The sequence below is a fragment of the Cupressus sempervirens genome, chromosome 5, assembly GCF_028749045.1.
Source record: "Cupressus sempervirens isolate cs-2001-9-10 chromosome 5, ASM2874904v1, whole genome shotgun sequence".
Taxonomy (NCBI): domain Eukaryota; kingdom Viridiplantae; phylum Streptophyta; class Pinopsida; order Cupressales; family Cupressaceae; genus Cupressus; species Cupressus sempervirens.
In genome coordinates, this window is record NC_143122.1 from 562,157,450 (window position 1) to 562,301,628 (window position 144,179).

General features: G+C 34.1%; 2 pseudogenes; both read left to right on the forward strand.

Annotated features, from left to right (window-relative positions):
• Positions 1-22,146: 22,146 nt before the first annotated feature.
• On the forward strand, positions 22,147-106,396 carry LOC149557172 (DNA mismatch repair protein MSH2-like; annotated as a pseudogene).
• A 3,230-nt stretch (positions 106,397-109,626) lies between these two features.
• LOC149557173 (cytochrome c biogenesis protein CCS1, chloroplastic pseudogene) lies at positions 109,627-110,625 on the forward strand (annotated as a pseudogene).
• The last annotated feature ends 33,554 nt before the right edge of the window (positions 110,626-144,179 follow it).

A 144,179-nucleotide genomic window follows, 5' to 3' on the forward strand; every position in this document is an offset into this window, starting at 1 on the left:
AACATCAAAATTTGAGAACAATGTGCAAAAATTGAATTAGAGGTAGCAAAGTTGGGAAAAGGTGTATCTAGTCATGTTTAGATGGTATCTAAGCTTTCTTGTGATTTAAAGCTCATCTAAAAAAGTTATGATGAATTTCAAAGTTGCTGGTATTACAATAAACATTGCTTCTGTACTGAAAAATGAAAAGTACATTTTTGTAGAGAATTTTGTGATGCAAAGTTCTGAGGATGATTTTCATGGTGGAAGGAGGCTATAGTAAACTTCGAGTGACATTTGAAGATCAGACAGATGATTATGGATAATTATCTGATTCCAAAATGAAAATAACATCTTTTTCATATTTTTGAAATAATAAATTAATTTAGTTTCAAGTTGATGAATAAATGGAGTACAAAATTGATTTTACTTCATTGCGAACACATTCAAAGTGAAGAACATTTTGAAGAAACTTCTTAGAGAAATTTTAAAGAAAGCCCTATTTTAGAAAGAGGTATTTTATCACTTTTCTGGAATATTTGTTTTGTAAAGGATATTGTTGATAAGAATTATGGATATGTCAGTTGTTCACAATGTTGAGAATGAAGATAGACCTAAGTTTAAAATAGTTTTCATAAAACCTAGTGATGGAAACCCTAATTCTACATTGTCTATCACCCTAAACAACATAGTCTATTTGGACGATGTAGAAAACTATTTGAATTTCAAGTTTGAGTCAATTAGTAGTGAATATATGAATAAGGACATGGAATTGGTTTTTAACTATGACATGACAATGAAGGCTGAATTTGAACATTGGAGTGAACTAGAATTTTTTAAGTATAATTTTTACCATGAACTAGATACAAATGAATGGACTCAAATTACACTAACTAGGATACATGATGGAAAGTTATGGATGCAAGATAATGTTATAGATATTTCTACCAACATTATACATGAAGTAACTAGTCTTAGCAAACAAGGCAATGTACCCATAGGAGAGAAACTAGTTAAGAAGAAAGTAGAAAGCTATACTAGGGCAGTTTACAATGGGAAGGCTATGGTAATCAGCTCCATCAAGTTGGATGATGTGAAATTTCTTAGTATAATAATAGCTTATTCAGTTTGTTCAAGTTCTAAGATAGATGAACTTTTGGTAGGATTTATATACAAAGCTTACAAGATTTGTGTTGAGAGAGAACAAGTAAATTTGAGTGAAATTTTGAGAATACAACTCTTGGAAAACTTTTAAAAGATTAAGAGGACAAAGAATGGTGTATTTAGATTCCAATCATTGATTAATCACATATTCTTCCATGTGCTAAAGAGATTTCCTTACTTGTAACAGATATAATGAGTAGTAAAAGATGCAATGTGGAAAAGATTATAGAAGTATTCAAAAGGTAGCTTGTAGATAAGATATTGGATAGTGGTAATTTTATTATGAGAACATTTCAAATTGAGATGAAATCAAGGTTTAGGATATCACCTACAATTGTAGATAGGTTCAAGGAGGACACATGTATTTTAGTTGGTACTAACTATACATACATTCAAGCAGTAGAACCTTGGGAGACATTTCTAGATCCTTTGAGCTATGAGTTGAGTGATGATGTTGTAGTTGGCTACATTGATTTATTATTGAATTCTGAGAAAGCTAAAGCTAAGTAAAGATTTGGCACATTTGATGAGATCACACAAAATATGTGAAAAAGGTATCTCACAAGAAAGTTGAGTCAATTATGAAGAAGGCATTATTTGAGACTAGAATGTTAGAGAGTGAATCTAAGGCTATGAGATAGGCATTGAAACAAGGTATATTGAGTATACAACCCTTGTCAGTTTTAGTTGTTGAGACAACTTTGTGACATAGTATACCATATGTAATAGTATCTGATGTTCAACCCACTGAAAATAAGAGAAAATTAGAGAGATTAGCTAAAGTAGTACCTACAAAGGCAAAGAGAGTTAAACAGATGGCTATAGGACCTCATAAGAAGCATAAAGCATTGTTAAAAATTGAATCTAGTAGTGATCAAGAGGTTGAGGAATAGGAAACCAAGCAATCTGAAAAGGTAACTCCACCTAAAAATGAAGCAAGAAAAGCTCAACAACCATGGAAGCCAAAGATTGAGAAGATAAACAAAAAAATTGCCAATGAGGGAAACTTTGTTTAGATGAACAAGTTTTATGATCTTTATAATAATTTTGAGAAGGATGAAATTGATATATCTACTATAAGACATATCATTCCAAATGATCTAAGCATGAAAAATATAAAAGGAGTAGTAAACCAAAAATTTTATGAGAGACTTATAGAAAAGAAAACTCCAGCAAGGGAAGAACACCTTGAACTTCAGAAGTCTATGCTAAGGAAAATATGCAAGACTAACAATGAAGATGAGATTAAGAGATTGTTGAATAACCTCACACCATACTTTAGGAACAAATTGAGGCCATTTTTTTTCATGGTTGGTGAGAAGAATAAGTTGAGAAAGGAGACAGTAGCAACCATCAATTAGATTTTGTCAAAATCATAGATAGCAACTCCTCTAGCTCCTAGAACCATGGAAGTATCAGTAAGTGGTGATACCATGAAGATTGATCAAACCAATGTTACTCGTAACATTGATGATACCAATCCATTTGGTGGTTCTAAACCAAATATAATAGAAATTGAGGATGTTGAAGACAAGTTGAAACAAATTGAGATAGAGAAAAGGCTAATATAAATTAAAAAGCAGAAGATAAAGGAAGCCAAGCAACAATTGCTTAAGGATGAAAGGAAAAGCAAGGAAGAATATAATAGAATAATTGTAGAGGAAGAAAGGAAATTAAAAATTAGGAAAGAAAACAAAAGATCAAAAGAGAAGAAGGAAAGAGGTGAAAAAGAAAGGAAAGAAGAGCAAGAGAGGAAAGCTAAGGAAGTAGCAAAGAAATAGAGGGAGGATGAGACTAAACCATCTAGTTCATCTATTTCTCTCTCTCTTGAAAATTTGGCCACTGATGATGATGATTAGACTAATCTGATTTCATCCTTATCTAAACTTTTACAAAAGAATAAGATAGTAAATACTTTACAAAGATCACTAATGGAAGTGACTAACTAATTGCATAATACTTTGATAGTACAACACATTAAGTCAAATCTTGAATTGAGAGCACAAGCAATGCTAAAGTCTTTTGTTGAAGAGTTTACAATTTTTTAAAATGTTCCAGTGGAAAAAGCTTAGATTTCCCATGATGCTAACTTTTTAGCACCATTTGCCAAAATATTAAGAAAGACTTAGTCAATCTTGATACATGCATAAAAGAACCTCAAAAATGTTAGCAGGAAGGGAAAGATTTATATGTTAAGTGTACCTTATCATAAAAAATAAGGATTTGGATAGTCAGATAAAGGCAAATTTTAATGAGCTAGAGGCTTTATCTAGCCTAATCTAGCATCCATCTAGTAAAGTTGATGATATTGAGAGTCAAGTTGCTAGTGTTCATAGTAAGATTTAGAAACTAGAACTTCAAAAAGAGAAAATATTGAAAAGAATATATGATTTTAGAGAATCTGTTTCTCTAAAGTTATCATTTGTTGAGAAGTAGCTAGAATAATGTGTCAAGGCCAAGGACACATATGCAAAATTTGTGTATTCAAATATCAATGTAGTTGAGATTGCATCATATGCATTATGTGCAATTCTTTCATTAGCAGAGTCTACAAAAGAGACATGGACAAAAGGAATGAATAGTTTGAAATTTTTTTTTGATTATTGTATGAAGATTATTTCAACATAAAGGCAAGGACAATAGTTTTGATAATTTTTGATAGAATCTTGACATTTTGTGACCTTTTTCATTGATGTCAAATGAGAAGTAATAGTAAAGAAAATTGGAAAGTAGATTATCGAGATTGTTGAGAGAGATGCATATATGTAAAATGAAGTATATTGGTAAGGGGGGCATATGTAAAAAAATTAATTATTACATGTCATGTGTTATTTACTTTTTTTTTGGTCACTTAGCCAATTTTCCCTTTTTTTTTGCCATCAATGCCAAAGGGGGAGATTTTTTGCAATTGGCTATTGTTGTCATTAATGGAAAAACATGATGTACATGTTGATGGAAAACCTTAGAAATAAAGATACTTAGTGTTTGGTTATCAAAAATTTGTCTAAGTATAGAATTTGGTTTACAACAGTGTATTGTTTTGTTTATAACATGTTGTAGAAATCATATTATTGCGAGAGAAGTTATATGGACATAATATACATGTTGGTGATTATATGTATAACCGCAAAAGTTTATACAGGTTGCATGGAATAGAGTTTAATGTGTTTTGATGAAGCAAGGCAATGGAATTGATCAAGGAAAGAATTATTTTGGTTGCAAAATAATTACTTGTCCAATTAGAGTCGACATCCTAGATGATTACTCTAACTTGGAAAATTGAATTGTAGTCCTAGCTAACCCAAAAATATTTTGTATAAAGGCATGGTATTTGTGCAAAGGACTTATTGTGATAAGAAGTGTGCTTATGATTATGTAATTGTGAATTGCAAAGTGAGCAAACTTTTGTGAAAGTGATATATGCAAAATTTTGTATTAACTATCTAGTGATTTGAGATCAAGTTGGACATCAAGCTAGAGATATATGATCAATCAAATAAGGAAAATAATAGTAGATTAATTGTTTGAGAAATGAGCTCCTCTTGTAGTTGAAATTACATGTTTGGTCAGTGGGTTTTTCTTGCATACATTATACTACAACTCCTAACAGGGTTGGCATAACTCCTCACTGGGTTGGAATCTCCTAATAGGGATTCAAAGTCTCCTAGTAGGCATTGGTTATACTAAATTTTCTCATTGAATCCTAATAGGGTCAATCCTCTAACAAGGAACATATATATTAGTAATTTATCTAGTGGGTATCATCCCCACCCGAGTTTTCCCTTGGTCAGAGTTTCACTAGTTAACAAAATATGGTGTTATGAGTTATCTTTGTGCATTCTTACTATTACTATTGAGCATTACTTTATTTCTTTGTTATCCATGGTTTAGAGTAAGTAATAATATCTAGTTGGTGACTAAATTTTGTAGATTATTGATTCACCCCCCCTCTCAGTAATCCCTATTTCTAATAGAGGAAGGATAAGAAAATTTCATTTAAAGATGAGAATCAACTAGGAGAGTTGAGAGGGTTTGGGTATAACATTGATGCTCAAACCATTGAAATATGGAGTTTATCTCTAGAGCATCAAAAGCCCACTCTCATGGAGATTAAAGAGTCCACTAAGGGACTGTCATATTTTGGAATGTGCACTTTACTTCTAGTAGAAAAATTTATGGATTTCAAACTTCAATAGCACTATTGGGAAAGAGTAGGATCGATGTCCTAAAGTAACAACTAGAGAAAGCCTATGAGAAGTATATCCAAGCCAAGAGGAACTATGAGGAAGAAATGAAGAAGACCTATGTCTCAGAGAAGAAAACCTGTAAATAGAAAATGAGATAGTAGCATTAAAAAATACTATCATATCTACTATAGATATTGAAGAAAATAACATATAAATAGAAGGATATGCACCTAAAACAAAGGATGTCATAGGCCAAGCTATGGTTGTTGATGAAGAAGAATTGGAGTCTAGAAAATAGATATAAATCTAGACTATCAAAAATTTGCTAATTCACAAGATAAATTCATTAAAACTTGTTTCACATAATGTGCATAGAAATTATCTTATTTTGCAGGAGGTAGAATACAAATGATTTGAGGCAATTTCTCTATTGTCTCCTCTATTCACTTTGTGGGGAACTTAACCCCAATTCTTTGATAACCTTGTACATATGCTAACACAAAAGGACTTGCTAAAGGTAATGATTACCAATGTCAGAAAAGTTATTAATAAGGTAAGAGATTTAAATAGTTTCTTTGTGGGAAAGATGGAGTTGATTCAAAATAAGATGAAATTAATAGCCACAGGAATACCAAATTTTATACCCAACATTTTGGATAATGATGGAGGTGTTAAGGAATGGATAGAATGGTCATCCTCTTTTTATGGCATTCTAAATCACTCTAGGTTTATGACTTACTACAATGGTGAAGCAAACATTGTAGTAGTATATGATTTAATTGATGTGTTATATAAGCTAGAGTCAAGGATGGCAAAGATAACCCTAGAAGTTAAGGCTATAATAGATGCAAAGTGGAACAAATGCCTTGAAGAATTAAATGGAATCAAGGATTCCACTTGGCCTGATGTGGATATTGATATAGCTATTTGGGAAGTTATAGTAGAGATAAAGGCCCTACCATCTAGAGATAGAAACTAGGTAGTTAAATTCACTATTAAAGTAGAAGAGACAAAAAGAAAAGGCAAGGAAAGTGAAAAGTAGTTAGAATACAAATAGAATTATGTTGACTCCTAGAAAAAGCACCACCTGCTAGTTTTGCAAATGCTTCCCCAATTTTGTCTTAATATAGAGAGATTATTTATAATGTAACAATATAAAAATATCTTTGTATTTGTCTTCAAATCAGTTTTTTACATCTATCCTCTCATCTAAAGCTTGTTACGATCCTTCTATAAAGGGATTTCCAAGATGTGGAGTAGAGTTCCAAAGTTTGTAGAACTTTAGTTTGATGCTAATTACAGTCGGTCCATGTTTTATGTCAATTGTATGATGTATTTAGTTTTACAAATCTAAGAATGCAATGAATCTTCAATGAAAAATCTTTTTATACCTTGAGTTATATTTTGATTTTCATACCAATAATGTATGCTTTTCAAGGAAAATTAATACAAAGGAGAAGTTCTACATATTTGTATCTTTGAGTTTTTTCTTCATTTCATGTATCTATTATTTTGAGATTGAAATGAGCAAGGTTCTTTCAATTTAATGTAGCTTGGATGAGTTGTATATATTTTTCATTTATTTCTTTTAATTCAAGGAGTTATTTAAATTCTTTCATGAATTTATAGGGTTTCTAGGTATATGGGAGGGATAGCATAAGAATGAAATTTAGGGTTAACAACTAATAAATTTAATTGCAAGTCAATTAAATAATGTCTTGGGTTACTTATTTGACTCTATATAACAATGGATAAGGCATTGATCATTAATTAAAATGCAAATTTATGTGGTCATGTGGTTGCAAAATACACATATAAATCAAAAAAAAATCCTATTCTATAATAAAGAAGTAAATTGCTGGTCATTTCCTTGTTGTAACACATAAGTTGATTACAATATCAAGAAGATTGTTGACCATTTATCTTCTATAAGGGATAAATCTAAGAAGATGAATATTAATGAATAAATCTAAAGGAGAGAATCAAAGAAGATGTCCATCTAAATTCCTAGGTGCACCCACCTTGGCCTTGCAAAGTCTAAAGAGTAGAAAGACATTATGTTCTTTGTTGAAGTTGGTCAACAATTGAATGAAGTTTATGTTGAACATAGAAACTAGCTAATCCTTAGGCATTTATCTTTTCTTTGTGTCCTAGTATAGGGTTCTTGCAACCTGTAGTTTCAAAACACCAATAGATTCTATTTTCTAAAAAGGGATACTAATCCTTTTCTAGGGTTGGCTAAGCAAAGAAAAAATAAGCAATCCAAGTGTTCTTGATGTTTTATTTCATTTCAAAGTGTGGCATAAACTATTTGTTAGAATTTTTAGAATAACTAAGAGGGGGGGTGAGTCAGTTACTCAATGTCCATAAGTAAAAATTGAATAATAAAAGAATTAAACATTATCTATTTTGTTTATCTTGTTGTAACTCAGTCTCTTCTATAATCTAAATAATAATGTTAACTAGTAGTGCACTATCCTAATATAATAGACTATCCTAATATAATAGACTTGCAGAATGTAAAATACCATAAAACATTCAACACAAGTTTGACACTAGAATTTAATGTGGAAACCCAATTTGGTAAAAACTACCAGCAACATGTCACTACTTTTTTACTCTTCTAAAGTGAGCCCTATTTGGAGCCAACCCTATTAAAGGTTATAATACACACTATTAAATATGACTTTGTTAGAATATTTAATTACCCTATTAGGAGTGGCCTTGTTAGAGGAGTTTAGAACATTCCATTTGAATGTCGCCCAGTAAAAGGATTTATATAGACTTTTAAGTCCTTTAATGACTATTAGGCAAACCTTTTATTAAAATGATTTTAATACAAATTGTTTACAATTATTAGAAAGAAAATAGTAGGGTTTGATATATATGATTATAACTCACTTTGCAATTTTAGATCTCATTTCAGTTCATGTGTTGATTCTTTGATAAGCCTTCCTTGTCACCTCTTTTCTTGATTCACTTGGAAACCCTTCAAGAAATCACCCTTCTCTTCACAAAAAACTTAATCCTTCTAGTTAGATTCTCTTATCAACCTCAGTAGCTTTGTTCCATCTTACTAAAAACATGCACAATTTCTTTGTTTCTTTCTCTTCTCTATATGTCCTTTGCTTGTGTTATTCTATCCCCCTTCTTGTGCATACATTTTAAATTTTTTATCTATACCTCCTTAAATAGGTAATTTCAGTCCTTTGTCATTTTCCATAATCATCATAGATCTTAGGTTCACAATTTGATTCATCAAGTTCATTATATTTTTTCATCTTCCTTATTTTCTAAAAACTTCACATTGATTTTATCTCTTAGATCATTTACCCAATCCTATCCTTGAATAAAATTATCCAACTCATCAATACATATCTTTCACATGCATTCAAAACAATGTTACTCATCCATTACTAATTTCTAATACTCGATCATCACTAAATTGCTTGGTCACTAGAGAGCTTCTAGCTTAGCATCAATATAGTTTTCTTGGTAAATGCTAATGCTTGGCCAACACTAAATTTTCTTGGCACTTATTATGGCTTGGTTGGTACTAGCATCACTTGGCATGAAGTTCAAATTTCCTTGATCTTTTACTCTATTGCTTAATCAAGTTTTACATAAGTGATCTATCTTGGCTTGCACTATCAATACATGAACATCAACATGATTTAAACAATCACTTTGTCTTACCAAAGTCTAACTAATCAAATGTCCATTGTATCTTCCTTTTCATAACTCAACCTTTCTACAAGATGCTTTTTTTATGATAAATTTCTCAAATCCTCTTCATCGATCAAATAGATATTACATTTAGATCATATAGTAACATGTCTCATCAATAGATTTGACATCAATGACAATATACAAATTATTTCAATTTTACTTTACAATAATATTCCTCTTTGGCATTGATGGAAAAACCTCAAAACACCTCAAATATATTATGTTAGGAATACAACCTCCCTCTTTGTTATGATGCAATCCAAAAGATTTTACTTTCATGGGTGACCAATATCCTTAGTTTCATTCTGATTCTCATCCATGCAATTTCAAAAACTCCCTCTATGTTCTTTCTTCTTCTTACATAATATTTCTCTTTAGTACTCTCTTTGCCTCTTTAGTAATTATCTCCCTCTTTGACAACAATGCCAAAGGCACTATCTCTCTTGTCTTCATTTTCTTCATACATCTTGATTATTTATATAAGTACATGTGAGGGCTGAATTCTATCATGTATGTATGAATGATCTATTATGAAATTCTCCTTCTTCTTCTTTACTTGAATACCTTAGGCACCTCCTAAAGTAGAACTATCTACATCAATGGGTTAGATATTCTCATTAGCACATTTGATGCAATGCACCATTTCTCCTTAAGTTTATTTTCTTAGGGGAATCGTCTCCAGTTTACCTCTAAGATATTCATGAGCATGTTTAGTTAAGGCTTTATTGAATATGTCAAAAAAAATTTCTTTGGTGCGTACATATTCTAACTTTACTTCTTTATCTTGAACTAGTTCTCTCTAGTAATGATACTTGATAGAAATGTGTTTGGCTTTTATGTGAATCATAGGATTCTTTGATATGTTGATGGAACTTTTGTTATCAAATAGTTAACCACTAGATCTATAATTTATTTCTTCATTCCTTTTAGTAATTACTCAATCCACATAATATTTGAATAGTTTACTATAGCTACCACATACTTGGCTTCAACTGTTGATTGTGAAATACAATTTTGTTTCTTACTTGTCCATGAAACCAATCTCTTTCCTAGAAAGAATACACCTCCACTAGTTTTTTTTCTATCATCAATATTTCCTTCTTAATAAGAGTTAGTGAATACCTTCAGTTCATATTTGCAACTTCTCCTCTAATACAATCTATAATCTTTTGCACCTTTCAAATATCTTAATATCCTTTTCACTATCATCATATGGTTCTCCTTAGGATGTTTTAAAAATTGAGCAACTATCCCAATAACTAATGTAATATCAAGTATACTATGAACAAAATATTGTAGTTTTCCAATCATTGATATGTATAGTATACATCCACAAATTCATCATTTTAGAATAACTTTTGTCCTATAGACATAGGTGTGCTCATTGTTCTATATTCTACCATTTCAAAAAAAATTGATATCTCCTTGATATATTTGGACTGAGTAATGAAAATACCAAACTTCATTTGATATAATTGCAAACCAAAAAAGAATTTGATTTCACCAAATATTGACATTTTAAATTCCTTCTTCATTTCATCAAAAAAATATTTTTCATAGTGCTTCTTTTCCTCCAAATATAATGTCATCAACAAAAAATTTAGATAGTAGTACTTCATTGTTCTTATCAATCTTCAAGTATAGATTACTTTTACCATTTTTCCATTTAAAACCAATCTTCACTAGCTAATTATGAAATGTTTCATACTATCCTCTTGTGGCTTGCTTCAATCCATAGAGAGCTTTGCTCAGTTTACATGCCATATTCTTCTTGTCTAGGTCCACAAATCCTTTAGCTTGTTCTATGCACATTTCTTCCTCAAGTATACCATTCAAAAATGTAGATTTGAAATCCATCTGATATACCTTAAAGTTTTGGTAGGCTAAATATGCAAGAAGAGTTTTGACTTCTTCTAGTCTTGCCACATGGGCAAACATTTCTCCATAGCCAACTCTTTTTTCTTTAGAATATCCTTTGCATACCAATCTAGTTTTATTCCTTGTGACTTCACCTTTTTTATTTAGCTTATTCCTAACAACCCATTTTTTCCAATTAAATTTTTTTTCCTTTGGTCTAGGTACTAAGATTCAAATGTTATTCTTCTCAATATGTTCAATTTCTTCAATCATTTTCTAGATCCAATCTTTATTTTCTAGAGCATCTTTGACTGACTTGAGCTCAAATTCACAAAGTAAGCATGTATCACTTCTGAATATCTTTCTTTACATAACACCAAATTCTACATCTCCAATAATTTTTTCATATTTATGATGTCTTCTTACATACCTAGCTGTAGGGCCCATTTGCCATTGCACCAAAAGCCATGACTGTTAGTGAACATGGAACACCACATAATTAACCACCTGTGGGCAGGGGAGCGCGTTGCATCACCCAACAATCTCCCCCTCGACGTGCATACCAGGTGCTTACACGGGTCGGGAAGGCACCGGGGAGATTTGAACCCATGACCAAGCTAAAACCAGGCTCTGATACCAATTGTAGGGCCCATTTGCCGTTGCACCAAAAGCCATGACTTTTAGTGAACATGGAACACCACATAATTAACCACCTGTGGGCAGTTGAGCAGGGAGAACAAATAGCTGTTGTAGATTCTGATACAGCGCTGTGGCACAATAGACTTGGGCACATGAGTGAGAAAGGTATGAAACTACTTCATTCAAGGAAAGTTTTACCAGGTTAAAATGTGTGAATATGGATTTCTGTGAAAGTTGTGTGTATGGAAAACAAAAGAGAGTGAGTTTTGTAAAGACATGGAAGGAAAACAAAAAGGAGAAATTAGAGCTTGTGCATACAGATGTATGGGGACCGGCTCAGGTATCTTCCCTTGGTGGCTCTCATTATTATGTTACATTTATTGATGACACAACTAGAAAAGTATGGGTTTATTTCCTTAGACAGAAATCTGATGTATTTCAAACTTTTAAGAAATGGAAATGCTTGGTTGAAAATGAGACTGGTAAGAAATTAAAATGTCTCAGATCTGATAATGGTGGTGAGTATTGCAGTCATGAATTTGAAGATTATTGCTCCACTAATGGTTTTCGTAGACAAAAAACTATTCCAAGGACTCCACAGGAAAATGGAGTGGCTAAACACATGAACAGGACTATAATGGAGTGCGCAAGGAGCATGAGGTTGCATGCTGGGTTGCCCTTACACATGTGGGCGGAGGCTGTCAATACTGTAGTATATTTGATTAATAGAGGTCCCTCTACTCCTTTGGGCTGTGGTATTCCAGAGGAAGCATGGACTGGTAAGAAGGTGAGTTATTCTTTTCTCAAGACCTTCGGTTGTGAAGCTTTTGCTCATATAGACTCTGAAAATAGAACCAAGCTAGAAGCGAAATCAAAGAAATGTGTCTTTGTTGGATATGGCATTAATGAATTTGGCTATAGGCTTTGGGATTTTGAAAATCATAAAATTATAAGAAGTCGGGATGTCATATTCAATGAAAAAGTGTTGTACAAAGATCTGTTGCAGCAACATGAGAAGAAAGAAGATGATTATGTAGTGCTGGATGATACTCCAAAAGCTGATGTTCCAGCCATTCCTCATGATGTGCAACAACTGCAACAACAAATACCACACACACCAGTGAATGTTAGATGGTCAACAAGGCCAATTAGACCTCCACAAAGGTTTTCTCCCTCTTTGTATTCTATTTTACTTACTGATGCTGGTGAACCTGAAAGTTATGATGAAGCTGTGCAGGTGGATACTAAGATTCAGTGGGAGTTTGCAATGAAAGATGAAATGGACTCTTTGCTGAAAAATAAGACATGGGATTTGTGCAAGTTGCGTGCAGGTAAAAAGGCTTTACAGAATAAATGGGTTTACAGGTTGAAAGAAGAGGAAGGAGGTAAGAAAAGATTTAAGGCCAGGTTAGTTGTAAAAGGATTTGCATAGAAAAAGGGAATTGATTTTGATGAGATATTTTCTCCTGTTGTTAAAACGACTTCTATTCATACTGTTTTAAGTCTTGTGGCTACTGAAGATTTGCATTTAGAGCAAATGGATGTTAAAATAGCCTTTCTTCATGGTGATTTGGATGAAGAAATATATATGGCTCAGCCACAGGGTTTTGAGGTCAAAGGTAAGGAGAACTTAGTGTGCAAATTGAAGAAAAGTTTATATGGCCTGAAGCAAGCACCTTGGCAATGGTATCTGAAATTTGATAGTTTTATGCATGAGCATGGATATAACAGGTGTCATTCAGATTACTGTGTTTATTTTAAGAGGTTGGATGATGATAGCTACATTATTTTATGTCTATATGTTGATGATATGCTTATAGCTGGGTCTAACATGCATCATATTAAGGGGCTAAAATGCCAGTTAGCACATGCATTTGCTATGAAGGATTTGGGGGCAGCAAAACAAATCCTTGGTATGAAGATTTGCAGAGATAGGAAGAACAGAACATTGACGTTATCTCAAGCTGATTATGTTACGAAGGTGTTGCAACATTTCTCTATGGAGAATGCTAAAGCTGTCAGCACACCTTTACCTGGTCATTTGAAATTGACTAAGGAGATGTGTCCCAAGACACAGGAAGAGGAGGATAAGATGTCCAAGGTACCCTATGCTTCAGCTATAGGAAGTTTGATGTATGCTATGGTATGCACTAGGCCAGATATTGCACATGTAGTGGGAGTCGTTAGCAGGTATATGAGTCATCCAGATTTTGAGAATTGGAATGTTGTCAAGTGGATTCTCAGATATTTGAGAGGAACATCCAATAAGTGTTTACACTTTGGGGGCTCTACTACTGATTTACAGGGCTATGTTGACTCAGATTTGGCTGGGGATATTAATACTAGGCAGAGTACTACAGGTTATGTCTTTACTGTTGGTGGGGCAGCCATGAGCTGGGTTTCTAGGCTACAGAAGATTAATGCTCTCTCCACTACAGAGGCAGAGTATGTTGCTGCTACAGAGGCATCCAAAGAGATGATATGGCTTCAGTTCTTCTTAGAAGAATTGGGACATCCTCAGAAGGATAATTATTTGTTCACAGATAGTCAGAGTGCCATTCATCTTGCTAAGAATTCAGCTCTGCATTCTAAGACCAAACACATACAGTTGCGGTACCATTTCATTCGGTCAGTTTTGGAGGATGGATAGTTAAAGTTGGAGAAGATACATACCAATGAAAATCCAGCAGATATGTTGAAAAAGGTTGTCACAAGGGAGAAGCTGAACTCCTCTTCAGCTTCAGTTGGTCTTTTAGACTAAATGTGAATAAAAGAACAGCAGAGTCCAGGGTGGTTTGATCCAGTGGGAGCCCCATGTGATAGTTGTATTGCTACAGGATCAGTCTCCAAGTGGGAGATTGTTGTTTAGTGTGGGGCCTGATTAGTCCCCAAGTGGGAGATTGTTAGATTGTGGTGACTGATCAAGAAAGTACTGTACATACTTCATAAATAGTGGGGTTTGGGCCGACATGGTAGCCGACATATTATGGCCGACATATGGCCGACATGCTATAACCCTAAAGCGGTTTAATACTTGTATAAAAAGGGCTTAGGGATGGGTATTTTTATGTGTGGTGATACAAAATTGGTTCTTGCGGCGGTATTGAGCTGTAAGGGATTACGGATTGTAATCAGGTTGTAATCACTGGATTGTAATAAGATCAGACTTGCTATTTGGTGGATGTAGCCCAAGGATTAGGTGAACCACATTAAATCTTGGTGCCTTGTGTTCATTTCTATATGTGTTCTATTATTTTTTTTATTGGTTATATTTGCATGTAGTTTTTATTTCTGTCCGTGGTTTATCCTAACACTAGCTAGCACAAGTTGTCTCCTTCTTTGTTCTTTAATAGGTTCAGCTTGAAAAATAATATCAAGCTCATTATTTCTTTCTTATTTATGATTCGGTTTAGCATGCTCAACATTGTCTATCTGATGGTTGGCATTGCCTATCTGTGACTTGACATCTCATGCCTGTTGCTCAACACCCACTCTTTCCTACTCAAAAACCTATTATTGCACCTTGACATTCCCTATCTTCAGGGAAATTATAGCTTTGTTTCCTTGCTTAGTATGAGTTCTAGAGCACCATCATCCACATATATGAATGCACTATAATATTTAGGTTCTTCTTTATATTCAACATCATTTCTTTCTAATCACCCATTGAGAACAATGGGGAGTGGAACATGTAGAGTGAGCGGGAGTGGGTTTTTAAATCAACAACTAGGTAGGAATGGGTTTTTGAAGTAGCAGCTAGGCGAGAATTAGGAGAACACGGGCATTGGGGGGCAATCTGTAGCTGCAGGGTAGGAATCAGAGGTGAATGATGTGGATGCCTCAAAGGATGGAGACCCACGAAAGTTGCTGCCTCACCCAGGTGAGAAGATTCCTCCCCTTCACTCGGGTGGTGGGCCGCCTGGGGCTTGGGGGCACTGGTCGAACCTATTTGGAGTCAAACCATCAAGTAAGTCGACATTCCTGAAAGTCATTGATAAATCAGACAAGGAGAAGGGTTTCTTTGCTCTAGAAGTTCCTTGAGAAATTATAGACCACAATATTCTTAGTATGGCGAATACTCTAGTGAGAAAATATATAGGGCCAAGGCCCAACATTGATGTTGTGAGGGTTTTTACCATAAACAAATGGGATTTAAAGGGGCATGTAGAGGTGATAGAAATGGCTAAAGGTTTCATGACTTTTGAGTTTTCTTGCTTGGAAGACTTTTCTAGAATCCTGTGCATAGGGAACTGGTCTCTGGGGAGATCTACTTTAATCTTGTAGAAATGGTCTTCAAATCTGGACTTGAATAATGATTTCCTATCCCAGGCTCCAGTTTGGATTAGACTCCTAAAATTGCCCATGGAATACTGGCATGAGGATGTCTTTGATGGAATTGCTAGGTCTTTTGGAGAGTTTCTTTCCATTGATCCTATAACGGCAGCTAAGAAGAGACTTACCTATGCAAGGATATGTATAGGAGTAACCAAAGGACAGGATATACCTCAAGTTATAGAATTTCAATCTCAATTGGGAAGAAAAATCCAAAAGATTGACTATGAACATGTACCTTTTGCATGCTTCCATTGTAAGAAGGCAGACCACAAGGCTGGATTCTGCCCACTATTCAAATGAAAGGGAATGGGGGGAAAGGCCTGCCCTCAAGGAGGGAAGAAAGCTGCTCATGTTCCCAAAAAGATTTGGAAGAAGAAAGAAATGCAAGTCAAGAAAAATGGAGAGGCTAAAGGAAAAGCTAATGATTCTATTCCTGATCTCCAAGCTGAACTCCAGGACCTCTAGGTTGTAGTGGAAGCACTAGAAGGAGAAGGGAAAGTGACAACTGAGGACAAAACCAACCCTCCCCAAATGAAGGAAACCAATGATAATCTTGAAGAGGCAAGTATTATGGAGTCTCAAATCCATAAGAGTTTTGAGGAGTTTGATCCAAACCGTTCCTCTATCCTAGACTCTATGGAGGAACAAAAGGAAGGGGAACCAATGTCTCAAAACTCCACAAACCTAGTTAGTAGGGAACCCCCTGTAATAGTGAATAGAATCTTAGAATGGTTGTCTGCTTCAACATCGAAACAACTAGCTAGGCTAGATGCTTTGTTTGATTTATGTAAAGAAGAAGAAGAGCCTCCCTGGATAGAAGTCAGAAGAAGAAAGAAGAAGAATAGCTGGGACCCCTCTCCTAGCTCTTCTGCTTCAACTAGAAGCAAGGCCAAGGTAGATCTTGGTCATAAAACCAACCCGGTGGGAAGGAAAAACAAGAATGAAATCAGGAAGGAGGAAGCAAGAAGAAACATCATGGATGGAACACAATGCACCATCCAGGAAGCCCGCTCATTAATTCAAGCATGAAGATCCTCTCATGGAATATTTGTGGACTCAATGGAATCCACAAGCAAGAAGTGGTAAGGAATATGATAAGGGATCAAAGGCCTGATATATTTCTAATTCAGGAAACAAAAATGAAGAAAGAAAATCTAGAAAATATTAGATTCAACAGCAACATGAATGGAATTGCCTCAAACTCAGAAGGAGCATCTAGAGGGCTACTGCTATTATTCAATAACAGACATTTCAATATTGTTCTCAAGTATGATGAGGATAACATCCTCTTCTGTAGAGTTCAACATTTGCAAACTAATGATTGCTGATTTTTAGTGAACATTTATGCTCCCAACAACAAGAGAGATAGAAAAAATTACTAGGTCAAAGTTGTAAAGTTGATGCAAGCCAGTGACATTAAGAAAGGCATAATCTTGGGAGACTTCAACTCTTCGCTAGAGGACAAGGAGAAGATGGGAGGATTACCCCTAGATTGGGAAAGTAAGCAGGATCTTTCCAATTTCATCAATGACCTGGCCCTAATGGATTTGGAGCTCTCGGGAGGTACTTTTACCTAGTCTAACAAGAGAGCTGGTCAGGACTGCATTCAGGTTAGATTGGATAGAGCTTTAATCTCCTCGAATTGGTTGCACTCTTTTAGCTATAGATTATCTCTGCTTCCTAGAGTTGGTTCTGACCACTCCCCCATTTCACTTTCAGTGTCCCCTCTTGAGCCCAAGAGAAATTGCCCTTTTAGGTTCGAGAAAATGTGGTAAACTCACCCTGACCTATTGGATAATGTCAAAAGATGGTGGGGGATTGGTGTTGATGGCTCAACCATGTTCAGAGTCACCAAAAAGCTCAAAAATGTGAATAGGATGGTAAAAATTTGGAACAAGTCTAATTTTGGCCATATTTTCCATGACAAGGAGGAGTTGTCAGACAATCTATCTGTTATCCAAGATAGTAAACAGAAGGAAGGATATAATGAGAGTAACAGGGAGGCTAAGCTGTTGATCCTGTCTGATCTTCATAACATCATCAACAGGGAGGTAAAAATCTTGAATCATGCCTTAAGGATGGAGATCGAAACATGAAGTTCTTTCATCTCTCCACCCTAAAACATAGGGCTAACAACAGGATCTCTAGAATCAAGAAGGGGCAGGTGTTGTTGTCTGAAGATCCAGATATCTCGGCTGAAGCAGTCTCCTTCTTCTCTTCTCTTCTCTCTGAGGACCCCTGCTTTCCAAGGTGGACCAAGAGGATATCATCTCTTGTGTTTCTCAGATTATTCAACCCCACCAAAATAAACTTCTCTATGCTATTCCTAATGCTTTGGAAGTTAGAGAGGCCCTTTTCTCCCTACCTGGTGACAAATCACCTGATCTAGATGGGTTTCCCACCTTTTTCTTCCAAATGTACTGGCCGGTGGTCATGGGGGATGTGGTTAAGGTAGTTCAGGAGTTCTTTGGAGCTAGAAGTATTCTTAAGGAGATAAGTTCTACCTTCTTGGTTCTCATCCCTAAATCCACAGGGGTTGACTCTTTTGAAAAGTTCAGGCCCATCAGTTTGTGCAACTCTTTCTACAAGATCATCTCTAAAGTTCTCACTTCTAGAATGCTTAAAATCCTACATCTGATCATTTCGCAGCAATAATCTGGCTTTGTTCCTAGGAGACAAATCTTGGACTCGGTGCTAATGGTTCATAAGGTTATTCATTCTTTAGAAGCTTCCAAGTGGGAAGGTATGTTGCTCAAACTAGATCTTTCAAAAGCCTATGATCGGGTGGACCAGTCCTTTCTTGGGAAGGTCCTTCAGGCCTTTGGTTTTGACAATAAAGTGTGTAAACTCATTTCTCAATTGGTGTCTACGTCCTCTCTTGCTGAATTGATTAATGGAGCCCCCTCTAATTTCTTTAAACCTTCTAGAGGTCTCAGGCAAGGAGACCCCCTCTCAGCTATCCTCTTCATTATTTTAGCTGAATGTGTTGGGAGGCTTATTGAACGTAAAAATTCTGATGGAAGTCTTAAAGGGATTAAGCCTTCTTCAAAAAATGTCCCTTTCATTCACCATCAATTTGTGGAGGACACTATAATGGGGGGGAAGCTTCTGTGAAAGAAGCTAAGACTTTGAAAGAGGTTCTTGATACTGACTCCAGAGGGACTGGACAGCTGATTAACTAGAACAAAAGCTTGACCTTCTTTGTTAACACCCCTGAAGTCAGACAAAGGAAAAATGCTAGAATCCTTGGTTGTGGGGTGGGCTCTCTCCCTTCATCCTATCTAGGGCTCCCCTTGGGCTCCTCTCCCCCTGACTCTTTCTGGAATGGTATTCTGGATAGATTCAACAAGAAGATGGTTGGATGGAAAGGTGCCTCTCTCAGCTAGGATGGGAAATGTTTACTAGTCAAATCCACTCTTCAAAACCTTCCCATTTATGCCCTAAGCCTTTTTGGAATTCCTATGAAATTTGCAAAGAAAATGGAGAAAATATAAAGAGACTTTCTATGGACCAGACTTGAAGGAAAGAAAAGGTACCCTCTTGTTGCCTGGGAGAAGGTCTGCCTCCCCAAGAGGTATGGTGGTCTGGGCATCAAAAAGATTACCCATCTCAATAAGGAACTTCTTGCAAAACAAATTTGGTGAATCTTCAATAACACTGGTGAATGGAGAGACATTCTGGAAAATAAATACCTCAGAAGACCCTCTCTTCATTTTACTTTATTCAATGAGGACATCCCTAAAGGGTCGACTATTTGGAATGGTATCTTGAAGGCTAGGGACTTGGCTAAGGCAAGGGTCTCTTGGAAACTAGGCAATGGGGAGGATATTCAGTTTTGTTCTAACAGGTGGTTATGTCAAGGCCCACTTTCTAACAACCCAATTTTTGAGAGATGGGTGCAAGAATGCACGAAGCTATATGGGTTTAAAGTAAGTAATTATAGGGTTAGTTAGGAATGGAGAGACCTTTCCCTCATTTTTGAGGATTTGAAACCAATAATGACTATGCTTAACTTCTTTGATCCCTAGTAATAATAAGGATGAGCTAGTCTAGAGGGATAATCCCAATGGAAGTTATTCTGTTGCTTCTGGCTACAACTCTCTTTGGAGTTTAAAGGAGAAACTCCCTTGGGCAGATGCTTGGCTCATGGGCCTAACTCCAAAGATCAACATATTTTATTGGCTGGCCCTTCAGAACAACATCCTAATGCAAGATAATCTCATGAAGAGAGGCCATGTTATGCCCAGTAGATGCCCGCTCTGTAAAAACCAGTCTAAGTCGAGAAATCATATCTTCATTCAATGTGACTTTTCTAGGGAGGTGTGGAATTCTCTAAATTAGGAAATGGAGATTCTCTAGTGCTAGCCGGATAACCTTATCGAATTTTTCAGTCATTGGAAAAGCCTTTGTAAAATTGCAGGCCGGCAAGATAATTATGCCTGGTTTTTGCCTCACTTCTGCTGAAGCATCTGGAAGAAAAGGAACAACTAAATTTTTAGGGACAAAGAGGATCCGGCAATAATTCTAGGAAGGAAGATTTTGAAAAACATATAAGAAAACCTTCAAGTGATGAAGGAGGGGGAAGTTGATATAGGTGATAGGAAGACAGTTAAAGAAAAAGACAGGGATCCCAAAAGATAGGATGCCAGATGGATTCTACGCCCGGAAGGATAGTCAAAAGCCAACATCAATGGTGCTTCTAAGGGCAACCCTAGCCCCTTTGGAAGTGGTGGAATTATAAGAAATAGTTTTGGGGAGGGGATTGCGGCCTTTGCTCTCCCACTTGGAACCCAGACCAACCATTTGGCCGAAGCCAAAGCTGCGTGCAGTGTGGTTAAGCTGGCTTTTGAAGCTGGTGTTTCCAAACTTTGGCTTGAAGGGGACTCCAAAAACATAATTAACAATATTAATGGTATCTCCCCTCCCTTGTGGTTGATTGAAAATATAATTTATGAGACATGTGCCACCCTCACAAAATTTGAGAAGGTCCACATCACTCATGCATTTAGAGAGGCAAACCCAGTTGCTGACTGGTTCACTAACCAAGGGGTGGGAGTAGACAAAGAGATGATCTGGCATTTCGAAAAAGATATTCTGACGGAGGCTAAGTCACTAATCAAGCTGGAGAAAATCCATGGAAGTATGGGTCAATCTAAATGTAATCATGTTTAATAAAGAAAGAATGGATGTTGGTATGAGCCATAATAAGTTTCTTGGTTTTTGTAATCTCAAGGGATTTTCTCCATCTTTTCGAAATGTTTGGAGGATCATTATCATTTTCACTTTCTATTGTATCAGAGAGGTGAATGATCATGAACCCAATAATAGAAATAGAGCCAAAATCTTGGCAAGAAAAAATTTGCAAAGATTGGGGCTCATGAGAATTGTTGAAGAAAAAATGGATGTCACGACTGGAGAACGGAGCAGAAAGGAGCCGACAGGTGAAGTGGAGAAGTGGAAGAATATGGGTGAAGTCTGGAAAAAATTGGAAAAGGGTGGGGTTGTAAATTTTTTTGAGAAACTCAATGGTTTTGACCCTAAGGTCACCAAAAACATGGTGAACTTGTGGAACAATGGCAAGGTCAAGGTGAATGGGGTTTCTTTCCAAATCATAGAGGAGGTGGTTGTAGAGGTCACTGGTATCCCTATCGAGGGTTTCAAATTCTACAGGGACAAGAAACTTTCGTCCAATGCAGTCAAGGAGTTCGTGAAAAATTCTACAGAGATGAACAAGTTGGAAAAGAAAGAGTCTTTCTATGTGACGGAGACTATAAAGAAGTTCTGGAGGTATGTTTTATATGCCCTCATTGATTATTTTACCCTGGACCCTAGGTTTGATCGGGTCAGAACTCACCATTTTGTGATTTTAAATCATTTTTGCCATAAGAGAAGAATTTACATTCCCTTTTACATTCTCACTTCTATGAACAAGGAAATCTCTAGTTTCAAGAAGAAAGCCATTGTTAACCCTGCTTTGCATGAGGGATTATTGTTCCTCATCCATGAGCATTTCAAAGCTCAGTCTATATGCAATAACCCTCCTCAAGTTGAGAATGTTGACAAAGGCAGCTCTAGCTTTTCTTCTGACTCTGATGACATTGAGAGCATTAGCTCGAAGGAGGAGAATGTTTCCTCAAGAAAGAAGAAAAAAGGTCAAGCTAGGAAATAGTCGATAGCTACAACTCCCAATAGGAAAAGCCCTAGGGATCACGACCAAGCTCAAGCAAAAGAGGGTTATGCTGAGGAGGAGGAGGAAATGGATACAAAAGATTCTGACAAAGTGTTGGAGGAGGTGTTGGAAGAGGAGAAGCCTGGGAAAAAATGGAAGAGGGAGGTAGTGAGAGTTGAGGAGACTAGAAATCAGAGGATGGATGTTATTCCTCTTCCCCTCTCCCTTGTCCAGTCTCAGCCTCCTTCAAAGGAAAAAGTGAATGTCATCACTGGTGAGAACAAGGGGGAAGTGCAGGTCAAAAATAGGAGAAAGTCTTGGAAAAATTTCAATGTGAGGACTGCTACTATGGAGATTTTTAGGGAAGTTATGAACCCTCAGATCCTGGTGGACAACCTGGAGTAGCCTAGGCTAAATGAGCTCATAGACCCAGCTATCCTAGCCATCTCAGATAATGCAAGGGAGACTGGTATGAACCTGCTTAATAATGCCTGCAGTAGTATGATTGACAACTTCAGATCAATCAAATGGCTCTTCCATGAGCTAGAGGAAGTTAGAGAAAGGGTGTCCCAGATGGAAAGTATTAAGAATAAGATAGGTAATGATAGCCAGGAGGACTAGGATAATAGAGAAAGCTTAAATGAAAGGAGATTAAGAAATCTTGAAAACTACAACCACAACCTGGCAAGTTAGATGATTTCTCTCCTGAGTTTGATGAATGACAACATCTAATCCCTTGTTGGTAAACTTAAGGACAGGGGCTTGCTAGTGGAGGAGGGAGGACAGAACATGGATAAGGCCAGGCCGTATGATGACAAGGCCACAATCAGTATGTTCACCAGTATGGATCAGGGCATGGAGAAGGTCCAGGATCAAATGGCAAAGGAGCAACAAAAGATAGTCAAGGTAGCTCAGACTATGCAGGAAATGGAGAATATAACCAAAGACTAGTTTTCTTGTCTTTTGTCTTTTCGTCTTCCTAACTTTTGGCTTTTGGACAGGCTTTCTGTAGTCTATTTTAGTTTGTTTGTTTTCTGGCCTTTCTATGGGCCTTTGTTTTGGGCTGGGTCTTTGAGCTTTTTTTCAACTGTTGGACCTCTGTTTTGGCTGGGCTTCTTTTGCTTATTATCAATCTTGTTTCTATAAAACTTATGGGTTTCAGGATCCCTTAAAAACCTGTTTATCTTATCAAAAACATCATTTCTTTCTATGAATTCATCAACTTTCACATTTTCACTTTCCACAACTTTGTTAGTGTAAGATTTTAAACACTTGCAAGCTTTACACTTGGTGAAATATCCTAGGAATATACCTTCCAATTTTTGCATTAAGTTTTCCATTCCTATTATCTTTAAATATCTAGCATTTTCTTTTAAATATTTTGGAATATTTCACATTAGGAGTATATCCATACCATAGTTCAAAAGGTGTAGCATTTGTATTGTAATTTTTTTAAGCTATAGACAATAGTACTAATAGCTTATCTCCAATATTTATGTGACATATTCTTCTCCATCATTAATGTTCTAGCATAGTCCATTATTGATCTATTTCTCCTTTTAGCTATCTCATTCTGAGGAGGGGTCCTTGGTGCTAACATCTATCTATTAATTCCTCTATCAATGTAGAATGTATTGAACTAATTGGAAATGAATTCACTGCCTACATTAGATGTCAAATAGTTTAGACTCTTCTCTATTTATTTTTTCACTCTAGCCAAATACTACTTAAATAACTTAAAGTAGCCTTGAATGGGTTATGTTTTCTAATTTAGTCTTGGTTTAGGTCTTAGTTTCTAGTTGTGGTAACTAGTTTTTATTTTTGGTCCTATTTACTAGTTTTCATCTGGTCATTATAATAGGTTCCAGGGCTTTGTAAAATTTGGGTACTTTTTTGGACTTATTTAGTGGTTTCAGGTCCTCATAAAATTTTATTTTGATACTGTTTCTTTAGTTGGTTTCAGGGCCTTGTAAAACCTAGTGGATTTTATTTCTTTATCTGTTTTGATGATGTTTTAGGGTTTTGAGGTCCCTTCAAAACCTATTTTTACCATAATCTAAAACATTACATCATAATCCTAGAGTAATCAACAAACATAATGAAATACTTATCTCCATAATAGATTTGAACATCAATAGATACACATAGGTTAGTATGAACCAATTCCAAAATATCACTAGATTTATATTTTTATCTTAAAAGTAAACTTTACCATTTTTCCAAATTGACATTGTTTACACATAGCATTGTCAAACTTCTTTAGTTTTCAAAACCCTCTTACTTTCTTCATTTTACTAATGTTCACCAAATTGTCAAAATTTACATGTCATAACATTTTATGCCATAACCAAACATCTTCTTGTCATGTAAAAAAGCATGTCTCATTAGATAAATCTAGATAGAAAAAGTTACCTCTTGTTTGATAACAACTTCCAATTAGCGTTTCATCAGCATCATATATCTTGGCCTTTCTGAGATGAAATTCAGCTTTGTATCCCAATTTGTTTAGCTATAAAATACTCAAAAATTTATAATTAAGTCCTTCCACCCAGTAAACATTGTCACAGTTTATTTTGTCAATAAGTTGAATTGTACCTGTACCTTTTACAACACATGGAATATCATTACCAAATTTGACACTATTGGAAATAGATTGACACAAGTATGAATATGTGTTTTAATCATTGTTTTATCATTGATGTCAAACTCGTTGCTTGCTGGTAAGACAATTGCTTATGTGATTTAAGTACTATGACTTGTTTGATTAATGAAGAGGATTTGATCAAATGAGGTAACAATAGAACCTAAAGGAAATGCTGAGTTATGATATGAAAAAATTAGAAGGATTAGTTAAGGCACTGATATTATAGTTCATTGATAATCTACTTAATATTTCAAAGGATGGTTACAATGATTAAGTTCAGAAGAAAAAGTTTTAAAAAAATTGTCTACCAAGCTTAACATTCAGCACAGTAGGTGCCAAGAAAAGATAGTGTAAGCCGAGCAGAAAATTAGTTAGAGCTACGAAAAGTAAATTTCAGTATAAGCTGAGTGAAACAATGTAAGCTGGGTGAAACAATATAAGTCAAGTAAAGTTTAGTTGATGCCAAGCACCAATAAACTTTATTTTGTTTCGAGTGTTTTGACAGTGGATGTCGACCAACACAATTTATGTCAAACATCAAAAGCCAGTTAATGTCGAGTGTGAGAATTATGAGAAAGATCATGAATTCAATAAATCTAAGTTGACAAGTTTGATTTTTGGGATTGTGTGAACTGTGTGAAAGATAAGCTTGATGAGCTAGTGGTACAAAATTCAAGATGAACTATTTTGAAGTGAATTCAAAGAGTATTGAAAGAAGTTTCTAGAAGGGAATATAATGAAATGAGGGTTAGATTAATTGAATATTACCTAATCCAAACTAACCCTAAAATGGATGATGAAAAATGAATAGAAAAAAATCTTAGTTCTCTATTTATAGAGATGGTTGGTCAGAAGCAAGGGTTGTCATGTGTGAGAACCTAAGGAAGACAAAGAGTATAAGATATTTTCTTAATTTAGTGACCTAAGAGAAGAGACTACATTGGAAAGTAAAGTAATAAGGCTTAAGGATATGGATGCTTGAAGGGTGAACAAGCTATTAGAGCTAAAGAGTGTAAAAGCCAAGCAAAATGGAGAATTGAAACAAAGATCTATAATATGCAAATGGAGTTGTAAGTTGTTATAAGACCAAGCCTTACTATTACCTTCTAATCATTGTATAAGTCTAAGGTAAATTCTTTGGATTAAGGTTGACCTAATAGTTATTTGTAAATACTTTAACTAGGTGACATTGCAAGTGAATGATCTAAAGTCCTCAAAAAGGCTACTCCTAATAGGGTGATTAAAATCCTTTAACTAGGTCACATTTAACAGTGTGTATTATAACCTTTAGTAGGTTTGGCCTTTTATAGGGCATCACTTTAAAAGTGTGAGAATGAGTAGCATGTTATTGGTGGTTTTTCCCAAATTGGGTTTCCACATTAAATCATTGTGTCAAATGTGTTATTGAATCTATCATGTTTCATGTTTATAATTTTGCAAATTGATTTGACAATAATTGACAAGTTTAAGTGATTGCATAATCTAATGGATGTATTCATGATGAAAATATTTTATGGTTATAGGTTCACTAAGTCGTAAAAAGTTTTAATTGTACATCTAAACCTTGGATAACTAATTCACCCCCCTCTCAATTATTCTAAAGAATTCCAACAATTAGTATCAGAACCATCTTCTTAAGAGGACTAGTTTGAAGGTACTAGAAGCATAAAGATCAAGATGTTGAAAAGAGAGGTATCCAACCTTAATAGAGATAAATTTCCTACATGAAAAATCTGATGAAGCCATACCTAGGAGGTCTTAGAGATCATGCATAAACTACCATTATTGTTGAGCATGTCATTCTTGCTAGAACCCTAACTGTTGAAGATCTAAAAAAGATGAAAGAACAAAACTAGACAATGTTGGAGATTGCCTCTTCCCTGAGTTATGTCAAGCTCAATGATATCAAGGATTGTGATAGTGCAAAGAAAATGTGGGATTCTCTACACACCATCTATGGAGGTGACAAAAATATTCTAAGAGCCAAAGCTGAAAGTCTTAGAGGTAAGTTCAATGATATGAGAATGTAAGAAGGTGATAATATTTCTCAATATTGCTCTAGGATAAAAGATGTTGTTAATGCAATAAGAGGAGATACTAGTACAATATATAATGATACTATACTAAGCAAAGTTTTGATAATATTACTACTTATATATGCTATTAGAGTTTCTACAATACAAGAACTAAGACATATGCCAAGGAATAATCTAAGTCTTGAAGGTTTGGTAGGTAGGCTCATTAATTTTAAGCTATCTAACTTTGATAATTACAAACCCAAAAATATTGAATCTTCTTTCAAAGCTAAGTTGTCATTAAAGGAGCTTGATGAGAAGAAGAAGAAGAAAAAGGAAAAATATGTGTCTAGTGATAGCAATACAGATGAGGAAGATGTAGATCAACATGAAGCACTATTAGTAAGGAGATTTTATAGAGGTAAAGACAAGTTTAAAGGTAAGTTTCCTATCATGTGTTTCAATTGCAATGAGGTTGGTCATATTTCTACTAGATGTCTAGAGAAGAAGAATTATAGAGATGGTGACAAGTACAAAAGTAGAAGAGATGAAGACAATAGAGACTACAAACAAAAAGGAAAGAAGCCTTGCTACACTTCCAAAGAGGAAACAAAAGATGGATTCAATGATCATGATGACAAAGTGGTGTATATTGCAATGAAGAATGAATTTGACAAGGATGAGGCAACTACACTAGCATCTTGTGTGAACAAGAATTACAAATGGATCATTGATAGTGAGTGTTCACATCACATGACCAGAGATAAAAGTAAGTTCATTAACTTAAATTATTATAATGGAAATAGTGTAAGGTTTGGTAATGATTCACTATGTTTGATAAAAGGAAAAAGTTCTATCAAGATCACATAAAAGAATTTATGTGACAATGCTTATTATGTTGAAGGACTTAACTATAACTTTTTGAGTGCATCACAACTAAATAATTTGGGTTGTAAGGTTGAGTTTGAGAACAAAATTGCTAAGATATATTATACTAATGGAAAAATGATTGGAAAAGGTGATCAAACTAGAGGTAATCTATTCTACCTTGATATAAAGGATGCTACTTGTTCAGTTGTATAATTTGATGATGTGTGGCTATGGCACAATAGGTTATGTCATTTTGATTTTGATAAATTTATTAGTATCAGTAACATGAGAAGAGTCAAAGGTTTGTCTAAGTTAAAGAAGTTTGACAATATACTTTGCAAAAAATGTCAGTTAGGAAAAATGACAAAGTCAAGTTTTAAGAGTAAGACTCATACCTCTAAAGGAATATTAGAGATTGCTAATACTAACTTGTTTGGACCAACTGAAGTGCAAAGCTAAAAAGGAGATAAATACATTATGTTTCTTGTTGATGATTGTTTTAGAATGATGAAGTTATGTTTCTAATATAGAAATCTGATACTTTCCAAATGTTTAAATGGTAATTATCAAGAGTTGAGAAGGAAATAGGTAAAAGTCTGAAATGTTTGAGATCTAATAAAGGAGAATTTACATCAAATGATTTTGAGATGTTTTGTAATGATAAAGGAATCAAAAGGCAGAGATATTCTCAAAGATTTTAGGAATTGTAAGCTAGATGTAAAAAGTGAAGAAGGTATATTTCTTGGTTATTCCACAAGAAGTAAATCTTATAAGTGTTTAAATACTAACACTAACAATGTTGTGGAAAGTGAAAATGTGAAATTTGATGTATACATAGAAGTATGCAAGGCTGAACCTATGAAGGAACTAGAAGAATACAAATAATTTGTATATTTTTATGAAGGTATGCCTACTATAGAAGATGTTGTAAATCAATCTACAAACCAACAAAAAATTTCTATGACTACCAAGTCACATACTAGGAATACCAAGTTGCATTTAGGAATAGAGCTACATCTAGGTGCTAAGTTACAAAATGAAGTTGAGGCACATTCTAAATCTAAGATTAGTGTACATGAAAGAGATTTTGAAATACCTAATAGAGATGTACATATTGATTCAAAAGTTGAGAGACTAAATGAAGAAAATAGAGAAAAACCAAGATTGTTTAAGTATGTCTAAAGAAATCACCCTACTACACAAATCATTAGTTATAAAGATATTAGACTAATGACAAGGAACAAGTTGAGAAATGATACATTTTTGCTAAGCATGCAAGAACCTAAAATAGTGAAAGATTCCTTAGAAGATGTGGACTAGAGTAAAGCCATGAAAGAAGAGATTGAACAATTTGAGAAATATAAAACATGGACTCTAGTTCCCAGACCAAAAGACAAAAATGTTATTGGCACCAAGGGGGTATATAGAAACAAATTAGATGAAAATGGTGAATTCACAAGGCATAAGGCAAGATACTCTATAAAGGATATGTACAAGAAGAAGGGATAGACTATGGAAAGACATTTTCTGATGTTACAAGGTTGGAACAAGTAAGAACTCTACTTGCTTAATCTACATACAATGGTTTCAAAGTTTATCAACTGGATGTTAAGTCTACATTTCTAAATGGTATATTGGAGGAAGAGGTTTATATAGAATAGCCAAAAGGATTTATTGATGCTAACAAAAAAAACATGGTATGTAGACTACATAAAGATTTATATGGCTTGAAGCAAGCACCAAGAGCATGGTATGAGATGCTTCATAATTATCTTGTGAAGAATAGATTTAAGAGGATTGATGATAAAAACAATCTATACCTGAAGATAGAGAAAGGAAAACATATTTTGTTATCTAAAATTTTTGTGGATGATATCATATTTAGAGGTCAAGATACTTTATATAAGGCTTTTGCAAATAAAATGAAGGAAGAATTTGAGACATCTATGTTTCAAGAGATCAAATTCTTTATGGGTTTGCAAATACATCAGATGAAATATGGTATATACTAGTCAAAGTATGTTAAGGAGATAGTGAAAACTTTTGGATTGGAAGATTCCAAGCCAGTAAGCATACCCATGGTGACAGGACATAAATTGTTAAGGAATGATGATTTAGCTAAGGTGAATCAAACACTATACATGTCTATGATTAAAAAATTACATATGTAGTACATAGTAGACTAGATATTGCATTATCTATAGGGATAGTTGCAAGATTCTTTGTTAATCCCAGGGAGAATCACTTGATGGTAGTAAAGGGAATAATGAGATATTTGAAAGGAACGTATGATTATGGTCTATACTACAAGGAAAATGAGAAATTTGAATCGAAGGCCTACACTGATACTGATTGGGATGGAAACATTAATGACAGAAAGAGCACTAGTGGAGGAGAATTTTTATCAGGAAAAAGGGTGGTCACTTGGACTAGCAAGAAACAAAACTATATATCATAATCTACTAATAAACTTGAATATGTTGTTGTTGTAGTAAATTGTATAAACATTGTATGGATCAAATAGCTACTCAAAGGTATGAAGGAAGAAATCACTGAACGTATGATACTTTATTGTGAGAATACAAGTACTTTAAATATATCAAAGAATCTTGTGATGCACACAAAGACTAAGAAAATTGCAATCAAGTATCATTACTTGAGAGAATTAGTTTAAGATAAAGAGGTGAAGATGGAATATATCAACACCAAAGAGAAAATTGCTAATATCTTTACAAAAGCATTACCTAAGGATGCTCATGAGTATCTAAGAGGTAAACTAGGGGTGATACCACTATCAAACACTATCTAAGAAGCATGAGGAGTGCCCTAAATCAAACAAGTTGATTGACATATGGTATACATTGATGTAGTGGATCTTACTTTAGGAACTACCTAAAGTAATCAAGGAGTCAGAACTACAAATTGGTCACAAGCTAAGTGACTAAGGGAGAAACTAAAAATGTTCATATCTACATATTAAGATGACAAGTCTTTGGTATTGTGGTCAAAGAGGGAGATAAAAGAATCAAAATATGAGGGATAAATCCTTATTTGTCTAATTCTATAGAGGGATATGAAAAAAAATATAGAAGAAACATCTATTTAGTAAGAGGGAGACAATGTAGAGGAAAATATAAGAAGTGATTAAGAGAGAATCATAAGGATAAGTTGATTGTATGTTGATCATAATATAATTTTGTAACCTATTTAGAAGATGAAAGTTGTTGATAGAGGGAGATATTTCAATACAAAGAATTATTTTCTTTTTGGGATCTTGATTGGTCATACTGATTAAATTTGGTTAGTTTGATTTTCCATCAATGCCAAAGAGGGAGATTGTTGAAAATAGATTGACACAAGTATGAATATGTCTTTTAATCATTGTTTTGTTACTGATCTCAAACTTGTTACTTGCTGGTAAGATAATTAATTATATGATTTAAGTACTATCATTTGTTTGAATGATAAGGAGGATTTGACTAAATGAGGTAATAATAGAAACTAGAGGAAAGGCTAAGTTGTGATATGAAAAAGAGTACAAGGATCAGTTAATATAGTGATATTATAATGCATTGATAATCTACTTAAAATTACAAATGATGGTTACATTGGTTAAGTTTAGATGAAGAAGTTAAACAAAGTTTGTCTACCAAGATTAGCATTTTGCAAAGTAGGTTCTAAGAAAAGATAGTGTAAGCTAAGAAAAAAATTAGTTGGAGCCGAGAAAAGTTAATTTTAATATAATTCAACTAAAACAGTATAAGTCAAGTAAAGTATAGTTGATGTTGAGAACCAATAAACATTAGTTTGTTCCAAGTGTTTTGACAGTGGATGTCGAGCAACATAATTTGTGTTGAGCATCAGAAGCTAGTTAATGCCAAGTATTAGCATTATGAGAATGATTGTGAATTTAATGAATTTGAGATGACAAGTTTGATTTCTTGGATTGTGTGAACCATGTGGAAGATAAGCTTGATGAGCCAGTAAACTATTTTGAGATGAATTTAGAGAGGATTGAAAGGAGAAGTTTCTAGAAGGGAATGTAATGAAATGAGGGGTAGATTCATTGAATCCTACCTAATCCAACCTAACTCTGCAATGGATAATGGAGGATGAATAGAAAAATATCTTAATTCTCTATTTATAGAGATGGTTGGTTAGAAGAAAGGGTTGTCATGTGTGAGAACCTAAGGAAGAAAAGGATTCTAGGATATTTGCTTCATTTAGTGACTTAAGAGAATAGACTACATTGGAAAGAAAAGCAAGAAGGCTTAAGCATATGGATGCTTGAAGGCTGAACAAGCTATTAGAGCTAAAGATTGTGAAAACCAAGTAGAATGGATGATTGAAATAGAGATCTATAATTTACAAATGGAGTTGTAAGTTGTTATCAAATCAAGCCTTACTATTACCTTATAATCATTGTATCAATCTAGAATAAATCCTTTGGATTAAGGTTGACCTAATATTAATTTGAAAATCCCTTAACTAGGTGACATTCCAAGTGAATGATTTAAAGTCCTCTAACAAGGCTTACTCCTAATAGAGTGATTGAAATTCTTTAATCGGGTCACATTTAATAGTTTGTATTGTAACCTTTAACATGGTTGATCTTTCATAGGGCATCACTTTAGAAGAGTGAGAATGTGTAGCATATTATTGGTGATTTTTCTCAAATTGGGTTTCCACATTAAATCATTGTGTCAAATATGTTATTGAATCTATTATGTTGCATGTTTACATTTTTGCAAATTGATTTGATAGTAACCTACAAGTTTATGTGAGTGCATAATCTAATATATGTATGCATGATGAAAATGTTTTATGGATATGGGCTCACTAAGTTGTGAAAATTTTTAATTGTGCATCTAGACCTTGGATAATTGATTCATTGCACTCCCCCTGCCCAATTATTCTAAAGAATTCCAACAAATAGAACTATCTTTGTATGGTCCAATGTTAGAAAATTTATTTCTATCACTAGTCATATGATTAGAGCATGCACTATCAATTATCCATCTATCACTTTTGTTCACATAAGGAATTAAAGTAATTGTCCCATCTTCATCAAAAACCTCTTTCATAGCAACATAAAAAACTTCATCATCATTAATTCTAGATTCAGTGCTAGTTTCTTCTTTAGCAATATAATAGGATTTCTTATCTTTGTCATCCTTATTCTTCTTGTAGTCTTTTTCATCTCTCCTTCCTTTGTAATGTCTTTCATTTCTCTCATATGTGTCTTCCTTGTCAAAAAAACTTGTAGCAATATGACCAACCTTGTTGCATGAGAAAAAAATAATAGATAAATAACCTTTGCATTTATCTCCACCTCTTCCAAGTATTTTTGTAATAAGATCTTCAAGTTCATCAAGTTTATCATTAGAAGTGTCACTATCACTCTTTACATGTTTGTCTTTTCTCTTGCTATGAACCAGTTGTGACTTAAAACAAGCTTCAATAGCAGTATGTTTGTAGTTATCAAAATTAGACATCTCAAAGTAGTAAACACCTTCCAAAGTCAAATTTTTACCTAGAGTACATCTTAGCTCTTGTATTGCAAAAACCCTAATGGCATTTTTAGGATGTATATTTCTTAATACCTTTCTTACCATTGTTTCATCTTTAATCTCTCCATTTGAACCTCAAATAGAATTGAAAACTTAACCTTGATTCTTGTATAGTATTGCATTATGTTATCACCTTTCATCATTCTCATTTCATCAAATTTTCCTCTCAGGCTCTATGATTTGGTTCTTAAAACATTTTCATCTCTTCCATATATGGTCTTCAATTTTTCTCACATCTATTTTACACTTTCACAATCTTTAATATAATCAAACTTGGCATAGCTTAGGGATAAAGCAATCTCCACCATTTCCTAATTGTGTTATTTATTTTCTTTCTATTGTTGAGTAGTTAGAGGAATAGTTTTTATCTTCACATATTCATTGTCCATGAAGTTTATTGCAGCATTACAAATACTACATACATGTTGCCTCAATAGTGTTTTCCATGCAAGAAATTTCTCCTAGTTTAGCTTTGGTACCTCCCTTTTGTGAGTCATTATCTTTAGCTTTAAGTACCTTCAAACTTCTCTTCATAAGCACCAATGGCTCTTCTACCAATTGTTAGAATATTTAGAATAACTAAGAGGTGTTGGGTGGGGCGGGGGGGGGAGATGGTGGGCTAGTTTGAATTAAACAATCAAATAATTAAACATTATCCATTCTACTTATCTTGTTGTTGTAGTACCTAGAAAATGGGTTAAATGCATAACATACTATGAGAAAATCATAAAACTCAATCAACATACGTTAGCATGCACTAGTATACCATGAAAGAAAAACTAATAAAGAAAGAAATAGAAACCCCCTCTTTCATTTGTAGCTCCCATGTCCTTCTTTCTTCTCCAAATGATGTAGCTCCAACTTTCCTATAATGCACACAATATTGAAGCAAAGTCTATAATAGGAATAATGCCATGAGAATAATAGAAGTGTGATTTTAGTGTAAGAGAAAGAATGCAAACTAAAAAGAAGCTAGGGACTCAAAGACTCAAGAATTAGGACCTAAGGACTCAAGAATTAGGACCGGAAATCAGAGGAAAAATGCTCATTTTATAATTGGCATGGAGGATGAGAGCATTGGATTTGTCACCCTTAGATATGCGATATGGCAAGAGATTCCTTTGAGAATCCATGATGCATATGTCAACAAATGCCAATTGTAAGATTCTATGATGCATGGAAGTCAAAACTTGGCTAAATGTGGGAGAGAATCTATGATGCATCATAAGACACCTCAAGCCCACTTAAAGCCAAGAATGTATGACAAATAAGCCTAATATGGACATGCATAAGGGAATAAGAATATTGGATTATGACATATCTTAGCCAAGCGTTGAAGGAGAATCCATGAGGTGTCATATCCAAGTGTCACTATGATGCAATATTTTATGGAATATCTGAATTAAAAATCCTTTTATTCCATAAAATAAGAATTAGTAGAAAATGGAATTAATGATAGAAAATGGAACTTTGAAAATTGTGAATTTTCATGGTTTGCGGATAAAGAATCAATTTATTAATAAAATTAATTAATTGAGGATGATAATTAGGAAGAATAATTAGAAAGAATAATAGGATTAAATTATGGGTTATTTAATCCTATATGGAAAATTAGTAGATGATTGGCCAAAATTTGATTAAATAAATGCGATAGTACCCTTTGATAAAAATGTGATGATGATAATGGAAATTGAAAAGGATAATGTAGACCAAAGCTATGGTCAAATTGATTGATTGATTGAAATTGATAACATGCCAAGGACACATGACATGAATTGATTGATATGTAACATTTAACTAACATTGTAAATGCTATAGTATTGAAATTGATTGAAAAGGTTTGATCATAATAACATTGACAAACACTATCAATATTATTAAAATGGTTGATGATGCCATGATCTAACATTGAAAGCATCAAAAATGTCAAAGATTGGATGGAATGAATGATAGTTTGACCTAGCACTGAGAGCTATGATAGTACTAAGATTAGATTGATAAGATTGATAGGTTGATAGGTTTCCAAGGCACTGAAAGCCACAACAATACCTATGATTGGATAAACGATGATTGATTTGGGATGTTTGATATGTTCTAGGTTGATTAGGACTGATTTTGAGTGATTCCAAGTTGATTTGGGTGGATTTTGAGTTGATATGAAATGGTTTCGAGTTGATATGAAATGATTTTGTAATGACATGAAATTGATGTGAAAGAAGTTACAAGTGATGAAATATGATCAATTTGGCCAAAAGATCAAAGTTAGTAGACTCATAAAATGGGATGAATTAGTATCAAGAAGTGATGAAACTATAGATATGAAAATTTTTTGAGCATCTACATTTTCCCCCTCTTTGATAAAATGTGATTTAGAGCATTATGTCAAAGACTAACTGGTGAGAAAGCCACAACATGTCCCAGTAGGGATGATATATATGGGTGCCCCCTCAAGAAATTAACTAAGATAAACATATGATAAGTTAATTTTTCAACAACAAGAAGAAAAAACCATAGAAATTGATAGATCACAAATCAAAGCTAAAATGTGAAAGTTATGAGGTCTAGAGTGCAAAATGGGGTCAACTATGAGCCCGGAAGTAATTGCATGGGTTACCACTCAAGAAAGACACAAAATGATGAAAATGATAGTTCATTTTCTCCAAAATGAATATATGAATCCAATGCATTTGATAGATTGCAAATCTGAGTTAAAACACAAAAGTTATGGGCTCTGGAGTGCAACATAGGGGCTTCCAGAGCAGTTTTAGGGATCCTAGGTCCCCAAGTGCACCCAAAACTCATCCAAGTGCATCCTAGACGCACTTGGTAAGACAAAGTGCATCATTATAGTACCAAGTGTACCCATTTTCACTTAGGAAGCCCAAGTGGACTTGGAAAGTGCAAAATGTGCCTGAGAAGGCCCCAGTAGCCAAAATCAACCTAATGAGGATCAATCAGGAGCCCAAGAGTAATGTCTTAGCTTATAACTCAATATAGTGACCAAATAATGAAAATGATAGATGATTTTTTTCACAAAAAATATGTGAGTCCAATGCAACTAATGGTTCAAAAATTGGAGCTAAAACGCAAAAATTATGGCCTCTAGAGTGCAACATAGGGGCTTCGGGAGTAGTTATGGGTACCTTAGGTCCCCAAGTGCACCCAAAACTCATCCAAGTGCATCCTAGATGCACTTGGTAAGCCCAAATGCATCATGACAATACCAAGTGCATGCTAGATGCAATTGGGAAGCCCAATTATGCTCTAAAAGTGCAGATTGTGCCATAAAAGGCTCTAGGGGACAAAAATAGCCTGATTTGACTCAGAATGCCCCAAAACTTTGCGTGCATGCCCAAAATGATGGAAAGATGTCATAACATGAGTGAAATCATCAAAAATTGTCATATTTGGTCAAATATGGTGAGACAAATGTTAGACTAAGGTTGAACTAGGTGGAAAGCCATAGAAAGATGTTTAGCAGTGGAGGATGATGCGGGAATGCATGAATGTAAGATAATTTGGTGAATCAAAAGACATGATTATGGTGATGGAGAATGAGATGAATGATAAAAGATTGAGGAGATGAGATGAGGAATTTTTATTATGATGGGAAGACTTTTTCTTTTGTAAAGTGCACTATATGTCAAATGGAGCTTTATTTTAATGCAATGCATCATGTCATAAAGGGCCATAGCGCAAATGCAATCCTGTTGCATAAACAAGCATGATGTAGATAGATAATGAACTTGTCCTTCCTAAGGCATATGTGCATGCCCCAAACTCACAAAGGTACATTGTAATAGATAGAAATAGAAAAAGATGACCATGAACCATCCCAGCCACTCTCATAGATTAGTTTATATCATCAAGTGGCATAGGAACATGACCAAAGAAAAAAAAAGCCCAAAATAAATCACTCACTAAACAACATGAGCCAATAGCTATTCTTGTCCATTATTATGTGCTTTTTAGTTTTTTGAGGTTTTTATATAGTGTTTAACATGTTGATGGTGTGATAGTTCTGGTTGTAGATTAGATTGACTATCGGTTCACTATGCTTAGATAGTGTGGTTATCTTGAAAGTGTAGTTCTTTGAGTTTCAGTCAGAAAAGTGCAAGTGTGTCCACAAAAGGGGTGGTTATACATAGTGAATATGTATAAGGTGTATTGCAAATTTTTAATGGTTTTTGTGATTTTTAGAGTTTTTTTGGGAGATTTGATTTTTTTGCATGACTGGTTTCTTTAGGACATTTTATGATTTTTAATGCTTTTTTTCAGGACATTATGTGATTTTTAGTGCTTTTTTTCAAGACATTATTTGATTTTTAGTGATTTTTTTAGGACATTAAGTGATTTTTAGTGATTTTTTCAAGACTATCTTTGAATGTTTAGGATTTTTTTAGGACATTATGTGATTTTTAGTGATTTTTTTAGGATCATAAGCATATACAAGTGTTAGCTCCAATCTATTATGCACTAGGTCTAATGGATAAAAAGTTCTTAGGGATATGCCCCCAGTTCCAATTCAAACTCATGCACCATGTAGGTAATGTGCCCCAAGACAAGATGGAAACTATGTACAAAGACTTATGACAAAGTGTGTGCAGACTGGTGATGTGCTAAGTAGGATAACAATGGATATTAACTAGTTCATTAGCCATGGTCAAAGAGCCAAGGATGTCTTGTAATAGAAAGGATATGATGGAATCTCGATAGATGGAGGAGCAACAACTGATTACACATGGCACATGTTTGCTAGGTTTTCACCATGGTACTTGCCCAAAGTGCCTGTTTGCTAGGTTTTCACTTTTGGATGGAATTTTGCTCTTAACTTAAATTTTTGTGCCAAGATGCCTATTTTCTAGGTTTTCATCAAGGCATCCAAATTTTTTCATGACTTTTTTCACTTTTTTCTTTTCTTTTTTTTCTTTTTTTTGTTATTTTTTCAGGACTTTTGGCCATTTTTGATATATTTTTAGGACTTTTAGACAGAATCAAGTGTAGTACTTACAAAGATGCATATTGTTGATAGACATGGGAAATGGTTCACCCTCTAGCATCACAAGTTGATGTACTCTAGACCCAAATTATGCAGTAACTACATAAGGTCCTTCCCAATTTGGCTCAAATTTGCCTTATTTTTCTCTATGTTGTTGGGTCTTGTAGTTCATCTTCAGGACCAAATCACTAACCTCAAAATGACTACCTTGGACTTTCTTGTTATAGCTCTATTTGAGTCAGTTTTGGTAAGCTTGCAACTATGTCAAGGTAGCTCATCTTCGTTCATCAAGCATTTCTAGCTCATGGAGTCTAGATATTTGGTAGTTTTCATCATCAACAACATCTTGTAGGGATGCTCTCAATGATGGAATTTCAACTTCAATGGGAAGTATGGCCTCAATGCCATAGATGAGAGAGTATGGTGTTGTGCTCATAGGAGCATGCACACTTGTTTGGTATGCCCAAAGAGCTAGATTTAGTTGGAGGTTCCAGACTCAACCTGAATCATTGATAGTGTTTTGGAGAATCTTAACAATGGTCTTGTTAGATGCTTCTGCTTGACCATTGCCTTGTGGATGGTAAATACTATAATATCCATGGTATATATTGTACTTCTCATAGAGCTTGTCTACCTCTTTGTTTTGAAATGGACTACCATGGTCAATAATAATAGCCAAGGGGACTCCATACCAACATATGATGTAGTTTAGAATAAACCTTGAGATTTGCTTGCCAGTGGTGAATGTCAAAGGGACAACTTCAACCCACTTGGTAAAATATTTTGTTGCTATGATAATGAACTTATGACCATCAAAGGATGGAGGAAAAATAGCTCCAATAAGATCAAATTCCCATTGTGAAAAGGGCCATGGTGATATGACTGGCTGCAATTCTTGTGTTGGTGCATGGATCAAATTGCTATGTATATGACAGTTATGACATGTTTTGGAAAATTCATGGACATCCTATTCCATGGTAGGCCAATAGTAGCCAACTCTGACAAGTTTCTTGGCTAGACTCAAACCATTGAAATGGCCTCCATATATACCTTTGTGAACCTCATGCAAGGTAGTTTCAGCTTCTTGTGAGTCAAGGCATCTGAGAAGAGTTTGGTCAAAGGATCTCTTGTAAAGGGTGTCATCAATGATGATGTACCTAGCAGTTTGATGGATAAAGGCTCGATGGTCATTTTTGGATAAGTTGGGTGGTAGGATTTGGGCATGTAGGTAATTTTAAACGTCTTGATACTAGGGGGAATTGGGATCAACAAGTTTGCACACAAACTTAGATTGAGGAAGGTTGAATGCTGGAATCAAAATTTGCTCAATAAGGAATTCACAAAATTCCATATTTTGAGGTATATCAATCATAGAAGCAATGGTGGCCATAGCATTAGCTTTCTTTTTGTGTATTCTTGATAGCTGACGAAAAGAGATAGTGACAAATTTAGACTTAAGAAAATCTTACATCTGCTTGTAAGGCATTAGTTTATCATCTTTGGTTTCATAGTTATTATTAACTTGGTGGATGACCAACTGGGAATCCCCAAAGACCTATAAATGTTGAATGTTCCATTGGATGGCTATCTTGAGTCCTATCATTAGTGCCTCATATTCTGCTATGTTGTTTGTATAATGCAATGTTATCCTATATGACTTGGGGATTATGTCTCCTTGAGGGGTGATAAACATAATGCCAGATCCTAAACCATTTCATGTATGTGATCCATTAAAATAAACCTTCCATTCATTAGCTACATCCATGTGAAACATGGCTTCATCTAGAAAGTCTATCAGCATGGGATGATCATCTAACATAGGTGCTTCTACTAATCTATTATCACTTGCCCTTTGATTACCTTTCTATCTACATATTCTATGTCAAATTCACTAAGGATCATGACTGATTTGGCTAGTCATCGTATGAGAGAAGCCCTACTTAGGAGATACTTTAGTGGGTCTATCTTAGAGATGAGCATTGTTTTCTGATGGATCATTTAATGTCTAAATTTTTGGGCTACAAAGACAACAGCAAGACAAGCTCATTCAATTAGGGAATAATTTAGCTCATATCCCATAAGTGTTCTACTAATGAAATATATGGCTTGCTCTTCTCCTTGGTCATCATTTTGTGCTAAAAGAGCTCCTAATGTTGTGTCTGTAGAAGATATGTATAGAATGAATGGTTTTCCTAGAATAGGAGCCATTAAAACTAGTGGATGTAGAAGATAATCCTTGAGCTATTGGAAATATTCTTGGCACTTCTTATTCCATTGGAAGGATACTCCCTTACATAAGAGGTGTTGAAAGGAGTGATACTTATCTACCACTTGTGGAATGAATCTACGAATAGATTGTAATCTTCCTTGTAGTCCTCTTAAGGTTTTTAGATTTGTTGGAGGAGGCATGTCAAGTATTGCTTTTACTTTCTCAAGATCAACTTCAATGCCAGAGCTTTCTAGAGACAACTCCAAATACACACTTTTTTGAATTTAGACAAAGCTTATAGCTTTCCATTCTGGTGAATATCTAATCTAGGATGCTCAAATGATCTTTTCTTTTATAGGATTTGTAGTGTAAGTCATCAACATAGTCCTCCATGAGGATGTTCTTGAAATCATGGAAGATGGTGGTCATTTCTCTTTGATATGTTGCCCCAGCATTTTTAAGACCAAATGGCATGACATTCTAGTAGTATGTTCCCCAAGGGCATGTAAAGCTATCTTGTGTTGATCTTCAGGGGCTATTCTTATCATATTATAGCTAGAAAAGCCATCCATTAGTGATAACATCTCATACCTAGCTATCATGTCTACAATGATATCTATGTTTGGTAAAGGAAAATTATCCTTGGGACATGCCTTGTTAAGATCATGGAAGTCAATGCATATCCGGATGCCCCCAAAGTGTTTGCTTACTAGTACTAGATTAGATATTCACTCTACATAATCAATGGGTCTTATGAATTTAGCATCCAATAGTTTCTTCAATTTAGCTTTGACAAGGAGGGCAACTTGAGGATGCATTTTTCTCAACTTTTGCTTTACTGGTTTGATTCCTAGTTTTAGTGGCAAGTGATGAAGGACTAGTTCAGGATCTAATCTGGGCATGTCTACATAAGACTTAGGCAAAGTTGATCTGCCTCTCTAGAAAGAATCTAATAAATTCATCCTTTTCTTCCAGTGATAGTGAGGCTGCAAAGTGTATGTCTTTGGGGTTGTTAGGAGTTCCCAGATTAATCTCTTCTATCATCTCCACAAGTAATACTAATCTTTCCTTTAATGGGGGTGTTTGCAATCTTCCATCCTTGGGTGCCTCAGAGAGGTTTTCACCCTCAGATATGTCCTTTATTTTTACTTTTTCATGGTCTAATGATGCCTTTCAGTTTTCACCAAGAGACCTACTTGTGTCTTTTTTTGTTATTTCCTCAATTTTGTGACTGGAAGATGGAGTTGCCTCCCCAAAATATATCATGATTTTGAGATCAATGGAAAACCTAGACTTGTGATCACCTTGTGGTACATCTTCGCGGAGCTCAAAGAATTCTACGATGGCATCATCATTTTCAAACTGGTCAAACATTGGTGGTCCTTGTTGGTCCCAATCAATAAGTATAGGGAAAACTAAGGATATGTCATCATTGATGTTGAATAAGCTTTGGTCAAAGGCATATATATTGATATCCACTTTAGTGATGTCATCAGGATCATGTTTAGAAGTAGGAGGGCTTAGATCCCAGAATGTTTTGATCCAAGGAGAAGAATTGATTTGAGTGATAGGTAGATTGACATGTTTATCTTCCATAGGTACGCTATCTAGGTCTGCAAACATATGATCTAGACCAAGGGAGGTATCAGGATCATCAATGTTAGATATAGATTGGGTGGGTTTGCATTGGTTGTTCTCAGATGCCTTGTCATCATTTGAAGCATTCACCTCCTCAGATGAGGATGAATCAGTATTAGGAAGACCCAAAAAAAATGGTTTGAATCCAAGTCCCAAGCTATGAGGTCATCCTGATGCACTAATGGGTTGAACAATGCCTTGCTTTTGGAGTCATAGGCCACTATATCTATCATATCTTTTTTTTTGCATGATGGTGAATCTAGGTCCATACTTATCAGAGGATATAGGAGTGATTTATTGTTCTACTTTAGCCTTTTCAGTCCATGTAGAGGTATTTTCAAAGACATGCTCTTCATGTAGTCTGCCTCCACTAGTGAAAGCCATAGAAGGTTTCTTTTGAAGTGCAAACTTAGGCTTGTTCTGTATAAGTTGAGGTTTACCATATGACTTGGGGGATAAAGGAAGTTTCCCAATGTGAAAGGCATTAGACATGGAGTACTCACCATAACTTTGGTCTTGGATTTTGAGCTTTCCTTTGGATGCAGGTGTGAGTGTGGACAGATCAACATACTTGGAGGACCCTAGGGAATTTGCTACATGATTTTTTGGAGCCTAGTATGCAATGGTTCCTCTAAGATTGGCACAAAATTGGAAGGGATCTGGATCACCCGAGAAGGTTACCTCTACATTATTATAGTATAACTTTAGGCACTAGTGATATGTAGAAGGAATTGTTTTCATAGCATGGATCCATGGGTGGCCTAGTATCATATTGCAATTGATTTCTATATCTAGGACCTAGAATAAAGTGTTCTCAATAGCTGGACCAACTCTGATAGGTAACATGGTGATCCTTGTAGAGAAACATTCACCATCATCATAGGCTTTGATTGTGATCCTTTGAGAGGGATCCACATCATTTTCAAAATAACCCAGAACTTTGACTACTTTAAGTGTATAGATATTCATCCCTACTCCTCCATCTATCAAGACACATATAACTTTAACATTGTGGACAAAGACTTCAAGGTGAAGAGGATCATTATGGTTGGGTTTGTCTTTAGGGATATCTCGAGGGGAAAAGGTGATATGTTGTGATGTAGATAGGTTCCTAACATGGCTTGGAACTAGGCAATGTCAATGTTATCTGGGACTACTGAGTCTTTAACCACTTGATCCTAGATCTTTTGATGTTGGGGAGATACACACAGTAGGTCCAAAATGGATATTTGCATAAGGTTCTTGTTGAGCTTTTCAACAAGGCTATAATCAGATGAAGTAGGAGCAATAGGTCTACTAGGGGGTATAGGTCTAGTAGAAGCAGTAGGTCTAGATGGAGCTCCAGGTAGGGTGATCTTGGTATGACATGTAGTGACAACACAATGAGGGTCTTTAGCCTTGAATGTGAATGTGGATATGTAGGAATCAAACTCATTGAAACAATTGATAGTGTAGTCATATCCATTGCATGTATATTTCACATTACCTTGTGAGTTTGAGTTTGAACTTGAGGGTTTCTCTTTGTCATGATTACCCAAAGGATCTTTGAATATAGTGTGGTCAGAGTCAAATGCTAATAGCGATGGGTCAACTATGATTACACCATCATCAATAAGGTCTTGTATTGCATGTTTCAAGTGGAAGCATGACGAGGCTTTATGTCCTTTGGTGCGATGGTAATCATAGTACTTTTTTTCATGCCACCAATCGACTTTAGTCAATAGTTCATCTTTGATTAGGGGTAACTATAGGAAGTTATTACTTAGTAACTATTGTAGTGCAGTCTCAAGTGGTATCTCCAATGGTGTGAATTTCTTGTCCTTGGTTCTAGGATGTCTTCGAGGTTTTTCTTGTGTTGAAGTCTCAGACTTCTATTGTTGAGGTGTTGTTTGATTAGGAGTTTGTGAATTTGTGAGGTTTTCACCTTTCAAATTCAATTGAGGTTGTGCTATGCTAATCGTGTGGGTATCCATGATACCATCATTAGTCACATTCTTGTTTTTGGAGAAAAATTTTGGCTTGTCATTAGATGAGTTGGTGCTTGTGTTTTCTTTGTTTATCTTGAGGATTCCCTTACAGATAAGAGCATCTTCAATACTAGCCCCTTTTTTCAGTAGTTTAGAAATGATGCTTGGGCTCTTGATTTTGAGTTCATACATCAAGTTTGGGACTAATTTTTTGATGCACAGGTTAACTTGTTGTTCTTCAGGAATGTCTAGTGAGCATTGACTGACTAAGCTTCTCCAACATAGTAAGAATGTGATAAATGGTTCTCCTATCTTCTGTTTAGTTGAACACAAATTAGAAAGTGTCAAATCATTTGTGATGTTGAAGGAAAAATGGAAGATGAACTTGTCTATGAGTTTTGACCATGATTTGATATTACTGGGAAGTTTGGAGTACCATTCAAGTGTGGGCCCACCTAGAGAATGAGGGAAAAATCTCATGAGGTAAGTGGGCTCATCACTGAGTTTAGTACATAAGGCACAAAATTCTCTAATATGATCAATAGGGTTGCCTTTTCCTTAGTATTTGTCAAACCTTGGAGCCTCAAAGTGTTTTGGGAATGGAGGCATATACAGAATTTTATCAAATGGATTAGGACATAAGTCCCTTTCTGTATATAGAGCCTATTTCTTTTGGACTCCCAATGCCTCAACTTATTTGGAAAGTTGTTTGAATTTTTGTAATAATTCTTCATTGGGGTTTTTCATGATAGTCTTTCCTTCAAGTCTTTTGTGTCTGTGAGTAGATCATTTGTTGTCGCACGAACTGTTTCTACTTTGTTCTAACATTTCTATGTCTGGTGAGTCTGGTGATGTGTCACTAGGTGGAGGAGGTATGTTGGTACCTCGAAGAAAGAAGGGTCCTTGGTGTTAGCGTACTTGTTGTGGTATTTGAAGTGGCACTTGTTGTAGGATTGACTACAATTGTTTTACCATGTGTTATTGTTGTGCCATGTGTGGAAGTTGTTGTTGGGATACCTCTGTCGGTTGTATGTGAGACCATATATGTGATTGTTGTTGTAGAGGTATCTGTTGAGGTTGTTGTGACACATGTTATTGTTGTAATAAATGTTGCTACTATGAAATTTTTTGCTCAAGGTGTCTTTGATATTCCATTTTTTGTTTGAGTTGTTCTTGTTGTTTAGCAAACATATTTTGTTGTTGTTGGAATTGCTGCTGAAATTGTTGTTGATAAATTATGTGTAAGTCAAGTGGGTTCACATGGTACTACGTATTAGGAAAGTTGGATGTTTGCCCCACTTGATTTTGTTGTCATTGTGGTTGATGTTGTTGTTGATATGTGGGATGTGCGTTAAGTGGATGTAGACTTAGTTGAGGGTTGGATGTGTTAAGTCCTTGTACCACCATAGGTTGATGTTGTTGGGGTAGTTGGTTATGTCCTTGAGAAGTGATCATCATGTTGATATTATTGTTTTGGTTCCTTTGTGTTTTGGAGGGTTCTCCATGGGTCAACATATTGACTTGACAATGAGGTGCATTCCTTTTGGGAATAGGTGTAATATCAATAAGGCTTTTCCTTTGTGTATCAATAGGGATTTTTGTGTTTGATGTTTCACTTAGTGTACTTGTGGGAGGCTCCATAACATTTGATGTCATAACTCTTGCTAGAGTTAGGAGAAAAGGTGAATTTTGTTGATTTGTCTCCAAAGGAGGTATGTTTTGCATTCCTAGAGCACAAGTTCCTTTAGGTTCATCTTGCAAGTCTTAATGTCCTTTTGGGGTGTTTAGGAATTGGTGGTATTTCATCTAACAAGGGATTAACATTGATGTGTTCAAATGTACTTTGGAGGATTTCAATTGTTGGTTCTTGATGGGACCTTATAGGTGCCATTATTGCATTTCAAAACTCTAAAGGTTATTTTCCCTTATCTAAGTCCAAATTGATCATGGATTGTATGTTTTCAATTGTTGAGTTGGTTTGATTTTTGGACTTAAGACCTTCCACGTTTGGGTTTAATTTGACAATTTCCTGGGCTGCCAAAAGTTTGAAGTTTTTGTGGAAATTTTTGTCTTGAGATGTCCTAGCCATTTCTTCATCAATGATGCCATAATTAGTGTTAGAGTCATCACTTAGGTGCATGGTACCTTGTTTTATGTTTGATGTGTTATACTTGAAGCTACTTGCATTGGGTTTTCTGAATTCAAAGGAATGTGTTTGTTCATCCTTGGTTGTGGTTGGTACACTTCCACCTCCAGGTGGTATCGGCATGAATATAGGTTCAAAGTCAGGACTCCACTGAATCATCCCATGTGTGGGGGAAGTGTTTGGAGGAAATATCATGGTAGGTGCGTTGTTTAAGGTTTGTTGCATCATAGCTTGATTATGATGATCTTGTGGATACATGTTTAAGGGGTCTGCTAGTAATGGTTGTGATGCCTTGATTTGGTCTTTGTCAAATGTCTGTTGGGTTTTCTTGCTCTTCCTCTATCTTGGATGATGTTTTTGATTATGTTTGTTCCTAAAAAAAAAGGTTGATAAAGTTCCTCAAGTCTCTAGGCTGATTGTGTCCGAGTAAGTGCTGGCATGATACCTAAGAATGCAGATGCAATGCAAATTTTGAGTATTTTGAGTGATTTAGAGTGTTTCCTAAGGTCTTGGGATGAAATGCAAGGTGTGGAAGTGTAGATTAGGGTTTTGTAACCTAGAATGAAACACCTAATTACCAAGTGCATCCTAAAACTACTAATTGTGTCCTAAAAATACCAATCGCAGACTTGAAGTGTGCAATTGGTAAAACAGGGTTGCAGTTGGTAAAATAGGTCAAAACTTGGTAATTAAGATGTGGGTATCCAAGATATGATTTTTTTTTGGATTTTTTAGTGTTTAGGGATGTTATGCAATGTGAGGAAGTGCTAAATGGCCTAGGGTTTTGATATGCAAAGTGAAAATGTGTTAGGGATATTATGAAAATGTGAATGCAAGGTGTCGTTTCGAAGTTTGGCTAGAGGGAATGAAAATGACTCTAAGGTATACAAAATGACAATTAGGGTTATGTTTTGGACTTGGTAATGACACTAAAGGTAGGTGTATCCAAGGTTTATTATGAAAAGGATGGTGTTCTAGGGTTTTTAATGACATTTGGGATATGCAAAATGAGGGTAAATGATCAAGGAGGCAATTTGGTTGATGAACAATTTGATAGGATTTGATAGTGAAAATGATGCTAGGATTTTGAACAATGCAAGATGAAGGGGATATACCATTAGGGTAAGCCAAAATTATGTTTAGGAATATTATTATACTAACGATAGAGGTATGTGCAAGGTTTTGAACTTGGGTGAAACCTTTATAAGGTATTAACCTAAGAGTTTAACGTTATGACAATAAACTTTGGATCTTGACCAAAAAAGGACAAAAAATGATAAGATAAAAATGACAAAGCCAAATCTACCTTGACATAGGTATTGTTTGACCAAAGAAAATGATAAAATGACCATGGTCAAGATCCATCATCCATTGACACAATGTAATACTCTAGAGTTCATACTTTTGTTTAGATTTTTGACTAAGTTCAAAGGTTTTGGGGGTTCAAAATGATGTTTCAGGGACTCAAAATGGTGGTGATATTGAGCAGATATAAAATATAGACAATGCCTATAATGCAAAATGGAATTTTGGGTCAAGTGCAGAATGGGGAGGTACAGAGGCACCTAGATGTAGTTTTGGGGTCCTGAAGTATAGTTTGGGGGCCCAAAATGGTCATGTAGGTGCCCAAGTGCACCCTAAAAGTACCAAGTGTGCTCATATAGTATCGACTATGTCATTGACACACTTGGAGCCAGTTTGGGTGCAATTGGTAAGTCAAGATGAAGGTTTACTAATTTTGAGTGGTATGGTTGCCAAACTAATATGCCAAGAAGTTAAGATGTTGGGGTTGCTACTATGATGGGTTGTGAGATGCACAATAGAGGTTATGACCTAAGGATTGATGTCCTAAGTGAAGGTAATGAAGACTAGGTGATGTAGAATGCAGATCTGGGCAAGCTAATGCAAGGGGAGCTAACGAAGTACCTAAAGACACAACTAAAGCCCCAAAATGTTATCTGGAATCCAAAACTGAATCTAAGGACCATCAAGTGCACCCAAATAGTGTAGACTATGTCAATGATGCAATTGGTAGTTTCAAGACATAATTGGTAAACTAGGCTGAAACTAAGGCAATTTTGGGAGCTATGTTTTCCAGATTGATGTTATAGAGAGGAAAAATATAGGGGATAGTGTTAAGACCAGTATGAATGCTCAAAATGATGCTTAGGTATGCAAAGATGCAAGGTGGTGGATGTAAAGTGTAGATTTTGAGATTGGAATGCAAAAACTAAGGGAGGTAAACTAAACCCAAATGGGTACAATATAAAAGATAATGGGTACTAAATGAGGACTAAAAGGTGTAGTATGAAGTCTATATGATGCAAGAATGAGGCCTAGACTAGGGTAAATTCAAGTGGAGTTTATGAAAGAATGAAATCGATGTCTTGCCAAGAACATTTAGGATCACAAGTTGCCATGTTTTCTAAGGTTTGAATGTGTTGAACCAAAGTTTGCAAACTTTGGACAAAGGTTGAAATGTTTTGATGATGTGTAATGTTTTGACAAGTGTTTGAAACTGTCCAAGGTATAAATTTGAATGTTGGCTTTTATCTTGATTATGTTTTACACACACACAAGACACATTAAGACAAGAGTAGTTGTTGTTGAAAGTGAACAAACACACCACAACCTAGGCTTTTAGGACTGTATCCATTGAATTCCTACTTGAACTAAAGTTCAACCATGCTTATCTAGAGTGGACAACCTAGGATCTTGGAACCATAGGCTACCCCTTATAGCACACTCACTTCTTGGGGCTACCAAGATCCAATTCCCAAGGGGCATGACTTCCCCAGGGACTATTGCCTCTACTAAGGACCACGAGAATGTAGGATGCCTTCACGGGCATGGGTGACCCCTTGAGCTAGTGGATAGAAAGAATTTTGGCCACTAAAACATAGTTTTTAGTTAGGGAATTATGTTCAGCAAGTGAATGATAAACTTTCGCAGAAGGTCTCCCAGCCTCGAGAACTAGGGTTTGATGCACCACAAGGGTACTAGAGGAGAGCTATCACACAGCTCTATTGTTGACATAGCTTTCATTGTAATTGAATTTTTATAGTGGATAGAATGTTGACTTGGCTTTTGGCCCATTATTGCTTTGAGGTTGTCCCCTGGTATACCCAATATCAAGTATCTTGGTCCAAGGTAGGCCTCCTATAGATGTTTCATTGATTTCTCTTACACCCAAGATCCACAAATGGCAAGGGGAGAGGATATGTCCAATGTAACTCCTAGGGATTTAAACATTGTAGACATGCTTGGAAAAAGAGAAAAAGTTCATTTTAAGCACCAAATGAAGTGTTATCTGATCTAGGAAATCCACATACATGGTTTTGACAAGCACACAATGGTGTTCAACAACATCTTGCAAAGCAAGCATTAGTAGTTTATTATGATCATGTCTTCATCCAATGATTGCCACATGATGCAATTAGACCATTAGTAACAAAAAATCATCTAATTTATGTTCTAGAAGTAGATGGAAACCTTACATGTAGATTTTGATTGATGTGTGTGTTTTCTGTGAACCAAGTGTGCTTTGATAGAGCAGATTACACCCCAGAAGGCCAAAATGGCTCAAAACACCCCCAAGTGCACCTAGACAATGTAGACTATGTCAATGATATAGTTGGTGCCCAGTTGGGCATAGTTGGTAGTTTTAAGATGTAGTTGGGAGGCCAGGTGCAAACTGTGGGGAAAGGGTGCCCTAAATGAGACCTAGAAACTGCAAATTTTGAAAGCTACACTCCCAAGTGCACCCAAATAGTGTAGACAAGATAAATGATGTATTTGATAAGTTCTAGATGTAGTTGGTAAGTTATAAATAGAAGAAATAGGTTTTGGTGTCCCCTAGACTCCTAAAACTACTCCTAAGGGTCCCAAGTGTGCCCTGACAGAGTAGAGTGCACCCTAGGACAACAAGCTAACAAAATGCATGAAATGAGAGCATACAAGCATGTTACTATACCCCCTAATTAATTTAGGTCTGAAAATGAAGAGTAGATAATCATTATACCCTTCCAAGTGAGCTCCTTCCTTTCACCTACAAGCACAAAACAAGAAAACCCAAGTTAGATATGCATGTTCACGTCAGGTTCACCAAATGTAGTACCTAGAAAATGGGTTAAATGCATAACATACTATGAGAAAATCACAAAAATCAATCAACATACATTAGCACCCACTAGTATACATGAAAGCCAAACTAATAAAGAAAGCAATAGAAATTCCCTCTTTCATTTGTAGCTCCCATGTCCTTGTTTCTTCTCCAAATGATGTAGCTCCAACTTGCCTATAGTGCAAACAATATTGAAGCAAAGTCTATGATAGGGATAATGCCATGAGAATACTAGAATAGTGATTTTAGTGTAAGAGCAAGAATGCAAAATACAAAGAAGCTAGGGACTCAAAGACTCAAGAATTAGGACCTAAGGACTCAAGAGTTACGATAAAAAATGAGAGGAAAAATGTTCATTTTATAATTGGCATGGAGGATGAGAGCATTGGATTTGTCACCCTTAGATATGCAATGTGGCAAGAGATTCCTTTGAGAATCCATGATGCATATTCCAAAATATGCCAATTTTAAGATTCTATGATGCATGGAAGTCAAAACTTGGCTAAATGTGGGAGAGAATCTATGACACATCATAAGACACCTCAAGCCCACTTAAAGCCAAGAATGTATGATAGATAAGCCTAATATGGACATGCATAAGGGAATAAGAATATTGGATTATGACATATCTCAGCCAAGTGTCAAAGGAGAATCCACGAGGTGTCATATCCAAGTGTCACTATGATGCAATATTTTATGGAATATTTGAATTAAAAATCCTTTTATTCCACAAAATAAGAATTACTAGAAAATGAAATCAATGATGGAAAATGGAACTTAGGAAATTGTGAATTTCAATGGTTTGCAGATAATGAATCAATTTATTAATAAAATTAATTAATTAAGGATGATAATTAGGAAGAATAATTAGATAGAATAATAGGATTAAATTATGGGTTATTTAATCCTATAGGGAAAATTAGTAGATGATTGGCCAAAATTTGATTAAATAAATGCGACAGTACCCTTTGATAAAAATGTGATGATGATAATGGAAATTGACTAGGATAATGTAGACCAAAGCTATGGCAAAATTGATTGATTGTTTGAAATTGATAACATGCCAAGGACACATGACATGAATTGATTGATATGTAACATTTAACCGACATTGCAAACGCTATAGGATTGAAATTGATTGAAAAGGTTTGATCATAATAACATCAATAGAAACTATCAATATTATTAAAAATGGTTGATGATGCCATGATCTGACATTGAAAGCCTCAACAATGTCAAATATTGGATGGCATGAATGATAGTTTGACCTAGAACTGAGAGTCGTGATAGTACTAAGGTCAGATTGATAAGATTGATAGGTTGATAGGTTTCCAAGGCACTAAAAACCACAACAATACCTATGATTGGATAAATGATTATTGATTTGGGATGTTTGATATGTTTAAGGTTGATTAGGACTGATTCGGAGTTGATTTGGGGTGATTTTGAGTTGATATGAAATGGTTTTGAAATGACATGAAATTGATGTGAAAGAGGATACAAATGATGAAATATGTTCAATTTGGCCAAAAGATCAAAGTTAGTAGAATGAGAAAATGGGATTAATTAGTATGAAGAAGTGAACTCAGTCTCTATTGTAATCTAAATAACAATGTTAACTAGTAGTTTGTTGTCCTAATATAATAGACTTGGTCAATGTGAACATTTGAAATGTAAAACACCATAAAACATTCAACAGAAGTTTGACATTAGGATTTATTGAGAAACTCAATTTGGGAAAAGCCACTAGCACTATGTCATAGTATTTTTACTATTTTGAAGTAAGCCCTATTAGGAGCCAACCATATTAAAGGTTACAATACACACTATTAAATGTAACTTGGTTAGAGGATTTAATCACCCTATTAGGAGTGGCCTTGTCAAAGGACTTTAGAACATTCCATTAGAATGTCGCCCCTTTAAAGGATTTACATAGATTGTTAAGTCATTCAATGACTATTAGGTCAACCTTTTATTAAAAGGATTTCAATACAAAAAATTTACAATGATTAGAATGAAAATAGTAGGGTTTGATCTGTATGATTACAAATAACTTTGCAACGTATTATCTCAATTTAGTTCATGTGTTGATTCCCTGATAAGTCTTCCTTGTCACCTCTATTCTTGATCCTCTTGGAAACCCTTCAAGAAATCACCCTTCTCTTCACAACAAACTTAAACCTTCTTCTTAGACTCACTTATCAACCTCAACAACTTTATTCCATCTTACATGAAACATACACAACTTCTTTGTTATGTTCTCTTCTTTCTATGTCCTCTCCTTGAGCTCTTCTCTTCCCCTTCTTGTGCATAAATTTTAAAGTTTGTCTATGTACCTCCTTAAATAGGTAATCCTAATCCTTTATATTTTCCATAGTTATTTTAGATCTTCAGGTTCATGATTTGATTCATCAGGTTCATTGTATTTGCTCATATTCCTTCTTTTCTAGAAACTTCACATCAATTCATCTCTTAGATCATTTACCTAATCATATCCCTAAATTAAATGATCCAACTCATAAATCCTTATCTTTAGCACACTTTCTATATCCAAATAAATCAACTAATTTGGCTAAAAATCATGATTTCTCACATGCATTCAGAATACTATTACTCAGACATTACTAAGTTCACACACTCAGTCATCATTGAATTTCTCAGTCACTACAAATCTTCTAACATGATATCAATAAAATTCTCTTGGTTGATACTAATACTTAGTCAACACTAAATTTTCTCAGCACTTATGATGGCTTGGTTAACACTAGCATCACTCGGCATGAACTTCAAAGTTCCTTGATCTTTTACTCTATTTATCAATCAAGCTTTACATTAGTTATATATCTTGGCTTGCATTGTCGAGACTTGAGCATCAACATGATTTAAAAAATCACTTTCTCTTGTCAAATTCTAACTAATCAAATGTCCATTTTAGCTTCCTTTTCATAACTCAACCTTTCCTCTATGTGCTTTTGTTATGAGAAATTTCTCAAATCCTCTTCATCAATCACATAGATATTACATTTAGATCAAATAGAAATATATCTCATCAATATATTTGACATCAATGACAATACAACAATTGTTTCAATTGTATTTTCCAACACTAGTTGTTTTCTTTCCTTGTCACATAATGTAGAACAAGGTTTAGTGTGCAAAGAACATTAGCAATAGGAGAAACATTCACAAACTAAAACTAAATTCACATAAAAGCTTAGACAAAGAAAGCAAACAAAAAATGCAAACCTCAAAAGAGAAAACACTCCATGATTCCTTGATTTTGTAGATGTGTCCTTTGATGTGGATGTATGCTCAATTGCTCAAAGTTGTTTCAATGGTGGAGATAGATAATAGCAAATTGGTAGCTTTGTGAGCTCCTAATTTGGCATTATAAGGTTAAGATTGATGACTTTGGTTCTCAAAATAGCATGGTAACTTTAGCTCAAAGATTGTTGTTTAAATGGCTTGGGATGGGATTCAATTTATAGGCCAAGGGGTAGAGGGATGGAGGGCTTAGATGCAAGGATGGGGAGATGGTTAAGGAGGGCTAAGATGCACTCAAAGGGGAGCACATGGATTGTGCTTATTTAGCACCAATGGGAAGGTGACACTTGTCATAAGGAGGATGAGTGTGAGAGGGTAGGGTAAAGGGTTGGTTAAAGGCATGATGAGTGGGGTTGAGTATGTAAGAGAGATGTAAGAGGAATGAGTGTGGAAGAGGGAAGAGTGTGGAAGATGGATGTAAGATTCATGAGTGGGCTTGTAAGAGTCTTTTATGGTTTGTAAGAGCACTCATGACTTGGTGGTTGGGATTTTTGAGGGGAGACTTTGTATTGGATTAGGAAAGTCTTAAACTTGCTTAAAGAATGTGACAACATTAGGGGGTGGATTAGGCTTGGGTTTAGGATTAGATTAAGGATGTTAGAGATGTGCAAGTGGATGGCATTAATGAGGGTGGGTGAGTTAGTGACTAAGCTTGGTTAGTATGGGTAGATGGGGTGGATTAGGCTAAATGGAGGATTAGGGATAGGTTAGAGGTTTTTAGATTTGGGGATTTTATTTATCAAATAGATTTATTTAATAAATGGGGATTTTTGGAATTAGATAGAAGAATAGGATTTAATTGATAAATAATAGGTTATTTGATTTATCAATTAGGACTATAGATTATTAATTAAATTAATCAACTAGGGGATGACAAAGGATTAATTAAATAAGAATTTAATTAATGATGCCTTTAGAGATAACTAAATAGGATTACTAAAGCGGTGCAATCAAATTTAGGTGTCTACACATAAAAATTACTAGTAGGTTTAATTATTGATAGGAGAGTATGATCATTACTCTTGTGGTGAATCATAAATCTTGACCCCTTCTTTAAGTCTCAAAATGAGTGGTATATTACACTTTTTGTGGTCTTAATTAATCTTCTTAGCATGTTTGGGGGAAGCACTAAGAATAGGTAAGTATGATCTTCACCCTTTGGGTGAATTATAAATATTAACCTCTTTATTGTAGATCCATTTTGTCTATCTCCTAGTGAGATATCTCCTTTACAAGACCTACTATTGGTGGAAAGTGACCAATAGGAATGACCCAAAGTGGGAACAAGCACAACCCATCTAACTTGACCCATTACAATCACAAACCCCTTGAAAAAGGCCAAGGCCTTAGGGACCATAAAACTTGTCTTCATTTAGTAGAAGTACTTGTGGGATTGTGATCATTAGGAAAACAAATAGAGAGAATGATTAAGGTACTCTTGTGATTATAAGGTTTGTTACTTTTCTTTGACAAGGTGTCTTGTTATGAGGTGTAGGAGTGGTGTTTCAAATGAGACCCTTTCTAAGAACCTTAGGATTAGAAGCTACCTTTATTATTTACTCAACATCTTGGTGCAAGGATCAATCCTAGTGGACTACCTATATTACCCCAATATTTTTACTCACCATTTGTATCCCTTTGATTGTGCTAATGGCACCTCCATGACATTTAAGCCAACATCTACTATGGGAAACCACTTTGTATTAGTCAAGGGAGCATCAAGCTTGGGCCAAGTTATTTAGTAATGAGATGTGACCTCTAGCTAGTTCTAATTGACATGTTTTTTAATGTACTAGACTCATAAAAATGTTTTAAATATACACATAATGTTAGCATTAATACAGTTTAATTTTGAGATTTCACAAGTGCTTGTGCTGACAAGGTTGCTTTGTCCCTTGTTCAACTATTTGAAGACATATTCTTGTAACCCTAATTGTTTTAAAAATATTTTATCTACTATTGCAAACTAGAATATTTCTCTATCATGACTATATCTTGGCCTGAAATACCTAAAAATTGAACCAAGATGTAGATATTTTAGGCATCAAGTCACATGTTGTATATTTTATTGAATTTTTATTGCATAGAAGTTAAGAGAAATATCATGTGATACTTCTAATTTTCTAGAAGTAGTGCACCACTTAACAAAGTCTATCACCCTCTAATGTTATACTCTATTGTATGACCTGCTAGAAAGTATCACCTACCTATCATAAAATTATCGTACAATAAATTGTGTCGATACATTATCACCTAGTTTTTTGCAAACTATCACTTGGTTTCCACTGCTTGCATAATTGAGTCCAAATTGCATTTTAGCTGAAGTAGGGGTGTTTTTACCTATTCTTACCATGATTTGGTCTAAAGCCCACATGAATGGTACTATCTTAAGCTGAAAATATGAGTTTAGTCTCTCAAATATGAACTTAATGTCTCTATTGTTCACTTGTAAAAAAACACAGTTGCCTCGTTCTCTTGGTTGCTCATTATTAGGATTCTTTTCCAACTCTTGGCTAGAATAATTAGTGTTGTAAATTCTTGAGCACTTTTGACAAGCTATTTGCTTTGCTTTATCTTTTGACAAGTGAACATTTTGACTACACACGTTTAAATCTTGAAAGGCTTTATGTTGTCTTTCTACACTAAAGGCTCACCCTTACATATTAGTTGTTGCTAGAATCCAAGTCAATCAAGGAAGCTATCCCTCATTTACATTTGTGTAGTTATCGACTCCTACTTGACTTTCTCATAAGAAAGCCTTTGAGGAAGACCATATCATTGATAGTTAGGAAGAGGCTAAAACCACTACTTGGCATAAGCCTCTTTACCACTTTGATAGCCTCTTTGATGCTCCCTTTGATGCTCCTAGGGCTATGGATAGTTTTTCACTCACCATGAATCCCAAGGAGAGGAACCACCACTTAGAATACCTCCTTACACTTAGAGAAGAGCAAGCTAGGTTGGATAGAGAAAGACTAGAAGAAGCTAGGGAAATGTCTCAACTACATATTGAAGCTAGTACTCACACACATGACTTTGTAAACAAGCATGTTCATGGCAACTATAGAAACCCATTTATGAACAACCCATTTTGTGGAAACAATAGAAACAACACTCCCCAAGATCTCCAAGGTCACATACTATGGGATGTTCCTCACTATCGAGACCCTCAAAATTGTGCCATGAGAGTGAGTTAGATAATGAGGTTACTAGTGAGGACCTCATGAGATTTCAAAAAGATGAAATTCTCCAAACACTTATTATTAATGTCATAGAAAAAAATGGAGATCAATACTTTCAATACATGACTTTTCATGGATATAACCTCCCTCATGGTTATAACATACAAAGGATCATCTATAAAAGAGAGCCAAGTGAGGCTAATATCCTAAGAAAAGGAATTCAAGAGCTACGAAGTCAACTTTCCTAGTTACAAACAGCTAAGGAGAAAACTAATACCTCCTTTGTAGAAACCATATGTGCTCTCCCATTTTATAGAAGTCTTTGCATGGTGTTATTTCCTTGAGATATAGAGGTTCCCAAGTATGAAAAATATGATGGAATTCTAACCTCCATGACCATGTATGACATTTCTATGCTCTTAACATGGATTTTATGCATGAGGACACATACCGCATGAGACTATTTCCTAGAAGCCTAAGGGGACAATCTATGGAATGGTTTACCAATTTAACACCTCCTGTTAAAAAATTTTGATGAGCTTGAGCAATGGTTCATCCAAAAATATTCATACAACATACAACATAAAACACCTAATTACTATGTTGGATCTTTGCAATGTAAAACAAAGAGATATTTGCATTTACTTATAATGATGGATATCACTACTTTTATAGGTATCCTTGAAAAATTCTTAATATTGAGAAGATTGACATCTTCACCAATGCACCTGTGCCTAAATCATATAATGATCTTAGAAAACAACTATTTACCCAATTCAATGACATGGTCAAAAAGTGCCTATCACATCGAAGATGTTGTTATCAAATGGGGTGACATTTCCTTGAACAAGGATAACAATGGAAATAGGAATGGTAAGGATAGGGGAAAGCCATGGAAAAAAAAACATGTGCTCAATAATGGAGTTTTAGACACTCCTTATACTAAGGAACCAACCTTTCACTTATCCAATGCTATATATGGAGCTAAGCAAAAAGAGACCTCAAAGCCACAATCTTTCAATAGGGCTAAGAAACCCTCCAAACTAAGACATACTGACACACCAATGGTTGAATTGTATGAAGTGGTATTAAAAGAATTTATTTTTAATAAGCTTATAACTCTACATAATAATTCTCAATAAAATAAGCCTCCTAGTAAATCTTATTGGTGGAAAGATGACCAATTTTACAATTACCATCAAAAGAAGGGTCACAATACTAAGATTTTTTTAAACTCAAGGATGTTATCCAAGACCTTATTGAAAAGGGTAAGATATTTTCATAGATCATCTAGATAAGAAATCAAATCACAAGGAATCTAAGGGTCCTATCCCTTAATATGAGAAAGGAGAAGCATCAAATAATGACAACAAGAAAGGACATGATTCCAAGATTAACTATGCTTATGCCAACATAGACAATGTCATCAACATGATGAAGCCCACAAGTGAAAATGTTTACATGATGGGTCCTAAGTTTGATAAGGAACTCAATTTAAATATTGATTATGAAAATCCTAAGGTGGTCTTGAGAATGTTCAATCCCCATCAAAACTTTAATGATACTAGATCTAGGGTATCCGTTAGGGTGGAAATTTCTCCCTCTTCTCATGGTGATACCTTAAACATTGTCACTAGGGTGGAATCTAAGGTTGTTCTTAAAGTGGCTAATGATTCCAAGCATGCATCATCTTTCAAATAAGTGGCTCCATCTTTTGTATCTAGCTATGATCTCATGAGTCAATTGTAGTGGACTCCTATGCAAATTTCCATCTTTGAGTTGCTAGATTTGTCTCCTTTTCAAAAAGAGATTCCAGAGAAAGTTCTACACACTACTAATGTTCCTATAGATTTTGAAGTTGAGATATTCCAAGCTAAGGTAAATCACATTTCCTTACCTAACTATCTTACATTTTTTTAAGAAGATGACAAGTCTCTTAGTCATCCACATAAACTTTCTCTCCACATCAACATTCAAATTTACCACTCGATTCTAATGAGTACTGGTAGAAAATGGTGGAAGGATAAATATTGTTTCCTTTAGTGTAATTAAACTATTAGTAATGTATAAATTTGTAATTGATCCTAGAAGAAAGATAATCATAAAAGCATATGATGAATTTGAATGGTCCTCCAAGGGTCTAATTGTGATTCTTATATGTGTGGGTCCTATGGAGAAAGATGTGGTCTTACAAGTATTAGACATCCCACTTTCTTACAATATTTTTTTTGTTAGGTCATGGATCCATGAAATATAAGATGTACCATCAACATACCATCAGTGTATCAAGTTTCCATTCAATGGGATAGAGATTTTGATCCTAGGTGACAATTCCATGTCTATCAATATGCTTACCACTATAAAGTCACTAGTGCCACATAAATAACCTTCTAGCAACACTAGACCATGATTTATAGAATGTGAAAGAAATTAAAAATGATGAGTATTGGCATGGGGAAGTATAAAGTGGACTATATTTTTGCATTACCTATTTCTCCATGCTCCTATGGTAAATTGTCTACAATAATGAAACCCACTTCATCGGCTATGAGTATCTTTGGACCCTTTGTTCAATCCTTGATTTTTTGAGAGGATGAAAAAAATGAAGCAATTTTTTAGAGACTAAAACTATAGAGAGTGTTGGTGTTTTAAAATAAACTAAAACTGCCAAGCAATAAAATGCTTAATACCAAGATGAGAGTACTCATAAAATCTAAAGACTAGCCAATTCTTGTTAACAATTGCATGGGAAAACCATTTGGGCCCAACTTCAACAAAACCAAGGCTGGTTTTCTACTCTTCTAGCTTTGCAAAACCAGGGTGGGTATACCCAAAGACAATTCAAGATTAGGAAAACTATACGAGGATTATTTTTAATTTCATTCTTATTCTCATCTCAAATCCTCAAATACGTACACAATTCTTGATAACTTCATAAACACATCCCATATAACAGATATGGCCAAAAATTATTCTATAGATATGCAAGTGCTCTCAACAAAAGTGGCTAACTAAAGCTAAAATATTCCATGCAGACAAGTACTGGCCAACTTTTAAGATCTATAGGAAACAAAAGTAAAATTGATTTAATTCTGCATTTTTGACAACCATTTCTGACATACTCCTCTTTCAGTTGGAACAAATTTGATTAGTGCCCAATCCATTGGGGCATAGAGTCTACTACAAATTTCTAGATCTAATTTTTTTCCTTACAAAAAAATTTATTAGCAATTCTTATCAGAATTTATCATTCAAAACCCTTTCCACTACTATAGCAACCTTATCACATTCACCAAAGCTTTTACTTAATCCATTAAATTAACAGCAGTGATAAATAGATATATAACCTAACTAGATTGAATTCAATTGCATAGGCCTTTACCTATACAACATCAAGATAACCAAGTAATCAAAAGGAGATAAAGTTTAGAAAGAGATGATATGGCGATAGTTCAAAATTTATATTCATTTTCCTTGAAAATTGTATACAATTTATAATAGACTTAGAATGACCTTCAGAAAGAAACACATATCATTATATATTCATGTATTCTTAGAGAAATGATAGAGAAAATGCATCACAAACTTGCTTTCAAAACATTGGACCAAAGACAGACTAAGCATATCACTTAGAAAAATAGAATTCAGACCCTTTCTCTAGCCCTGGAATCTCACTTATATAGTGTGAGATGCAACAAGCTTCAAGCTAAGAGAAAGTGAAAAGTGTCCTTTATAAGAGGAAGACACAAATATCCATCAAAAATAAAAAGACTAATAGGAAGTTATGCCAATCACACATTCTCTTGTACCTCCTTTCATTGATTTTTCTCCAACGGTGATTCTGTTGTATATGTAACTGCTAAGCTTGTCACTGAAAAAATATCTTCTGATGATTGCACTCTATCCGTGACCCATGGGTTTTGTCAAGATAACTTCTTTGTGAAATTCATCTTTACTCCCCACTCTTCTCTGATCATGCCAGGCTTTAGAAATAGTGGAAAAATTACTTAGTGTGCAACCTTTGAGTAGGGAGACAATGTGGCTATCAAATATGACAAAATGGGTAACTTCTGATTCCCAGCCACGTCTAATTTCTTAACCACATTTTGACCAAAATTTGCCATCCACTAATACAAAAAAGGTGCATGCTAAAAAAAAGTGAGAAAGACCATACCCGTGAGTATGAAATCTTCTTCATCTTCCTTCAAAACTATGCACAAGACCCCACACATTTCTATTACCCTAGCATTAGGCTATGATATCTTGAAAATTTGTTTAAAGGATGATGTTACCGCTAAGAGGGCTATTATCTTACTAGGTTCATTCATTATCCTTCTTATAACCTTGGTTACTTGACTACAACACCTTACCATAGTCTCAAAGAGATGAAACTTTAAGAAAACACTTAGGATTACTAGTTTTCCTCTATCAAAAATCCATATACTTCTACATGGGACAAAACACTTCTTTTCTGCAAACTAGTTCGAACTGGTATGCGAGATATTACAATCCCAGGCCCAAATATTTTTACCTAGTAATCCCTCTACTATCCACAACCCAGGATCTAGTGAACTTTTTGGAACCATCCTTTGATTAAACCATACAAGACTGAATTTTTTTTCGAAATTAGGGCATGAGAACTTACTTGGAGTTTTTTGCTCCTCGTAACTCTACAATTTATCTTTGAACCAATTGCTTCACACTTGTGCTAGATTTATCTCGATCCTTGTAGTAATTATCTTTATTCAGAAAAGATTTCAAAATCTTTATTCATGCAAGGTGAAACTGAGAAAATCTTGCCTATTATACTCTGTTATTAACTTCACATGTGAAACTTTTCATATCTTATTAATGTGCAGAGTGCCACCACCTTCAGTATTTAAAACTTTTCTGTCAATCTTAAAAATCATATGATCATTGGGTATAGAGAGCGACAACTAGGTATCGCACTCGACAAGTTGGCCCTCTAATCCAATGAAAATCTCCCACATACATAGCTCTTTCCTTGATGACGCTTCTGTCTAGACCCACTGACAACTGAGGACACGTGTTAGCTGGTCGCTACTTTTCTATACATAAAGAAGGAGCACCTTGCTATAGCAAAGCAGTGACAACCATTGATCTAATCTTGATCTTGCAGATGATATGTTACTGTACTACTTAGAAAAATAGTGGTGGGCCCTCGTTCACTATCTCACTATACATATTGCTCTTTTATGGCGAGATAGTGATGGCCATTGATCTGAGATTACATCAAAGGTGGAGGAACTACACCAAGTATCCTGAGGAAAAGTGGGTCCTACACTCGCTATGTCACAAAGACTAAACATCATGCAACTCTTTATAGTGAGATGGCGAGGATCTTTGATTGAAACTTGATTTGGTGATTGGGATCCCTCAAATGCTTTTATGGGTCCAAGACATTGCTGGCATAGGAGAATCTGCACTACTGGCAATCAACAAATCTTTACTTTGAGCCTAGTCAGCCATCCACGTTACCTCAAGTCCCACTGACTATTGGTTTTTATGGTGCCTCGCTACTTCACTAACGGTGAGGAGTTAGCTTTTCTGATAGCAAGGTAGTGAGCTCTGATGACTTGAAAAGAACTCAGTGCTGTGAAATACAAAGACCCATTAAATCATTATCATTCCTACCAATTATTTCTAACAACAATTATTGCTTGTCATGCCACCTAGTCATACCATAGTTACTGATAAATTTTGAGGCCACCGTACTTTTGATTTTGTGACACCTCGCTACTTTGCTAACAACAATATGGAAAGCTTTTCTGATAGCAAGATAGCGAGACATTGGAAAAATCATCATTCCAATGTTGATTTTTTATTGTCTCCAATTCGGTCCCTTTTCCTATTCTGACAACATTTTCCAAGTGTCTGTGACTGAATGATCAGTTAGAAGACACTTTTTTAACTGCCATGTATTTATCTTGTGGTCCTGTTTTACACTTTCAAGCACTCGCTACCTCACTATACATAAAGAGTGCCCATGTTTTTGTATCAAGGAAATGGCAATGATGGATCTACTTAGATTAGATAGCTAGGAAATTTTGGGAGCAAAAGTAGCTCAAGGCGTAGAAGACATAAATGGAAAAATAAAATTTGCCTAATTCAAACATTTCACGCCCCAAAAATTATGAATGGAAAGAAACATAGGGTTCACATAAAAATTTTGAAGGCTTGCAAATAGACAACTTATCTAGAAACCCTATTTATCAATTTATGGAGACAATCTAAAGATTTTATATCCAAGCAAAGGATTTCTATCATTTGAAAATTCAGACCAATAGTGGCTCTGTCTAGGGACATTGAATTCTCTGGGTTCAAATGACGGCTCAAAAATTTTGGGAGAAGCAAACCATATACAGACTCCCAAAATTTTCTTTTCCAAATGGCTTCATGAAAATCAAGAAGCTACCACTAAGGTTATGTAAAAACGATGGCCCTAGGCCGTGCCAAAATTCAATAAAAAGTTTTACCTCTGTCATAAACATGATTTTCATCTGAACTCACATGAGATAAACTGGGATTATCACTTATATTAGTTTTACCAATTAGATATATATCTTGAATCTCACCACTTAGCAAAACTAAATCTAAACCTTGACTTCCACAATGCATATAAAAAATTTCTTCATCTTCAAACATTTGCTCATCATGAAAGTTCTGATCAGCATGCTTAAACATACCAAACTGAAAATCCTCTTTATTTAATAACTTATACATGTTGTCAATCTCAAATATGAAAGTTTCATATTCAAGTTGAGGAAAAGGATCACTCATACCTTCAAATTGTGTATCCATGTGCATATCCTAATGGTACTCTGAAGAATAATCTGACTAGTACTCACATATATCATCAACATCAGAATCTGAAACTAATATGAGATCTTTAAGTGATTCTCTAAGATCAGCAAGTGGGTTAGTCACCTCATTAGAATATTCATCATAAAATTCATTACAAGGTGCATGCTGACTTTCAACATCTTCATCAGACACCTTGTCATCAATTTCATAAGATGCCATCTCATCAATACTTTCACCATCATATCCAGAAGTAGAACAATCTGATCTCTCACAACAGTAAGATAATGTAGCATCATTAAACTCATTCTCAACTAAATTTGGACTTTCCAGATCTTCTTCAAACAAAGGATTGATAACTCCATGCAATGACCCTATTTGAACTTTTTGACAAAAATTTGGTTGATCATCCTCACAAGCATCATCATATAAAGTGTTATCATATACTTTAAATTCACTACCCATTTTATCCTCATGGAAAATTTCATTGTATGAAGAAAAGTCAAAACTATATGAAGATTCCCTATCTATTTCTTCTATCAAATATATAGTGTCCATAATTACATCCTCTTTATTAGCTTGTTTAGGATAACCATTATAAATAGACTATGATTCATTCCTAAACATCCCACTGTGTGCTCGATCTTTATTGTTTGATATGAAAGCACTTGACAACTCTTGCCTGAAATCTTCATATTCAAAGTTAGTAGCATCAACTGACCTCACCATCTCTTTATCTTCATAATTTTTGGCTAAATCACTTTCATATTTTTCATTTTCTAACTGATTCGTGTAACACAAAAACTGAGATGCACTTATTTTTCAGATTCAAAAGAGGAATTCGTACCCTTATCTTCAAATGAGTGTTCACTATCATCATTTCTCTCTTCCTCCCATTCAGCATCAGACTCATATGAGGTTGAACATATTTTGTCATTGTCCTCACTGTGATTCAAGTTACCACTCTCATCATCTCTTCATACAATTCATCTTCGATAACACACTGGGTCAACAATTTCATTATCATCATTTAAAAATTGGCTTCCAACTTCTTCATCCTTATGTTGAGATGCATATTTTTCCATTTTAATTTTTAAAACATTCTCAACATAATGCCATCTCTCAATAAGATAGTTCATTTCCTACACATTTTGCTGATCAACCTTATCATCTCATGTTATCTCTTCATGGTTTGTTGGATCAGTAACATCAGGTCCATGATCAAAAAGATAACTCTCAATTTTTTCATTTGCACAAAACTAAGATCTAGGTGCAACAACTTCATTAGCAATAGAATCATATATACAATCAACATCACAAGAACTTGCTAATGTATCTAATTCTTGATCTTCAATATCAATGCATTGCTAAACCGTATGAAAGTCTGAGATACATCCTATTGTTATAGCATCATGAGCATGTGTGTTGTCATTTGTAACCAAGCCAACCTTGCCTACACACATATTCTGATCAAAATTTTCCATTTGATTAAAACCTATAGCAGGAGTATGGATATGCTTATTTGAAACTAAAGCACCAACACCATATTCATCCTTTCTTTCAAATACATTATACTAGCAGTCATACATAGAAAAATGACCTTTAGTCAATCTGTATCTCAAGTTATTTTCAATATACCTAGCAGTCACAAAAGCCTGATATAATGTATGTGGTTCTTTATCCCTTAGTAGATAATTCATTTTCTTGTCAAATACATCAAAGTACACTGCTAAACACATTTGATCATCAAGTCTATAATTCTTAGGGATTTCATTGAAAACTCTTGCAAATTTGATGTTAAAATGAGAGACAAGTTCATCACTCGAAATATGAATCTTCAATAACTTCTCATAAGAGTCAGATACACTTACCTTTTCTCCAAATTGCTCCATGAAGGCAGAATGAAATTTACCCCAAGATGAAATAGAACATGTTGGCAAAAAAAAAACTAGTCTCTAGCATCACCTTCTAAGGTTTGAATAAATAACTTCATATGCAAGTCCTCATGAGCAATTTCATAGTCACCCATCAAATCAGCAAACAAATCAATATGGTGACTAGTTGTAACAAGATGGTTTCCATTGAACTTAGGCAAACTTTTTCTAACGTCATTGGGAATGACATTTGGGAAACCATGAATACCATTAAAACTCAATGGCATTTACTGCTTGGTAGAAATGGATCTATGAATTTCATTAACTAGCTGCATATTAGATGGAATGAATCTTGACATTCTTAACAAATTTGAACCTCATTCACCCATATTTTGATCTATAATTTGCAAAAAATCTACACCCTTCTACCAATGAATCACTTCAAACTATACACTTCACAAACTTAGAAACAACAACTAAAATTTGATCCAATGAAGTGTATGAAACTTTTCAAACTATTCTCCTCTTCTCAGTGCTGAAAATTCACTTGACGGAGAACACACTTGTATAACAATCAATTTTCATGAAGAGAAAATACATGAAAATGAGAATACCTTTAGTGTTGTTGCATGAAACCACTAATTTGCTGATTGGCCTGGTGCTAACATGAGTTCTTTACACCACTGATCATAACCTTATAGAGTCACCATTTTTTTGGGGAGAGAAATGAAATCACAATAGTAATTCACATTTATCATTTCAAAAACTTTTAACAGCGAATCAAACAACACTTTGAAACTTACCGGTCAGAAACTTATATAGCTCTCTCTTCTTGCTTGAAAATTCACACAACTTTTAGATCTGCTTACTTCAATCTAAAAACTCTTTGAAAGAATTTATAGGTAATTGATCTACATTTATTTAGAGATCCTTTAGAGAGAGTCACTACTCACAAATTGTGAGAAAGGTTTTAAACAATGATTTATAACATGGTAGATCTGAATTGAAATTCCCACTTGTAAAATTTGCAAATCTTTAAAACACTTAGAAGAGAGAAACCTTTATTCAACAATTCTGACTCTGATCTTATAGTAGTATTCTGAAAACCAAAATCAACTGAATTGATTGAAAATAATACTTAATAACAACACAATCTACATTCAATCTTGAAGAACACTATTGCAACTGGATAAAACATACTGGGTGCATGAAAACTAAGAAAACTAGAAAAACACATCAAAGAGCTTACTCTTGCAACATTTCCATGCACATCTTCTTACTGTATTGAATCTATTCTTAATTACTCAAGGTTTGTCTATCATTCTAATTCAATATAGTCCCCAGTAGAGTTGCCATTTTTTTGGTGTTTTAAAATAAACTAAAACTACCAAGCAACAAAATGCTTAATACCAAGATGAGAGTACTCATAAAATCTAAAGACTAGCCAATTCTTGTTAACAATTGCATGAGCAAAGCATTTGGGCCCAACTTCAACAAAACCAAGGGTGGTTTTCTACTCTTCTGGCTTTGCAAACTAGGGTGGGTATACCCAGGGATGATTCAAGACTGGGAAAACTGTATGAGGATTATTTTTAGTTTCATTTTGATTCTCATCTCAAATCCTCAAATACATACACAATTCTTGATTACTTGATAAACACATCCTATATAACAGATATGGCCAAAAATTCTTCTATAGATCTGCAAGTGCTCTCAACAAAAGTGGCTAACTAGAGCTAAAATATTCCATGCAAACAAGTACTGACCAACTTTTAAGATCTACAAGAAACAAAAGTAAAATTGATTTAATTTTGCATTTTTGACAACCATTTGTGACATACTCCTCTTTCAGTTGGATCAAATTTGATCAGTACCTAATCCATTGGGGCATAGAGTCTACTACAAATTTCTAGATCTAATTTTTTGCTTTACAACAAATTTTATCAGCGATTCTTATTAGAATTTATCATTCAAAACCCTTTCCACTATTATAGCAACCTTATCACATTCACCAAAGCTTTTACTTAATCCATTGAATTAACAGCAGTGATAAATAGATATACAAACTAACTGGATTGCATTCAATTGCACAAGCCTTTACCTATACAACATCAAGGTAACCAAGTAATCAAAAGGAGACAAAGTTTAGAAAGAGCTGATATGGGGACAGTTCAAAATTTGTATTCATTTTCCTTGAAAATTGTATACAATTTACAATAGACTTAGAAGGACCTTCAGAAAGAAACACATATCATTATATATTCATATATTCTTAGAGAAATGACAGAGAAAATACATCACAAACTTGCTTTCAAAACATTGGACCAAAGACAGACTAAGCATATCACTTAGAAAAATAGAATTCGGACCCTTTCTCTAGCCCTGGAATCTCACTTATATAGTGTGAGATGCAACAAGCTTCATGCTAAGAGAAAGTGATAGGTGTCCTTTATAAGAGGAAGACATAGACATCTGTAAAAAAGAAAGACTAATAGGAAGTTATGCCAATCACACATTCTCTTGTGGGCTTTTGTCTATCACCTCCTTTCATTGATTTTGCTCCAATGGTGATTCTATCATATACGTAACTGCTAAGCTTGTCCCTGACAAAATCTATTCTGATGATTGCACTCTATCCTCAACCTGTGGGTTTTTTCAAGATAATTGCTTTGTGAAATTCATCTTTACTTCCCACTCTTCTTTGATCATGCCAGGCTTCAAAAATAGTGGAAAAATTACTTAGTGTGCAACCTTTGAGCAGGAAGACAATGTGGCTGTCAAATATAACAAAATGGGTAACTTCTAATTCCCAACCACGTCTGATTTCTTAACCACCTTTTGACCAAAATTTTCTATCCACTAATACAAAAAAGGTGCATGCTAAAAAAATTCAGAAAGATCATACCCATGAGTATGAAATCTTCTTCATCTTCCTCAAAAACTATGCATAAGACCCCACACATTTTTACTACCCTGGCATCAGGCTATGATATCTTGAAAATTTGTTTAAAGGATGATGTTACCACTGAGAGGGCTATTATCTTACTAGGTTCATTCATTATCCTTCTTAAAACCTTGGTTACTTGATGACAACATCTTACCATAGTCTCAAAGAGACAAAACTTTAAGAAAACACTCAGGATTACTAGTTTTCCTCTATCAAAAATCCATATACTTCTACACAGGACAAAACACTTCTTTTCTGCAAACCAGTTTGAACTGGTATGTGGGATATTACAATCCTAGGCCCAAGTATTTTTACCTAGTAATCCCTCTGCTATCCACAACCCAGGATCTAGTGAACTTTTTGGAACCATCCTTTGATTAAACCATACAAGACTGATTTTTTTTTGGAAATTATGGCATGAGAACTTACTTGGAGTTCTTTTCTCTTTGTAAATCTGCAATTTATCTTTGAACTAATTGCTTCACACTCGTGCCAGATTTATCTCGATCCTTGCAAAAATTATCTTCATTTAGAAAAGATTTCAAAATCTTTATTCATGCAAGGTGAAACTGAGAAAATCTTGCCTGTTATACTCTGTTATTAACTTCACATGTGAAAATTTTCACATCTTATTAATGTGTAGAGTGCCACCACCTTCAGTATTTAAAACTTTTCTATTAATCTTAAAAATCATATGATCATGGGGTATAGAGAGAGACAACTAGGTATTGCACTCGACAAGTTGGGCCTCTAATCCAATGAAAATCTCCCATGTACATAGCTCTTTCCCTGATGGTGCTTCTATCTAGACCCACTGGCAACTGAGGACACATGTTAGCAGGTCGCTACTTCGCTATACATAAAGAATGAGTACCTTGATATAACAAAGCAGTGACAACCATCAATCTGATCTTGATCTTGCAAATGATATGTTATTGTACTACTTAGAAAAATAGTGGTGGGCCCTCATTCGCTATCTCACTATACATATTGTTCAAGCAACTTTTTATGGTGAGACAGCAATGGCTGTTGATCTAAGATTACATCAAAGGGGGAGGAACTACACCAAGTACCCTGAGAAAAAGTGGGTCCTACACTCACTATGTTACAAATAGTAAACATCGTGCAAATCTTTATAGTGAGATGGCAAGGATCATTGATTGAAACTTGATCTGGTGATTGGGATCTCTCAAATGCTTTTACGAGTCCAAGACATTGTTGACGTTGGAGAATCTACATTGCTAGCAATCAACAAAACTTTACTTTGAGCCTGGTCAGCCATCCATGTTACCTTAGGCCCCATCGGCTATTGGTTTTTATGGTGCCTCACTACTTCGCTAATGACGAGGAGTCAAGTTTTTTTGATAGCAAGGTAGCAAGATTTGATGACTTGAAAAGAACTCGGTGCCATGAAATACAAAGACCCATCAAATTGTTATCATTCCTACCAACTATTTCTGACAATAATTATTGCTTGTCATGCCACCTAGTCATACCATAGTTATCAATAAATTTTGAGGCCACTGTACTTTTGATTTTACGACACCTCGCTCCTTCACTAATAATGATATGGCAAGCTTTTCTAATAGTGAGATAGCGGGACATCAAAAAAATATCATTTCGGCACCAATTTTTGATTATCTCCAACTCGGTCCCTTTTCTTGTTCTGATAGAATTTACTAGGTGTTCGTGGCTGAATGATCAGTTAGAAGAAATTTTTTTGACTGCCATGTCTTTATCTTGCGGTCTCGCTTTACACTTTCAGGCACTCACTACTTCACTATACATAAAGAGTGCCCATGTTTTCATAGTGAGGAAATGACAATGGTGGATCTACTTAGATCGGATGGCTGGGAAATTTTGGGAGGAAAAGTAGCTCGAGGCGCGGAAGACATAAATGGAAAAAGAAAAATTTCTTAATTCAAACATGTTGCACCTCAACAATTATGAATGGAAAGAAATGTAGGGTTCACATAAAACTTTCAAAGGCTTGCAAACGGACAACTTATCTAGAAACCCTATTTATCAATTTATGGAGACAATCTAAAGATTTTATATCCAGGCAAAGGATTTCTATCATTTGAAAATTCAGACCAACAGAGAGGAAGAACATAATGATGAAGTTATAATAGATAACCCCATTTCTCCTAAAAGATATTAAAAAGGCTATCTTTTTCTTTGAAAAATGGATTATCATGGTCAATCACATTTGAATGATAACAATAATGCCTTTGTAGGAGCCATGATTCACACCAAGGGACAAAGGAGAAAAGATACTAAGAGATTAGAGTATTTTGTTGAAGATAACTTGCCACGATTTGATAGAAAAGTCCCTATAGCCAGTGCATTTGAAAATGATGTTCAATCCACTACTGTTGCTTTGACACATGCTAAGGATTTCACCCCTTCTACCTCCCTTCCTTGGGGAGAAGATATGGTATTTCATGATAAAACTATTGAGGCATTTACATCTAGGAAGCCTAAATTTGATGAGTTAGATGTTGAAAATCCTAATGCAAAAAGAATTGGGAGAAATACATCTCAACTTATCACCTAAGATCAAAGTACTGACTCTTAAGAATATGAGTAGGAATTTCTTTCTAATGTCTCTTGTGAATTGGGTGTAGATGTGGTACATTTTTATGTTACCCAACCTAATATAGTTGATGAGTCTTATGTAGAGTTAGAGGAGTATGATTTTTAACTTTCCTTAGTGGACCACATTGATTCCTCTAGGACTTTTCCTAATCTAGATTTCTTTCGAGATTTCCCTATAGGCTCAATGTCTCTCATCACCAAAGATGATTCCACTTGCATCAATAACTTCAAGGCTTCCACCTCACTTTCAATTTTGTGCCCTGATATTCTAGACAAGTCTATTTAAAATCAAATACCTGAGCTACCCTCATTTCAAAATGATTATGAGATTGCATGCTACTTAAATGACATTAAATGTATAGTATCTTCCACTAATGAGTTACAGCTAACATGATTGAGACACACATCAAGTAGATGTTGGAATTCTTTAGAATAATTGAGAGGGGGGTGAATCAGTTATCCAAGGTCCAGATGTATAGTTAAAACTTTTCACAACTTAGTGAACCCATATCCATTAAACATTTTTATCATGCATGCATCCATTAGATTATGTAATCACTTAAACTTGTAGGTTATGGTCAAATAAATTTTCATAAATGTAAACATGAAACATAAAAAATTCAATAACACATTTGACATAATGATGTAATGTGGAAATCCAATTTGGGAAAAACCACCAGTAACATGCTACTCATTCTTACTATTCTTAAGTGATGGCTTTTGAAAGGCCAACCCTATTAAAGGTTACAATTACAATACACACTATTAAATGTGACCCAGTTAAAGGATTTCAATCACTCTATTAGGAGTGAACCTTTTTAGAGGACTTTAAATCATTTTCTTGGAATTTCACTGAGTTAAAGGATTTAAAAATTTTTTTTAGGTCAACCTTAACCCAAAGGATTTACCCTAGACTAATACAAAGATTAGAACATAATAGTAAGGCTTGATCTAATAACAACTTACAACTCCACTTGCAAATTATAAATCTTTATTTCAGTCCTCCATTCTTCTTGGCTTTCACACTCTTCAGATCTAATAGCTTGTTCACCCTTCAAGCATCCATACCCTTAAGTCTTCTTGCTTTTCTTACCAATGTAGTCTCTTCTCTTAGATCACTAAATGAAAAAAATATCCTAAACTCCTTGTCTTTCTTAGGTTCTCACACATGTCAACCCTTTCTACTAACCAACCATCTCTATAAATAGAGAATTAAGATATTTATTCATTCATCCTCCATCATCTATTTTAGGGTTAGGTTGGAGTAGGTAGGATTCAATGAATCTACTTCTCTTTTCATTACATTCCCTTCTAAAAACTTCTTTCAATCCTCTTTGAATTTTCCTTAAAATAGTTCATCTTGAATTTTGTGCCACCAACTCAACAAGCTTATCTTCCACACAATTCACATAGTCCAAGAAATCAAACTTGTTGACTTAGATTCACTAAATTCATGATCTTTCTCATAATATTGACACTTAGAATTAATTGGCTTTTGATGCTCAGCATAAACTATGTTGCTTGACATCCACCACCAAAACACTTGGCACAAACCAAAGTTTACTAATACTCAGCATCAAGTAAAATTTACTTGACTTACATTGTTTCACCCAGTTTACATTGAAATTAACTTTTCTTAGCTCCAACTAATTTTCTGCTCAACTTACACTATTTTTTCTTGACTCCTACTATGCAAAATGTTAAGCTTGGCAAACAAACTTTGTTTAACTTTTTCTTCTAAACTTAATCAATGTAACCATCATTTCTAACCTTAAGTAGATTATCAATCCACTATAATATAATTGTCTTAACTAATCCTTGTACTCTTTTTCATATCATTACTCAACCTTTCCTCTAGGTGCTATTGTTACCTCATTTTGATCAAATCCTCTTCATCAATCAAACAAAGGGTAGTACTTAACTCATATAAGCAATTACCTTACCATCAAGTAGTGATTTTGACATTAGTGATAAAATAATGATTGAAACACATATTCATACTTGTGCCAATCTATTTTTAATAGTATCTTAGTCACAAATTAAAAATAAAAAATAAAAAATAAGCATTTAGATGGCCAAGACCACTTTATGGCAATATCTTAACTAAAAAATATAATAATAAAAATATGTATCTAAGGGTGAAAACATCTTTGAGGCACCTGGGGATAAAGCATTGGGTAGTCTTCTAAACTATTTTTAGGATAGATCATCAATTTTGATAGAATCAATATAGCCTATCAACCTAGGTATGAAAAAATCTCTCAAAATTATACATTTGTCCTAGTCTTAATCAATAGAAGAAAAAGAAAAATTAACACATATTTTTAAGGAAAGAAGTTAACTTTGCATTGACCTGTGTTCATATATTTGTCTTGGGTACAGAACTCATTATGCATCACCTCTCCATCACTCCAAGGGTACACCTATTAAATAAAATTAAGAAATATGTATCCTCATGTTTCGTTGTTTGTGAAAGTTGAGTTAGAATAACTACTAAGTTCTAATTTCATCAGAGCTATTGACTATGTAGAATGGATATCCAATATAGTGTTCATTTTGAAACATCACAAGTCCATCCACATTTGTGTTGGAAATACAATAGGAAATTAAACTCTAAGAGGGGGCGAGTGAATCAACACTTAAAACTTACAACCTCTAAAACTATTCATTACACATCCATCTCATAGTCTATGTATATAAACTAGAATATCAAATTAGGAATATACATTCATAGCATGAAAATAAATATTCAACACATGTATGACAAAAGATATTTGGTTGCCCAGAAACCCTCCAAGGAGAAGGTAAAACTAGGGTGGGGATGACACCCAAAAATCTTCGCTACTATAGTAATAAAGTGTACCCAATGAAGGTTACAATGTTTAACCATGAAACATGATCTACCTTGTGAAAGGTCTACCCTGTTGAAGGCTTACAAGATTGTTAGATCTTATCCTATTAAAGGATTTAAAACACCCTACTAAAAGTGTGCCTAGTAAGAGAATTTTAACTTACAATGATGTAAACACCCTATTAAATGATTTTTAAGAGCATGTTAGGACTACTCTATTAAGAGATTTAATTAATTCACTTGTTAACATGTCTTATTAATTGATTCTTTGGTTAGCACTCTATTGCTTGATGTCTAATTACCTCTATATAGATGTGCACTTGATCCTTTCTGATCATATGTACCTCTATTTTCCTTTGTTTCCTCTTCTTTGTTCTCCTTCTAACTAATTCTGCAATGTAACTCAATTCATAACACCTTAATCACCATTAATTCTCTATTTGCACATGCAATCTCTCTTCAATTCTCCTTAGAATTTCTTTTTAATATCTTTAAAGTTTAGGGTTTATCTTCCTTAAGAAGACCTAGGTATACTCTAGGAGTTGAAGTTACATCAAGAGGAGCCTTTTTAAATATTGTCATCATGGCATATACTACCTCTTCAACTTGATTCTTTTCAATCTTCCCAAGATTATCAAACTCAATGTGAGAGAATCTAGATAAATTAGCATGATTTTTAATATTCTCACATAAATTATCTAAATCTAAAGAAAAACTATGACTTACCACTTGAAATCGGTTATTGTCATTAGATTCAGTCTTCTCTTTATCAAATTTAGTTGGAGCAACATATTTTCTCCTTAGTTTCTTCTGAGATTATTCACCCTTGCTAGCTTGACTAGCTTTTTTCTCCTTTGGCTTAGCTACTTCCTTAGCCTTTTGTATAGTGGCCTTTGTGCTAGCCCCAATTGCAGGTATTGTAAGCTAAGTAGGTTTTGAAAACTTGTTTGGTTTGTTTAGTGTACGTGCTTTAGCTTTTCTTTTCTTTTGTTCAGTAGCTGTAAGTGCTTCACTGGATTTTTCTCCCTAGGCATCTTCTATAATTTCTACTTCCTCCTCTTGTTAGTCCTCTCCTTAACCTTGTGTGATGGAAAGTGGTGCTTGGATAGATGCATTTTCTTCTTCTTCTTCTTCATCATAATCTTCTTCTTTTGCCCCTTCACCAAATTTCATTTTTAGTTTCTTTACCATCCTATTCTTCTCTCTAATGACTGAAGCAGTATTCAAGTCCATTGTGATTTTTGACTTGGCCATATCATAGTTCTCAAAAGTTGTATCCTTCTTGTCTAATTCTTCTATAAGTGATATTTTTATTACTACAGGGACTTCATCAATGTTGATTTCATATCCCAATGGTCTTAACTATCTAACTCTAGGAACTACTTCTTGGACATATGTATAGTCAGTGTCAACTAGGAAGAAAGCATCATCAAAATGTTTCTCCACTAGTAAAATTGGTATCCTCAATCTTTTCTTCATTTTCTACTTGAAGTTTTCAAAGTAGCTTGTCATGACTAACTCAAAATTATCACCTAGTTTCTCCATGAATTCACCTATTTGCACTATAATAGATCTATTTACCTTCCATGCAACTTTACCAAAAGTAGGAAATGTTTTATGTACATACAAGAATAGATCTAAATTTGCATTGTGCACTTTTGGCCTTCCTTATGGCTCCCAAATTCTTAGTCAATTGTTGCAACTAAAACTTGGCAAGATCATAAGTATGATCTTTCTTCACTATTTTGTATTTGACATCCACTGTAATACATGGAACACTGTTAAATCTATTGTTTTGATAGAACTTATGTTTTATAATCCTCATTGCAAAAGAAATTAAGGGATTTTTTATTGTATCTATTTTCATCTCTCATTTATTCGATGCAACCCCAATATTCATTTCAATTATCTTTTTTTCTTCACTTAATGTCTTTGGCTAATCTAGGGTTGGATACCCTATAACTCTATGCACAATTTTCTTGGTGATTTTCATCAGTCCATTCTCTAACAATATAGAATTATCATGTGTCCCACTCAAAACTATCTTTATCCATTATGTCTTGAAGACATTGGGGAAATCTAGGGCACGAGTTAACCCTTTCTTCCCAACAATTTTGAATTCCTCCTTCAATACTCCATTTTCACATAATTTCCCATATGTCTCCCTAATTTCTATGTCTCTTATTCTTCCAACCTTACATGTATAGCAACATCCAACATCTTGGATCATTAAGACTTGTAGTGGTATCATTGATAATGCATTGGATGGATCTTGTTTATAAGCTATGTCTGGGATAGCTCTAAAATTAGGTTGTTTAATCTCATTACTTATCAATTTCACATTCAAAAATTCCTTTCCCTCTACAACCTTGGTTGCTAAAGAACTAGACATCATTTCATAAAACTTGGTTTTGCATAAATTCAAACTACATAACTCAGTACTTGATAAATACCTTTATGATTCTATAGTAATGGTGTCAAGTGACGATTGAATCTATTTGCGAAATCTCAAAATAATTTCTCTGGTTTGTCTTTAGCTCTTCATGCTCTCCTTCAAATTTGAATAATGTCAAACATGTAGAAATTGATTATATAGACTTCAAAACCTTGAAATTAATGCTTAGTGCATACACAGTTATAATCTCAGCTTAAATAAAGATTTCAAACTTTTCATGCTTGGTAGCAACATGAAAACTAACAAAACTAAAAGATTTCTTCTTGATTCTTAACAACACTTTACATCTTTCTTCATGCATATGTAATCTTTTCAGCACTAAACCCTTGGAACTAATGTAAAGTATATTCTTTTAGATATAAATCTCACTTACCTCTTGATTTCTTAATTAGAGGAGGTGTGATCACTTAACCCATTAGGTGAAGTGATCCCTTCTACACTCGATGTGTTGCAATCTTCCTTTCTCTTCCATGTCTTGTTCATTTCATCTCTGATATTATCAACATCTTCCTTTTCTTTACCTTTTTTGAACTCATTGTTTGGTGCCTTTGACCTTGTTGGACAATTTTGGCTTATGTGACCAATCTTCAAATATAGTTAGCATGTAGTTTGACTCAACCATTTACTGTTGTCAATTTTGAAATGTGTTCTTATGCAATTTTTAGCAACATGTCCATATTCTTGACATTAATGACAAGTATACCTTGTATTATAATCCTAATTATAAGAGTTTCCATTATACCTTACATTTGTCTACTTGTTTGATGAATGCCCATACTTCTGACAAATATAGTAGTATCCTTCAAATCTTTGTGAGCTTATGATCTCCTTGTTTGCTACATTTATGGAAATGACCCATGAATTTCTTCTTAGGGTTCTAATTTCTAGCCTTACTCTTGCAAAAATTAGTAGTATGACCTATCTTACCACAATTATGAAAAGTAGGTTTGGATTTCTTACCTTTGTTACTTCTCTCTTCACCACTTTTGGATGTTTCTCCTTCTTTGGTACTAGTATATCCCAGTCTAGAAGTATCACTATTGGATCTAGGGAATCTCATCAATTATTCAAAGTATTTGATGGCTTCACTAGGTTTGTTAAAACTATCAACAAACTCCTCTCTTTTTAGATCATTTCTCAAGTGTTCATTCTGCAACTTCAATGTTGTGATCTCGATATCCTTTACATTTAGTTCATGATTTGTAGCCATCATTTGACTCTAGGTTTCCAATTGCATATTAGCAATCCTAGTTACCTCTAATGTTTTCTCTTCTAGTCTTTTGGTCAAAATCCTTTTGTCATCTTCAATCATGACTTTTTCCTCTCCAACCTTCCTTTTTTGCTTGGTCACTTCACATAGCATACTGATTGGATCTCTTGTTCTCTCTTTATATTTATGACCTCTTTAGTTAGGATTCCATTCTTTTCCATTAGATCTACAACTACTACATCAAATTCATTGGAGTTTACATTTTCAAATAATTTAGTAGTATCAATCTCTTGGTATTGTGTTTTATTCTCTTGAATAGAACTTTCCTTCCTTCTCTTCAATGATCTCTTAAACCCATATTTTGCTCCATTCAGCTAATGTAAGGAAAGTTGTATTTCAATTGTCTGGTTCTCAATAGTCTTTCCAATTTGTAAACTTCCATCTCCAAAGTCCTTTCTTAAAATTGTAAAGCTTTTCTTTCAAAGAACTAGGCTTTGATACCAATTATTGGAAATACAATAGGAAAGTAAACTCTAAGAGAGGGGGGGTGAATCAACACTTAAAACTTTCAACCTCTAAAACTATTCACCACACATCCATCTCATAGTCTATGCATATAAATTGAAATACCAAATTAAGCATATACATTCATAGCATTAAAATAAATATTCAACACATGTATAACACAAGATATTTGGTTACCCAGAAACCCTCCAATGAGAAGGTAAAACTAGGGTGGGGATAACACCCACAAATCTTCACTACTATAGTAACAAAGTGTATCCAATGAAGGTTACAATGTTTGACCATGAAACGTGATCTACCCTATGAAAGGTTTTCCCTGTTAAAAGTTTACAAGATTGTTAGATCTTACCCTGCTAAAGGATTTAAAACAACCTATTAAAAGTGCACCTAGTAAGAGGACTTTAACTTATAATGAAGTAAGAACCCTATTAAAGAATTTATAAGAGTCTATTAGGACTACTCTATTAAGATAATTAATTGATTCACCTATTAAAATGTCTTAGTAGTGATCCTTTGGTTAGCACTCTATTGCTTGATGGCAGATCACCTCTATACTAATGTGTACTTGATCCTTTCTAATCAGATGTACCTCTATTGTCATTTTTTTCCTTTCCTTTGTTCTCCTTCTAACTAATTCTATAATGTAACTCAATTCATAAAACCTTAATCACCATGAATGCTCTATTTACGCATGCAAACTCTCTTCAATTCTCCTTAGCATTCCTTTTTTCCATCTCTTTAAAGTTTAGGGTTTATATTCCTTAAGAAGACCTAGGTGATTTAGGGTTAAGAATGAATCAATGTTCATGATTCACCCATATTTTTGCTTAAACTTTACCTTTTTCTGATTTGACGCATGTCATACATAGGGATTCACAATTAAGATGTGTCCTTATCAAAAAAAATGGTAAAACAATACTTAAGTTGTCTCAAAAATGGTTTACATAGTAGTTTGTGCCAATACAAACAACTATGTCAAAATTTTATTACTTGGCATTTGAAGTCCCTAGTGCTCAGGACTAACTATAACTTCAATGCTAACATTTAACATTTGAATGACTCAGCATGCACTGCTTGCTTTGCAATCACTTGGCACATACTATCTTCTTGGCATCTGAGTGACTCAACATTTGAGTGGCTCAACACTCACTATTTACTTGGCATGCACTATCTTATATGTTATGCTTAGCATATATTACTTGTTCAATAAGAACTAAGTAGATGACCTAAGTGTATAGACACTCATTAGTCAAAACCAATCTAAGATCAACAATCTGCATAGATTTTAGTAATTGAAACAAGGTATGCCCAAAGGATGATTTTTTGCTACCAAACATTGAGATGATAATAGAAATTACTATGAGCTATGAAATTTATTCACTAATGGATGACTTCTCAAGGTAAGACTGGGTTAGGATAGTGTAGAAGCTCAAAAATGATTTGTGTCTACTATTTAATCATATTTTCAAACTAACACATCCCATTTTCTCATTTCTCTAATTTTGATATTGTGGAAAAATTGATTATCATTCAAGCATATTTCAACAATATCCTTCATCATTCATATCACCTTTCACATCAATTACAGATCATTTTAGAGTTGGTTCTTGTTTTATCCAAACTTAATGGAATTGACTCTAAATCATTGCAACATCATCAAAATCATCCCAAATCAACCCTAATCAACCCAAAACATGTAAAATGTCTCAAATATATCATTATATGTCCAACTCTAGGAATTTTTGTGTCCCTCAATGCCTTGGTAAGCAATCAAATCTTATCAAACCTACCAAATCTATCAAATTTAACCTTAGAACTACCATGTCCCTCAGTGCTAGGTCAAATGTGTTATCTTTATCATCTAATCATTGAAATTTTTGAGTCCCTTAGTGTCATATCATGGCCTTATCTAATCAATTTAATAACATTGAAAATGTTTGTTGATTTTATTATGATCAATCTTATCAATCAATTTTGAACCTATGGCATTTACAATGTCTATTATATGTTACATGTTCTTAATCCATGTCAAGTTTCCTTGGCATGTTATTAATCCTAATTACTCAACCAATTTTATCATGGATTTGATCTACCTATCATCATCCTAGTTGATCCATATAATCATCACATTTCATCAAAGGATAATCCTGCATTTATCTAATCAAATTGGCTAATTATTTACTAATTTACCCTATAGGATTAGATAACCCATAATCTAATCCTATGTCATTTCAATTATTTTCACCATGCATTACTAATTATTAATCATCATTCTCAATTAATTGATGGTTATTAATTAATTGATTCATCTTTGCAAACTATGAGAATTCTCAAATTTCCAAAGTCTTATTTTCCACTTGAATTTCCATTTGTGTGGAATTATGAATTTTTAATTCAAATATTCCACTTAGTCTTGACACATGAACATCTTATGTCATATATTCTCCCTTTACACTTGAATAATATGTTTTATATTTGACATATTGTATTCCTTATGCATGACTATAATAAGCCACATTCATCATAGATTCTTGTCTACTAGTGGCTTTGAGGTTTCATATGCATGTCATAGATTCTCCTCCACTTTTAGCCATGTTGACTTTGATGTGTCATAGAATCCTAAATTTGGCATATTGTGTCATATTTTTCATCTATATTCTAAGGAATATCATACCAAGTTGCACATTCAAATTGACAAGTGTCCATCCTCTCATTTATGTCTCACCTCTTGAACTTTGGCTATAAATTGAGCCATCTTGCACTCATTTTCTATCCTTAAGAATGATATGCTTATAACATCTCTTAGAAATTATTAGGATTGAACCATGCTTCTATTATTCTCAATAGCATCATCACATCATTATAATTTTCTTGCAATTGTGTACACTATATGAAATTGGAGCTACATCAAAGTGGAGAAGAAAGAAGGACATGGGAACTACAATTGAAGAGGGGGTTTTTATTGTGTTTTCTTCCTTTATTTTAATCAGTTTTCATGGTAGATTAGAAGGTTTTAGTGTATTTTTATTGAGTTTTTGTGGTTTCTCATAGTATGCTAGGTTTTAACACATTTTCTTGTCCTACATTTGGTGAACCTAACATGAAGATCATGTTTACTAACTTGGGTTTCTATGTTCTTTTCTTATAGATGCAAGGAAGGATCTCATTTAAAGGAGTCTAATGCCTATCTACTCCTTTTTATCATGCATATCTTAATTAAGAGACCTAGTAACAAGTTTTTGTGTTTCATTTATGAATTTTTGTAGCTCTCTATCCCAAGTGTGCACTTAGCTTTGTCAGGGTGCACTAGGAGCCTTAAGAAGCTATTTTAGGGCCTTAGGAATCACTATAACCTCTATCTAATATTCCCACCTAACCAAATGCACTCTAAAACTACCAACTATACCCTTATGGGCCCCAAGTGCACTAGGGGTGCACTTGGCACTGTCAAAACACACTTGGGAATCTAGATTTCAATTTTGCAAGTTGCAAGTGTCATTTTGGCCCCATTTTACCCTAGTTTTCTCCTTACTTTCCAAATTCACTATGAATCTACCAATTATGCTCTAACTAGCTCAAACTACATGTTGAGCATAGTTGGCACTACCTAAGCACACTTGGAGACCTCCTAATGGTTTATGGGCTTCTAGGGCACAATTTCTATTGTCAAGGTGTAGTTGGTTCATAGAAAGGTCAAATTTTAGTCATCATTTTCATCTAGCGTTTTAATTTCATTCTAGGACCTAGAGCAGAGGTTTTTGTGTTATTTGTGATCTATTTATGATCTATTTTCAATATGTTGCATTTGTTGGGAGAAGACATATCCATTGAAAACTACTAATTCTTTATTGTAGGACATTGATGAAGACTTATGTGCTTGTTCAAACTATGTGTGTGGTTTTCTTAGATTAACTAACACTTAGTTTGGTGCAATAAAATAAACTTTCTTTTCTATTTGGCGTCTCTACATTGTTTAGAACCCTAGGAGTTGCATGGATGTATCCTCTCCCCTTGACATATGTGGATCTTGGGTTTAAGAGAAATCTATGCAATTTCTTTAGAGAGGCCTACCTTGGAACCAAGACTCACCACTTGGTGAGTCCTAGGGGTCAACTTTGAAGTGGTAACAAACCAAAGCTAGTTGTACACTCCAAACATTATAACAAACTCGATACAGTTAATGCCCCATTAGTGTTGTTGTTTTGTTATAGCTCTCCTTCAATACCCCTATGGTGTGTCAAACTCTAGTTCTTAGGGCTGGGAAACCTTCTAAAGAAGTTTAACATTCACTTGTTAAATGGAGTGCCTAAACTAAAAACCTTTTCTTAATGGCCAAAATCCTTTCTATCTACTAGCTTAGGGGGTCACCCATTCTTGTGAAGACATCCATAATTCTCGTAGTCCTTAGTAGAAGCACTAGTCCCTTGGGAAGTGATGACCCTTAGAAAGAGGATCTTGGTACACTAGTACATTTGCACCCATTTTTCTACCAAGATTTTTGACCATAGCTACGAATCTTCCTTATTTTTAGTTTTTATGCCCATGTTGGTCACATAAAAAAATCCCAATTTGATCAAAATTTTGACCAACATCATTTACCCAAGTTAAAGATATCCAAACTCTTCCCAAGTTGGTCAAAATTTTGACCAAATTGGGTCATAATATAATTTGGACTATACTAAATTAATTAGGAACGTCTCTACTATGGACTATACATAAATTTACAAAAGAATGCCCAAGACAAGAAATTTCACATAGGATCAACTCGCATTTTTATTGAACTTTGGTGAGGGAGCATGCAAGATATTGTTTGGGTGTTCACATAGTTTAGTGCACATTTTTACTAAACTTTGGTGAGGGAGCATGTGTGATATGGTTTGGGCACCAAACCAAACTTTAGTTTCCTTGGGCTCACTACATTTTTGCCAAAGTTACATTTCATAGTCATCTCATCACTAATTTTGGTGGGAAATTAATCCTGATTGAACTCTTTGAATGGTCCTTACTACTAGTACATTATAAACCTTTAGTATAGGTTTTGATAATTTTTTAGACTTCTTGTTCAATTTTTGTTACTTTATTTAGACATTTTATCACTAATTGTGGTGGGAATTTAAACTTGATTAACCTTTATGAATGTTCTTTACTACTATTAGATAATACTACCTTGGGTATGGAGTACAAAGTAGGGAGAAAGTAACTTCAAGGCACTAAAAGTGATTCATGTCCAATTCAATCATAAGATGTTAGGCCTCTGTTACCACTACTACTTTTTTTTGGGCAAATGAAATGATTTTGTAGGATAGGGTTTGAGCAACAAGTTTTCTTAGTTTTGTAGGATAGGGTTTACAGGATGAATAATTGCTTAGTTTAACATTATTCATGTTTGATTGTTTTCTTGCAGGTGGTTGTGAATCATGGTATTCCTCTAGATGTGGTGGAGAATGTAAGAAAAGAAACAAGAGGCTTATTTGAACTTCCTATTGAAGACAAGTTGAAACAGGGTTGAGAGGAAGGAAAAAGAGATTAGATTGTTAGTTAAATCATTCCAACTAATTCCTAGGTTTTTTAATTAAATCATTGTTTATGGCAAATGTAAAATTATACAACTAGTGTCATGCCCAAACTATGAGGGCAAGAACACAACAATTTTTTTTGATTTAAAAATTCAACATGCTCTAAGTTTGATATGATTGAGATAGAAGCTTTAGTACCGGTTCTTTACATTTCAATCCTAAGGTTTTAAACATGAGGATGATAACATCATTAAAATTTTAAAACTTTCGTTATTAGATTAATCTCAATAAAATTATGATATTATATTAACTTATAATGATATGCAATAAAACTTACATAGATAACAATGTGCATGAATCCGGATCTCAAATTACTTGCAATATCAAATCAATTAACCCTACATTAAAACTTATTTAAATAGCCAATTAATCGATAATTTTAAACTATTTGATGGTTAAAATAGTAAGAGTACATTTAAAATTAAAACTAACTAAATTAGTATTTATAAAATTAACCCATAACTAAGTAACTAAAAATTATTAACAATTACAAAAAAAGTCCTTAAGCAAAACATAAAATAACCTTAAACTTTATTAACTCAACTAATTATACTTGAATGATTTAAGGTTTCATTTTAAACTAACTATATAACTAATTGGTTATAAGTCAACTTCACACATAATGCTAACTTAAGACTTGATTAGGTTAACCAATTTACTCTTTAACAAATTTAAAACTAAAACAACATAATTAAACAATCAACTAATAAATACTAAACTATCTAAATTAATACTAAATCATATTCTAAATTTCTAACTACATTTAAACTGAAATACAATTAAATCAAATACTACTAACTAAGCCTACCTACTAACTAACACCTAACCACTAACCCTCCTGCCCTAAGATCATAACTACACCCTAGCCCCTAACATCCACTTGGCTACAAGTCAAGTGGATTTGACCCCTCCCTACACCTCTCCCTAGGCCCCATGCAACCCCAAACCTGCACATCAAGGAGAAGGTACGTAGGGGAGATGAAGTCTAAAGTTTAAAACAAGCATTAACTTTCAACAACAATACCACCCCAAAGCTAAGCCAACGTCCAAGTCCAATGTCATGTCATGACATAGCTTTCTCCACCCCACTTTCCACGCAGCCCAAGGTAAGGAAAATGCAACCCAAGAGGTGGGCACGTGAACAGAGGTGAGCAAGGGAGTTTTAAAGAAATGAAAGTGACCACCTCAATTTCCTTTCTCAACATAAATGCCACCTTCCCCAAACTGGCCGCTAGGAATGGAGAAGAATGGGGATGGGACAAGGTGGCAGGATGATGTCACCCACCCATCCCATCCACTTTGACTTGAGACAGACACTAAAACCTTTTTAAAACAAGGCTAATTGACGTCCAAGGCCAAGGAGGGCAATGAATACATAAAGTTTTATAGGTGAAAGAAAAGATATTATGATGTTAACTTTTTTTTTTTTTAAATATACCTATTTATGCATTCAAAATTATGCACCCATGAGATTAACATAATATTTATTTGTTTCTTATTTCATTTAGAAAGGAATCTGAGCAAGAATATGCTCTGTGGTCTTGGAAGGAAAGAAATTTCTCCTCATGTATTTTCCAGAGAGTTTTTACTCCTGGGAGTGAATATTTTTTTTGAAGCAAAATTTTAACAAGGCATGGCCATGACATTTTATACATTTCATTTATGTTACTAAGGATTAGAATAAATCTATTATTAACATTCTTCCTTAATACAAGTATTCCAATGCAAAGGAGTACATTAGGTATAGTCTGTCAATCTCTTATTTAAACATGTATGTTTTATATTAATTCTTCAAGGACATGGTATGATTTCTAAATTCTGATTATTATTCTTATTGTTTTCAAGAATACAACCTCTCAGTCCAATTGATCATATTTGGAGAACTTAGGAGGTGAATGATACTATACACATAATTAAAAAAAAAAGGTGGTGGATTATTCTCATTCAAATTTGATTATAACCACCATGAAATTTATCAAGAAATGAAATATCTTTGATTTCGTAATATAGGTTTTGCTCTTTATTGATCTCATCATAATACTTATACGTCATAATTGAAACTCACTATATCAATTCAACTCTTCATTATCATAATTAAAACTTGAACATTCATAACTCAAGACATTATCTATGATTCTATTCTCCCATCTATATATATGCAAATTTATTTATTCTATTTTGATGAGCACTCATACAACTGAACATTATGATCAAATATTATGAGAACCAAATACACTCAACCATTATTTTATTGGCTAACCTGATTCAAAGGCTCAGCCGGGAAAGAATCAGGAAGAAAACTCGGCTTCGTTGCCATATACAATAAGGTTTAAAAATACAATTTACAATAGGATCTTAATCCCAATTTTCAATAATTTTATCAGATTTTCTTCATGATCATAATCAAGGAGTTTGTAATGTTTTCTTAATCTCATTTCAAGAACCATGGAGGAAACCAATATCTGATCAGGTGACAACCAAGCAGAACCAAAAGAACATCAAGCATGCATAATCATACATGGTTTACACAATAAGATTCACAATGAATCAAGACTAGGGAAAGGTGGATTCTTCCAACAAGAGAAGTCAAGCACAACACCCATTCAGATGCCCAATCGAGGCTAATAACCAAGAACTTCCATTCTTCCATTTAAACTTGCCATACTCATACTAGGTTTGTGCTGACGGGTAAGGGCCCATAACACCCTACCCTTTATCCCTCTTCTCATCCTGAGAAGAGACTCTACATAGGTTGGAGTCCAACTAAACAGACCTTTCCCAAAATTGGTCACTTCTGCCCTCTCCAAGGGTGAGTAATACCAAAACACCCATGTAAGGAAAACTCAAAAAAAATGCAACATAAACAAGGAAGGAAAACAACCAAAAAGACATGGTTTTCAAATCTTCCCACATACCCACAACCATACAACAGTGAAACAACAACAAGATAACATGAACATGAAACCAACCATAAAATCTGAATAAGGGAGATGGGAATTTCCTACCTTAACAAAGAGGTAATGGCAATGAACAAGTTTGAGTAGAGTATCCCTTTCCTTCTTCAAGCTTCAAGAAAATCTTCTCTAAAAGTAGAGATTGGGTAACAACCCACTAGTCCAAGGAAGGCCTCCAAATAATCCTCCAACTCAACCACCCAAAAGGAGCAATAACTATTTCCACCCACTAGCCACCCTAGAAACTCCTAACTCAACCTACACTATGGTTAAACCCGAAGTGGAGATGAGGTGAGGTAACTCAAGATACCCATGATCAATTTTCGCACAAAGGCAAAAAGGGACTTTTTGAGTGACCTCAAAAGTCAAAGCAAGGGGCTTAGGGGTTGGAAAAGACCCCTAACCCATACCCATACCCTTTAGTTAGAAAAAAAAAAGTTTTAAAGCCTTAAGAAGAGGTTTAGAGTCAAATAAAATCTAGGAATAAAATAGGTCCAACTTACTACTCTAACTTAAACCAACTTGGTCCAAAGGTTAAACAATTAACCCTAAATAGCCACTGAAGCACATAACCATTTTACAAGTGTCAAGCGACACTGAAAGAACATAATTACAAACATTTAACATTCACTGAGCAAGGAAGATGCATACATACATCTCACAATAAAAATACGTGAATTACGAACAACAAGGTTTTCAAATATTAACACATAGAGATCAGTTCTGTTTCTCCGTAGGGTTTCTCGGCTAAATATCTACACACTCATTGCACACATCAGTAGTCCCATAAAATCACATGTACATAAATGTATACATATTCAAAAATTCACCTAAATTAAAATATACATCAATAAGGGTTTCTTTATCCTACTTAATTCTTAACCATTTAAAATATCTTAAATAAAAGTCTCGATCCTACCTTTACTGATTTCATCAACATACATATACATGAAACATTAAATGAAAATCATCAAATATATCTGAAAATAACATCACACAACATGAAATAATAAAATATGTTCTAAGAATCAGATAATGTCTCGACATCTCAAGTCGTGAATAACAAAATAAGGGTAATGTATCACTATGCTACGATGGGTCAGAGTGAGGCCTCACAACTAGTTTCTTTTTATGTAGTGGATTATAGATCATATTCTCATTAGGACTTCAAAAGCTCTTTCTTGCATATTTCAACTTCCCATGCTTATATATTTTGGATGAGCTACCATATTTCCTATATATTACCACCTTACATCAAAGAAATTAGGCTTGTACATAATACAAGACTTCAAATACATTTTCTCACTTCAAGGTTCAAAGGTTCTTGCATATTCATCTCTTAGTACTTCTCATGCTTTATTGAATTCTTGCATATTGAATTTTAGATACTCTATTGCATATATCAAACTTTAGATACTCCTTTGTACATATTAAACTCATCATACTTTTCCACTCCATATCATAGGCTCTTCATACCTCCACACTTTTCATGCTTTACCAATTAGTATTTATGGACTACTCATGCTTCACTACACCAAAGTTTACATTAATGCACACAACATGCTGACATTAGTGATAACACTTAACAACTTCTAGAAGTGCCACTATTGGAGAAGAGTATGGGAGCATTTACCTCTGCCTTGATGCCATATCTTGGCAATGGCCACCCAACTAGTTCATTAGATATGACATGTATGCCTATGCTACCCCCTACACCATAACAACAACATGGCCCCATGAATGTCAATTGGGCCCTTGAGCTATATGGCTTTTTCAGATATATGTATCATCCTCATTCACTGTTGTATTAATTACGGTCATGGAAATAGTGATAGGTCTAGGCAAGGTTCCTTGGGTCAATAGTCACTTAATGAGATTTGGAATTGTGATCTTATTCAAGAACACAAGTCCTCTCAAGTCCTGTATAATAAAATATAGGACTTATAAGTACTCTAAAATGTATAATAGATAACAAAAAACAAAAATATTGTCCCATTTTATTTCTATGACACAAACTACCTAATAATTACTCTTAAAGTACGATCCCATAGTCATGATTTTTCCTACACAATAAGCCATCAAAGAACATAAATACAAACAAAATGATTGAAGGTAACCAACAATCACAAAAATCTACAACATAAACAAAAATATGATGTAGTAATTAAAAACTTTTTGAGAGCATAAGATTAATGACTATTTCTTATCGTATCCTAGTGGAATAGATATTACATAAACCATATTCAACTGGTCCTCATGAGAGAGGGTTTCAATTCTATATGTCTCAGAGCATTTACTATAGTAGACATAACTAACATAACAAAATAAATTGATATAGATATATATGAGGAAATCATTGTCCTTTACATGCTACTACATTGTTGATTTGGATTGAAGTTAATTCATATAGTTAAAATACCTTCAACACTATCATAATAGTGTAGTTATCATTTGTTCATAATTGTTATTTATACATCCCTTTTACAACCTTTGCATGCTCACAATACCAGTCTTCAATACTATTGGAAGGACCTCATAGGTCTATCACATCATGACAATTCCCTTTGAGCTAATGGAAAGATTTGGGACCTTAGTCTTCTTAGTGCATCTTTTTCTATTACATAATAGACCTCTTTATTCTTTCATATCCTCATAATGGTGTCCTCCATGACTACTTTGATGAATATCTCTACTTTGTCTTGCATATTCTAGTTTGTTGCTCTTAATTTCAATCGCAATGTCTTTCTTTTAGGATTACTGATTAATGTTCCATTATTTTAAAGCACTATATTTGATGGCAATAATAAAAGATCATATGTGACTATCCTTATTGTGACAGTCTTGTAACCTTTAGTTGTTTTTCATTTTATCTTCTAAGGTCTTCAAGATCTATTTATACTCACTATACATTAATTTCTTCAAACACTCATTCCATGATTTACGACTTTAAAACCTATACTACATTTAGTTTGATAACAATGTTGTCTCTTAACTTTATAGTATTATACTTGACAATCAAACCATCCAAAACTTTTCATCAATACAATAATGACATATTTTCTTTCCAAGAAGCATGGTACCACTAGCTTGCTTATCTTTCTTATTGAAGGCATTCACTCAAAGACATGTTAATTCTTTCATTGAGATCATTTTGAAAAAAGTAATTTTAATCGCCATTCAGTTTGTGTTGCCAAAATTAACAAAACTTGAATGGTGGTCCATTAAGTTTTTAAATAAAAAATCTCCACATCTTCTATCCTTTCCTTTTGTTTTAAAATACACACTTGTACCAATGGGTCTGGAGGATCCAATCAATTCCCAAGTTCCTTTATTAACAAAGGCTAATTATTTGATGTTGATTGGTTTTCTCCAAGCATGATGCAAAATCAATGGTCAACCATTGATTTGATGCATGAAATAACTAACCATCCCTTTGTTTTGAAACAATACCCTCATATCTTCCTTACGTGAAATTGAAGAAATGACCCTACCCACTCAATCTTCTAGGTTAACACACTGATCTGCACACCTTTGAATTCACAAGACAAACTCCACTTGCAAACTTCTTCAAGCATGTAAGTTTTCCAAGTTGCCCAAAACACCTACAAACCCCATATGACTCTAAATGAAATATCCAAGTGACTCAACTAAGGGTTAAATAAGAATTTTATGAGTTATATAATGTCTATTTAACTATATTTAACCATCTAATTGGCTAGACCCAACTCCCAAAGCCCAATTCTTCCAATGCACCTTAGGAGACCTAATTGACAAACTAGTAGCCCTGCATCAACATAAAAACCTAAATAACTTAAAATTTCTCCAAAGAAATTGAAAAGATAATTAAATTTATGGACACCTTTTCAAAGTACTAAAACACAAAAAAATCTTTCATATGGTCATTTTGGACCAACACCCTTGTTTCTGACTGATGCCCTATTTTTTAGCATGAAAATGGCTAATTTAACAAAGCAGCTCCAAGTAATATTGACTCCCAAAACTTGTAACTTTAAATAGTCATCATTCATGGTATAAAACTACCGAATCCCCAAGAATTTTTTTTTAGATTTCTTGGAACCCCAAAATCTTAAATTACCTTCATTCAAACCTTGAAATCTAGGGTATCACCAATATGACCATTCTCCAAACTTCTAGATCAATTTTGTTGATCATACACATTCAAACTAATCATATAAGATGATCCAAATTGCAAAATACCCCATTCATGTGTCTAGAACTCCCCCTACTATACCTAACCACCATTTCCATTGAAATTCCTTCACAAAACCCTCATTGTTCCATAACAGTCAATCAATGTTGCATTATTTCTACATTTTAGGAGTGAGTAGGCTATTATACAAGTTGGAATAACACATCCTATGAAGATAGGGCCCTTTTATTTTCATGGGATGGTCATATTATGAAAAGAACCTAGACTGTTGTAGGAAAAAGTCAAAACTTATAATCTATCAACTGATACCAGTCATTTAACTTTCAGCATAGTGTGTATCAATCTTGTTTAAAACAAATAATGAATGAAAATAAACTTCTATTACATCTCAATGAATGGAAATAAGGTTCCTAATGCATCTCCACTTGGAATCCAAAACACCAAACTAATAACAATGTTGAGAACACATAGTTCGCTAAAAAATAAAAAAAAGTTTTTATTAGATCCATGTTCCTATTCATACTCCAAGCTATCCCTCTCGTATATTTCCTAATTAGCATATATATTATCCTCTTACAACTTCCACAACCATATTTGGTTGGTTATAAGGCTTACAAATAGTTAATGATCCCCTTAAATGGGATTTCCCTCCAAATGTACTCCTAGTTGTTGTTATTCAAAGTTTTGAATTAACAACATTACAAAATATTGAACTTTTATTGAATACTAACATTAATTACTAAATTTCTAATACCTTAATCTAGACTTTAGAGCTTTATTTGACTCTATGACACTACTGGTTCACATATAACTATATTTATGTCATGTGAGGACATTAAAAACATGTAACTTAGTCTTTTTATGACATTACAAAATAAACACATTTGATTACATTCTTGTCCATTTGTATTGCTTGGATATCTACTTGTCCACCTCACTCCTCTAGTATTCATTGTGTGTTTTTGTATCTTCATAGAATGATCTTGGTGCCCCTACACCAATGCATCAAGCTTTTCAGCTTGCTTGTGATAAGTTGGTTTTAAATCAAAAGTAACATTGATTTCTTGTTCAAATTTCTTATGGAAAAATGAATTATTTGGAGTTTATGATATTGTCTAAAATTTATTTAATTCCATATCTCCTATGGGCTACAATTCTTTACTATAAATCAGTGCCTTTCAAAAATGTGGCTTTGCTAAATTTGTAGCTATAGTTCTAACTGATATCCTATGTAGAACATGACCATCAATTATGCTGCATCAATGAAATGTATTTTAACATATTCTTTGATATTCTTCTCCATAAATTTTTGGTGCCACTTTTAGTGGGCATGTATTCCCTCAAGATTACTAACCTTTATGTGTCTTGTATCACTACCATCTAGTTTTTGCAGTGGCTATTTAACTAGATGAAAATGAACAAATTTTTTACAGAGATGGAGAGAGAGTGTTATTAAAAACAATAAATTTGGTAGCCAAGACCAAATTTTTTATACAATGATAGAAGTTGGTCTGCCTTGAACTATTAACTATTATTTTATTATTGCATTAGTCGTTTATCTTTAATTGACTAACTTTTATAATACTTATATATGTAAGTTTATATACTCTTACCTATGAATAATGAAGATGACATATGCACTATTATGAAGATGACAACAATTAGATTAACCTCCTAAACATTACCACATTTGCAAAGAAAGGGGGATTTACTAGAGTCTCTAGTTTGGAACATTGGGCATTTTCCAAGGCATTAAGGTCTAGGTTAGGAAAAATAGAGAGACAACGAGGACATTTTATGCTAAGGTGCATCCATCAATCAATACATTCAACATGGAAGTTATGTGCACAAGGTAGCCTACAGACATGTAATTAGAGAGGTTACTTATCATTAAAACACAACCAAGTGTTAAATATATGAACCAAGTTTCCCTTAACAAAGTGTAACACAATTATTTATAACAATCTTAAACTGTATATCTCATTTCCTACATGGAACTCCTCAAGGCAGATGGGGCACTCACTACAGTATGTAGGTACTGCCTTCATGTAGAATTTTGAAAGCTCATGAATAATTCTTCAACTTCTTCTCTTTGCATTTTACTCATTTTTAGTAAACCAAAGAAAATAAATACTCATTTAAATAAAAGAAGCTAATCAATGTATAAAAGAAAAAATAGTTGTTAGGGTTATTTGACCACTAGTCTACTACATCATAGTCTTTGAAAGAATATTTGAATTGATATATAACTATGAATTTCAAGTCCATGCATTAATTGAATTAAAATTACATGTATACCCCTAACCTATCTTCAAGTACTATAAGAATAACTCCTTCAAACAAATGGAGCTCAGGGAAACACTAAATTTTACAAGTTCCAATTATAATCAATAGACTACAAAAACCTACTAACAATAAATAGAGTCTTACTATTGTTTATATTGATGCATTTTAACAAAGTAAATATTAGTGTAACTTGATCTCCTGTGGTGTTGGGAACATTTCTAGTGGTTAAGTTATAATATAACAATATTTTAAGAAGTTATAAGTAGACGACACTATGGTTTCATTGATTTCAAGTCTCCTGAGGAAAGTGAATCTATCTTACATAAGACAGACATAAGATTATATGATTAGTAGTATATTCTCATGTATTTTTGGCTTCTTTCCATGTGATGATGGTGTGCTTTTGTGCAGGTTACTGAAATTGTAGCAGATTGCATGCACAATTATCTTTTGTTTGAGCACATTTTGAAAGTTCAACTTGTTCCATCTAAGCAAATTCACCCTAGACTATAAGACATTTAAAAGAAATTTGATTTTCATCTAGAAATAATTTTCACATTCATATGCATTATCAATCATAGATTATACTATAGGAACATTATGAATACCTATTATGATTGGGCATTGATAACAAGGTTAAAGTTTTTTTTTCTTTTTTTCTTTTTTTGCATTAGTTTTTGTTGCCTCTGATGCACTTCTTTTGTGTATTCATTTTTTTTTTTTGGCTTATAGTATTTTAATTGTTGAAAATAGGTCTTTGTTTTGTGGCATTGATAATATTTCTCACCACATTTTGTTTATTAAATTATTAGTTATCATGAATTGCCTAAGCATATATGATTGTTACCTTTTGATTTTGTATGCCTTAGAATTCACATTGCCATCTGTAACATCTTATATTAATTATGTACACACCTATGGTAACACATAAATTTAACAAAATATCATTAATAAGGAAATAATCCATGTTGAGTATCTTACCTCATCTCCATGCAAAGAGTGCTTCATAGTTTACTATGTATTGAAATTATAGAGGTTGAGAACAACACTCATGTTACATAGAGTCACATATTTAACAATCTATCTGATCCAACTTGGAAAGTGAAGAATGAAAAAAAACTAAGGATATTTATGTAGAATTTCATAAAATAGTGAAAAAGAGATCTTTCTTATAACTATTTTTATTAGAAAATGCCAAGTAGAATGCATAGTTGTGGAAACATTTTATTTTACCTTCTAAGGTCTTCAAGATCTATTTGCATGAAATACACCTCTATGAAATAACATTTCACCCCAAACACTATTCTTTAGTACCTTTGAAGTGGGTCTTAGTGCATTAAGCAATTAAACACTTGATGAAACACATGTAACAACATTCATAGTTAAGCACTCTTTTGAAAACCTTTGAGCACTTATTCACACAATCTTTGTAAAAAAGATCATTGGTTTGTGCTCAAAACATTTGTATCCATATGTTTACTATCTTTTTATGTTCTAGATTTGTTGGAGACCCAGGGAATTGCACTCAAAATTGCAAAAAAATCATTGTATTATAATGCAAAAGTGTTTTTACAATTAGAGAACACATTAGTTACACCAAATTTTTCTTTTAAAAACATATGTGTAGATATAAACATTAAGTACATGTTCAATTTTTTTGCAGATAATATACACATTAGTTAGATCAAATTTTTCTTTCAAAACCATATGTGCAAATATAAACATTAAGTACAACATGTCCAATTTATTTGTAGATATATTTTCTTATGAAGAAAGACCATGCCTAACAACATGAACCCAAAACAAAATAATGGGAAAATGGCTACATTGTGGTGTTAGTTCTAAAGAAAATTTGATAAATGTGATTGTCCTTCCAAAAAGTGTAAGGGCTTAAAGAATCAAAGAATTCTAATCACAACAGCGTAGAGACATTGTAGGCAACATGATCACATTGAAGGTGGCCACAATTTTCATCCATTTTTGAATGTGGGTTTCCTATTGGAGAGACATGGAGGTGAGCATATCCAAGCTAATGATAAAACTCCCATGGAAGAAGATGATAATGTGCTAGAGGACATGATTGAAGAAGATGGTATTGGAGTGGATGATGAAGAGGCTCATGATGATGGTACTAGTGCATCTGATAATGATGATGAAGATGGTTTTGACATACCTTTACTTGAAAAGGCACACGAACAACTCTTCTCTCGACTATAGTGTTGTTGGTGAACTTAAAGGTTATGAATAGTTTATCCAATGTAGCAATGTCATGTATGCTAAGGTATGCCATTTTTTTCATCTTCAATATTAGCATACAATTACTATTTATTATATTAACAGTGCATATTTTCTATTGTAGGTTGATAGGTGAGTTTTTGTTACCACCATTAAATATTTTACCTCATTTTTACCAAAAATTATCTACCATTATGAATCAAATTGGAATGAAGTATCAAACAATACATGCATGTCCCAATGATCACATTCTATATCATAAACAACATGAATTTGCAATAGAATTCCCTAATTTTCATATTAGTAGATATCAGCTAGATTAAATAACAAAAAAGGTGTCTCACAAATTTCTTTGATGCATTCTCATTATTCCATGTCTTCAATGATTATTTAGGTGCACTAGCCTAGCACAATATATGGATTACCATGCACACAATAGAAGTCAAGATGACAGTATATGAATGCCTATAGATGCTTCTACATTTAAAGAGATAGAAGAAACATGATCACACTTTAAAGAAGAACCTTCTAATATAAAGCTTTCATTAGTAGTGGACAATGTCAATCCATTTGGAGATATGAGATCTATTTACTCAGTGTGACCTATTTTTGTTATTAACAATAACATTCCTCCTTGGATGTCCATAAAGAGGGAGCACATAATGTTTTCAATGATTGTGCCAGGTATTTTTTTATTTAATAGTTTTCTAAATTAATTTATAAACAATGCATGAAAATTTTCATAATAATTATGTAATGTTTATGTTCATTCAATTACTAGGTAAGTACCAAGTTAAAGATATGAACATGTATATTAAGCCCCTAATTGATGAGTTGTTGAAGTTATGGAATGGCATCACTATGTATTGCATCTCTAGACCAATAGGACATCGATAATTTTAATTCCATGCAATGCTTGTATGGACAATACATGATGCCCTTAGGCTAACTCATTTTTGTGGTATGTTATATTGTTAAGATCACATATTTTTTGTCTATTATAGTGTTTACACATTACTTATTTTATTCTTAAGATGCACATGATAATTGTACATGATCTTTTAGGTTTTTAGATGAAGGGAAAATTTGCATTTCTAGTTTGTGGTCTAAAGATGAAATCTCCTCATTCAAGAAGTTTAGGAAAGAAGGTGTTTGATGAGTTTAGGCACTTTCTCTACAATAATCATAAGTATTGAATTACCAAAAAACATATTTTTAATGGGAAAAAAGAGACATCATCAAGGCCACAAAGAATGACACTTTATTTATGGAAGTTAGAATATGATTGACTAAATCATCAAGGTAATGTTCAATTTGTTGTTAGAAGTTTAAAATTTATATTTTGATATTGTCTTATATTTACTAATGATGTAATTTATGCTTGTGAATTTTGGCAAGGCATCAATGACCAACTTCCTAGAGGAATGAAAAGTTATCCTACTCAATTTAGTAGGTTACCATACTAAAAGGATTTCCCAATCATGCATTTGTTTGATGCTATGCATATTGGAAAGAATGTAATAGAGACACTATGAAAAATATTGGATGGAATGTGTGATAGAAAAAAAATTGTCAAAATTTGTATTGACATTCATGAATCCAATCATGCATTAAAAGACTTCATTGAATCAAATAGTAATGGAGATAGCATAAATACAAGTTCCCTTTCTTTGTTATTAACAAAGCAACAAAGTGATGCATTAAAAGAAGTCATTTAAAAAGAAATAAAAATAAAAATCAATAAGATTTGTTGCAAATATAAGCACTCTTCTATCAAAGACTGGTGATTTTGGGCCAGGGTTAAAAACACATGATTGACATGCCTTCATCAAGGTAAGTCATATTCTTTATTTAACCTATTGCATTATTAATAATATATTGAAATGATCATTTTTTAATGATTTCAATATGTCCTACCTCTATCCCTCCCACACCAATTTGACAACAACATTAAAAAAGTTATAAATGGCCTTGGAAAATACATGAGGTTAGAAGTGTTTTTTCTTAGATTTGTATAATTTTACTTGAAATCTATTGTATAATTTTATTTAAAATCTCATTTATATGTTCTTGTGTGTTGAATCTCTTTTAGGTGGCTATCATCTCAAAAAATTGATAAAAAAGATATAAAATATTAGAAGAGAAAAATTTCATAGCTTATGTGTGAAATGCAAAAGTGTCTACCTTCAACCTTTTTCAATGCTCAAGAACACTACCTCATACATCAAGTTGAGGAGATTTAATTGTGTGGACCTATACAAACTAGGTCAATGTATGGATGGTTGAGTGACACTTGAAATTTATGAAGGGCTTGGTTTCACAAAGAGCATGTCCTAAGGATTCTATGGTAGAGAGGTATATGATTTACTAGACCATGGTCTACATTAATGAATATCTTCCAAAGTTTGCTAAAAATATCCATGTGGATCATATTTGGGATCTCAACTTTAATAAAAAAAATTGAAGGAAAGTACCTGATAGGGAAAGGTAGATTGAGGAGATTGAAATGTAATTATAACTTATTTTTTTGTAGTTTATTAATTCTTATCCATTGTCAATATAAGTTGTTTCTAATTGCTCTAATTATTTTCTTTATAGTTGGTCGTGAGTGGGATGCACTACATTTGTATATTGCAAACAATCTTGATTCGATGATGGCATGGATTGAATAGTCTCAAGAAAATGGTTGCTCATTAACATGAGACAATGTTGCATCCTTGGTTAAATAAGTTCATCATAATGGAGATCCCAATGTTATGCCAATGGTACTTGATCTGGTATATGGCTTAAGAGATACAAAGGTATGTAAAAGATTACTAATAATGAGCCATAAGTTTAATATCAACTCATAGATTGATGTAAATAATCTTGACATGTTTGAAAAATTATAGGTCAAATACCACAAATCTATGTACTACCATGGCTATAAATTTCACATAAAAAAGTTATATGAAATGAAGAAAATTTGTGATTCTAGGATAAGTGTAGTCTTTGTGGTCACTAATATTTCATCTAGAACTGACATACATCCTCAACAATCTAAAAATTGATACTATGGCATTTTAGATGATATACTTGAGTGTGATTTTAATTCATTCAAAATAGTTCTATTTTTCATCAAATGGTTTAGGCTACAACTTAATCAAAATGATCATGATAGGACTGTTATTGAACATGATAATGGATTTACAATGATTAATACAAGCTCATTTGAGCCAGTCAGAGATGAGCCCTATGTTCTTCCAAGTCAATTCAAACAAGTGTTTTAATTTTGTATTCCACACAAACCAGGTTAGTCATTTATTTTTAAACATGATCCAAGAGGAAGGATGGTAAATTATAATTTGATAGAAGAAGAAGATACTGAAGAAGTAGAAGACAAAGAAAATAACAATCACAAAGGATTGTTACCCAATGATGAAGAAGAATATGGTGATGATTTTGGTAATGCTGATGGTAATGATGGCGGCGATGATGATGATGATGATGATGATGATGATGATGATGATGATGATGACGATCATGATCATGTTGATGAAGATGGTGATGATCATGGAAATGATGGTCATGATGATGATGGTAATGAAGATGATGATGATGGTAATGAAGATGGTGGTGGTGACAATGATGATCAAAGTGACAAGTATGATGATGATGATGATGATGATGATGACATGGATGAAGATGATGATCAATGAAATGTATGTCTAGGTACAATCAGTTTCAACTATGATGGGGTCATGTACCTCCAAACTTTTCTTTCAAAACCATTTGTGCAGATATTAAGATAAAGTAGAATATGTCAAATATTTTTTTTTACATATACACATTAGTTACACCAAATTTTTGGCTAACTTAAGATAAATGATTTACATATACAATCTACTTTATTATTAATATTTTTTTTAGTAAGTCTATTACTTTCATTTTATTGCTGATTCTTTTTCACAAGGCGACGTGGATAGACCACCACATTGCACAAGCAGAGATCCACCATCTCATGAACCTTCTTCAATAGAGGTAAACCTTAATTATTGTAATTGTTCAAATTATATAGAAAAAAATGTCATATTATTATGTTCTTTCAAAACCATATGTGCAGATAAAAACATTAAGTACAACATGTCAAGTACTTTCATTTTGCTGTTGATTTCTAAAAATTAAGTCTTTTTCATAAGGCAACATGGGTAGACCACCACATATAGGAAGACATGCACCATTTCACACACCTTCAGTGGAGGTAAACATTAATCATTGTAATTTTTATTGTTATATACAAACAAATGTCATATTATTATGTTCTTTTTGTTATGGCTTTGGAGTTATTTTGATGAAATTTTATTGATTTTGAATTTTGCAGATATACACATTAGTTACACCAAATTTTTCTTTCAAAACCATATGTGTAGATACAAACATTAAGTACAACATGTCAAATACATTCATTTCGCTACTAATTTCTAAGAACTAGTAATCTTTTTCATAGGGTAACATCGGTAGACCACCACGTACAGGTAGGGCTGCAACAACTCAAACACCTTCAATAGAGTAAACATTAATTATTGTAATTTTTATTGTTATATAGAAACAAATGTCATATTATTATGTTTCTTTCTTTATGTATTTTGAGTTATTTCGATAAAAATTTACTGATATTGATGTCAAAAATGATAGGACAAAGCTAGAATGATAGTAGATCAAATGTGATTTAAAATAGCGGCATCATTTCTACATGACATCACCTTTAGTTTTGACCTATGTTCATGGCCCAATAACTCAAAAAAAGATACACTGATGAAATTGTTAATATTATCATCAACTATGGCACAAGCAAGGAGAAAGAGGCACTGAAAAAAGAATTGGACCGTAGGGTCCAATCTTTGAAGGTAAGTAGTAATTAATCTAAAACAATAATAGAAGTTCAATAGATGTTAATATTTTATAGTATCTTATGGATCATGATCTAAAATATTGTGTTCTAATACAAAAATATGTGACAGTTGTTTGTTTTCATCAACATTATAAGTAAGTAGCACACAACCTTCATGTAAGTAACACTTTCTTTGTTTGTTTTCATCAACATTATAACACTTAATTTTTTTTTTTTTAATGCTTCTAGCTAGTATCCCATTTTATCTTTATCCATTGCAAATTTATTTGCTAAAAATATTGTATTCCTCAGCTCGTGATGAAGTACGGATGTTTCTTTCAGTTGATGGTCCAATATTGCCTTGTTCATTGTCAGTAACAAGGAGCATGCAAACATCCTCATCTATGCCCAATACAACTAGTAAAACCTTGTATTGCTATATTGCATAATATGCTAATCATGCTAATCATGCCTTTTTTTTGTTGGATGGATTTTGTACTCATATACCTATTTTTTGCACTAATAGATAGACCTTTAATTGATAGATCAATAGAGAGCAGTACTACTAAAGCTGATCCATTTCCTAGAGCAATCCGTGTGACTAGTATTGGTTCATTTGAAGGGACATTATTGTTGAACAAGAAATCTATGTTTCTTTTTAAATTATGAAAACTTCCAAGTGCTTTAAAATTGTTATTATTTAAAGTGTAAATTTAGTTTACTTATACATAACTCATTTTGGACTGATAATCATTTTATGTTTTTGTAGATAATAATGTTTTATTTGACCATCTTTTTGATATGACATTGAGGCTATTTGGACCCACCATATGTAAAAGGTACATAGTTTTAGATCATGGCTACATAATTTTTCTTTTCTTCCATTTACTATGCTATATTAAAGTTATTGATCTAACAATTTAAAGTTTTTTTTAAAGGTGGAATTTATAGGCTTCTAAATTAAAAAAATTAGCTAATTACATCTTTTGAGGACTTATTTGGAAAAAATTATTTTGAGACCGGCCTACTTCTGAAAAGAGCATCAAGGCATATAAAGACTATGAGGGATCAATATAGAAGGGGTTTTATGAAGAACCCAAAGTATGTGTGTCCTCCTATGATTCCATCGATGGAGTGGAATGAAATAATAGAATATGCAAAGGAGAAAAGGCTATGTAAAAATAGAGTAAATGAACCAACACAAGGTAAAAGAAGGTATCTTACGTTAGCATTAAGTACATTGTAATCATGCACTAATTAGTGATCTTTGTAAATATATAATCTAACATGTTTAAAACTATTCATAGACTATAGGACACATCCATGGCTACAAAAATGAGACTAGAAAAAGTTGGCCAACACAAACTTGGCTCTAGTGGCTATATGAATCTTCAGTCTCGACTTGTAAGTAGGAGCAATGAAATTTCATATATATATATATTTTATATAATGTTGCAAACAATTTTATTTAATGAAACCATACATGGAAAATTGATGATGTTAAGCAAAAAATACAAGGCATAGAATTCAATGTGGAGCTCATAGATGAAGATAGAAAAATTTCCTTGAAGGAAGGCTATAAAGTCATGGTTGCACACCTATGCCAAGAACCTAAAATCCTTACCCAAGAATTTGGTACACCAAATGAGACATAGGTAAATTGGTTAGATGAAAAGTAAATGAAATTGAATGGTAAAAAAAATTCTTTTTTGGTGCTAGTTTTGAACATAAACTGACTGCATAACAATGTGCATAACATTTTACTATAGCCTTCATATCCTATCATAGAACCTACTCATAATGAAAGCCAAGATGTGCATTATAGTGGTAGAGGTATTAATTTGCTATTGAAAACTAATTATGCAATTATTAATACAATTTAACATCTTCAATTGAAATTTGATGTGTATCATTTTTTTTAATATATTAGAGCATGTTGAACATCATGGTGAAGGAGTGCAACATGTTCCAAGTGTTCAACATGTTGACATGGCAGTGGATCAAAATTTTAATGTACATGATGTGGCATTGTCAGGTAAGAAAAATGCATGTTATGTTGTGTACTAGTACTTAATTATAGACTTTTAGTAGTTAAAAAAAGAAAAAGAGTATGCTAATTCAACCCATTTACTTGTTCTTGCAACAGAGCCCCTTTTAGTGCAGCAATCTCCTGCTCCTCCAAAGAAGAGGAGCCATTGTAATTTGACATTACATGTGCCACAAGAGGAGGACAATGAGGAATATATTGATGCTCCTTTTAGCCTTTTTCTTAACAGAGCAAAGAAAAACAAAAAGAAGAAATGATGTTTTCAAAATGGTCTTTGATAAACCCTATTGGATAATGAAAGAATTTTTTTTAAAGTAATTATCTAAGAATGTTGCATATAAATATTGATTTTTATTTTATGTTAATGAGTATTATTATGTGTTAATGAAGTCTTGATTAGTATTGTGTATTAATAAATTTTATATCATATTAATGAATGTTATGTGATTTTATTGGTTGAATGTTATAGTTCATAAATGGACGAATGAATGAATGAAGTATGTAATTAGATGATAATGGGTAATTTAGATTGATGTTAAGGGGAGGGGGTGAGGCCAAATAAGCTTCCACCTTCATGTGGTTGGCCTTGTTAAGTAAAGAATATTATAGTATTCTCAAAACCAAGTGAAGCTCAAACTAACATACCAAGGAATCACAAATCCCAAATCCATCTACCTCCCATCTAGTCATCCCAATAGGTCAACTTTTCTACCCTTTTTTGCATATTCAATATTATATTATTCATAATCTTGATAATGGCAGCCTCCATCTTGTCAGTAAGTTGTTCCTATCTTATCCTTTTATTTTTTTAAATGTGTCTATTTCTCTCCTACCATAACTCCCATTTGACAATAGATGGTGTTGCAATCCACAAGCCACCATACAAACAATCCTTATTTTGCATAGATGTTTATCTTTTCTCTTAGCTATTTTGTAAATAGGAATTATAACCCTCCTTAGTGTTCTAGTATGCAATAGTCATTTGGCAATTGCTCTGAACAACCTCAACCCCATATCACAAATCACACACATTGTGATTATAATGAGCACCTATCTCATATACAAAAACTTACTCATACACATCACAAGTACACAAGTTAACTAGCTTTCCATACATCACATACATAGTAAGTAGCTCCAACATACATCACAAAGACTATAGTGACCTGCTCACATGTGAATCAAAAAACAATAGTGACTAGTTCACATATAAGGGCTAATCTTTTCCCACCCATGTGCATTGTGTAGTACATTATGGGTCCCATTCCCTTCCTTGGTCTTGGCACCAATTGATACTTGGGAAGGGGATTAGGTTCATCCCATGCTAAACCCATTTGGGTGAATTTTACCATTTCCACTTCAAACTAAACCCAAAAGCATACCATGAGGTTCATCCAATTACCACCTACCTATTCCTCATTAGAAATTATCTTCCTTGCAATCCCTCAGATAGCCAAGTAATTAATCCTTGAGGAGGGAGCCTCATGATATGTATTAGATATATGTGCCACAAATCCTTTGAGGAGCCTACTCATAAATGGTTTCCAAGGCCCACGGACAAGTAATTCCCCATCTTTCTCAAGGTTAGTGATGAAGAGTGCAACAAGGAATTGAATGGTTAATAATATATTTTGAATGATCAATTATTCCTTAATGTAATTGGAATGCATAATGATGAAATTTGATCATTAGGAATTGGAACTCTCTTAGAATTGAAAGTTTTATATTGTTATATATGAGTGGGATCTAAAACCTAGTTTTAAATAGTAGAGTATGTCAATAAAAGTATCAATAGGGGACATTGCAGCAGTAGAGTATCCTAACATCCCTTGTGAGGAAGGAAGTGAGTGGAAAGGAAACTAGTAAGTCTTTAATGGTAGCAATTTATATATATATCAACTAAATATTGGTGAGGGTCTAATAGATAGTTATTAATTACTAGAAAAGTATCAAAATGTTACACTTTGACTCAAATCAAGAGTCACATATAAAATATTTATTAGATGATGGAGGTTGTGATATAACACTTTAAGATATGAAGTTATCTATTCACCTAGGCATCAAATAAGATTCAACACTCTATCATAGATTATCAAATGATGGGGGCACACAGAGATATAAAGGATATGAAAGAGGAGCAGTCACAAACCTCTACCAATAACACAAAATCTGAGTTATTAAAGTGGATAGATGATAAGATGATCATAGAATTGACTAAAGATTGAATGATATCAAGATTACTATACTGTTCATGGGGATGATGCACTCTTCATTGCAAAAGCTTGTTACTAGACCACAACTACTCTTTGTCAGTTGGGTAATAGACATGAAGCTCTCTCAAGTGTGAGCATTAGCAAGAATATGTTTGAAATGATTATCAAAAACTTGTTGTTAGAGAGGATTGATCATACTGTGGAGCTTTTTGAGGAAAGTGGATCAAATTGGACATTGGCAAAAATTGGAACCCCTAGCAAGCTTTACAATTTTGACCACATTCTCTTTGCTAGAAACGACATGCATGATACACCAATGATAATTTCTCTTCAATATGTTATTTATGAGAATGATTACCTTGTGGGTATGGCCTTTCTTGACTTGACAAAGAGAACTTTAGGCATCACCAAGGTTCTTAATGACAACCAATACTCAAATCTAGAATCTACTATGATAGCTCTTGGTTGTATGGAATGCTTGTTACATCTAGGTAGTGCAAAGTGCACTAATAATAAATGCCTACATGATTTATTAGCAAGTTTTAATGTTCTCTTAACTAAAAAGAAGAAATCTGATTTCAAGACTAGGGATGTTGATCAAGATCTTTGTCACCTTGTAAAAGCTTCAATTAAGTCATTAAAGGACATAGTTATAAGTTTAGAGTCTACTACTGGAGCTTTGGGGGCCCTCCTCTCTTATATAGATTTTCTTGCAAATGACAAAAATTATGGAAATTTTACCATTCAACATTATCACATAGGCAGATTTATGTGGCTAGATGTTGCAGCTTTATGAGCATTGAATGTTCTTGAAATTAAAATAGATGTGAACAAGAACTTTAGTTTATTTGGATTAATGAACAAGACATGTATTGTTGGCATGGGGAAGAGATTGTTGAATAGGTGGCTCAAGAAACCTCTCTTATATGTAGAAGAGATCAAGTGTAGACTTGATATGGTGCAAGCATTTGTTAAGGATGCATCATTATGCCAAGATTTAAGACTTCATCTAAAAAGAATTGTAGATATTGATTGACTTGTGCAAAAACTAGAGAAGGGTAGGGCCAATCTACAAGATATTTTAAAGCTCTATCAACCAAGGACCTTTAAGTTTTAATGTATTTGATTTTTTATACTATGCATTTGCAATAAACATGCTTTGTATTTTTTCTCTTCTATGATCACATGAATACGTTTGTACTAAATTTATGTGTTTATTTCACAACAATGGCATTGTTATTTTGAATGAATATTGATTATTGCATTCTATCTAAATTTATTTATGTGTTGTGCAATTGCACTTACTAAATAAATGGTGTATTTTGTCATGTATAATTGTTCTTAGCTATCATGCTAAGCTTGCAGTTATTAGATAACACATCTTTTACAAAATGAGAACTATGGTTTTCAAGCACTTAAACTATTTTTGGATTTTTTTTGTTCACTATAGTTATTGTACATGTGACAAACAAGCATACAACTTCTTGTAATCAAAAATTCACTCAAATGATATCAAGGGGACTTTTCTTTATTGATCAAGGAAAGATATTTGGATGCCTTTGACCTTTGGACAAATGAAGAGCATTTGACAAAGTTTGTAGCACTTGTGGAGGCTAATATCAATCTTAATCAACTTGACAATGGAGATAACATGATCTCAGCTAGTTACGATCCTAGTTTGACAACACTTAAGAGTGAACAAGATGAAGTAGAAGAACAAATTCAAAAAGTACATCATAAAGCAACAAATGATCTGGATCTTCCTATTGACAAGGCTTTAAAATTGGAAAAAGATACACAATTTGGACAAGAGGAAAAAAAGCACAAAAGAATTTGAATGCACAATATATAGTCTTAGAAACATAGAAGGATGGACTCAAATTCAGAAATGCAAAACTTGAGTGACTTGAGGAGCAATATATTAAGTTATCAGATGAATATTCAAGTAGTCAAAGGCAACTTGTTACCTATATGGTATAGACAATAACAACATTTACTAAGATAATTTTTTTTTAGTCTATTTTTTTACCTTATTTACTATTTAATCTTTGTGATAAATAATTCTATACATAGTCTTAGTAAAATTTTCTTTGATATTGTGTTCTTTTTAAATATATTTATGGCTTTAACTAATATGCCTTCACTCATTATTGAGTCCTAACTATTTTTATTTAAAGTCCTTAAAGCTCAAATGATTACTTCAAATAATAATGGCTAGATTAAGCTATTCCTTTTGTATGTTTATTGAATCTTTCGAAAAGAATGTATTATTATAGGAAAAATAATTTTTTTGTAGGTGATGATTGATTTGAAAATCTCTTAATGCTAGTTGGATGATTTTGTATGGATATCATGTAATGTTGTAAGACATGTTTTGAATGAATTGGTTCTTGAACTCATAGGCCTTTGATAGCATACAATGATAGTCTATGTTAACACTTAAGTAGTTAACTCTATGCTTCATATTTCTTTAGGAGTTAGTCTCGCCTCTTCAACAAACCTATATGTTTGGAAGAATTAAAAGCTTAATTTTTTCTATTGCAAGAATTAGACCTCTTCATTGCTGCACTTGGAGACTAATAATTTAATTTTTTAACAAATTAATTTGTTAGCACTGTTATTTCTTACACTACTACGAGTATGTAAAAATGTCGAATGCAAGTCATGGACATTAGAGACTTGTTTGTGGAAAGGATGCATAGTTGTTAGTGGAAGAGATGCATAGCTATAACATGTACATAGCTTCATTATTTATCCTTTCTCTTTTGGCATGACAGGACACATAATCATCAAACAAGTATGGTTTTTACACATCTTTTTCATAACACATTTATATAATAGCTAATTATAATTAAACTCAGATTTTAAGAGACTTTGAAGATTTGCTCATATCTTATGTAAGAATTTTTTGTAAATATGACATGCTCACCTCAATGTGGATAGATAAGACTATTTGACAAATACTTAAAACCTTAGCCCTCTCCTAATCTATGATGCTTTTGATAGTGAATATCCATTGATATGTGGAAGTTGGAACTGGTTGATTTAGTTATTCTGCTATTGAATAAAAGACTAGGGCTCACTTTGATTTTTTCCATATGTGCACCCAGCCTATACCTTCTAATTTTTTCACTTTCATGTTATCTAGGCTACCTATTTTAATTTTTCTACTTTGGAGAAATGTTGTGATCAAGCACTGAATAAGATTGGATTCGTGTATTGTAGTCAAAATTCAAATAGTTAGATGTCTTGATTTCAGCTTTATAGGAAACTCTTGAGCTGCTCTTTGTGTGTCTGATTACTTAATCTTCTATACTAATTTAAACAAGCCAAAATTACATGAACTATAATTTTAGCTGTGTGATGATTCATCTTTCCTTATTGATCTATGTTCAATGTCTTTTCTCTAATTTTGGTATGTTTGGAACTTTAGCCATGTTAATTGTTGTTTTCATAGTGGGATAGTCTACTTATGCTCATTATGTACAACACCTTTTTAGTTGGTTTATCATTATACTTGAGTGCTCTTTAGGGTTATCTAATACTACTAGATTCAGACACTCTATATAATATATTACCAAGAGATATTTTTCTAATAGCATAGATTATGAAAGATAGAGATCTTTAAACACCAGTATCTATAATAGTACTCTTTATTTTGGGTTGGACAAATGATCTTATAATCCTATGAGTTCCTTTTAAACCTGGTTCACGAAGAGTAATTTAATGCTATACTTTGTTTCCAACAATGAATGCCCATTTATCATTTGTATATGATTCAATCACTTTAATATTAAATAAGAATTTAACAAAAATGGAAGTAAGTTTCTTAACATGAAACAAAGGTGTGTTTTTAATTAGGCTATCCTTATGTCAAATTAAGATACCTTTAATTCTAAAAATTAACCTATTGTTGGAATTATTATTAAAGACAAGTGTTCTATTATGTAGGCAAGGTTAAAAAACTAGAAATAATCATTGCATGTGGACTACTTGGTGAAGTTGTGTTTACATTATGTTAGGTGGGAATTTATGTCAAAATTAAGGCTAGAAAATGCTTGGCACAAGTTCATTGCATAGCTGTAGATGGTAAGTTAAGATAATTGTTTACTATTTTTATTTGATTTTCTCTCCTAGATAACAATTTTAATAGCTCCTTTCTTTGTACATATAGCTTCAATGGTTGGCAACATGTAGATCATTAGGTAGTAGAAATTAGTCCAGTGATGTGGTAATGTACTCCTCATATGATGTTGGTTTCATTATGTGTTTAAACGAGTTACGTGTTAATGTTTGGCATTGAAAGATCTTAGCACAAAGTTTGAATGGTTAGAAGACTTGGTTTAGGTTTGAAAATTTTTATTTACTTACACTCTTTATTGTTGTGATTGGCAATGGGCCATTATAGTCAAGGTCTATTTTTAAAATTTTCACATCCTCAAAGACATCAATTAGGAAAATCTTTATGAAGTTCAATGCTACAAGGACACCATGCCATAGTTAATATATGCCTTATAGCTACTTTTTCCCCAATATGCTTCAAGAGAGAGATTTCATATAGCGCATCCATAATACAACCTATAGAGGAAGCAAGGATAGTTTTCTAATATTGATGAATACTTCTAGATATAACTGTGTAGTGTTTTCCAGCATCAACATTTGAGAAAAATGTGAGTGTGACCCAAACAATTGATGCTAAAAAAGGTTACATCATTATATCCAAAAGCATTCACTAGAACTATCATGAACTGTGAAAATTTCATGTCTCTTACAATTTTTTGATGATCTTTACAAAAATGAGGGATCCTTCAATGCTAGATTTGATTCAAGGAATTGTCTTTATTATGAGGGGATGCATGCATGTTTTCTATCTTTAAAATTTTCATTCTACCTTCTCTAGAATTACTTTAACATTGCACGCTTCCAAATTATAGTGTAATGATAATGACATTATAGATACTAGCTGGGGAGCACAGTCTACTTAGAAAGAATTAAACAAAGCACTTGAAAAACTTTAAAATACATAATTTAATGCTTGCACAAGGAAGAATTAACACTACACACACTATTCCATCCAACAAAATCCACAAATACTTCTTTATGCACTTTAAAACTTAATAAAAACCAGTAACTGTCACTGCAATTCTAGGCACAGTCTATTGTTTTGTACTATAGTTGTACAATGAAATTTTCCAACCCTTGCATTAGGGTTCCCTAGGACATTTATAGCCTTTTCCTCAGCATTCATGAAGTTTGGATCCAATATCCTAAAACTAGAAGTTGTAGAATCACTTCCCAGAGCTCATATTCAAGACCTTGGTGTTCTTCTAATGGGTTTAGGATATGAGGTAAGATGACTATAATTATTTGGAAGAAATGATCTCATAGCATTCATATAATGATTCTACTCTAATTCTATGGATAATATGATCATTTTTTTTCAAAATTTGAGGCTTACAAGTCTTCTTCGCTGAATTAGGTCTATATGGATTAAAAGGGCTTGTTGGTAGGTTTGCACCTATTGGTGTACATGCAGCTCTTTTGCTCATAATGGCAAGGGAAACTCTAAGTTCTATGGGGGGCTACCCTGGTTCAATTATAGTTCCTCAAGGCTTGAATTTTATGATGGGGGATGTGCTTACTCCAAATGGGATTTTGTCTAAACCAATTCCCAGTTTTCAAATTGAACTTCATGTTGAGAAGTTTTACATTGATTACTATGAGAATGAAGAGGTGTATATATATATTTGGAATCACAATCTAGAGCTTTTATTCTCCTTCATGCAACCACTCACATAAAAGAAGAAATAGTATTCTAGCCACCATCCTACAACTCTTTGTTCTTTTTTTGTTCTCCTAGCTACATTTTTCAGTTTGATAATCTCAAAATAATCAAGTCTCTTTCAAAATCTCCATTGAGATGTTAACAACAGGTATCTTACTATTATTCATTTTTCTCATCCATCTTTATTTAGGTGTCCCAATTTCACACTGACCTTTCTTTATGTGATACAAATGGAAAGGAAGTTCTAAGGAAGACTATCAGTGTGAATAGCCCTTTACACTTTGGGGGCATCACAATCTATCAAACAGATTGGAGTATCTTATCTCTTAAAATACATAAGAATGGTGTAGGACCATTAAATCTTGCAATGGCTACATTACAGAGTGGAGATAATAAACTTTTTAGTACATTCTTACCACTAGAAGATGATAATAGTTCTACCAATCCTAAAGGAATGTAAGTATACATGGGAAATTTTTATTTCTAAAATCTTTAAATCTCTCTTTGAAAGAGCCAAAAAAAAGAAATCATCTTGAAGGATATTTTTGTCATTTCCTAAATTTTGGAGCTTCTAAACCATTATAATTGATTCATTTATAGATTTCAAGAAAATATTGTGTATAAGTATTTGAATCAACATATCAGATAATTTCAAAGAATACATGACCATGCTATATGTTTATGTTCTTCTTTGTTCCATGTTGTATCAAGCAATTGTTTCTTATCCAAGCCATTTAACTTTCAACCTTTTAAATATTTGCAAAGATAAAGTTGGAGCAGGAGAAATTTTCTTCTCAAAGGTGTCCTCTAATTGTAAAGCTTTCACTTTACAATTAGAGAATGCTTTACAATTAGAGGACACCTTTGAGAAGAAAAATTATCCTACTCCAACTTTATCTTTGTAGAGATTTAAAAGGTTGCAAGTTAAATGGCTTGGATAAGAAATAATTGCTTGATACAACATTAAAAAAAAATTGACCAAACATTGGTGGAAATTTCAACTAATTCTTGATAGTTTTCTACCAAGAATTGGTCAAAATTTCCACCAAATATTAAAAAAAATTGTCCAAACATTGGTGGAAATTTTGACCAATTCTTGATAGTTTTCTACCAAGACTTGGTCAAAATTTCCACCAATTATATTTAAAAATTGACCAAACATTGGTGGAAATTTTGACCAATTCTTGATAGTTTTCTACCAAGACTTGATCAAAATTTCTACCAATTATTAAAAAATTTGACAAAACATGGGTGGAAATTTTGGCCAATTCTTGATAGTTTTCTACCAAGAATTGGTTGAAATATCCACCAATTCTAAAAAAAATTCAACCAAACATTGGTGGAAATTTTGACCAACAATGACAAATCAGAGCTAGCAAAAATTTAAATTTTTTGACAAATGTATTGGTTGAAATTTTGAAAAGAAAATTTACCACAAACTACTGTGTCAAAATTTTGACCAACCTTTGTCAAAATTTTGACTAACCTTTGTCAAAAATTGAGTTCAGATTTGTCATTAGAAGTGAGTGTGTTGCAAGGGGGAGCCTGTGGTGCCAAGATCCTAGGTTGTCTACTTTGGATAAGTGTTGTTGAACTTCATTTCTAGTTGGAATTAGTGGATACAATCTTAAAGCCTAGGTTGTGTAGTGTCTTTTAAGTTTAACAATAGCTCTTCATATATATTGTGTCTTGTTGGTGTGAATAACCTTAATCAAGATAATGAAAAATTTAATCAAACACATTTGAACCTTGGACACCATCAAACATTGTCAAAACATTATAACTCTTCTCAAAATATTGCATTTTTTTGTCAAACACTTGAGAATTTGAAAACATGGAGACTTATAACCTTAGGAGTCCTTGGCATGATTTAGGCTTCATCTTTACATAGAATACCTTTACATTTGTCATCTTTTGAGCCTCATAATTGTATCATCTAGGCCCCATTTTACATATTATAGTCCCTATTTTGTATCCCTTAGCTTTCATAGTGCATTCCTTAGGCTTCATTTTGCATCTCCTAGTCTTCAACTTTTAGCCGTTAATCTTCATCTAGCATCCCCCAAGTTGCATTCTTGCATACCCTAATCCCCATTTTCAGATCTTGGTCCTCATTTCTCATTCCCTAACCCCAAATTTTAATCTTCATTCTGATCATAAAATTATACCCTATCAATTCATTCTCTAGAATAATAATTTGGAAGTCACCAAGCCCAAGAATCACTTAAGTTTCAGCCCACTTTACCAATGGCACTATGAAACTAAAAACTATGCTCAAATTGGTCCAAACTTCATTCAATGTGTAGATAACTCCATTTGAGTGCACTTGGTTTCCAGAATAGCCAATTTTGACTTCTAGATAGCATTTTGGGACCCTAGAGTTGCCACCATATGCTTGTATAGGCCCTAGTTCTGATTATGTCCTAAACATTATCCTTGCATGTCTTGACCCTCATTTTTCACATCTTAGGCTTAATCTCTCATACACTAACCCTTATTCTACATCTGCACTATGATCATAAGATCATCCCCAGTCAAATAGCCCTCAGGCATATCAGTTTGATAGTCACCAAGTCCAGGATCAACAAACTTTCAACCTAGTTTCCTAACTATGCTATGGAACTACCAATTATGCTCAAACTATCCCCAACTACACCCTAGGTGTATTTGGTACTATTAGAGTGCACTCAATTCTTTCTAAGCATACTTGGTTGCCAGAATAACCAATTTTGGCTTCCAAACTACATATTGAGACCCTGGAATTGCCTCCAAATGCTTGTATAGGTCCTCACTCTAATCTTAACCCAAAACATCATTTTGCATCCTAAGATCCTTCCATATTTCATATCCAATTCATATACCCCTCATTTTGATTCCCTTTATGTTGGAATATTCAAATATGGAAAGAGTACTTATGAGGGGCGGGGGCGGGGGGGGGGAGGGGGGGGGGGGGGGGGTGAATCGGAAGTATCACACTTTAACCAATAAAACTTTTAGGTGGAAGTAAATTGCATGCATGTAAATACATCAAGTAAACATGAAACTAACACATACATCAACAACACATAACACTGGAATTTGGTAACCCAGAAACCCTCGAGGAATAAGAAGGTAAAACTGGGGTGGGGATGATACCCACAAAAATTATTGCAGCAATATTGTTTAACCACTTCTGATGGTCTGCCCTGTTAAAGGCTTTACACTGTATCAATAGTGACATGGTTAGAGGATTTACAAACACTTTACATGAAGTGTCACCTTGTTAAAGGATTTAATCACCTATTTAAAGGATCTACAAAAATAGTTGTCAAGCTAACCTATCACCATAGGATTTCATTCTAATACAATGGCTAGAAAGTATTAGGTATAATGAACCTGATAGATTACAATCTTTGATTGTTGAATGCAAGCACCTGTTCCGCTTTGTCTGATCTTGATCCTTTGTGATATGATAACCTTCGCTTCTGAAAATAGATTTTCTTTCATACCCTTGTCCATCCACTCATATATTTACAATGAAATTTTGTCTTCCTTATAAAGACATTTGAGGATTTAGGGTTAGGTATGGATCTATGATCCATATTCAATCTCCATTTTTCACTTATTATTTTCACTTCTTCTATTGGTTTCATGCCTTTATCAATTTTATTATTAGCTGCATGTAGATTGCATAGGAAGGATAAAAGATTTGATCTTATCATTAAATCCTTTGAGATTTACCTTATGCCGGCTGTAAAAATAGTTTACATCATAGTTTGTGCAAGTACAAATTCTTATGCTGATATCCTGAGTTACTCGGCTCCTGAAGCATTCCTGATGCTCGGCACATTCTATTTCCTGGATAGCTCGGCACCTAAACAAAATTGTATCACTCGGCACTTGTTAACACTCAACACTTATACTTCACTCGGTACCTGATCTTCACTCGGCATCTAAAAACTACTCGGCACTTGAACTTTACTCAGCACTTGATCTTCACTCAGCATCTAAAAACTACTTGGCACCTAAACTTTACTCGGCACCTAAATACCTTCCTGTCTCGGCTCATGTTGTGGCTCGGCTTACATGGTGTACTTGTCTCCAATGTGGAATGTGATTAAATGTGTTGGCACTCAAGTGTCAAAAACCATTATGAGGGTAACAATCTCCTCCTTTCACATGAGTGACAAAAACACTTAACTGACCTTATGAGTACATTAACTAATCTGTTTGGTAGATATAGAGTTTAAAGAAAACTTGATCAAAATTTTTAGCTTACAATATATACCTCAAAAAAAAAAAAAAAAATTGTAACTCCCCCTGAGTTGATTGTGCCTTGTCTATATATCATGCTCCTCCTTTTATCTTTTCTCCCCCATTCCATAGCCATATAATTCCCCCTATTATATCTCTTTTCTCCCCCTTTTTGACACTTATGTCAAAGAATGTTTAAGGGTTAAGACCATATTTAGCCAAAAATGTGTTGTTTACCTCCATAATCATTCTGAGAGCTACATCCCAATTGTTCAAAGCAATTTCCAATGACTTATGTTGGATGGCATTCTCGGTAGAAAGATGAATAAGTCCATCTAATGTAGAAAGATTTGGGTCTTTCTTGAGAACATTTTCAGCATATACTTGCTCTTTATGGAGCATTTCTAAATGTGGGGTAATGGAGGATTGGAGCTGGATTAATTTGGCCTTGATATTAGCCTCATATGCTGTTAGTATAGCTATTTCTTTGTGAGTGTGAAGTGATTGAGAAAAATGCTTCTCACTCTGAGCTGGATCATTAGGTAGTTGCATGCTTGAAATGTTTAAATTTCTTTCCAAGCTCAGTATCTTTTGGCTTGTTTCTTATGTGAAGTATAAAAAATCACACAACTTTTTGTACAATGAGAATATATTTACAAGTACCTTTTTCACTTTGTCAATGAGCTTTGCCAATTCAACCTGTGAAAGTGCAATTTGAATTGATATTTTATCATTCACTTTCCCTTGAAATTTTCTTTTTGACCATTCCATAAGTTTTGCATTTGCTTCTAGGTCTTCATTTGTCACTTAGTCAACAATATCTGTTAATTGCTTCATGATATGCTTTGACTCATCTGGTGATTGCAAACTAAAGGCATCCATAAATATGTCCTTAATCTCATATAGTGTTTGCTTTAGTTTATACTCCTTCCTAAGTATCTCCTGACTTTTCCTCCTATTCAGTGCTTCATGCAGCTCATTGATTTGATCAATGGTTATACTTTTCAAGTCATAGCATGGTATGACTATCTCCTCATCTAATTCAGGGTCTCCATAGTGAAGTACCCTTGCAACTCTGGTAGTACTTGATGTTGGTACAGATATTTGCAATGGCTAGTGTGAAGGAGTTCCTGAGGTAGGAAAATTTATTAAGGTTTGTATTGCCTCCTATTCTTTAGGGGTTTCCACTGTTTCCTCCTCCTGCTATCTACTATGATCAATTATTGTAATTTGTGGAGGTGCACCTTGTGTTTGTGCTATAGGATCAGATGTAATAGTCTGTCATGTTTGTTCTATTTGTTCTTTTTGTCCTATTCCTTTTTCTACAGTTGCACTTGGCTTCTGTTTTGCAACATTAACTATGCTTGTTGGCATTTGAAGTTGACTACTAGTAGTTGTAGAGATGATAGAAGGTGGTTCTTGTGGATTCACATTATCTCTGACTTTACTTTCTACTAGTTTTTGTAATTCATCCATACTGACCAATATTGGATCTACACATAATATTGCCTATTGTGTAGATTGGTCAAGAATTTTCTTAAGATTTTCTGCAGTTAATGGATTGATATTTTGACCAGAAGTATCAGTAACATCAACAATAGTTACAGTGTCTGCAGGTGAGATGGATGCTTGAGCAGGGCTAGGGGGTGGCAATTGTGTGTCTTGCACACTCTAATCTAGTTGCTGCTCTTGCTCAGCTGTTGCCATTATATCCTATTTTTTTGTCTCTTCCTCCTCTCCATCTTTCTTTTCTTCTTCCTTCTTCTCTTCTTCTTCTTTCTTCTCTTCTTCTACTTTCTTCTCTTCTTCTCCTTTTTCTACTACTGTCTTCTCTTCTCTCCTTTTTCTCCTCTCTTCTATTGGAACAACATCTTCTTCCTTGTATTCTTCTTCAAGAAGATCTTCAATCTTTTTGTACAAGTTCTTCCATGATTTCATTGTTCTTTGAACAATTTCTTCTATCCTATTTTGGAGTATGAAGAATGCCCTGTATTTAGGTGTAAACCTATTATTATTCCTTTTGACTGCATTCTTTACTTATTCCTTAGTCAAATCTGGTAATACACTTGCTAGGCTTAATTCCCTCATCTCCTTCTCCATTTTAAAACAGAAATGCCATCTATCTTCTACAATTTTTGACAGTTCTTTTGGCAATTGTCCATCTAGTTCAAGTGGAGTGTACTTGAACTATGCCATCATTCCATAGACTGTTTCTTCTATTCTATTATGTTCTTCTTTAGTAAATTTATTGAAATCAACTTTATTTAAATTACTTAAGTCACCATTTCCAATCTTTTTACATAAGGTGTCAACTGAAGAATGGCTTACCTTTTCAGATTGGTCTTCTTCATCAATGTCAAGTTGAGCCACATATCTTCTTCTTTTCCTTGGCTCTTCTTGTGTTTCCTTGATTTGTTCCTTCTTTGTAACTTCCTCTTTGGCCTTTTGAGTGGAGGCCCTTGTTGCAGCTCGTGTAGTTGGCTTTTGAGGTGATGGCGTGGTAGCTTTCTTAGATTTGGGCTTAGCTAAAGGTCGTACTGTTGCCTTTCTCTTCTTTGGCTCAGCTTCAGTTAGTGCTTCCTTGGCTTCTTCTTCCTCGAAACCTTCCTCCTTGTCTTCTCCAAGACCTTGGGTTAATTCCATTGGCCCTTGTTCTTGCTCATCCTCATCATCACTGTCATCTTCTTCTTCTACTTCAGCCTCAATTTCTTTACCAAATTTTTTCTTAATTTTCTTTAATAATTTGTCTTTCTTCTTCAATGTGGAAGTAGTGTTTAATTCCATGTTTATCTTTTATCTTACCACATCATAAGTGCCAAAATGTGGAGCACTTTTATTTGTTTCTTCTGCCAATAATGCAATTATTGCTACAGATGCCTCATCAATATTAATTTTATATCTAAATGGCCTTAGCCATCTCACTCTTGGTATTACTGCTTGGATATAGGTAAAATCAATGTCAACTAAGAAACATATATCATTAGTATGTTTTTCCACTAAGGAAACTGGTATCCTTGATCTTTGCTTCATGGATTTTTTGAAATCCTCAAAATAGCTTGTCATCAAGGTTTCAAAATTTTCTCCCATTTGCTCTATATATTCATTAATTTGAGCAATGATTTTTCTATCATTCCTCCATGCCACTTTGCCAAAAGAATGAAACTCATTCTTAACATAGAAGAATATACAAACTAGAATTGCTCCAAATTTGCATTGAGTGCCCTTTGTTCTCCTTATGGCAGCTAGGTTTTCATTGATCTATTGTAGTTGTAGTTCTGCAAGATCATAAGTATGATCCTTTTTCACCAATTTGTATCCTACATCTACTGCAATACATGGTACACTATTGAGTCTATTGGATTGGTAGAACTTATGGGCGATGACTCTAATAGAAAATTCAACTAGAGGATCCTATATGGTGTGAATTGTCATTCCTCTTTTGTTCCACTGGGCACCAGTATTCTTTTCAATAACCTCCTTTGATTCACTTCTTAGGGTTTTGTACTGATCTAGGGTTGGGTACCCTATTACTCTATGTATGATTTCTTTGGTCAATTTGATGGGAATATCTTCTAACCACAAATTTCCACCATGAATTCTGCTCAGCACAAGCCTAATCCATTCTGTTTTTAATACGGTGAGAAAATTTAAAACTCGGGTCAAACCCTTTCTTTCAACAATTTTGAATTCATCTTTCAAGACTCCATCTACACATAGTTTCTCATAGGCTTGTCTTATTTCCATGTCTCCTAGGGCTCCTATCTTAGAATTGTAACATTTTCTCACATCTTGGACCATTACAACTTTTGGGGGAATTTGGGAGAGAGCTCCAGCTGGGTTGTTTTTGTAGGCAACTTTGGGTATAGGATAGAAATTAGGTTGCTTGACCTCATTTGAAACTAACTGCACTTCAAACGTTTCTTTATCCTTGGTTTTCTTCGAACTTGAAGCTATTTGTGCAAACTAGGGTTTTCAAAACAAAAGGATACGAAACTGCATAGCTCAGCACAAATGAAAATACCTCAAGATCAATGAAAAATGTGTTGAATACAGTTGCAATCTGCTTGAAATGTTGGATTCTTGCTATGAAGTCACTCAGCTCTCTTTCTTCTTCTTTTCTCTTTGACCACGATGAGTAAAACTGATTGAAATTGCGATAATATACCCTATTTCCATCGCATTAAATCCTCAACTGCCAACTTGGCTTTTCAAGAAATTTTAACCTAACTTGGCTTGCACTACATTTTCACTTTACTCGGCTTCCATTGGAGTTAACCAACTTGGCATCAGTTATCAGCTCGGTCACTGCTGAGAGCTCAGAGTTTTAACTCGATATCTAAAGACAACTCGGCAACAACATTTGGTTTTTGTCTTGACATCTTGTTTCATATAGGTTTATACTTTGCTTAGCTTCTTTGTCTTAGGACTAATGTGTGATATAGCTTTGTATATCAGTCTTGTGTACTTCTCATGCTTAGTTTGATGAAGTGTGATCACTTGACCCATTGGGTGAAGTGATCCCTCCACTTGATGTGTTGCACTCATCTTTCTTTTTCCAAGTCTTGTTCATTTGCCCCCTTATCTTTTCGACATCAATCTTTTCTTTTCCCTTGTTTTCTTCAGTCTTGGGCACCTTTGATCTTGTAGGACAGTTTCTACTGATATGACCAATTTTCAAACAACTGAAACATGTAGTTTGATTCAACCATCTTTTGTAGTTTCCTCTAAAATGTGTTCTTATGCAATTTTGTGCTATATGTCCATATTCTTCACAATAATGACAACTGTACCTAGTATTGTAATCCCAATGATGATGAATTTCATTCCTTTCTATTTTTGCTGGTTGATTTGATGTCCACATAGGTTTTGATCTGCATTCAAATGCCCTATGTCCATACTTTTTACAATTATAACAATGTCCATCAAATCTCTAAGTCCTTGTAACATTGGATCTGCAATCTTGTGTCATATGTCCTTGCATGTTGCACTTGTGACAGAAACTCTTACTCTTGGATGTGTTTGATTGATTGAATCTTTTGCTCCTACACACATTAGCTATATACCCCTTCTTATTACAGTAATGACAAGTGGGTTTTGAATTCTTACCTTTGTCACTTCTTTGTTCAGCACTCTTTGATGATTCCTCGACTTCGGTGCAATTGTATCCTAGTCTTGATGTATCATGGGCGGATTTTGGGGATTACAGCAATTTTTCAAAATATTTGATGGCTTCACTTGACTTGCTGAGATTCTTTGCCACCTCTTTTTCTCTGTTCAATTCATTCTACATTTGTTCATTCTGCATCTTCAAAGTAGAGATCTCAATATCTTTCACGTTGAGTTCATGATGAAGGTTCATCATTTGGGAAAGTGTATCCATCTACATGTTTGAGATCCTTGTCAATTCAGTATATTTTTCTTCAAGTCTGTTTACAAGATTTCTTTTGTCATTTTCGATCATGACTTTATCTTCAACTGCTCTTTTCTTTTGTTTAGTGATTTCACATATCATTATGGCCTGTGATTCATGTTCCATCTTGAGAGATCTTATCTCCTCTGCTTGAATTTTGTTTTTCTCCATCAGTTTTGCTATTGTTGCATCAAACTCTTTGGTATCGGAGCATCTAGGTTCTCACAAGGAAAAGCCTAATAGCTTGAAGGAAAAGATCTAAAGATGGAAGCTTTCAAACTTGGAAAGATCATTGAAAATCATGCGATAGATGTGCAACTTGCTCTGCATAGCTTGGAGGAATTTAGAAACAAGTTGAGAAAATCATTAAAAAAAAGGAAGGATCTAGCCATAGCCGATAAAGCTCATTTTGAACCTAAAACCCCTTTTAACTTAGTCAAAAATCATAACAAAGTATGAGTCCTAGAGTATCCCTTTATGTTGATGGATGATGGATCTTGACCATAGTCTTTTTTTCAACTTTTTGTCATTTTTCTTGGGTCAAACATTATCTATGTATTTATGGACTTGACCTTTCCCTTTTTATCAACTTGATCTTTTCAATTTTTGTCTCTTTTGGTCAAGATCCAAATTCCATCTTCATAAGGTTAAACTTTTAAATTAATACTTTCCAAATATTTTTCCTAAGTTCAAAAACCTTACGGACATATTTTTCATAGTATTATCATATCTTTGTCTCCCTAAATGTCATTTTTCCTAACCCTAGTTGCATAGCCTCTTCACCTTTCATAATCCAAAACCCTAGCATCTTGTCCAAATATCAAAATCCCATCAACATCTCCAACAATCAACTTGTCCAAATCAACACTTCTTCTTGATCTCACATCCCTATCTTGCATATCCTAAACATTATTATCAACCTTAGCATACCCCCTTTTCATAATCCATGTTTCATACATCAATCTTTAACATCATTTCTAAATCTAAAGTCCAACACCAATCTGCATTTTGTATACCTTAGAATCACCTTCATCCACCTTAGTGAAAATCCAAAATGTCACTCATATCTGCATATTTACATGATTCCCTTACATCATTTACATCTTTCATAGTATAACCCTAGGTCATTTTGCACTTCCTTAGGTTTCATAATACACCTATCCAAAAAAACATTCATAACTTGCATACCCACTTCTAAGTTATTAAGATTTGGCCTGTTTTATCAATTGCACCCTTGTTTTACCAATTGTACATCTCAAGTGCACATTTAGTAGTTTCAGTGTGTAGTTGGTAGTTTCAGAGCACATTTGGTAACTAGAATGTTCATCTTAGGTTCTAGAACCCTAAATTTCATTCTCACACCTTGCATTGCACCCCTAAACCCTAGAAAAACCCTAAAAATACTCAGATCATTCATATACTACATTTTGTCACCTAAAACACCTCTTTTACCAATTACACCTTTCTAGTTTCCAAGTGCACACCCCTAGGGTGCACTTGGTATTGTTAGAGTGTAATTGATAGTTAACGTGTGCACTTGGGAGGTAAAGAGTCCATTTTGAGATTTCCTCACTGCATCTACATCTTTAGGTATCACACCACAACTTACAAGGACACAATCAGCTCAGAGACTAGAGGACTTATATCAACCCTTATTTTCCAAGGTAAAAACACAACATAAAGCTCATCTAAGGCACAAGAAGACCAAGAAATCTCAACAAACATCTAACATGGATCAAACTAAATCTTCACAATCCTTACTCATGGACCCACTAAGCATGTATCCACCAAACAAAAACCCTTAGGGAATAAATCAACCAACCCCCAACATCATGTCTACCATGAAGTTCCTTCTTAACACTTCCCCTATACATGGAATGGTTCAATGGAGTCCTAATTTTGAACCCATATTTGTACCTATACCACCCAGAGGTGGAAGTGTACCTACAACACCTAAGGATGAACAAACCTACTCCTTTGAATTCATAAAACCTAACAAAATTACCTTCAATCCTTCAAACATACGACAATGTACTTTACTCCTAAGAAACAATTCTAACACAGACTATGACATCACTAACAAAGAAGTGGCTAAGGCTTGTCAAGACACAAAAATTTTAAATAACTTTAAACTATTGATGTCTTAAGAGATAGTCAAATCTGATCTTGATTAGGAAGGACCTAAGTCTAAATATCAAGATGACCCTACATTTTGAAACCTACAACCTATGATTAATTTAGACTTTAAAAAGGGGAATCAACCTTTGGAATTTTCAACCACAAGGATAACACCTATGAAATCTCACCAAGAATCAACCATTGAGATACTCCAAGGTACCTTTAAACACATTAATATTAACCCCTTTTTTGATGAACCTCCATCAATCAATAGCAACAAGATTCTTCCAAACTACACCAAAAGGACATTAATAATTAACCTCAATCACATAATGAAACAAAAAGAAGTTCATAAGGGCACTTACACCACAAGGATTCCAAACATACCTCCTTTGGAGAAAATCAACAAAGTGTACCCTTGCTCCTAACTCTACCAAGTATTATGACATCAAATGATATGGAACCCCCCATAAGTACACCATGTCAAACATCAACACTTATTGCAAAAACCCCTATTGACACACAAAGGAAGAGTCTTATCGATATCTCATGCATTCCCAAAAGGAATATGGCCCATTTCCAAATCAATATGATTTTCCAAGGTAAAGAATCATGAAATGTCCCTTTACTGATTTTTATTGATATTTCCAGCCTCAAATCAGAACTTTAAAATCAAACAACCAATATTACAAAGATCTGCCAATTTCCCAATAAAACCCAAATCGGGTATGTCCAAATTAGTGCCAAAAACTTCCACTTCACAAATTATTAATAAATCTGAAAATGGACATTTTTACAGAAATTTCAGCAGCATAACAGCCTAAAAAATGACATTTCCAGATTTGTATAGCCTTTACACAACAGCTCACAAATGTAGGCCAAAACTATGCTCAATCGGGCTCCCGAAATTAACACAAAATGCCCGAAAACACCACAAAACACTCATAAACTATATCAGAAGTTTAATCACGACCCAATACATATATTTAGTTCTATTTTAACATCATAAATTCTGAAATACAGCAGCAAACCAAACTGATATGAAACACTCAATTGAAAACTCAAACTCAAACCAAAAACAACCTCGAAAACACCCAAATCGGCACTATCCAGCACAAAGGCAAACTCTGTATGAGCATGCACATGGAATGGCTTCAAACTCCCATCCTTAGCCTTCCTAGAAACCTACAAACTCCCATTCTTGGGTCTCCTTCTCCACAGGTTTGGCAGCCTCTGAAGAACAACAAGAAAATTAGCAAGAATCAAGATGTAGAATGAGCCCAAAATGCCTCCAAACCCCTTTTAAAGAGGGCATAACCCTAACTCACATCCAAGAGGGGTTAATAAAATATAATTTAATAATAATTTGTATTTATTTGTCCATTGGTTTCCAAAGATTAACCCCTTTTTCCGAAATTTCACCTTTTTGGAGCCTGCCTACCTTAACAAAGTTTTTTTTTCTTTTTTTTTTAAAATTATTTGAATAGGGGACATGACAAGTCCTCCCCTCCCAAATATTGCTTGTCCTCAAGAAATGAAGGTTGGAATTCTCAAGAATATGTTCTCCTTCCCAAGTTGCATCCTCTAGTGGTAATCCTTTCCATTTGACCAAATGCTCTATGATGCTCCTATTTCTCAACCTTTTCTCTCTTGTATCCAAAATCTCTTCTGGTATCAAAACTAATTTCCCTTCATCATCAAGAGGTGGTAATTCTGTACATACTATGGTTTTCTGGCCTAGAACCTTCTTTAAGCAAGATACATGAAAAATATTATGTATTTTGTTGTTTGGTGGGAGCTCCAATTCATAAGCTACCTCTCCTACCTTCTTGATGATTTTATAAGGCCCATAGAACCTTGGCTTGAGTTTCTCTACCCCACTTCTCTTCAAGGTGCTTTGCTTATATGGCTCCAACCTAACAAATACCAAATCTCCCACCTCAAAATATCTTTCAATCCTTTTCCTGTCAGCATATATCTTTTGTTGGTTTTGTGCATGTTGTAGATTATCCTTGAGGGACCTTATTATGTCTTGGCTTTGCTTGATGAAATCACTTGCTGCGGGTACTCTGCTATCGGAAAGTATTAGATCAACAAAGGAAAGGGCATCATAACCATAAAGAGCATGAAAAAGAGGCATACCAATAGACATGTGATGAGATGTATTGTAACAATACTCCCCTAGGTGTAACCATTTCACCCAAGCATGTTGTTGATTTGAAACATAGTTCCTCAAATATCCTTGTATCCATTTATTAACTATCTCTGTTTGTCCATCTGTTTGAGGGTGATAGCTAGTACTGGGAGTGAGTTCAGTTCTTGCCAAATGAAAGAGCTCCTTCCAAAAAGAGCTAAGGAATCTACTGTCCCGATCACTAACAATGTTTCTAGGCAAACCATGTAATCTAAAAATTTCCTTGAAGAACAATTCGGCCACTTGTGATGCCTTGAAATCAGATGTGATAGGAAAGAAATGTGCATACTTAGTTAGTCTATCTACCACCACATATATGCAATCCTTACCTTGAACCTTGGGCAACCCAGTGATGAAATCCATGGAAATACTTTCCCATTTTTGTTCGGGAATAGGAAGTGGCTGCAACAACCCTACAGAAAAATTTTGCTCACTCTTGCTTTGTTGGCATACCATACATTCCTTAAGGTGTTTAAGGACATCCTCCTTCATACCCTTCCATGAAAACTGCTCTCGAATTTGCCTGTATGTCTTGAAGTATCCCTGGTGACCAGCCAAAGGTGTGTCATGAAAGGCCCTCAATATCCTCTCCTTAGTTTTTGACCCTGGCACTAAGAAGATCCTGTTCTTGTAATAAATCAATTCATCAACAACCTTTTACCTGTTATCATCCACTAACTTATCCAAAATCTTGGTGGAAAATGAATCTTTAGCATACTCTAAAATTATGGAGACTTTCCAATCAGCAGAGATAGATGATAAGGAACACAAAGTGGGCTTTCTTGAGAGAGCATCAACAACCACATTATTCTTTCCTTTCATGTATTCAATATCAAAATCATAAGCTTGCAATTTTCTTACCCATTTTTGTTGACGATCATTCAAATCCCTTTGGTTCAAGAAGAACCTGAGGCTATTATGGTCTGTCTTTACAATGAATCTCCCACATACCAAATATTGTCTAAACTTATGAAGTGCATGCATGATTGCCAACATTTCTTTATCATAGATGGAGTACCCTTTCTCTGATTGATTTAATTTTTGACTCTCAAATGCTATTGGATGTCCCCTTTGAGTTAGTACAGCCCCTATACCTTCTCCCGAAGCATCAAATTCAACAACAAAAGGTAAAGAGAAATCTGGAATTGCAAGCACAGGGCATGAACTCATTACCTCCTTAAGCTTATCAAATGTTTTTTGTGCCTCTTCTATCCAAAGAAAAGCTCCTTTCTTTTTCAAATCAGTCAAGGGGGCAGCAAGCTGAGAAAATCCCTTGGCAAATCTCCTATAGTAGCTACACAACCCGAAGAAACCTCTCAACTGTGTAAGATTAGTGGGTGGAGGCCAATCCAAAATTGCCTGGATTTTTTGTTGATCAACCTGTACTCCTTTAGAGCTTATAATATGTCCCAAATATAGGATCTCTATCAAACCAAACTCACATTTAGATAGCTTAGCATAGAAGGATTGCTGCTCCAAGATTCCCAAAACAGTTTCTATGTGCTTTAGATGCTCTTCCCATGTTTTACTGTATATCAAGATATCATCAAAAAATACCAAAACAAATTTTCGAAGATGCTGACTGAATACCTTATTCATACAAGATTGGAATGTTGCAGGTGCATTAGTGAGTCCAAATGGAATAACAAGAAATTCAAAGTGCCCATAGTGACATCTGAAAGTAGTCTTTTCCACATCTTCACTCCTCATTCGGATCTGATGGTAGCCTGATCTTAAGTCAATTTTTGAGAAGTATACAGCACCATGTAACTCATCAATGAGTTCATCTATGCGTGGTATGGGATACCTATTTTTTATGGTCTTCTTGTTTAGAGCCCTGTAGTCTATACACATTCTCATTGTACCATCCTTTTTCTTGACAAGTACCACAGATGATGCAAATGGACTAGAGCTAGGCCTTATGAATCCCATGTCCAGGAGTTCTTTAATAGTTTTTTCAATTTCCTCCTTATAACCTCTTGGATGGCGGTATGGGATTGTTATAACTAGTTTGGCACCCTGTTCTAACTCTATAACATGCTCAAAACCTCTATCTGGTGGTAATCCTGGAGGCAAATCATTGAAAACTATACTATGCTTATCAAGAATATTTTGAATTTCAAAATGGAAATTACCTTGATTCTTTGGAGAGCTTGTTGGTTGGATTATGACTCATGCTGCCCATGTTACTTGTCCTCTTCGAAAAGTCCTCTCCATCCTCTTTGCAGAGACCGCCTTAGGTGCTCCATTCGATAACCCTCTCAATATGACTTCTTTCCCATTGGAATGAAATTTAAACTCCATAGTTTGATGGTTCATGTAATAGCCTCCGATAGAGTGCAACCATTGAACACCCAATACAAGATCTGTCTCCCCAATACCAACCACATAGAAGTCATCACATAACTCATAATCTCCTAAGGTCATCTTGAGTTGTTTCACCACCCGTGTGCAAGGCATAGTGAATCCATTAGCTACAGTAACATTGAATCCCTCAAAATCTTCTGCTTTATGCCCTCTTTTCATGACAAATCCCTCATCAATAAAATTGTGAGTTGCCCCACTATCAAGAAGAACAGTCAACCTTTGCCCTGCTAGTACCCCTCGAATTCGGAAGGGATGGTATCTTGGGACTCCTGATAATGCTGCTAAAGTGCCATCCTTGCTGATTTCTTTTACTTTCTCTTCTTCTACCTCCTCCTTAGTATCATGAAATTCCTCATACTCATCTGAATCAGATTCTGAAGCAACTTCAATATAGTGCACTTGACCTTTCCCCAAATATCTATGTCCTGGAACCCATGGTTCTCTACAAGTAAAATAAAGCTTTTTCCTTCGTAATTCACTCCTAGTCTCTTCATCTACCTTCTTTTTTGCCACATTTGTCACATCTTTTGGTGGTAGTGTTGGGAAAGTCTTTTTCTAAAAATTTCCCTTATGTTGCCAAAGATTTGGGGGTTTTTGATTAGTGATTGATTTCATAGGCACGCAAGTTTCAAGTTGCAAGCTTCTTTTGATAGCTTCCTGTAAGGTTGAGGGTGAGAAAGCCTTAACCAAACCCTTAACAGAATCTTCTAAACCATCAAAAAAAAGATAAATGATCCTCTTTTCACTCATATCAGGTACCATAACAGCCACTTTTTGAAATTCTTCTATATACTCATTAACTGATTTGGTTTGCTTCAACTTTGACAATTCTTTAAAGTACTCTTCATCATCCTTGAGGTCAAATCTATCTATCACCCTTTGACTGAAATCTTCAAATGTAGTTACCTGATCATGACCTTGAGTAGTCATTCCATGATACCACCAATCATAGGCTGCATCTTCCAAGTGTAGACTTGCAAATTGAATAGCATCACTCTCTTTCATGGGGTTAAGTGTGAAGAAAGTTTGTAATTTTTGTAGCCATGCTCTAGCTGAAATTTTATTTGTTCCATCAAAAGTAGGTGTTGTAAACTTGCTTATTTTATTTTTGAGCTCTCTTCCACTTGTGTCATGCTCCCTCCTGTTCTCTTTCTTGGGCATCAAAGTGTTCATCATATCCACATATTCTCTAAAAGGAACTGAACTACGAAAGTCATCATCTAAGCCATTGTAAGTAGCTCTTAATGTAATCAAATTACCTGTAACCTCTTCCACTGGATTAATAGCTGAATTTGGTACTGGTGGCTCATCTGCCGGCAAGAAAATAGATTTGGTTGATTTAGATGGTGTGGATCTCCCATTTCTTGGCTCCTCTGAAGTGCTCCCTTTCTCATTAATAGATGCAATTCCTTGTAATTTTTCTGTCCATATTCGCAAAGCCTCTCTAGTTTTCGCCAAACCATCCACTGTTTGCTTCTGAGTATTTTGGATGTCTTGGAAGAATTTCTTTGCCATCTCATCTGGATCAGCCATACTTTTTTCTTCCTTGGATTTTGTACTTTTGCTTTCAACTGGGGGTTTGATCAAAATTTCTTTATTCTTTTCTCACTACAAATATCTTTTTTCTCTTTCACTTAGTTGCATGCAATCATAAAATATGACATGCAAGATCTGGGTAGTTATCAAAACTTGACATGCAAGATCTGGGTAGTTGTTAAAACTGACATGCAACTTCTACAAACCCTCAGGCTGGCAAGATCATGGCTCTGATACCAATGAAATGTCCCTTTACTGATTTTTATTGATATTTCCAGCCTCAAATCAGAACTTTAAAATCAAACAACCAATATTACAAAGATCTGCCAATTTTCCAATAAAACCCAAATCGGGTATGTCCAAATTAGTGCCAAAAACTTCCACTTCACAAATTATTAATAAATCTGAAAATGGACATTTTGATAGAAATTTCAGCAGCATAACAGCCTAAAAAATGACATTTCTAGATTTGTATAGCCTTTACACAACAGCTCACAAATGTAGGGCAAAACTATGCTCAATCAGGCTCTCGAAATTAACACAAAATGCCCGGAAACACCACAAAACACTCATAAACTATCTTAGAAGTTTAATCATTACCCAATACATATATTCAGATCTATTTTAACATCATAAAGTCTTAAATACAGCAGCAAACCAAACTGATATGAAACACTCAACTAAAAACCCAAACTCAAACCAAAAATAACCTCGAAAACACCCAAATCGGCACTATCCAGCACAAAGGCAAACTCTGTATGAGCATGCACATGGAATGGCTTCAAAATCCCATCCTTAGCCTTCCTGAAAACTTGCAAACTCCCATTCTTGGGTCTCCTTCTCCATAGGTTTGGCAGCCTCTAAAGAACAACAAGAAAATTAGCAAGAATCAAGATGTAGAATGAGCCCAAAATGCCTCCAAACCCCTTTTAAAGAGGGCATAACCCTAACTCACGTCCAAGAGGGGTTAATAAAATATAATTTAATAATAATTTTTATTTATTTGTCCATTGGTTTTCAAAGATTAACCCCTTTTTCCGAAATTTCACCTTTTTGGAGCCTGCCTGCCTTAACAAAGTTTTTTTTTTTTTTTTTTAATTATTTGAATAGGGGACATGACAAATAAAACCCCCAAATGTATCAAAACAAGGATCCCAACATAATTCTCATCTCTAAAAGACATAATAAAATTCCAAGACAAAAACAATATCAAGTGGTGCAAGGACCCAATATCCCTAATGCACAACCAAGTAAAAAACTCTACTTAACACAAAGATGACATATCAACATCCTCAAAAACAATAAAAACCTCAAGTGGTACAAGGACTCAACACATCTAACCTATAACCTAGTCTAAATCCACTTGACTTACATGCAATGTGCCAACAACAATTCCAACAATAACAAGCAATGCTTGCTAAACAACAAGAGAAACTAAAACAATAGTTGGAATATCAAAAATGATTAGAGTGAAAAACTACCTATCAACAAAAATTTTTGCAACAAAAAAATGTGCCACAAAAAAAACTCAATGGATACCTCCACACCAATAGTCACATGCATGGCCTTACATTCAACCAATAAAGGTATCTCAACAACAACCACAACAAATGGTGCAACAACAATAACCATAATAAGTGATGCAAAAAAACCCATGGTACAACAATAATAATAAATACCACAACAAGGACCTTTCTACACACCTCCACCTCCTAGTGACACATCACATGAGTCTTCTAATACAAAAATGTCAAAACTAACTAGACATAGTTCTTTCCATAGAAAAAGATCTACTTAAAGACAAAAAATACTCAAAGAAAGGACTAACACTCAACAAACTAATGAGGATTTATTACATCAAATCAAACAAATATCCAAACAAGTTGAGGCGTAGGAATTCTAGAAGAAACAAGTTATATGCATAGAGTGGGATTTACACCTAATCCCTTAGACAAAAGTTTGTATATGCCTCCATTCCAAAAAAAAATTGAGGCACCAAGATTTGAAAATATCAAGGAAAAGGAAACCCAATTGAACACATCAAAAAATTCTATACCTCTTGAACTAAGCTCACTGACAAGCCCATGTATCTTATGAGACTACTCCCTCACTCTCTTGATGGGCTGGCTTTGGAACGGTACTCCAAGCTACCTGGTAACATCAAATCTTGGTCTAAATTAGCATACAAATTCATATCCCACTTCTCCTTCAACATAAAAAATGAGGTGACATTATCTAATTTATGCTTATTGAAATTAAAGACAAGAGAACCATTTATAACATTCTTATTACATTGGCAAAAGCTTCTCAATCAATGCATACTAAATATTCATGAAGAACAACAAGTTAATATATGTATTGAAAACCTAGTCCCTTATTTAATGTACAAAATTAAGATCATAAGTTTGAAAACCATTGCTAATTTGATGAAAAAGGGATCTAGCATTGAAGATGCCCTTATTCGCAAAGGCTTCCTCAAAAAAAAGAAGGAAAATTCCAATACAAACGCATCTAATGACAAGGCAATTTTTTTCTCCAAGAATAAGAATGTAACTAATGATGGTATTGTGGATGCATGAATAATTAGCATAACACAACATCAAATGAATCTTAAAAGTGAAAATCCTACAAACTCATAAAATTTGAACCAAATGCCATGTCAATAATAGAAGATTGAGGCCTTTACATAGGTCAAACCACAGAGATGCCCTAGAACTAAAGGTAGAAAATTTACACCCATGGGGATACCACTCAAGACTGCACTTGAACAATTACTTAGCAATAACTTCTTATAATTACCCCTAGTCAAGGATGAACCATCAACTAAACCCCCTCAGTTGGATGACATCAAATTATGTGACTACCACCATACTAAAGGACATAAGACCACATCATGTTTGCAACTTAAAAATAAAATTCAAGACCTTATCAATGACGATGTGATAACTATAGACCCTTCAATACTAGAGTCCAGTTATGATCACACTATTTTCAAAGATCCTTTAGGAAACCATGAAAAAGGGAAAGCCTCTAGTTCAAACTCAAGCTCATAAGTTAATGTAAACTATGCAAGCATTGGGTATGACTACACCATCAATTACTTCAATGAGTTTGATGCCCACATATACACATTCACCTTAAAGGTCAAAGATCCTCATTGTATTGTCATTGCATGTCACACCAAGATCACCCTACTTGAAGCTCCTTAAAAAAATACCACCGTTGCTAGACCTATAGGCCTTGATAGACCTAATGCGCCTACTTCTTCATATTATAGACTTGTAGACTAGCTTGGAAAAACCACTACATAAATATCCATCCTAGATTTTCTAGATGAATGCCCCCAACATCACAAGATCCTTGACCAAGCCCTAAAAGAGTCACTAGTACCAGATAATATTGATGTTTCTTAGTTCTAGGCCATGGTTGGCAACCTATCCACATCAAAACATATCACCTTTTCACCTTCGAATGTTATAAAGACAAACCTAACCATAATAGCCCCCTTCATCTTGAAGTCTTTATACATAATACCAAGGTCATGTTAGAAATAGGAGTTACTAAGAGTGGTGGTGAATTAGTAATTTACAAACTTTAGTCACCAACTAGATATTATTTATTAATTTGAACCATACATAAGAAAGTAAAAAATTAATGTTGAAGAGTAATAGTAATTGTGCACAAAGATATCTCATAACTATTGATCATAGATTGGTTTTGACAAGTGAGTGTCAACACACTTAAGTTATTTACTTAGTTCATGTTGAACAAGAAATAAATGTCAAGAACAACATGTATCTATTAGAGCATGTTGAGTTCACAGTGAGTGTTGAGCCACTCATGTGCTAAGTCACTCAATTACTGAGTAGATAGTGTATACTAAGTGACATAGGAGCTAAGTAAGGAGTGCATGTCAAGTGATGTAGATGCTAATTCACAACATAGAGAATAGTATATGCTGAGCATCAAGGACTTCAGATGCTAAATGACATAGTTTAGACATATTTGTTTTTAATGGCACAAACAACTATGTAAACCATTTTTGAGCTGACCTTAAGATTGAATTATGATATTTTAGAGATAAGGATGAATATTAAGTTAGATTCCCAATGCATTACATGGAGCCAATTAGAAAATGGGAAGGATTAAGTGACAAAATGGATGAATCATAGTCATGGATTCATACCTAGCCCTAAGTCACTTAAGTCTCCTTAAGGAGGCCAAACCCTAAACTCTCTAAGGTTGTTGAAGGTGTATGAAGGAGTGAATAGAGGAGTTTGTATGTGCAAACAGAGCATTTATGGTGACTAAGGAATTATGATCCAAGATAAAATTTCATAATCAATTAGAATAGAATAGAGGAAAGGAAAAGGATATAAAAAAGAGACATTTGATCAAGGAGGATCGAGAATACATTAGTTTAGAGTTGATTTGTCATCAGGAAAGGAAGTGTTTACCGTAGGATCATTGCTAAATCATTCTAGCAAGTGAATCAGTCAATTCTCTTAATAGAGTAGTCCTAACAAGTTATATTGAAATCCTCTAACAAGGTGCTTGCTTAATTTTGAGTTAAAGTCCTTTAGCAAGGCACACTTCTAATAGGGTGTTGAAATCCTTTAACAGGGTGAGACCTAACAGTCTTTGTAAGCCTTTAACAAGATAGACCTTTCATAGCACAGATCATGTCGCATGATCAAAACATTATAACCTTTATTGGATACACTTTATTACTACAATAGTGAAGATTTGTGGGTGTTATCCCCACCCCAGTTTTACCTTCTCATTGGAGGGTTTCTAGGTAATCATATCTGGTGCTAAATGTGTGATTTTTTACTTGCTTACATGTTTTAGATATATAGGCTTTACAAGCCATTTCATTTTACTAAGTAAATGCATGAGATGGATGTGTAGTGAGTTTTTTTTATGGGTCTAAGTTTAAACTACTAATTCAGCCGCCCCCCCCCCCCCCCACCATTCAAAAGTTTACCTTTCCTACTATAATTCCAATAATTGGTGTCAGATGTTCTCTAAAAGAGAAGCTTTCCAAATTTGAGGAAAGATCTTGAAATGGAAGTCTACAAGTTGGGAAAGATTATTGAGAATCATGGAATTGAGATATAACTCATTCTACATCAACTAGATGAAGCAAGAGAAGAACTAAAGAAATCTTTGAAGAGAAGGAAATAAATTTCTATTGTGGAGAATGACACACACTAAAAAGAGATAAACACTACTAAGCTATTTCAAATGGAGACTCAAATGAATTTGATGAGTAGTTGCAAATCTAATAAAAATGAATAGAGGCCAAGCTAAGGAAATTAAAAATCTCAAGTTAGAGCAAGAATCGCAAGCCATACTATATGTGAGGTGACTGAACAAAAGTAGAAAACTGTGTAAGAAAAAGCCATGATTGAAGAGGAAAAAAGAACTTTGGCCAATAGACTGGAAGAAAAGTCAATAGAGCTAACCAAGATCTCCAAAATGCAATTAGATACTTTAAGTCAAATGATGAATGCCAACTATGAATTGAATGTCAAAGACATTGAGATAATAAAATTGAAACTATAGAATGAGCAATTTCAAAGTGATCTAAAGAGAGAAAAGGAATTTGCTAAAAGTTTCAACAAGCCAAATGAAGCCATTAAATGCTTTGAGCAACTATTGATATCCTCTAGATACAATAATGATACATTTGGACTGGGATACACAAGTATTGAAGAAGGAGGGTCATCTAAAAGTGCTAAAGAAATGAGAAATAAAGGTACGAACTCCAAACCTACTTGACATAATTATGGTAAGAAAGGACATACTAATAATGTGTGTTGGAGCAAGACTATATACCAAAATGTTAAGCATAAGAACATGGTTCACTACTGTAAGTACAACAAGCAAGGTCATCAGGCACATGAATATAGAACCATGACCATGCATACACAAATATTTGAAGGATATTGCTACAACTATTAGAAGTATGGATATGAAGTTTTTGAATGTAGATCCAAACATATTTGGTCATCTAATAGGAAAACAAAGGTAAGGAACAATGACAAATCTTATAACTGGGATTATAATACAAGATATAGTTGTCATTATTGTCAATAATATGGACATGTTCCTAAGAATTGTATTAGGACACACATTAGAGGTAACTACAAAAGGTGGTTGAGTCAAACCACATGTTTTTGCTGTTTGAAAATTGGTCACATCAATCAATATTGTCCAACAAGGTCAAAGGCACCAAGTTGTGAATTTGATAAAGGCAAAGGCAAGGCAAATGTTGAACACATTAGAGCTGAGATGAACAAGTCATGGAAGAAAAAGGATGATTGTAGAACATCAAATGGAGAAGAGATCACTTCACCCAATTGGTTAGGTGATCACACCTTGTCAAACTAAGAAATCAAGAGGTATGTGTGATCTAGATGATATAGAAGATCTAATCTTTTTAAAATTTATTTTTTCATATTTTTTTTATAGTTTTTCTATATCTTTTTGTTTGGCCTTTTTAGAGGTCTTCTGCTCAAAATTTCAAGCTGAAATTGTAATTGGTCCCTAAAATTGGGCAGCTAAAGATTCTTTGTTTTAGTGACTAAACTAGATTTTTAGTTCTTCTTTTTAAAAACATAAGCGGTTTTGAATTTTGAGCTATGAGTCAAAATCTATGACCCAGACAAGTTGGGGTAATTAGACACCTAGTTTTGAATAGTTTAGTTTAATTTCTTATTTATTTTATTTTATCCACATAAATATTTTGAATTCATGGTTATGGTGGCTATTGATATTCCATCATTGTATATATTCTTTCAATATCAATGAATAAGATGGCTTTTGGTTTGCATACAACTCTTTCAAGTTTTTGCAAGATTTTCCAAAACTTGAACATTAGTATCGTAGGTAATTGATTCACCAGATATTGTGTTTGCAACCCACCTTATCAATTTAGATCAATGAAGGACTAATTTTTAAGGTTATATTATACATCAGTTCTAAAGCAACTTAGTACTGAAAAGATCATATAAGCATGAACAAAGATGCAAGATATTAGGAATTCTAGAAAAATCTTTAAGTTTTTCATGTCTCTACTGAGCATGAAATTTTTCCTATATGTGTCAAGTGGAATGCTACAAGATGCAAAGCTAATAGATTAGCTAGTTCATGTCAAGTTCATAGTGGTTTCTGAGTGAATGGAATGTTAATGGATCCCAAGTGAGCCTGGAATTAGTTGATGTTGAGCTTACAGTTGTGTAAGAACTCAACATTAATTATAGAGTTTCAAAGGGTATTGATTGATTTTTGACTCATATCACATCATTTCAAATTTGAGAAAAGAAAAAGGAGAGAAGAAGGTAATGTAGAATTCCATTCAAAGTAGTTGTAGAAGATTTGTGCAATGATTCTACATCTCTTCAAATCTCATAAGGTACTTATCAAGAATCGAGCTATGTAGTTTATATTTTTTTAAACTGTAGTTTCACACAATGGCATCTAGTTAAAAGAATGTAGAAGGTAAGAAGGTTTTGAACATCTACCTAGTTAGTAATGAGGTCAATCAACCCATATTCAAAGCCATTCCTAACATTTCTTACAAACAAGACCATTCTAGTGTGTTATCCATGATACTGATGAATATTTTAATGGTGCAAGATGTCAAAAAATGTTATAACTGCAAAATTGGAAGTATAGGAGATATGGAGATTAGGAAAGAATATGATAGATTATGTGAGAATGGTGTCTTGAAGGAATAATTTATAATTTTAGAAAAGAAAGAGTTGATACGAGCTCTAGATTGCCTGAATGTGTTCAAGACTGAATGGATTAGGATAGTGCTTAATAGAATTCATGATAGTTCATTATGGCTAGACAATGGACCTATCAAGATAACCAAAATGATAATGCATAGGATTATTGATTATCCAATCCTAGATTGTCCTAAGACATTAAGAAGTGATTCAAAAGAGGTCATTGAGAAGAATACTAAAGCCATGTGGAATAAAAGAGGAATGACTATTGACACAATTACTAATCCTTTGATAGAATTTTTAGTAAGTGTTATTTAACACAAGTTTTAGTAATCTAGAAGATTGAACAGTGTGCCCTATATAGCTGTAGATGTTGGATATAAAATTGTCAAGAAATATCACAGATATGATCTAGCAGAACTCCAACTACAAGAGCTAGTTGAGAATTTAGGAGGAATTAGAACGACAAAGAGTACACAATGTAAATTTGGTTCTATTTTGATATGCATAATCTTTTATGTGTAAAATGATTTTCCTACATTTGGCATAGTGTCATGGAAAACCAATATGTTTGTGGCAATATAGATAGGTGAATACATTGACCAATTGGGAGAGAATTTAGAATCTATGATTACAAGCTACTTTGAGGACTTTTAAACAATCAATGAAGAAAAGATTGCGAATACCAATATCATTAGTAGAGAAACATTATGATGATGTTTTCTTTCTAGTGGATGTTGACTATACGTTTTTCTAAGCAACAACACCAAGGGTGAGATGGCTAAGGCCACTTGGATATAAAATGAATGTGGATGAATCCTTTGCAACTATTACAACTTTACTGGCAGAAGACATTAACAAAAATGCTAAGGAATTTGGAAACTATGAAATGGCCAAGTCCAAAATCTCATTGGAATTAAAGACTACTTCTATTATTAAGAAGAAAGATAAGTTGGTGAAGAAGATAAAAGCAAAATTTAGAGAGGGTGTCAAGTAGGAAGAAGAAGAATAAGAGGATGAAGAGGAAGAAGATGTCTAAACACAAGCACCTCTTGCACTAACTCAAGGTATGGGACAAGACCAACAAGAAGAGTAAACTGAAGTTGATGAAGGTGCTAATGGAGAAGAAGTTGAGGAAGCACCTACATCCACTAAACAAAAGAAAAGGAAGGCTAAGGTCCAACCAATGGCAAGAACCTAAAAAATGTGACTGCACAAAAGGAAAAGGAGAAGAAAAAACCTACAGAGTAGGTTGGAAAAGTGCAGAAAAGACCTAGGAGGAAATATGTTAAACAAGCTAAATCAGATAAGAAGAAAATATAATCAAATGACAACAAACAATTTAAATTGGTAAGTCATAATCCCCTATTAGATCTTGAAAATCTATGTGAAAATGTCAAGAATAATGTAGATTTGTTAGGATTTACACATGTAGATCTTGATAATCTTGGTAAAGTTGAGAAAAATCAAGTGGAGGAAGCCATATATGCCATGATGGAAAATTTCAAGAAAACTCCATTGGAGATTGCCAACTCAATGCCTAAAAGCTTATATGAAAGAGTTGAGCAGAAATGACACTATTACTTAAAATTAGAAAGGCAAATAAGAGAAACCTCACTTGCACAAGTAATGCCTAAATTTAGTAAGACAAAAATTGCTAAGCCTATGAAGAAATATATATTTAGGTTTGTACCTAAATATAGAGCATTTAGTATACTACAAAATAACATTGAAGATGTAGTAAAGAAGTCCACACAAATGTGGAAGATAACATTTGGGTTAGCCATAGTAAAGGAAGGTTAACCAAAGCCTATAGAGGTCAAATATGATGATGAAGAAGAAGACAATGAAAACATAGTTGAGGGAGGAACTAAAATTCATATAGATGACAAGGCAATAGCTGAGAGAGAGCAACATGAAGAATAGAGTGTGCAAGACACACAATTGCCTAATGTCGGCCCTCAATATGTAACAAATGTAAATACTAAAATAGTAATAGTTAAATATGTTTCTAATGTCATGACTTAGAACATCAATCCTCTTATAGAGGAAGATCTCAAGAAGATACTTGATCAATCCACACTACAAGAAAAACTATGTGATAATCTTGTATTGGTGAGTGTGGAAGAATTATAACAAATAGTGACTAATACAACAAGGGAAGAGGTTAAAACACAAGAACCAACTACTATCACCCCTCAAGTCACTAGTGTAAAACCTTTGGAAAAAACAACAAAATCCACATTAGTGAAGGTTGTTACAATTGAAAAGGACATAGTAGAAGCATAAGGCACTACAAAAACATAGAGTGGAAGAGGTCAAATAATGTTATTTGCACCTATAACACAAGCACAAGGTGCATCACAAGGCATTATAGCATAACCATGCTAGCTTGAAGAGATAAAGTTGTAGCATCTAGCACTCCTTCCACTAAAACTCTTTAGAAGCCAAGCATAGATGCAACACCATTATAGGTCTCAGTGCCAAGCCCAATTTAATCAAAGGCAGAAGAAGTAATAAAATATGGAGACGTGAGCCTTGATGAAGAGATCATTTTTCCAAAGTATGACTATGCTACAATAACCATAGAGTAGATGGGCATACTCTAGGAAGCCCTAGCAAGGAAGAATCATTAGGAACTACTTAGAAGGGAGCACAAGTAGATGTAGGCATTACAAGACATCAAAGACATCTTTTTAGATGCATTCAACCTACGACTCTAGATGAGACCAAGCCACTAATTGAACAACTAAAAAATTTAATAGAAAAGGTGAGTGAAGTTGACCTAGACACAAATGAAAAATTATTAGAATGGTCAAAAAAGAAATTTTAAAGTAAAGTAAATGAAAAGATATCAGGTGATATAGCACTAACATAAATTGCATTGGCAACTAAAGTAGAAAGTGTGAAGAAGGTACTTGAAAATATCTTCTCATTATACACAAACTTGTGTAATCGAACACTCTTCACACATGAAATAAGAAGTCACATTTTGAGCTTGGAAAGTCAGATAAGTTCATTAGGTGCAAAATTGCCTATGAAACTAGCTCAAAGTGAGAAGCACTTAAGAACATTGCTACAAAGCAAGAGTTGGTTAGCTACATTGCCAGTAGATGAAGCCAATATAAGGGCTAAAATTATTAACATCCATAAAACATTGACTCCCCATATAGAAATTTTGCACAAGGAACTAGGCTATTGCAAAACCCTAATGAAGAAAGACCCAAATCTTTGTAGACTAGATGGTCTAGTCTACCTTGTTGCTGAGCTAGCTATCCAAATCAAGTCTTTGGATGTACCTGTGAAAATTGGGATGCAGCTCTCAAGAATATCTTAAATGTCCATAAAGCTTTCTTGGAAAAACATATAATAAGTGTATAGCCCATTGACATAAGTTTTTTTGATAAGAAAAATAGGTTTTGAAAGGAGTCTAAAACCCTTTACAAATCATGAAATTTTCAAAGAAGCCTAAACCAAAAAAACTATAGTCCAAAGGTGAAATAGTTCACCCAACATGACATAATAACCCAGGTGGCATTACAGATAACATAGTACTCATCAGCCACACAAACAAGTTTTGAACAGGTACCTAAAACCCCTAACAAGTTTTGAAGGGTGCCTATAACCCTATACAAAACAACAACTCAAGATGGAACAGGTCATAAAACAAAAGGTGACCAAGGTGGCAACACATACAAAAAATAACACTACATCCACAAAAATAGGTTTTGACTAGGCTCCTAAAAGCCCATGGTAAGACACACTACAAAGAACTATAGGCCAAAAGAGCCAAGGGACACTATAGATGATAGCAAGCCAAAAGCCAGGAGATCCAAAAAAGAATAGCCACTTCAAACTTTCCCTTTTGACCCCTTCTTTGTGGACCATAATTCCAAATCAAAAGAGGCATTAGAGGGCTTGACCATTTTTCATTTTACTATGGTCCATCCATCCTCCACCAAACTAGTAGCCTTCTACCATTGAAAATTAGCACCATCATAGCTAGAACCTGAAACTCCCAAAGCCATGGAAAAGGCCATAGTAGAGAAAGTGATAAAAAAAGCTTGAGATAGAACAATAGAACCTTGAAAAGGAACCACGAAAGGAGCCACCTTGGAAACTCTAGAAATTGAGATAGTAGAATCCAAAGATAGACCAGCTACCATCACAAAAGAATCCAAAGGAAAATCCACCATCAATATGCCAGGAGTGGACAAAATAATAGAGATAGTAGCCAAGTCCATACTAGAAACTAGGAGAGATAGACTAGCGGCCACCATAGAGGGAGCCAAAGGAGTGGATAGACTAACAGAGATGGCAATAGAATCCACACTAGAAACTAGGATAGCAAAATCTAGAGATGGACTAGCAACCAAGGTAGGATAGACAATAGTATTAGCCACCATCATAGGGGAAACATGTAAAGAATCCACCTCTAAAGTATCCTAAGAAGAAACACCCAACCCATCCCCAATAGAGGGATCTTTCTAAATAGAGTAGTGATCATCTAAAACCCCCATCCACAAAGAAGGTAATTTAATTGGTCTAACCTTTCTAGTGGAGCATCTCGCTATGAGGTGGCCAATCTTTTGGCATATCTAACATCTGAATGGGATTCCATCATAATCAAGAAGTTGATTCCAAGAGCTTTTGGGAGAGACCAATTTAATCATTTCTAGGAGCCTCTTAGATACATCTATCTCCATAAGGATGCATGCATATGTCATCTAAAACCCATTGCAAGACTTAGAGTCAACTAGAAAAAAATCCCCTAGGGCATCCCATATGGCCTCTAGAACTGACTTGATCCATAAGTGAAGGGGAAGGTTAGGCAGCCTTACCCACAAAGGAATCTTCTTAAATGATTTAGTAGATGGATCAAAACCCGCATGCCAAGGTTTAGGTATCAAGGGGAGCCTCTCCTCCCAAGAGAAACCATGCTTTAGGATGGCATTTCAATCCTCCATAGAAGTAAATTTTACAATGAAAAAACCCTTTTCCATAAGAAAAATTTGGACAATACCTAAACTAAAGGCTCCCAAAATTTGGAAATCCAAGCATGCAAATCTGATAGACAAGGGAAAAAACCCCTAAAATGAAATATGGTAGAAGTAGAGGAGTAGTCCTCCACTTGAGTAGAGATCTCATCAACAATATTAGAATCAAGAATAATCATAGGGTTACTAACTGTAATAGGCACAATAGCACAAGTCCCTAGATGCACAACCTGACCACCATGACCAACTTCATAAGTAGCCACATTAGCATAGGAAATGGCCAAACTACTCATAGCTCCTAGGGAAAAAATATCCCATAGCCTAAAAAATAGCATAAGCCATAGTAGAAACCACATTAGGACTAGAAGTCAGAGCTACTACAATAAAGCCAAACACAAGAGCCAAATCTAGACATAGGAGCCAAAGCTGAATGTAGAAGCCGAATGCAAGACATTGACACAATTGTTAAAAAGGGGGAGAGATCGAATAAAAGGGGGAAGTGAGAAATAAAAGGAGAATAAATTAAAGGAGAGCAAGAAAAGGGCAAGAGAAAAGATAGAATAAGCTAAGGGGGAGCAAGCAATAAAGAACAAAGAGGGAGAAAGCATCAAAGTACAAGAAGTATTAGATGAAAGAGAATCAACAAGACAACATGAAGTCAAAGAGTATCAGTTAAGAAAAATTCACTTAGCAAGAGTACAAAATTTTGGATATAGAATAGACCTATCAACTCAAGGGGAGTTATCAAATTTTGAGGTATACAAGTTGTTACAAAATTTTGAAATTTTGAAGTTTTACATATAAGTTGAGTTAAAGATATGTTATGCTCATAAGATTAAGGATGTTAATGTATACTCAAGTGTTTTTGAGACTCATGTCAAAGGTGGAGATTATTGATCTCAGATTGGTTTTGACGAGTGTCAACATACTTAAGTTATTTACTTAGTTCATGCCAAACAAGTAGTAATTGCTTAGCACAACATGTATAGATTAGAGCATGTCAAGATCATAGTGAGTACTAACTCACTCAAGTGTTGAGTAGATAGTGTATGCCAATTGACATAGGATCTAAGTAAGTAGTGCATGTCAAGTGATGTAGATGCCAAGTCACAACATAGAGAATAGTATATGCTAAGAATTAGAGACTTTAGATGTCGAGTGACACAATTTTGACATATTTGTATGTAATAGCACAAACAACTATGTAAACCTTTTTTGAGTAGACCTTAAGATTGAATTATGATATTTTAGAGATAAGGAAAAAAATTAAGTTGGATTCCCAATGCATTACATGTAGCCAATTAAAAAATGGGAAGGATTAAGCAACAAAATGAATGGAGGAAAAACCCAAAACTCTCTAAGGTTGTTGAAGGTGTATGAAGGAGTGAATAGAGGAGTTTGAATGTACAAAAAAAGCATTTATGGTGACTAAGAAATTATGATATGAGATTGCATTGTAGAATCAGTTAGAGTAGAATAGAGGAAAGGAAAAGGATATAGCAAATATATATTTGATCAAGGAGGATTGAGAATACATAAGTTTAGAGGCAATCTATCATTAGGCAAGGAAGTATTAACCATAGTATCATTGTTGAATCATTCTAGCAGGTGAATCAGACAAATCTCTTAACAAAGTAGTTCTAACAGGCTATATTGAAATCCTCTAACAAGATGCTTACTTAATTGTGAGTTTAAATCCTTTAGCAAGGCACCCTTCTAACAGGGTGTTGAAATCCTTTAATAGGGTATGACCCAATAGTCTTTGTAAGCCTTTAATAGGGCAAAACTTTCATAGGGTAGATCATGTCTCATGATCAAAATATTTTAACCTTCATTAGATACACTTTATTACTATAGTAGTGAAGATTTGTGGGTGTCATCCCCACCCTAGTTTTACCTTCTCATTGGAGGGTTTCTAGGTAATCATATCTAGTGTTAAATGTATGAATGTTTGCTTGCTTACATATTTTAGATGTACATGCTTTACATGTTATTTTAGATTACTTAGTAAATGCATGAGATGGATGTATGGTGAATTTTTTTATGGGTCTAAGTTTAAACTACTGATTCACCCACCCACCCACACCATATTTTGTTAACTAGGGAAACCCTAGCCAAGGGAAAACCTAGATGGGGATGATTCCCACTAGATAATATACTAATATATATGTTTTTTTATTAGAGGATGGACCATGTTAGGACTCAATGAGAAAATTTAGTATAGAGAGTCCTTGTTAGGAGACTTTGAATGCCTATTAAGAGATTCCAACTCGATTAGGATTTGTAGTATAGTAGATGCAAGAAGAGCTCATTTTGCAAAAAAGTAATTAGACTTCTATTATATAGGTGTTGTAACTTCTTTCTTGATTGATCTTGACCTTAGCTCAATCTCGGATCACAAAATCAAGTTCTCAAAACTTTGCATATATTCCTTCTCAAAAAGTTTGAATCACAATACAAAATGTGCACTTTCCTCTTCTTATTGCAAGATGTCCTTTGCATAAATACCATACCTTTTCATAAATTGTTGCTGGGTCAGCTAAGACCAAAATACACTTTTCCAACTTAGAGTAAAAATCTAGGATGCCAATTCTAATTGGTCAAGTAATTATTTTGCAAACAAAATTATTCCTTTACCTTTAATTTTGTTGTTTTGTTTCATTCGTAAAATGTGAATATCTCTTTTCCATAGAGTTAGTACTAATTCTAAGGTTATACACATCATCATCAACATGTATACTATCTCCATCTAACTTTTCTAATCATAATATGATGTCAAAAATATTTTACATATAAAACAATACACTATTGTAAACCAATTTCATACTTAGACAATTTTATGTGTACCAAAAGCTAAGTATCTTTATTTCCAAGGTTTTTCTACAACATGTACATCATGTGTTTCCATAAATGATAACAATTATATATCTTTATTAGCCAATTGTTAACAATCTACCGCTTTGGCATTGATGGTAACAAAATAGGGAAAATTGGCTAAGTAACAAAAACTTGTCCAAAACATTTACAATATCAATATATTAATCATCTTCTACAACTTATCCATCTTACATATGCCCCCCCTTTCAATATAATTTTATAGCTTACCTTATTTACAATTTTCTTATGCATCTTATCCCCCTTTGACATCAATGACAAAGGTTAGAATATCAAAAACTATTAAAAACTATTCATCTATTGTCAAAAACTATGTTTATCTACCTTAAGCTGATAACATCTTCATGCAATCATCAAAACTTTCCTTAAGACTATTCAAAATTTTTACCCATGTTGTTAGATTGTGGTGATTGATCAAGAAAGTACTATACATACTCCATAATTTTTTGGGGTTCAGGGCATCGCCCCGAAAAAATTAATTTGGGCCCTATTTTATTAAGATTTTGGGCCGACATTCAATTATTA